General features: G+C 57.7%; 5 protein-coding genes across 9 annotated transcripts in view; all 5 read left to right on the forward strand.

The window, feature by feature from the left end:
• The first annotated feature begins 1,632 nt into the window (after positions 1–1,632).
• LOC144722837 (uncharacterized) lies at positions 1,633–22,548 on the forward strand. The gene is made up of 13 exons (XM_078601284.1): positions 1,633–2,059; positions 4,975–5,098; positions 8,359–8,706; positions 8,925–9,221; positions 9,872–10,168; positions 10,798–10,828; positions 11,512–11,579; positions 11,736–11,813; positions 12,112–12,165; positions 12,707–12,808; positions 14,069–14,203; positions 17,664–17,798; positions 19,649–22,548. Exons 2-13 carry the CDS (start codon positions 5,035–5,037, stop codon positions 19,708–19,710), a joined length of 1,671 nt encoding a protein of 556 aa, XP_078457410.1. The 5' UTR covers positions 1,633–2,059; positions 4,975–5,034; the 3' UTR covers positions 19,711–22,548.
• A 4,733-nt stretch (positions 22,549–27,281) lies between these two features.
• On the forward strand, positions 27,282–39,597 carry LOC144722808 (uncharacterized). Of its 3 annotated transcripts, none has more exons than XM_078601242.1 (9): positions 27,282–27,691; positions 30,432–30,536; positions 31,455–31,772; positions 32,574–32,828; positions 33,380–33,586; positions 34,243–34,273; positions 35,089–35,129; positions 35,932–36,009; positions 36,544–39,597. In XM_078601242.1, exons 2-9 carry the CDS (start codon positions 30,470–30,472, stop codon positions 36,579–36,581), a joined length of 1,035 nt encoding a protein of 344 aa, XP_078457368.1. In that variant the 5' UTR covers positions 27,282–27,691; positions 30,432–30,469; the 3' UTR covers positions 36,582–39,597. The 3 variants fall into 3 exon arrangements, with proteins under 3 accessions (XP_078457368.1, XP_078457367.1, XP_078457369.1); XM_078601241.1 differs by having other exon boundaries at positions 27,284–27,691; positions 31,452–31,772; XM_078601243.1 differs by having other exon boundaries at positions 27,299–27,691; positions 31,452–31,772; positions 35,950–36,009.
• Positions 39,598–41,642: 2,045 nt separating this feature from the next.
• Positions 41,643–44,969, forward strand: LOC144722810 (uncharacterized). The gene is given in 2 exon segments (XM_078601247.1): positions 41,643–43,847; positions 43,850–44,969. Coding segments are annotated over 2 exon segments (1,845 nt in total). The 5' UTR covers positions 41,643–42,427; the 3' UTR covers positions 44,275–44,969.
• A 1,014-nt stretch (positions 44,970–45,983) lies between these two features.
• Positions 45,984–84,411, forward strand: LOC144722809 (uncharacterized). 2 transcript variants are annotated; one of them, XM_078601244.1, is made up of 18 exons: positions 45,984–46,169; positions 46,406–46,476; positions 48,895–48,967; positions 58,704–58,801; positions 64,211–64,256; positions 64,715–64,822; positions 66,403–66,818; positions 74,681–74,795; positions 75,291–75,445; positions 75,963–76,602; positions 77,004–77,234; positions 77,746–77,821; positions 78,485–78,513; positions 78,896–78,991; positions 80,088–80,180; positions 80,541–81,088; positions 81,650–81,758; positions 83,717–84,411. In XM_078601244.1, exons 1-18 carry the CDS (start codon positions 46,098–46,100, stop codon positions 84,011–84,013), a joined length of 3,273 nt encoding a protein of 1,090 aa, XP_078457370.1. In that variant the 5' UTR covers positions 45,984–46,097; the 3' UTR covers positions 84,014–84,411. The 2 variants fall into 2 exon arrangements, with proteins under 2 accessions (XP_078457370.1, XP_078457372.1); XM_078601246.1 differs by lacking the exons at positions 45,984–46,169; positions 46,406–46,476; positions 48,895–48,967; ... (2 more) ...; positions 64,715–64,822; positions 66,403–66,818 and adding an exon at positions 71,077–71,911.
• Positions 84,412–91,745: 7,334 nt separating this feature from the next.
• LOC144722811 (dachshund homolog 1-like) overlaps positions 91,746–140,989 on the forward strand; it is a 58,887-nt gene continuing 9,643 nt past the window's right edge. The window contains exons 1-7 of one of the 2 annotated variants that reach the window (XM_078601249.1): positions 91,746–94,028; positions 119,102–119,280; positions 126,729–126,875; positions 138,068–138,226; positions 138,641–138,849; positions 139,236–139,356; positions 139,718–139,870. In XM_078601249.1, the coding sequence (XP_078457375.1) occupies positions 93,127–94,028; positions 119,102–119,280; positions 126,729–126,875; positions 138,068–138,226; positions 138,641–138,849; positions 139,236–139,356; positions 139,718–139,870 (1,870 nt within the window). In that variant the 5' untranslated portion in view covers positions 91,746–93,126. The remainder of the gene's footprint in view (positions 94,029–119,101; positions 119,281–126,728; positions 126,876–138,067; positions 138,227–138,640; positions 138,850–139,235; positions 139,357–139,717; positions 139,871–140,989) is intronic. The other variant, XM_078601248.1, reaches the window with a different exon arrangement.

Here is a 140,989-nt window from a genome sequence, read left to right on the forward strand (position 1 = left end):
CCTTCTCCTGGCGAGCCAGGGTATGGTACCTCCTTGACGCCCACGCACGGGGGGAAGGGGAGTTTCACAGCCTATCTGTGTGTTATCCACCAACGCTCACGGCCTCCACACTGCCTCCACAGGCCACGCGCTTTACCAACACCAGCCAGCTCTCCGAGACGTCACGCAACTCACAGCGCCACAGCTGACACGGGGGGGGGGGGCATGAGAGAGCTATTGCTGAGGGCAGGCATTGGGCAGGCATTGGGCAGGTCAAGGAAGCGCCAGATGGGAGCACGTCAAGTTGCGCTGTGCAGGGCGGGCAGCATCCGCCTGGCGCGACTCGGACTGGGAGGGAGGAGTGGGGCGTGAACGAGAGTTGATGAGCAGTGAAACAACGACAGAGCCACGAGGCCACGCGGCGGAGGGGCGCGGATTTCTCGGAATCGCGGAGGAGTCAGAGGTGACGCGGGCGTCGCGACGTCGTCATCGTCGTCGCGACGTGCGGCCCCGTGACCCCGTGACCCCGAGCGCGACCCCCACGGGGCCCCTGGGCGTGCACCCACGGCGAGTTCGCCCGAGACAAAGTGACCTTGATGACCCCACACGCATTTCCTGCCTCTCAGCTCTGACCTCCTCTATACATAAAAAGTGACCTCCACTGCTCGCCGTGGCCTCTCCTATTGTAAATAATATACACATCTCGCGAACTGTCGTCTGTAACCGCTGTCGTATTACAAACTCGCGTAGAATCGTTTCCAATTGCGGTCCGTAATGTACTATTTGTGGAGGAGCAGTTATACTGCTTACAATAATAAAACATGTAATTTTTACAACTCGTAACACCGCGTCATCACCGCACGGTATCAGCTTCGCGCTCTCCTCGAGAGAGGACGACTCAGATGTGCCATGAGGAGGAGGAGGAACCACAGACGAGAGGGAGCAGCAGCCACGCGGTGGTGAGGATCCAACCCCACCAACAATTGCCCAAGGAAACCGAAGCACCCGGGAAAAAAACTCACGCGTGCGAGGGGGCATCGAGATGGAACAGATGGAGTCACATCTGCGGTGCCGTATTCGGAATGTGAATCAGAATATGTATACCGGAGGAATCCGATGCGCTGTGAAGCTCGTTTTCACAGAAGTCCAGTTGCGGACATCCTGGCGAGCTCATGTACGGATCCACTTCGATGCCCACGGGACGTGAATTTCGCAACATTTGTGCGATCCACCAAACGTTGCATCCACAGTGCTGGATTAGAGGCGCTGGTGACACTACGACCCGAGTTCGATTCCCGGCCATGGCTAACATCAGCGGCGACTGATAGCTGAACCTCCCCCCCCTCTCCTTGTTCATTGACCATCGTGTTCAAGTATGGTCAAACAACCCCAAATACTGGTACGGCAGGATAGGCCAAAACCCATGAAATAATATTACAAAATATAAATATAACAATTTGCATAATTTATTGTATGATAAACACATCGCACTCACGTTGTATGGGAATGTATAAATAACAGGGCTGACGTTTCGGGAAATGGTCCTTCCGTGGCCCGTCACCTCGCTGTGAGTCGCGCGGTGACGTCAGCGGGTCTCTGCGGTCGCGGTTTTGTGGGGACGGGCGGAAAGCGCCGGGGGCGGCGATCAGCGCCGCAGCTGCGCCGGAGGAGCCCGAGACTCCGACGGGCACAGAGGGTCGAGGTTGGGCCATCGAGCCAGGTCGGCGCGACGGGTCTAAGCTGACCACGAGGACTCGCACTCAGACGCGAGGCCGCACCTTAGGCGCGGTGTTCAGCTCAGACCCGAGATCGAGTCAAGCGGAATACAGAGAAAAGAAAAAATTATACCAGGATCAGGGGGTCACACCGAGAGCGGGCACCGAACCGAGGGCACGGGGGAACGAAGATGGACGGGGAAACTCCGATTCTGGGACTGAGATCGAACCGGGACGTGGAAATGTTCTGAGCCCCTGGGTTTAAACCGGGACACGCGAGGTTCAGCGGCGACCAGGGATTCGAACCTCATTCTCAAACGGTCTGCGTTGAGATTGAGGGACTGGAAGAGAAGTCGACCGAGTGGGTGAGTACTTCAGCAGGCGGTAGTGGCGGCGGTCGTGTTGGTGGCAACTCAGCCTCAAATGAGTACCTGGTGCGGTGTGTAAATATCACCACTAGGGAGACAAAGGCGGTCGGGCGTGGTGCTGGCCACCCACCCCTTCGTGTACCGTGCTGGCCTTCATGGGTGCTCGCTAACAGCACTTGCCCCAACAGTCTATTAAGGCTATACGGGGGATCTTTGTCTTTGGTGGTGGCGGTGGTGGCGGTGGAGGCGGTGGTGGCAGTGGCGGTGGTGGTGGTGGCGGTGGTGGTGGCGATGATGGTGGTGGTGGCTGTGGTGGTGGTGGCGGTGGTGGTAGTGGTGGTAGCGACGGTGGTGGTGGTAGCGACGGTGGTGGTGATGTTGCTGTTGGTGGCTGCGAGAAGCTGCTGCTGCCGCTGCCGTCGGCATCCCGTCCCTGCAGACAGAGCCGCGTTGCGCTCGCAGTTTGGCGATGTCATCGCGTGGCGGCTGAGCTGCTCGCGTCCGAGTTCACGCCGCAGGGGCGAGGCGCGAGAGAGCGACACCGCAGTGAGGGGGAGCTGGGAGATGAGTCGAGGGAAGGCAGCTGGCAGTAGAGAGAGATGATCAGTGCAACAACGATCTCACGCGGCCTGGACGATGCCTCGTCTGGCAGTGGTTATTGAGACGATGTTTTGGTTATAATTGATCAAGAGTGAGACGATCATTAGCGAACCCTTATAATTAGTTCTAATTGATATTTAGTGAGACGGTCATGGGAAACGATCATTAATTAAGCCCGATTTGTAATACGATGATTATCGAGGTCATCGTTCGTGAAACTTTATATTAAGTGAGAATTTGATCAATGAGTGAAATTAATTTGACAATCATAATAACAATAATATGAATGCAGTATGCGGCTATTCATCGTCTTATTTTCCGTGCGGCTGATTGTTGACGTCGAGGTGGTTAATGAGCCGGATGATTGAGTCGGGAGGAGTCGCGGAGTGGTGGTGCATCGCTGCTGCGTGGAGGATGATGCCGCCGCTCCGTGTTTGTGAGTGGGAGCCTGAGTCGCTCGGTGCTGCCCGGTTCTGTTCGGGGAGGTGACCACAGTCGTCGCACACTGACCCGAGGAGGATTTGAAACTTTCCGTTTGTACATCATCATGATCATAATAATCATATTATGATGATTTACACTTGTAAGCCGCATTTCATCCGTAGATCCCGCCAATGCTCCCCGTGTACGGACATCAGGGAATGAACAGAACTTTCAGGGTACACGCCAGGACTAGACAGGGGCTAAAGAGGCGAGTTTCTAAGACTGACTGAAATATAGCAAACGACTTGGATTGTCTTGTCAGCAAAAGGAAAAGCGGTCCAAAGCTAGGGAGCTGCACAGTGATAACAGCCCGGCCAGCCCAGGAACGGAGCCTTGATCTTTGATCTCCGAGTACTGAGAGGACGGCGATGCGAATATCTCAGGGACCTCGTTGTAGAGTCAACACGGATCCTGTTCCTGTCGATGCTGCGGGGATAACCCATTGAGTCCCTTGTAGATCAGCAGCAGCAGCAGCGGCGGGGTCTTCTAGTCCACTCGGTATGTGACGAGTGGCCAATGCGGAGACAAGAGAGCACCTGCGGAGTGCTCGCTCCGGTCGCTGTCGTGGTTCGCGTGCGGCTCGGGGCTGCGCCCACCAGGTTGCCCCCCATCATATGGAAGCCAAGAGAGAGAGAGGGAGAGAGGGAGAGGGAGAGAGGGAGAGAGAGAGAGATCTGCGTCGGGTCACTCACGAGCAGGTGGGGGTGCTCGTTAGCGAGACTGGACAATTCGAGGTGTTCCATAACTGGTGAGTTCTGACGGTTTGTGACCAGCCAGTGCGGCTCTTTGAGCAAGAGGGCGCGGCTGGAGTGTTGCGCCGAGGGGTCGGGGCTCGGAGGCTGTGGCGCATCGCGACTCACATTTCCTTGTTTCGAGCTGACAGGGAACTTCTCGGCCTCTTGGTGCGCAGTACAATTCCATGCTGGGCACGTGTTCTGAGGCAACCAGAAAGAGCACTTACATAACACTCACGTGACACTCACATAACACTCACTTAACACTCACGTAACACTCACGTAACGGACTGGATGAGGAACCTTTGCATTAATTTATGACGATCATTAAGAAAACATAAAAACTGTTGCTTTTCACAATGCCATACGAAAGAAGAAGTCAGAGAATTTGAAAATGCTTTTATTGGTTTTTAAGTGGTTGAATGGTCTGGCAGCTGTATACATGTCTTCCATGCTTTTAAGATATGAACCAACAAGATCCCTCAGATCCTCTGGTCCTGGTCTTTTAGTCGTCCCAAAGGCCAGGACCAAACCCTAGGGAGAAGCGGCGTTGAGTGTTCACAGTCCTCGCCTGTGATACAGCCTGCCAGGCGATCTGAGGGCTTCAGAATCATTAAGCACTTTTGAAATGAATCTAAAAACGTACTTTTTTAAACTGGCTTTTAATTAGGATTTTTCTGAATGTGTTATTTTTATTATATCTTTGTTAGAAATGTGTTGCAACGTGATTTAATTTTGCGTATAATTTCACTTTTATTGTTCATGCCTGTAAAGCCCTATGTATAGCATTTTTTTGCACGAATAGTGCCTTAGAAATAGATTTTTATTGATTGATGTTTCTGCTATGACTACCCCGACACGCCTCCTCAAGGCACACATGAATACGGGCCAGTAACCGAAACGTTACTCGTCATATATCATTGTTTCCTTTCACGACCACAGGGTTATTGACGAGTGTGTTGAGTTGTTGTTGTTGTTGTTGTTTGTGCTTGTGCACCACTGCCAACGCAGCAGCATCACCAGGTAGGATGTGTTTAACGTGAAGGGAGCTCCACTCGTGACTCCCCTGCGTGGCTGTGCACAACGATTCTGCAGGGACGAGTCGAGGGGAGCTGAGTCGGGAGGTAGCTGAGCGGTCCGCGCCAACCCCGCACGATGCTGCGGAGCGCGCTGCTGGCCGCGTGCTGCTGCTGCTACCTGGTCCTCGCGACACGCACAGGTGAGAGACCCCCACTACCCACCCTTACCCCGCTACCTGGTCCACGTGACACTCACAGGTGAGAGACCCCCACTACCCACCCCTACCCGCTACCTGGTCCTCGCAACACGCACAGGTGAGACCCCCACTACCCACCCCTACCCCGCTACCTGGTCCACTCACAGGTGAGAGACCCCCACTACCCACCCCTACCCCGCTACCTGGTCCACGTGACACTCACAGGTGAGAGACCCCCACTACCCACCCCTACCCCGCTACCTGGTCCACGTGACACTCACAGGTGAGAGACCCCCACTACCCACCCCTACCCCGCTACCTGGTCCACGTGACACTCACAGGTGAGAGACCCCCACTAGCCACCCCTACCCCGCTACCTGGTCCTCGCGACACGCACAGGTGAGACCCCCACTACCCACCCCTACCCGCTACCTGGTCCTCGCGACACGCACAGGTGAGACCCCCACTACCCACCCCTACCCGCTACCTGGTCCTCGCAACACGCACAGGTGAGACCCCCACTACCCACCCCTACCCGCTACCTGGTCCTCGCGACACGCACAGGTGAGACCCCCACTACCCACCCCTACCCCGCTACCTGGTCCTGGCGTCACGCACAGGTGAGAGACCCCCACTACCCACCCCTACCCCGCTACCTGGTCCACTCACAGGTGAGACCCCCACTACCCACCCCTACCCCGCTACCTGGTCCTCGCGACACGCACAGGTGAGACCGCCCCACTACCCACCCCTACCCCGCTACCTGGTCCACTCACAGGTGAGACCCCCACTACCCACCCCTACCCCGCTACCTGGTCCTCGCGACACGCACAGGTGAGAGACCCCCACTACCCACCCCTACCCCGCTACCTGGTCCACTCACAGATGAGACCCCCACTACCCACCCCTACCCCGCTACCTGGTCCTCGCGACACGCACAGGTGAGACCCCCACTACCCACCCCTACCCCGCTACCTGGTCCACTCACAGGTGAGACCCCCACTACCCACCCCTACCCCGCTACCTGGTCCTCGCGACACGCACAGGTGAGACCCCTCCACTACCCACCCCTATCCCGCTACCTGGTCCACTCACAGTGAGAACCCCACTACCCACCCCTACCCCGCTACCTGGTCCTGGCGACACGCACAGGTGAGAGACCCCCCCACTACCCACCCCTACCCCCGCTACCTGGTCCACTCACAGTGAGACCCCCACTACCCACCCCTACCCCGCTACCTGGTACACTCACAGTGAGACCCCCACTACCCACCCCTACCCCGCTACCTGGTCCACTCACAGTGAGACCCCCACTACCCACCCCTACCCCGCTACCTGGTACACTCACAGTGAGACCCCCACTACCCACCCCTACCCCGCTACCTGGTACACTCACAGTGAGACCCCCACTACCCACCCCTACCCCGCTACCTGGTACACTCACAGTGAGACCCCCACTACCCACCCCTACCCCGCTACCTGGTCCACGCCCAGGGAGACCCCCACTACCCACCCCTACCCCGCTACCTGGTCCACGCCCAGGGAGACCCTCACTATCCACCCCTACCCCCCACCTTTCTCCAACCCCTTCATCACACTCACTTGCTCTCACCCATTCCCGATGATGAATAACTGCTGGAGCAGTCACGGACGATGTTCCAAGGATTGTTTTGGCACCCAGCCCCATCCATCTCGCCTTATTTTGTGAATAACTTCTCTATTTAATGAGACTGTTCATGGGATCATATCAATATATTGTACTCTAGTGGTAGTGCCTTACGCCGATAATCCTGACTCCAAGCCGGCCGAGCAGCGTTCAGACCGACAACGCCGCTGCTGCTGCTGCTCGTGATAACGACGAGAATGATAAGTCGTGATTGATGATGACGATGGTGATGATAACGACGACGATTGCGGTGATAATGACGATGGTGGTAGTGGTGGTGGTGATAATGACGAGTGGTGATGGTCCGGACATTCTTGGAAGCGGGGCAACGTGAAACAATCGCCGGGCACTTGTGTGAAACTTGAACCCCCTTCCTCCCCGCGGGCCAGGGCCCGGGGCGTCCGGCGCTCCCGTACCGCCCGGGGCCCTGGCTCTGATTGACGTCTCTGTGTGGCTCGAATGTGCGAGATCGACGAGATTAGATTACGCAGGGTTTTTTTTCCCGGAGAAAGGTGCTAATTTGCACGAAACCTGACCTAGGTGCTTTTGTAACCCTCAAAAGTGTAATGGAAATGCGGTTTCTGAGCAGCCCGCGGCAAACACAGCACGTGACGTGGGTTTCTGGCCACTTGCTGGATTATTTGTTTTTTACCCACAACCCCCCACGGTAACCCCTAAAGTCACGCGAACCTCAGGTTCAATCTCAAGGTGTTATCCAGGTGAACTATGTTAATAAACAAATAGAAGAGATCAACTTGTGGGGTTGTATCGACTGCACTACTCTTTGTTTTGCGTCTAATGGGGCTCCACGCGTTGTTTCGAATGCTCCTGCCAATATCATCGGCAGGTTCGGCAACAGTTTGTTTGACACGCATGCTTACTGCTGCTGTTGCTGATGAGATCCAGAAGGTTGAAACCGGTGCATATATTTTCTCGCTTAAACAAATACTGCTTCATAATATTAAGCAACAACAACTCAACACATTGGTCTAAAAAGGAAAGATATATAACAGACGACGTTTCGGGCAACGTCCCCTTTCCATAGCACATTACCGAAACTTCACCTATCATTCTTACCATTAAAGCACACGAAGTTGGGATATTGCCCGAAACGTCCCCTGTTATATATAGATGTTTTCCTTCTGAAGGAGTGGAGTGCACGCCACGTCTCGCCACTGTCACCTACAGCTCAGGAGGGTGCACGCCCAGTTGCTCGCGCTATGGCACTGATGCCGCCGATCCAGAATTGACCGTTGATACGAGAACAATGATGACACCCAACAGCGTCGAAACCAAAAGGAGATCCACGCCGAGACGCTGAGCGATAACCCAGCCTGCGTGCGCTCTCGCGGCGGCTGTTTCCGACTGTCTCGGCGCGATGTCCGACGTTTGGCTCCGCGTGCTGCGTGGGAGCTGCTTCAGCCGCGACGTCCGGCAATTCGATGCTGAAAAAAAACACTCGCGCCACGCGGATCCGAGGCGTCGGACATCGCGCCGAGACACGGCGGAGACGCATCGCAGCGCCACGAAACCGAAGCCGCCGCGTCGATCAATCGTCGTGAGCTTGTAATCGATGAATAACCGTTTACATCTGCAGCCCTTGGCGAGGCCATACACGTGCCCCTCAGCCTGGCGGAGGCGAGCGGCACGGAGGGGGGCTCGGTGACCATGAACTGCACGGGCACGGACCCCGACTTCTCGTGGCTCTTCATTCCCGACCACGTCGAGTGCAAGGGCGACCCCGCGGAGCAGGACATTGTGGACCGCGTGCGCACGGAGCGGGATGGGAAGCGCTGCGCCCTCACCGTCAGCAATCTGCGCTTCGCGGACTCGGGGATCTTCATGCTGCAAAGGGGCTCGGAGGAGTCATCGGGGGACTCCTCGGGAGACCCCTCGGGGCGAGTCGAATCGGACTGGGTGAAGACGCGGCTGCGAGTCTCGCCAGGTGCTGGCGTTAATCTGAGCGCGCGACGGGGACGGTGATGATGATGAGTGACAGTGGATGGTGATGAGCGTGAATGAATGGATAATGGTGATGGTGAAGATGGTAAGGGTTAATGTGACAATGCTGCTCTTAATACTGATGACGGCGATGATTATGCGCTTTGACATTGAAGCCGACGCGTTGCTGATGATGACAACGATTCTCGATGTCGCCTGCAGACTGCTCCGCGAAGGCTCGCATCGTCGTGGACCCCCCAGGACCCGTGACCCCGTCGTCGAACCTGTCCCTGACCTGTCAGCTGGGCGAGAGGCCGGAGGCCACGGGCCCCCGCATCACGTGGACGCTCAACGGCGCCTCGATCCCCTCGGAGGGGGACAACTCGTCGAGCCCAGTCCGAATCGTCGACTCGGGGCTCCGCGTCGAGATCACGGACGTGCAGGCGCGACGCCAGGGCGCGTGGAAGTGCGAAGACGAGGAGGGGCGAGCGGCCGCCTCCTTCTGCCTCACGTTCTCCAGTGAGTGGGGGGCACGGGCGGGGGGGCGGGGGGGCGAGGGACGCGAAACGCCGTCGCGCTCCATGTGGAGTAGCCAAGGGGGTCCATGGGTAAGAGGCGAGGGGACCCCATACAGAATGCAAAGTTAGGGGGCACCGCGTATTACTTGGCCCTCTCTCCCCGCCCCCCATCTCAAACCCTCCCCCTCTGTTCCCACACCCTGGGTCCAGATGTTGGCTTCATGATTCGTGACACATGGGTTGATGAAACGATTATCGCATTATTTTTACAAACAAATTCTTATTTATTTTTTATTTTCGGCCTCTTACCTCCCACGCGGTGACGCAGGGCTGCTGCTGCCGTTCGCTATCGCGGCTCTGCAGCCCGCACGCGCCCGGTCCTGCTTCTGATGTCAACAGAGCTCCAGCCAGCAAGGACATTGGTTTAGGCAAAGCGATACTCCGTACCGGCTTCGACCTTGGGGTCTCATCAGCACGAGTCGAGGTCGTGTGAACCATTGCTGCGGCATTGTCCGATGTTGTTGGCAAGAGTGCCCGGCCTAAACTCCGCGGACCCCTTTCAAGCAAACCGCAATAGCGTGGACAAACTCACCCTCACCACCCTCACTCCACTCCCACGCCTCTCTCACCACCCTCACCTCCCTCCCGCAGCCACCCACACCTCGAGCCGATGGCGCTGTCCCGACCTCGCCATGGCGACCCCCGCCTCTCACACGACCGGGACGCAAGCCGGAGGACTCGTCGCCTCCGAGGGCCCGGCCACGACCTGGGCCCCCCGCGGTGGTGCCATGGCCCCGGGACGCGAGTCCAGCGCCCCCGATCGAGACCTCCCCGCGGGGTTCTATCTGCTGGCGGGCGCCGCGGCGCTGGTGGTGCTGAGCGCTCTGCTGGTGTGGGCGGTGCGCAGGTCCCGTGCGAGCAAGGACAAGGAGGGCCACTCGATCATAGGTAGCAGCCCCCCCCCCCCCAATAGCCCCATCGATTACTCAGTGGGGACTGCGCACAACGGCCGTGGCCACCTCGTGCCAGGCGTAGCCGTGCTCGCTACGGCAGCAACGCGCCAACGCTACGCCCCGCTCCGCGCGGTGTTTGCTCGCTTCCTCGTAACTCAGTGGCGTAACTCAGTGGCGCATTGCATCTCACGGAGGGAGCGAGCGAGCGAGAGAACGCGGGGATGATAGACCGCCGACTGCGACTGTGACGCACAGCAGCGTCTCCTCGTTGGGAATGCCTTGCGCTATGAGCACGCCAGCGCGAATACAAAATGCGTTCATGCTAAGACAAGTGATAACAATACACGCCAAGTATGATGTGCTGGCTTAAATGCCTTCGTAACTCAGTCGCGCAATACATCTCATCTCAAACACCATCATTACGCCTTCATGAGCAGCCCAGCTCAATCCACTGCTAGACGATGGCCTCTTCTCCCAGGCCTCCTGCCATCTCTCACCCAAACCGCGACACAACAACAACAACAGCAATCCACTCAAAGCGCAGCATGCACACAGCGAGTTGGGGGCCCTGGAGCCTCCCGCGTGTCTAACCGAACCGCGCCGCGTGTGTCTCCCCGTGGGCAGCAGGGACCCCGCACTTCCCGCATCGCAGCAGGTGAGCAAAGCGCCGCCGCAGCTCTGAGGCTGACGAGGTTCATGATGGCTGTGTCAGATACACTGAGCCGGCACCTGTATGAGTCTCTGTACGAGTGTGTGGGTTTACGTGAGTCTTACATGAGTCCGTGAGTCTCTCTGTAAGCCTGTGGCTCTATGTGTGATCCTATGGCACCCTGTGTGAGTCTGTGGCTCTCTGTGAATGGGTCACTCTCTATGTGAGTATATGAGTATCTGTGAGTCGATAGCTCCGTGTATGAGTCTACGATTCTAAATGTGCGCCCACATCTCTTTTCGTGAGTCTCTCAGTCTCTATGTGAGACGCTCAGTCTCTGTGTGAGTCTAAGTGTTTGTTCTAGAGTCGACGGCTCTCTGTGTGAGTCTATGGCTGTATGCGTGAGTCTATGGCTCTCTGCGCGAGTCTATGACTGTATGTGTGAGTCTATGGCTCTCTATATGAGTCTATGGGTCTCTGTGTGAGTCTATAGCTCTCTGTGTGAGTCTATGACTGTATGTGTGAGTCTACGGCTCTCTGTGTGAGTCTATGACTGTATGTGTGAGTCTTCGGCTCTCTGTGTGAGTCTATGACTCTATGTGTGAGTCTACGGCTCTCTGTGTGAGTCTATGACTCTATGTGTGAGTCTACGGCTCTCTGTATCATTCCCGATGTGATCGTGGCCGCAGGTTTCCCTTCGCCGCGCAGGAGAGCTACGAGTCGGACTCGGGGGACGAGCGGCGCCTCTACGCGCTGGGTGAGCTCAGAGGAGCCCCGCATCCACGCCGACACACGCGCAGCGACACATTCGTCTGTTGCGTGTGGGAGGGACAGCGGGGGGGTGGGGGGGAGTTAAACTGAATGGGGATCGTCCGCTAATTTGAAACTCACCGGTTCGACCCCCGCTCCGCAGGACCTCCGCCCGAGCACCCGGAGCCGATCTACGCCGCGGTGCGGCCGCACCCCCGCGGCCCCCCGCGCGCCCCGCCCGGTACGCGCCCCGCACGCGCGCCACGTCTCATTCGCTCATTCCTTCCTTCCTTCCTTCGTTCACTCTTTTACTCGTTCTTTCGGTAATGGCCTCATTCAATCAGTCGCAAATTTCAGTCATTCGGGTATTTAGTCACTAGTTCCATCACAGCCATGAACTCATTCGAATGTTTTATTCACCCGTCAATTAACTATTTCACTCATTAAATGTTTAATGTATTCGTCCCTCCGATTCATAGAATTGTTCATTCACTCGCATCGCGTCCCGCGCGTCTCTCTCCTCCTCCTCCTCCTCCCAGAAGTGATGCTGCTGGTTGCGAGTCAGAACCAGGACACGTTCTATGGTGACGGCGGTACGTATCTCCTACACACACTCTCACATTCTTACACACTTACACTCACCCTCTCTTACACACTCTCACACTCTTACACACTCGCACTCTTACACACTCTCACACTCTTACACACTTACACTCGTTCCCATTCACACTCGCACCCACTCACACTCGTACCCACTCACATTCTGACACACTCTTACACTCTTACACACACTCACACTCTTACACACTCTCACACTCGTGTCCACTCACACTCCCTTCTATCCGTGGGCGTTGAGGAGTTGCCGTACCCTGGTTCGCTCAGAGCAGAATGTGGACTCCACTTGTTCCATCTGCATGGGATACAGTGTTGCCCCCTCACACATGTGGGTTTCTTTGCATTCCCCGGTTTCCTCCCACGTGTAAACCCTAATTAATTGGCCGATGACACCTTAGTATACGGAGGATCGCAGAGCTCGGGAAATTGTTAGTGGCGTCCGTTCCTCACCGCGCGGCTGCGGCGCAGCGCTGCGAGTTGACGTTCACGTCGATGCCTCGCCGCGTCTCCCCCTCTCAGGACTGATCCGCGTCAACCCCATCTACCACTCCATCTACCACTCCATCTACCACTCCATTGACCTGGACGGTGCTCGGGAGGAGCCCCACTCGTGGCGGAGAGGTGAGAGGGGCCACGCCGAGGGCAGCCGGCGCGGGACAGTCCCCGACCCCGTGACCACGCTCGCCCAGCGCATTCACTCACTCACTCACTCGCTGCGCACATCGTTGATTGGAGATCGCTCTCCCCCACCACACGACACCGCTGTGCTGAAGCAGGCACGTGCGGTTCACGTGACACATTTGTTTATTTATTTGGCCTCGTCGGGTGGAGGAGGGTTTACGACACAACATTGGCATTTTGACGCACTGGGCGATGTGACCCACGCTTCAATCATTGGATAAAACAATTCATTCCCCTCGTCTGGGAGGGCTTTAGCAGAGAGAATTGGTGTCGTGTCGCGCTGTTCCCCATCCTCCGTTGAAGGAGCGCAGACCGCAGTGCTTCACGATATGGTCCACAGTTTGGGTTGCAAGGCCAAGGTCGCATTGCTGTACGTTGTGTTTTTGATTTGACACGGACACTGCTCAGTGAGTCTCTGAGCGGTCGCGCCTCTAGAGGCGAAAGGCGAGCCTCTATGTGTTTGTGTGCGCGTGTGCGCGTGTGTGTATGTGTGTGTGTGTTTATGTGTGTGTATGTGTGTGTTGTGTGTGTGTATGTGTGTGTGTTTATGTGTGTGTGTATGTGTGTATGTTTGTGTGTGTGTTATGTGTGTGTATGTATGTTTGTGTGTTTGTGTGTGTGTGATTATGTGTGTGTATGTGTATGTTTGTGTGTGTGTTTGTGTGTGTTTATGTGTGTGTATGTGTGTGTTGTGTGTGTGTGTGTTTGGGTGTGTAAGTATATGTATGTGTGTATGGGGAGCGGTAGTGTAGTGGTTAGCGCGCTGCACTACAAACCAGGTGACCCGAGTTCGTTTCCCCGCTCACGGCCAACATCAGTGACGATGATCTAAACTGGTCTTGCGCCTCCTCGAAGTCGACTCAGCCTCAAATGAGTATCTGGTGTGGCGTGTAAACATCACCACTGGGGAGACAAAGGCGGCCGGGCGTGGTGTTGGCCACCCACACCCTCGTGTGCCGTGCCGGCCTTCATAAGTGCTCCCTACAGTTCTTGCCCCAACAGTCTGTTGAGGCTATATGGGGGATCTTTGATCTTTGTGAATGTGTGGGTGTGCGTATTTGTGTGCGTATGTGTGTGTGTGCATGTGTGTGTGCATGTGTGTGCATGTGTGTGTATGTATGTATGTGTGTGTTTGTGTGTATGCATGTTTTGTTTTTGTGGCTTTGGTTAAAATTTTCCCTTGTGGCGTGGCGAGTCCAGGAGCGCGGTTGTGCAGCATGCGGGACAACCCGGCCTACGAGTCCGTGGACTCCGTGGACTCCGTGGAATCCGTGGACTCTGTGGACTCCGTGGAGCACAAAGCCAGCACCTGGGACGAGACGCGGGGAGGGGAGGGTGAGCGACCCCGAGCACAGACTCACCACCCACACTCACCACTCACACTCACCACCCACACTCACCACCCACACTCACCATCCTCACTCACCATCCGGCAAACCAACCCCGACCTCCTCGTTGGTGCTGGACGGTGACGCTGTGGTGAGCAGTACCACGGGGAGAGGGCCAATTTCGATTTGCAACTCCCCTTCATGGCGTTTGTAGCCACCACAGCGGCCAACGGGGACTATGGACGGGTGCGAGGGGCTGGTAACCCCTCCACCTTCAATAAATTATCACCAAACTACTAAAAAAAAATTGAGCTAAGCTTGTGCCAGAGGCCCCGGGGGGACAGGCGTCTATGACGTCTCCTGGCCAAACCCCATTTGGCAGAGCCAGGAGATTGAATCCTTACTCTCGGGGTTCCTCCAGAAACAGCAAAAATCCACTGCGGGTGGCCACGTGGAATGTTCAAACGTTCACTGTGGTGGAGAGGCGACCACTCCTCTGTCAGGAGCTGGACCGGTACCGTCTGGATCTCTGCGGTATGCAGGGGGTCCAGTGGACCGGCTCTGGCTCCTGGCACCATGAAGGATGGACAGTCTTCTACTCGGGGCAGGAGGAAAGAATTGTGATCCAATCTCCGACCCCCAGGAACAGGTTTGCAGATTTGCTGAGCATTTCTGTGAGGTCCTGGGGGAGGGGACATCCCTCAGCCTGGATAACAACGTGGGACAAAGTGGAGATGACCAGAGGTGTGGACTCGAGTCATGTGACTTGGACTCGAGTCAGACTCGAGTCATGAATTTGATGACTTGCGACTCGACTTGGACTTGCATAACAATGACTTTGTCCCACCTATGAGATGTGGACTCGAGTTATGTGACTTGGACTCGAGTCAGACTCGAGTCATGAATTTGATGACTTGCGACTCGACTTGGACTTGCATAACAATGACTTTGTCCCACCTCTGGAGATGACCCTGCCGAGGCTGCGGTGCCTCAAATATTGGAAGAAGTCACACCCTGTGAGTGGCTGGCTGAGGTGCCATCTGTTGAGGAAGTACTGAAGGCGATCCAGAGTCTGAGACCAGGAAAGGCACCGGCCAGAGATGATCTCTCAAGCGAAATGCAGAGGGAGGGTGGCGTTTGTGCACAGACTGCCCTACATGATATCATAACAACAGTCTGGACCACTGGACGGGTTCCGCAGGACTGGAAGGATGCCCTGGTGGTCCCCCTCTTTAAGAAGGGGGACCGCACAGACTGTAACAACTACAGGGGCATCTCACTCCTCAGTGTGCTGGGAAAGGTCCCTGGCCAGGATGATTCAACATCGCCTTGCCAGGCACGCTGAGGAGAGGCTTGCGGAGCCCCAATGCGGTTTCCGGGAAGGGCGGTCCTGTACAGATGCCATATTTTCTGTCCGTCTGCAATTGCAGAGGTGTAGGGAATTCCAACAAGACCTACGTCTTTGCTTTATTGACCTGGTCAAGGGCTATGATACCATCAGTAGGCCTGGGCTCTGGGTTGTTTTTCGTGCTTTCGGAGTCCCTGACCCTCTGCTCACGATCATTAAGGACCTTCATGATGGTGAGCGGGCCCGGGTAAAACTACGTGGCCGAGAGTCGGAGCCATTCCCTGTACATTTTTGTTGGGGTGCGACAGGGATGTCCTCTAGCTCCAACATTATTTAACATCTATTTCGACCACGTAGTTCGTGAAGCCTTCAATAGCTGTATCGGAGGAATTTCCATCTGGTACAGATACAATGGGAGGCTGATCGATGCCCGGGTGCGATCAAGGGATGGCTCCCTATTGCTCAACCACGTTACCTATATTCTTGGGTTCATATTCTTGGTTCTTTCCCTTCTATGTGATGACTTTACCGAAAGAACCAAGAACATGAATTCCTGCAGTCACGAAAGCTTTAAACCGAAATGTATTCTTGGGTTCTTTCGGTAAATTCACGTAGATAGAAAATAATAAAAAGCCAAAAAACCACGAAGTTTCGATTGCAACACAAGCGATCATCCTAAGGGGAACAAATACAGCTGGCGGACTGTTGAGAAAAATATCGCGAGAGAGCTGCTTGAGCCAAATGCAGAGCCAGTGCAACCAAAGGTTCTAATTGCTTGGAGTAGGCGGGGCTAGAGATGGAATTTGCAAGTAAATGCAAGATCGCAGAGCTAGGAATACCTAGGCTAATTATGTCTGTATTAACCACAATACTTGTGGTCAGAATGCAAACAAAAATAAGGCGATCGGTATTACCTTGGTGTCGCGGCATCTCTTCAGAGAAGTGAGCGACTCGACCAGATGAGCCTTCTTGTCTCGAAGTCTGTTAACAGATCTAATGGTTGTGTGGAAACCCTCTCTGTAGAGGCGGTTAAAACTTGACGTAAAGCTTTCGTGACTGCAGGAATGCAAATTATTTGGTTCTTTCGGTAAAGTCACGTAGATAGATAAGAATTAAAAGACAAAAAACCATGACACGTTGACACGTTATGTATGCCGATGATCTGGTAGCTGCTGCTCACTCAGATGAGGAGTTGGAGGCGCTGCTGCTGAACCTGGAGCTGGCCACTAAGAGGTGTGGGGCCTTACAATCAGCCCCACAAAAACTAAGCACCTGCCTGGGTATTTTGTACCATCGGACACTTCACCCCCACAACTTCCAATTGGTGATGGGGCAGTTGTGGAGAGAGTGGAGAGTTTCCCATACCTGGGCAGTGTGATCATGACTGGCTCTGGTTTAACAGCAGAGGTCTCACTCCGAATCAGTCGAGCGCATTATCTTCTCATCGGTTGCGTAACGCTGTGTGAAAGCTACCTGGTCTGTCGCCCCGCACGAAGCTTCAGGTCTTCTCGGCAACAGTCATACCCTCCCTTCTCTACGCTTGTGAAACGTGGACATCTTCGCCGGTTAGAAACATTTAGGCTGGCCTGCCTACGACCCATCCTGCTTTTAACCAGGCTGGATTGTGTGAGGAGCTCACAAATCCTTGAAAGATCTGAACAAAGTCCCATCGGGGAGCTCCTCTGGCAGGCAAGGCTGCGTTGGCTGGGCCTAAACAGCTTTTGTTCAGCCGGATCGAGGGGGTTAAACGGGTGCGGCACGGGCTAAAGAAGAGATGGTACAGGAGGATGTGGAGCTGAGTGGACTTGTCAATGATTGGTACCAGCGGTGTCAAGATCGGCCTCTGTGGAGGAGGCTCGTGAAGGACGCTACTGGGCAGTTGGAGGCAGTCGCCCGCATCTGGGTCTGCCCCGTGACCTCCTGCCAGCGGGCGTTCGACACTTCACGTGGCCTCAAGGTGCACATAGCCTGGCACAAGCGTCGTGGTGACGTCACCGCCACTTAGTAGCGAATGGCGGTTGTTGTTGTGTATGTGTGTATGTTTGTGTGTGTGTGTGTACGTATGTGTTTGTTTTTGTGGCTTTGGTTCAAATTTTCCCTTGTGGCGTGGCGAGTCCAGGAGCGCGGTTGTGCAGCATGCGGGACAACCCGGCCTACGAGTCCGTGGACTCCGTGGACTCCGTGGAATCCGTGGACTCTGTGGACTCCATGGAGCACAAAGCCAGCACCTGGGACGAGACGCGGGGAGGGGAGGGTGAGCGACCCGAGCACAGACTCACCACCCACACTCACCACTCACACTCACCACTCACACTCACCACTCACACTCACCACCCACACTCACACTCACCACTCACACTCACCACCCACCCTCACCACTCACCCTTACTACCCACACTCACCACCCACACCACACACTCACCACCCACACTCACCACCCACACTCACCACTCCCACTCACCACCCACACTCACCACCCACACTCACCACTCACCACGCTTAGCTTAGCGTCAGCTGCAGCTCCCACACGCACGCAAGAGTCACCGCCGTCCACTCGCCGTTACGGTGGCGTCGCCGCAGCACCTGTGCCAGACTAGGTGCACTTGGAAGCCACACACACGTACCACACACACGTACCACACACGCGTGCCACATATATATATGTATTATACACTTACACACCAGAGACGGGGAGAGACGCTCTCCAAGTCTCAACGGGGGCGGGGATGGGGCGGTCGCTACATTTCAAGTAGTTTGTTTTTTAAGTGCCCTACTTTAACAATAACAACACAACAAACGTCTTGTTTCTGCTACATATCAATAAAGTACCAACTGTTAGGATTCCAAGGGGGTACGATTGTCCCCATAGCCTTCCCTCCACTCACCCCTTGAATCCACCACTTATGTAGACTCCACGCCTTTCAAGAGACTGCTGGGGCGAGTGCTGTTAGCGAGGAGCGCCTGTGAAGTCCGGCACTGTGGCACACGCGGAGATCGGTTGCCAGCAACGCAACCGCTGCTCACACGCACACACCCACACACCCCCAGCTCTTCACCACACACACACCTCCCTTACCACAACCTCCACCCACCCACACACTTCTTCCATTGTCGCGTAACCATCATTCCACACGCTCCGATCTCGCACCTGCTTGTTCCGGCTCCACGTGATAAAACCATCACCTCGAATCACCCGATCACCACGTGCTACCTGCTACGGGCACGTGCTACGGGCACGTGCTACGGGCACGTGCTACGGGCACGTGCTACGGGCACGTGCTACGGGCACGTGCTACGGGCACGTGCTACGGGCACGTGCTACGGGCACGTGCTACGGGCACGTGCTACGGGCACGTGCTACGGGCACGTGCTACGGGCACGTGCTACGGGCACGTGCTACGGGCACGTGCTACGGGCACGTGCTACGGGCACGTGCTACGGGCACGTGCTACGGGCACGTGCTACGGGCACGTGCTACGGGCACGTGCTACGGGCACGTGCTACGGGCACGTGCTACGGGCACGTGCTACGGGCACGTGCTACGGGCACGTGCTACGGGCACGTGCTACGGGCACGTGCTACGGGCACGTGCTACGGGCACGTGCTACGGGCACGTGCTACGGGCACGTGCTACGGGCACGTGCTACGGGCACGTGCTACGGGCACGTGCTACGGGCACGTGCTACGGGCACGTGCTACGGGCACGTGCTACGGGCACGTGCTACGGGCACGTGCTACGGGCACGTGCTACGGGCACGTGCTACGGGCACATTTGGACCGTGACGCACCGACACGCACCGACACGCAATGGCCTACACTTTTTCGTATAACGTCGCGAGGTCTTTAATGAAGCGAGACTTGCTAATGCACGCCGCAGAATTAGCCAGGCCGGCCGCTTAGCCGAACCGCGAACCTCTGCAACAAGGAGGCAAAGATGCTGCTACAGCTATCACCGTCCCACCCTTACTCTCGCTCATCCAGAGTCCGAGTCGAGACCTCCACCCACCATCCACCCCCTCCCCTGCTAACCCCCTAACACAAGCGCCCGTGTCCCCCCCCCGCCTTCCCCTGCTGCCCCCACCCGCGACTCGCCATGTGCCGCAGGGTTCTGCGCACCCGAGGAGTTCACGAGCCACGACTGCATTTACGAGGTTCTGAGGATGTGACCCGCGCGGACGAGGCGAGGTGGAGCCGACACTTGCTGCTTCGGCAGCCGCAACGAACGCAGACGACGACGACAATGGCGATGTTAACGAAGATGGTGACGGCTGCGGTGGCCGAGTGCGTGGTGTCCGTGTCGGTGTCGCGGTGGTTCACGCACCGTTCCCTTCTGCCACCTGCGTCCGATGACTCCCAGGCGTCGTGTCGGTGGACTTCTCCTACGCCCTCTCTTAGGTCGACTCAGCCTTAAACGAGTATCGGATATCACGCGTGCCCACTGGCGACTGAAAGGCGGTCGGGCGGTGGAACGGGTTCGCACCACCCTCTCGTGCGCCCTGCCGCACCGAATAGGTGCTCGCTAACAGCACTTGCCTCAACAATGCTTTGAAAGGCTACACGGGGGACCTTTGCCTTCGCGACGTTCACTCGCGACCACAAGCGCACGCGTCACGTGTGGCGGCCGCGCCGCGCGGGGCTCTCCGCAGCGCCCTCGGTCGGAGGCATCTTCAGCCAGCAGTGGCGTGAGCGCGCATTTGCAGGGCTGCGCCTTTACCGTCTACACGAATGCAGCCTCCTTCCTCTCGTTAACCGCATCCTCAACGCGTATCGAGAAAAACACGAAATGCAAATGAATTTTCAATAGCGCGTGTTCCTCTATCGAGTGGGGGGGGGGTGCAAGGGGGAGGGGGGGCTGGAGTGGGAGGGGGTGGATCGTGTCGCTTTAAAGAGATTCAGTATTTTATGATTTGTCCGCATAATCGACTCTCCGACCCTTTAGCATGATCCCAATCGCCTCTACGTGCTCAACGACTCACGGTTAATTGAAACCCTCCCCGAATGTTTTGTGAGGCGCCGAGCTGCAATTACCTTCGTCTCGATAGGGGGCATCATAATCATCATCATCACCATACAATTAGAGAGACGCACTCATGAATACACAACCAGGTAAACACAGCCCATTGTGTGGAGCGGTGGCGCAGTCCTTAGCGCAACAAAGTTCGATTCCCGCGACCGCGGCTGACGTCAGCGGTTAGTTTGATATCTGATTCCGGTCCTTTGGCGTCCTGTTTACCAACTCAGTGGCGGTCAACCGCGTGGTGGGTGAGGTCAAACAACCCGACGTGATCACAAAGCAACTGTGCATTGTTGCTAATTGAAAGCCCTTTCTGGCCGAGAGTGGCCTTGTGAAATGCAACTTTGGAGATTAAAATAATCACAAAATACACCCTCGATAGACCCACGTTACCCCCACCTTACACCCGAGGGTGTTAGCTACGCGCCTACACTGTGTCCCTTCACTGTAGCCCAGCCTGCATCTCTCTGTCGTTGTTTCCGGAGACGTGCGTCATGTCGTAGTGCTCAATGCGTGAGTGATCGAATCGTATCTCATGAGTTATAGTTCATGTCTAAAAAAATGCTGAGCGGGGCAATTTCTATGTATAGGTCCAGTTAAAACGATTGTTCTATTTTTATGTTTTCCGTGTGAGTTGACCTCACGATATATTGTTAGTGGGCACGCGAGATCACCGTCATCGCCCTGACGATGGTGAAGGATGATTTTCCTTGACTTCGTGAGCTTTTATGATCACGTGTCCACACGCACGTGCGCGTATGCGTGGGCGTGTGTCCGTTAGTTAGTGGACTAATCTCCATCTTTTTCCATTTTTACGGGGACAGAGTGTTGCTTCCCGTGGAACGCGTGGGGTTCCTCCTACGTGTAGAACAGACACTCATCATCAGATGGCCGACTACTTCTTGAAATACAAGAATCATAGGACTAATCGTGGCTCTCCTGACCGCATGAATGTAATCAACACATTCTGTGGCGAGACGTGGCATAATTATTGTCAAGCTCCACCAAGCGACGATCTGAGTTAGATTCCAGGACCACGGCTAACATCGGTAGCGAGATTTTCCCTTTGAGCCCGTTGCTCGGATTCTCCTAGGTCGACTCAGCCTGCAAACATCAGCAGAGAGGAAGCAATCGCTGCCAGACGTGGTGCTGATCACGCTTTCTCATCATGCGCCGTTATTGTCTCTCGTTAAGAGCACTGTATGTACGCTAAATGCATTTGTTACACTGAGTACACCCTGCACAACAAAAGCTGCTGCTGCTGCTGCGTTGGCAGTGGTGGTGTACAAACAAAAACAACGATAAGTCAACACATTCGTCGTCAATAGCAAGCACCGTGTGTATGGCCTTAAAAGAAAAATATATAACAGGCGACGTTTCGTGTGATGGTTCTCCCCAGCACGTGACAAACACACAGCTACACACGCACACACACATCGTGAAGATCTCTCTTCCACGTACACGCGTGGCACAACTGAATAGTACGCGTGAGAGTTTACGGTGACCGCTGATGAGTGAGGCGGGTCGCGCAGTGTGTGTGCGACGCGCTCGGCGTGCATCTTGGTGTCACGTCCGCTGCGTCGATGCCACCGAGTCCATGGGCCAGGGACAGCACTCGGCACCACCGTGGGCCACACAGCTTGAGTCGCATCCCATCTGTTCACGCGGCCAACGAGAGTCAATTGCCCGTTCATCCCCCACTCATCGCAAACGGTTATCGCATCACTCACCGTTGTTGGCCACGTGGGGAAAGTGGAGGCGGCGAAGCGGCGCCACCTCGGGCGGGGCCGCCGGGCGAGGAGGCCACCTACCTCGCCGAGCGACGCGCATCACGTCTCGTCTGTCAAAATGGTTGTTCGCGTTCAGCCGTTCGCGTGTTGATGATTCGCAGGTATCGTCTAGGAACTCAGACTCCTCCGTGTAAACCGGTACACTGTGTCGAGGTGGGAAGTAATTTATACGCGAATAAATAAACTGAGTATTTATCCAGCATTGTTAATCTGAGCTTTTCCTTCTCATCGCTGCGCCGCGCTTTGCTGCGCCGCGCGGTGCTGCTCGCTTCAACCCACTGCCGGGGGGGGGGGGGGGAGCCGGGCGAGGCGGGGTTCGTCGTGGGGCCCCGACTCGTGTCGAATCGCCCGCGAGTCGCGGGCCGCAGGAGAAGAAGTCGCCGCTCGGGCGCGAGTCGCGTCACCGTCGGCGCGTCACGGGCCGCACCCCAGCGGCCCCGCGTGGGGCGGGGGGGTCACCCGATCGATGCACGGCTCGAGTTGTAGCCCCCTCGGCCTGGAGCCACGGGGAGACCGCGGATTGAGAATCGAGATGGTCAGACGTTTCCCACCGAAGCGGCGTCCTTCATCGCAAGGCCCGCGGGCTCCTGGCGGCCCCTGGTGGCCTTTAGTGCGGGCCCCGACACGCTACACACAGAGCCGTGCATTGGGCGCCGCTACCCCCCACCCCGCCCTCTCCCCCCACTCCAGCCCCGCCCCCACTTGCGTTCCGCTATCGTCGAAGGTGGAACGCTCTGGGTACGATTTTGCGTTTTTTTTCGTTTCGCTGTTTCCTGCAAAGCAATGGGGTTTAAACCGCAACGCGATAACTGCAGGGAGAGGGAAGGAGGGAGGGGGGTAGGAGGGGCAGAGGAGAGAAATGGGGAGGAAGAGAGAAGGGGAGATCGAGGTGGCGGGGGAGGTGGCGGGGGAGGCGGGGGGAGTCACCGAAAATATTTTCGAGGTCTGGGGCAAAATGGCAGATGAGGCCCCCTGAGGTCCCCTCGGTCAAATTCAAGCCCCCCCACCCGCCCCTTCAGGGATCGAAGGCCCGGGATAGAGCCCCCCCCCCCCCCCCACTGCAGCTCTTTATAGAGGAAGCGAAAGTGAGGGAGTGGAGGTTGTGGTGGAGAGGAATTGGTGTGAGGGGGAGCGGGAGGAGGGGAGACACGGCGGCAGGGAATGAAATAAGCAGGGAATTAATTAATGGGGTAATGACGTCATTCGTGCGGGTCAATGAGTGGGAGTTTGACTGAATTAATGAATGGCTGGAGGGGATAATGAACGAGAGAATTGAGTGGATCGCTAATGGGTGAATGAAGGATACATTTAACACGTAGGCGTTCGCGACCAATATTATTCATGATAAAGGTTTTTGGGTTAGATCGCGTAAGTATAAATGTGTCGGAACCCTCCACCACCCGACACAGTCAGTGAGGGAAATAATAAAATAATAAAAATAAAACATAATAAAATGTTCACGACGTTTCGGCCACAACACAAGCAGCCGTCCTCAGGTGAAGAACAGAGCTGTCGAAAAGACAGCACAATAAGGACGCTGTCTTTGTTCCTCACCTGAGGACGGCTGCTAGTGTTGTGGCTGAAACGTCGTGAAAATTGTATTATGTTTCATTTTTATTATTTTATTATTTCCCTTCTACGTGACTTTACCGAAAGAACCAAGAAGATGAATCCCTGCAGTCACGAAAGCTTTAAATCGAGAAAAAAAGATAGGGAGAAATGAAGTAGGGAGCGAGATACACGGAGGAACAAGCAGGGAGTGATAAAAACACAAGGAGAGATGGAGATACGAGAGACAGAGAGAGAGAGAGAGAGATCTGCGTGGGAGAGACAGCGCTCACTCGCTCGAGATCAGCGCCAGCCCCTGCGGCCCGCGGTCCGTGCACGCGGGGAACGCGGACCGCGTGGGCCCGGGCCGGGCCAGTGGAGAGCGGTTCCTGCCTTAGAGCTGTTGGAAAAAGACGAAACTTTTTCCGCCAACTCTTGGGGACGGACTGTGCCTTCACCAACGCTCGAGTCGATTCTCATAATGCTGTGACGTCATCACTCGCCGGTCCGGTGACCGCTCCAGGGCCGCGCGTGACGTGCGCAGCGTGGCTGGGGCGGCTCCCTCCCCGCGGTTCCAATGAGAAATCCCGCGCGGAGCCGCTCAACGGGAACCCGCGATGTTTCCCTCGTTCTCATTCAACGCGGCCTCTGGCATTTATTAGAAAACGAATGTCACGGCTCGCAAACGTTTCCCCTTTGTCATTCCACTGCTGGATCAATGCCACCCCACGCTGAGCCATTTATGGGGGGTGGTTCCCAGGACCTGTTCAGGAATCGCTTGCTGGTTGCGGTTCTTAATCTGTGGCGACTGTGAAGAGAGCTCAGGCCCGCGGGGTCTCACAGCGCAATTGCGATAAACATGCCCTGCTCTTGCGAGGGTTCAATTGTTTAGATACATTCGTCAACTCCGCTTTGAGTCAAACAAACAACAAATGCACGAAATTAAAACGCAGCTCGTGTTCTCGTCTAAAGCTGTTTATGTTGCTGAGAAAATACAATGCACATTGCTGAGTCTCAAGACAAGTTTTCAAGAGGGTCTTTCATTCGGACGTTTGGCCACGCGCTCTTTCAAGGGGTCGTCGTTTCGCTCGGGCACGAAGGCGACAGAGAGACTCCGCAGAGAGACTCCGCAGAGAAACTCCGCAGAGAGATTCCGCAGAGAGACTCCGCAGAGAAACTCCGCAGAGAGACTCCGCAGAGAAACTCCGCAGAGAAACTCCGCAGAGAGACTCCGCAGAGAAACTCCGCAGAGAAACTCCGCAGAGAGACTCCGCAGAGAGACTCCGCAGAGAGACTCCGCAGAGAAACTCCGCAGAGAAACTCCGCAGAGAAACTCCGCAGAGAGACTCCGCAGAGAGACTCCGCAGAGAGACTCCGCAGAGAAACTCCGCAGAGAAACTCCGCAGAGAGACTCCGCAGAGAGACTCCGCAGAGAAACTCCGCAGAGAGACTCCGCAGAGAGACTCCGCAGAGAAACTCCGCAGAGAAACTCCGCAGAGAGACTCCGCAGAGAGACTCCGCAGAGAGACTCCGCAGAGAAACTCCGCAGAGAGACTCCGCAGAGAGACTCCGCAGAGAGACTCCGCAGAGAGACTCCACAAAGAAACTCCGCAGAGAAACTCCGCAGAGAAACTCCGCAGAGAGACTCCGCAGAGAGACTCCGCAGAGAGACTCCGCAGATAAACTCCGCAGAGAAACTCCGCAGAGAGACTCCGCAGAGAGACTCCGCAGAGAGACTCCGCAGAGAAACTCCGCAGAGAGACTCCGCAGAGAAACTCCGCAGAGAAACTCTGCAGAGAGACTCCGCAGAGAGACTCCGCAGAGAGACTCCGCAGAGAGACTCCGCGGCGCCGACGGGGAGACAAGCACCTCGCTCGTCGTCGGTCGTCCTTCCCCCGCACCTGCGATTCGCACGGTTGGCTGCGTACGGTGCGAAAGAAGTTCGATATGCACACATACGACCACGCGCAGAAAACGAGGCTCACGGTCTCACTTGCTGCATTGACAGCAAATCACGCGGCAGAGCCGAGCGGGGTTGGTGGGAGAGGGACGGGGGGCGGGGGGAGGTAGCCCCCCCCCCCCCCGAATCGTTTCACGGGACCCAGAAATGAACGCGCCATGGAAACCACATTTCTACAGATTGGAAATTAATCTCCTTAAAACTCCTTTTTGTGTTTTGTCTTGTTTGCCCTTTCCACCGCACCGCCGATTATAATCAGGGTTGCCGACGTACGGTGCAAAATAAGTTCAACTTACATACACACAATACATACACACAATACATACACACACTACACACAATACAATACCTGAAGTCATGTACCGGCCGCCACCTACGATTGCACAGCGACGTCAGTGGCCGATCGGCTGTGTCCCGGACGGATCGGCGCAGAACTCACAGACGAGACATGAGCCCTTGGCCTCGCAAGCATCTGGCAGCAGATCGCCAGCATTGCTTGAAGCAAGCCTGTCGACTCTGCTGGTGAGACGCTGAATGTCGCAACCGGTCGTTTAGGGCAGAGTAATGAACACACGCGTTGATGAGTTTAGTTTTTGTTACATTTGAATTAATTGTGCTTGTGCACCACGACCAACGCAGTGTGACAACCACGCGGCCACGGCGGGCGGAGCACCGCTCGTGTGACGACGACGCTCGAAATAATGACAACAATATGAGAACAGGTTTTACCCTTTCTGGCAATAAAACGGCCGTTAAGATGTTCAAACACCAAACAGCTACCCTTTTTGCAAGCTATTCACCACACACACTTGTGGCAAAACATGCAAACAAATAACGTGCTTGTTTGCATTGTTTGCAAAACCTATTCTTATTTTTTTCATAATGTCGATACTGGCAACAATGTTCCATAGATATAGCGGCTTTTTAGATAAGGGGCCCTGGTTGCAAGGTGATGATTGCCGTGGCTGGCAGATGAATTGGTCAGAACTGGCATTGCTCATTTCCACTGCTGCCGCCTCCGATAAGGCACGTGTCTGCCCGCCACCATTTGCATTTGCGTCAAGGCCTCTCCTCTCGCGTCAAACCGCTGGGAGCGGCTTCCAGCCACCGCGGTGCGGCCGCGCTGCGCGAATGTCTCAACGCGTGGCACCGGCTGCGGTCGGCGGCCAGGAGGCCCGATCGCTTTGACGACGTCAATTACAATAGTCGCCGCCACCACCACCAGTGTTGTTATTCTTAGCAGCAGCAGTAACAACAAGAACTCGTTGTTTACTCGTTGATGTTTCCACTCGAGCGAAATGTCAGCCCGTGTCGCCGCAGGATCTCATTCGGGCCCCGTTATCATTTCGCGCTTATCTCTATCTTGCACGCGTCACGGATCTCATCTGGAACCACCATGCACACACACAAAACACGCACTGCCCTTTCACTGCGCGCCGATTAGGAGGCAGCGAGGCGAGACACGGATCTGCTGATGATGTTTTCACGGTCGAGGCTCCGATTTCCCGTAAACCGCGCGGACCGCGGGGCTCTCATCCAATGAATGCAGCGCCCCACCGACGTCAGCGCCCAGCGCGCCACTTTTTATATTCGGGAGGTGGCACCGAGGCGAAAGGTGCCCGCGTTCAGTCGCAGAGGACAGGTGGCAGTGCCACTGCGCGTTAGCTGGTGGTGGGCGCGTTAGTTGGACGGGTGCGTCAGTCCGTGTGTCCGGTTGCTCTCCCTCCGCTGTTACTGTTTACGGCACGAGGAGGCGCGAAGAGGTGCACACGGCGCGGCGTCGAAGGGAGCGCGACGCACGGAGCTTGAAGATCGACCTCGTCCCCTGTGCACAGGTGAGTGAGCAGCGGGGGAGGGGGTGCTGCTGGGGGCACGCACAGATGACGCTGTCTGCTAGTGGTACGTTGGTATTTTTGTTTCTGGGAGCCTCAGAGAGAATGTTACGCAGAGTATTTCACGACCAATAATCAGGATTCATAAGTAATTCTCTTGAGTTTGATTATCGTGTAAATATAAAGTCATGTTTCTTCATTATAGCCCTTCACCACCCGACAGGGCAAATCACATCACGTTGTCATGTGGGGCTAATCGTCCCGAATGTGTTGGTTTCTCAGGAGGAGGATGAATTTTGAAAGCGAGCAGAATTGTGCGATTCTGTTCGACGTTTCACTCAGAATTAGATCCAGTAGCTGTTAAACAAAAGCACGGTATATTTTACCAAGTAAGGCCCACTGAGCTACATCGCTCTTTTTCAGAAGCGACCTGGATGCAAATGACAGCTTAACGAAGTGGCTTATCACGTGGAAATGTATAGCAGCGACACACTCTAGACGCGTGTTTCTACACGTGGACATGTACAGCAGCAGCCACACACTATAGACGCGTGTTTCTAAATGTGGAGGGAAAACCCGGAGGACCCGGAGAAAAATCCACGCAACCGCGGGGAGAACTCCAAATATACAGCAGCAGGCGCCAGGGTCGGGGTCGAACCCACGCAAAGTCACGAGACTTTACCTAAAGACCCAAGGAATATGGGGAAGCGAGCCACGTGTACACAGCGTCGTAGTTGCCGTATCTCACGCAAGTGGCGCAATCATCATCACCACCATCATCATCACCACCTTCACTTCCCGCAGCAGCAGCATCAGCAGCATCAGCAGCAGTCGTAGGCTCTGGTGAGACGCAGCGACCTCCCCCCCCCCCCCGGGTGCTCAGGATCCTCGTTCCGCTCACTCTCAGAGTCACTCACACAGAGCTGCCCCGGCCCATGCATTGGGATTGCGGTGCAGGTGAGAAGGCACCACACAGTCAAACCCCACACACTGCGGTCTTTTGACCACAAACCAACAGCGCTGCGGGTTTGATTCCCTCCGCTGGGAAAGACGAGGAAGGGGTGGGTAGGGGAGGGGGCGAGAATGGTCGGTCGCAATGAATCAGCTGTGACAGAGAAGCAAACCTGACCCTGCTGATGAGACAACTGAACGTTGAAGCTGGCTCAGGTTGAGCTTTGCTTCGTATCGCACCAATGCTGTTGATAGGGTTGTACTCCCATCCAACAGGCAGTGTGGCTGATGTGAACAAAAGATTGCGTAATTTGTTTACAAGGAAAACATAATATAGGACGAGGGAGCTATTTATATTGTCGTTAATATTCTACACAAAGAGTACTTCGTGAATATGTTGTGGTGCAGACAAGTCCATCGCCTGGCCTATGGACGACAGTGTTGTGGTGTACGACCGGTGGAGTCGTGGCTCTGCCTCGTAGCCCCCCCCCCCAAACCCCGCTCCCTGCCCCCCACGCCTCTCGCATCAGTTCGGAGAAAGTTTGACCGCGGGGAGAGGCCCCCTCGCCCCCGCGTACCTACACGCGGCTATTTTCATACAAATTTGAGCGAAAACCTGAGTTGAGTTTTTCACGGAAATTCTCAACCTAGTCGCTCGCGGGCGATGATGATGATGATGTCACTGTATCCATCGGCAATGGTGATGCTGGTGATGATGTGGCAGTGGATAACGACGGCGAAGATGATCATCATCGTGGTCAGTAGTAATCACTGATACGACTGCGTAGGGTGTAGGAGGCTTTGCTGGTGCGTAGCTCTCCGACGAGTTGTTCGGGGGTTTTGTTGTTGTTGCTCTTGTCCTGGATTAGCTGCTAGCCACAAGCAGCGAAACGTCGGACTGCACATGATTGATAAAACAAACATAATCCCCACACCCGGGTAAACGGGGGAATTGTCAACCCGGGGGACGAATCGGCTCCAGCTGATGGCACGCACAGTCCGGCCTCAGTCCAGGGTCGGGCTGGAAGCTAAGCAGGTTTGAGCCTGGTTAGTGGGTGGATCGATTGTCATTCATGGGCTGCTGCCCAGGGGCGGGTAGGGGGGGGGTTACGTTATGGGCAGCAGGAGGGCAGTAACATTCACCGTTGTACTGTACTGTATATGCATCTGCTTACATTCTTCCCCCTACAACCCAAACTGAGCCAACCTGATGAAGTATGGTCATATACCCCCCCCCTCTCGTCCCCCGCCCTCCCGCTACCAGCCACGACACGCACAGCGTGGGGAGGCCCTCATCCAGCAGTGGATTGGCAACGGGGTTGTAGAGATACACATATATCTCTATGTATACCCCGTGGTCGATGGTGGTGGTGATGACGATGGTGGTGATGGTGATGATGATAATCGGTGTGACATTTGATGAAGGGTCAGGGGTGGCGGGCAGGAGCCGTGGAAACACCACGGCAGGTCTGAGCATGGAACAACCTGAGTGAGCGCAAAGCCACCGCTGTTAACAACACGACGCCACACACTTTGCATTTATCCATGCGGCTATTGCGCAAGGGAAATTGTTGTTTCTTTCAATTTGAGCTTAAACACGCTAAATATGTATTATTTATTATGAATCCAGTTGTTATCAGTTTCCACACTACTGCAGATGAGTCACGGCCGATGCCAGTCTCATAAAGGCTGCATGCCAACCGGTGGTTCTCCCTTCCACGACTGCTCGCTCACCACACGCCACATTCTCTCTCGCTCGCCCTCTTCTCTCTCCGTGCGCGCGCGCGCTCAGCTCGGACTCCTCCAGCAAGGACCTGGACCTCACCCACGATGAGCGCCTCGCGAACCGGGCCCAGCCGAGTCCTCGTGGCGCTCGTCGCCGTCTGCTGCGCTGCAGGTGCGGGCCCGACGGGGAGGTGGGGGTCGTGTGCTGGGGACCCGGGCGGGCTCGGGTCGCGTGTCGTGGGGTAAAGTGTGGGTCCTCCCACCTAATCCAAGACGCATGGCCAGTGTGAAAGAGTAGGCCAAATACCCTACAGTGAGACTTTCTTGTGGAGACCCTTGTACCAGCAGGGGCGTGAGCTCGCAATTGCAGGGCTGCGCCTTCATCTGGGGAAACCGGCTACGTGGTGGCTTTCAGGGGGATCGCGCGTGGCTCGCCATCGGACAGGCGCCAGGTCACATCCTCGGTTGGGGCTTGACTCAGCCCATCATCATACCTTGCTCCGAGGATGATAAAATGAGTACCACTTTGCGCGAAGTCAGCAGTGGTTTCCCAATGGTTAGACTCGCACGTGCTACAACAATGTGGAATTACCGCTTCAGGATTGTGAAGAGGAGTTTAGCACCGCTTCAGTGCTCCTTTTAGGAGGATTTCACTTTGACCTTGGCTTGGGAGTGGATTTTCTGTGACAGGCGCTATAACCCGGGACAGGGGAGGCAACAGCGAGCGTTGGTGGACCCCACGCAGATTTTGTAAAACTTCCTTCCCGTGCACATCGAGGAGGAGCCACGCCATGGCTATGCCGGGAGAATGCAGTACAACAACAAATGTTGACGCCACCTGGTCCATCTGCGCGGGATAAAGTGTTTCCCCGTCGCACGCGTGGGTTTCCTCCGGGTGCTCCGGTTTCCTCGCACATGCCAACACTCAATAAGTGGCAATTGTTGGTAGCTCCGGCTCACCGCGTGGCTGCAGCTTCCTTCTCGCTCGTCTGCGGTTCTTCTGCATGGCGCCTCAGAGTCGTCCTGTGCGGCAGCGGCGCCTTTCAAGTTGACATCCTCATCATCGCCATCATTATTATTATTGCAGCAGCAGCAGCAGCGGCGACGGCGTCGGCGTCGTCAGCGGACGAGGTGGTGTCGGTGCAGGCAGTGGAGGGAGGCTCTGCGTCGGTGCCGTGCGCCAGGCCAGGGGAGTCTCAAGGCCCCCACCCCAACTGGACCTGGGTCCCCGACCACCCGGAGTGCGTGGGGGACGGCGAGGACCAGAAACGCTTCGCCAAGCGCCACGCGCTCCGCGAGGCTCAGCCGTGCGTCCTGCAGCTGCGCCAGCTGCATCTGGGAGATGCGGGGGTCTTCACATTCGAGTGGGGAGACGTCTCGCTCCGTGTGAGGCTCAATGTCAGACCAGGTACGCGGGGTGGTGCTGGTGGACGGTCGTGGTCGTGAGCAGCTACACTATGCGACCCAAGTTCGATTCCCGCTCATGGCCAGCACCGGTGACGATTATCTGAACCGGTCCTGGGCCTCCTTCTAGGTCGACTCAGCCTCAAACGAGTAGCTAGTGCGATTTATAAACATCGCCACAAAGACAAAGGTGGTCGGGCCTTTGGAGATGTGGCGATGAAATAAACCCGTGGATAGGGCATGGCAGGATCGTCATTGTGGGTGGCGGCTTGGCGGAGGCCTTCATCCAGCAGTGGACTAACCATGACCCATCATCATCATAGCAATGAAGCCACTTTGCACTACTGTCGTGGTGTTGCTGTATCTTGGCTCAGCCTCCTTCCTTGCAGACAATTCGTCCGCTTCACATGTCTATCTCTCCACATACAAATAGATACTAATGACTCAGCCGCATGGCATCCCATTCTGGAGGGGTCGCGGGGGGTGAATAATTGTGAAGGCCGCAGGGGTTTGTGGATCACTGCGCAGACGTTGTGAGACTCCCTGCCCGTGGGCGTCTAGGAGGAGGCAGACCCTGGAAGGCATTTCACGAAGTGCACCGATCTCCGTCTGGGTTTAGGGTGTTGCCCCTCGCGCGAGGCGAGGGTGGTCTCCGGGTGCTCTGATGTTCTCCCCACGTGCACGGTCAGGGCGACTTGTCAGTAGCGGGCGACTCGTCAGTAGCGCGCGACTCGTCAGTAACTCGTGGTTACGCGATGCGACTACGGATCTCGCGTCGAGCATCGTGCGCGTGTCTCTTTGGCAGACTGCGACGCGCCCGTGGTGGTGGTGTCAGACCACCCGGGGCCCGTGCGACAGTCTCAGAACATCACCCTCCGGTGCGCCGCGCGGGGCTCGGCGGGCGCGGCCGACGAGGCGGTCGCGTGGTGGCGCAACGGCGAACGAGACCCCGAGCGGCGAGGCGTGGAGCTGGCGGTGCGTGGCGCCCAGAGCAGCTCGCAGGGCGTGTGGGCGTGCGAGAGGCGCGGGCGGCGTGCCGAGTACTGCCTCACCTTCGCCCGTGAGTCGCACGCCTCGGCGAGACGGCCTCGCGAGCTGCAGTCCCTCACCACCCCCACCCCCCCTCCCAGCCCCCACCACCGCACACCACCACAACCAAAGCACCAGGCTACCGCGGCGCTGTACCACCAAAAATTTGAGCCACCACCGGCGGTCACAGCACGCTTCATTTCCAACGATTCGGTTACCCATTCGGGGGAGGGAGGAGAAAGAGAGGATTGGGGGGGGGGCGGATTAATCACCGGTGTTACAAAGTAGAAAGCCAAAATGAGGGGCTCCTACACAGCACCACACACAGCAGTACCCCCCCCCCCATCCCGCCAGCCGCAACTCTTCCCACTCGGAACTCGTCAGTTCACAAGAGATGGGAGAGGGCAGCAGCAGCGGTGACCGCGTGGCTCGGCTATCATTAGTGGCCAGGTCGCTTCTGAAAAAAAGAGCTTCATAGTTCAGTGGACCTTACCTGGTAAAATAATCATAGTTGTGTTTAGTAACACGTGCCTCTATGTGTTTGCCCCCCCCCCTTCCCCACTATCCCCATACCATTTTTAGATTCGCCTTCATCGAAGCAGTGGGGGTGCGGGAAGATGAGCGCGGCGATGCTGGAGGCGCAGGGGCCCCCCTCTCCCCACGATGCGCACAGCTTCGCTTGGCCCCCCTGGCTGCTCGCCACCCTCGCCGCCATCCCCACGACGATAATCATCGCCGCGCTGCTCATCTGGCTTCTGGTGAAGAGGAGACGCAGGGAAATGCAGCCAGGTACGCGCCAGGTCGCAGTGGCTACGCCGCTGCACGTGGCGTGGCTGCCGTAATCCGGCACTGCGGGTGGCCAGAAGACAGGGTTGGTGGATCACGCACGCGTGTTGCGAAACTCCCTTCCACCCGCGGGCGTTGAGGAGTTGCCGTACCCTGGCGCTCGCGCCTGCGTGCTTACCCCGGGTGCTCCGGTTTCCCTCCCCCCCACACACACACGAGGTTCAACTCATTTGAAGCGGAATTGGCCAAATCCCAAAGTAGCAGGGGCCTCCCGAGAACAGTGTCTTGAGACTCACTGCATCTTTCCTGGGGAAATAGAGGGGCACCGATACTATTACTAATATTCATACCCAACACAAAAAGCGGCAGAACAATTGGCGAGAACGAAAGAGGTCAAACTGTACCTGGAGTGTCGAGATCAGGCGGGGTTGGACACACATCCCAGTCGAGGGCCACAGGGCTTGGACACGTGGTCTGTTCTCGCTGCTTGCCCCGCTTCTCTGTGGGTTTGCGCTCCTCTGAATCTCTCTCTCGTCTGGGCTGCATGGCCACAGTCGCACTGTGGTTTGAAAGCAATGCCTACATGATACGCGACTTCGCGATAACAATTATAACAATGTGTTTATGTGATCTAAATCTATTTATGTTTTATTTTGCAGATGACATTCGCGTTCTGCATCAAGCGTCACGGTAAGCCGCACATCTGAGGGCGCCTCCATTTATACCACAAACCACACACACACGGGGAGGACTAACCACACACACACAGGACTAACCACACACACACACAGGACTAACCACACACACACACAGAGGACTAACCACACACACACTCACAGGGATGACTGACCACACACAGAGAGGACTAACCACACACACACACACGATGTTAAACAAGTGATGTTGGCGATGCTGCTACTGCGATGACAGTGATGCACAATCATAGTCAACAACACCACCACACTTGACACATTCGTGAATTACAACAGCACTGTGTGCGTGGCCTGAACACGACACATCACGTAACAAGCGACTATTGAGCAACGCTTATTTATGTGCTGTGAAGCAGGCTCTTCACCTGAAACGTCGCCTAAGGATATTCTTTAAGTCCACACATCGTGTTATTTTTGCCAGGCGTCTAGCGGCACTTGAAGTGCGTGGCCGTTGGTAAGGGAGCAAGCCCCTTGCGCGTCTCCATGTGGCCGAGGTCCCTGCAGACTGCAGAGTCACAGCGCTGGTGCTTGAGGTCCGCTCGGATCGGACCATCCTGACGAGAGGGTGCCTCGGGCCTCGCTCCAGACACATCGTGGCCACTCATATCGAGTTGTCAAGTGTGCAAATATTCCAATTGATGATTTTGTTCTGGTCGGCAAACCGCAGTATTGAAGGGCAAGGTGGTATTGTTTTTTGTAAAATGTCACTGCAAATTAGCGCTGTAAATGGAGCGACGTGGTGATGGCATGGCTCACACACGGACGTTCTCTCTCTCTCTCTGTCTCCTGCAGACAGCGCACGTGCGAGGACTTCACGTTTGAGAACGACTCAGGTAAGAGCCGCCCCCCGCACCCCCTTCACTACGATTCAGAGTCGGACGGTGGCTGAGGCTGTGGTGGTAGTGGTGGTAGTGGTGGTGGTAGTGGTGGTGGTAGTGGCTGTGGTGGTAGTGGTGGTGGTGGTAGTAGTGCTGGTAGTGGTGGTGGTGGCTGTGGTGGTAGTGGTGGTAGTGGTGGTGGTGGTAGTGGTAGTGGTGGTAGTGGTGGTGGTAGTGGTGGTAGTGGTGGTGGTGGTAGTGGTGGTGGTAATGGTGGTAGTGGTGGTGGTAGTGGTGGTGGTAGTGGTGGTGGTGGTAGTGGTGGTGGTAGTGGTGGTGGTAGTGGTGGTAGTGGTGGTAGTGGTAGTAGTGGTGGTGGTGGTAGTGGTGGTGGTAGTGGTGGTGGCTCCGCTGCTGCACGTGGCTGCTGTGATGCAGCGCTTTGGGGGCAGCAGCAGCAGCAGTAGCGAGGGTTGGTGGACCATCGCGCACGATGACAATCGTCGCGAGGCTCCCTTCCCCGCGGCAGTCGAGGAGGAGCCACACCCTGACTCGCCAGCTCAATGCAGTACAGCAAAGTGTGGACTCATCGCCATCTGTTTCCAGCTGTATGGGATCGAGCGTTGCCCCTCGCACGCGTGGGGTTTCTCCGGGTGCTCCGATTTCCTCGCACGTGTAGAATAAACACTTACTAATTGGCGCGTAGCGTGCTGAAAGAAATCGGACATCGGAGGGCATTGTAAGGGATCTCAGAAGTAGTCGCGCGATAGACACTTCCGCGGGTTTCCGAAGGGATTCCTCCGCGTCTCACGGACAGAGCGCCTCTCTCCCACAGACACCGACAGTGACCGCTACGTGACCCCGGAGACCCCCAAAGCTGCGCCGCAGGCCGCAGGTAACCCCCAACCCCACATGCCCCCAGCCAGAAAAACCCCACCCCCTTCTCTGCACGCGATTCATTCGTTACCTTGCACGTGAAAGTTGAAAGGAGGCTTCTGCGACAGGAGTTGGGGTCACAGTAACAATAGCATCAACTGTGCCGACCTCCGATCAGCACGGTTGGCTACGTGTGCTGCGAAAGAAGTTCAACAAACATACACCCCTAACACCGACCCTACCCCTAACCCCGACAACATCCTTAACACCAACTCTATCCTTAGCCCCAACCCTATCCCGATGCTTAACCTCAATCCTAACCCTCCGCTATATAACCCTCACCACAACCTTGTTTTTTTTTATTCCCATCCCACTGTTGATATTGGGATTAAGAGGTTATGGTCAGGGAGAGGGTTGAGGTTCCGTGATTATGGTCAGTGACATGGCTAGAGGGCTCCGGTCAGGGATTGGGTTGAGCTCGGAGTGAGGGCTGCGATTGTAGTTGGGAGCCCGCGATCTCGCGTCTCACCCTGGAACACCGCCATGTGCACAGCCAACAGCCACACGCGGAGCTGCGCGCGAGTCGTGTGAGACACGAGGAGGAGGAGGAAGAGGAAGGAGAGGAGGAGGAGGAAGAGACGAAGTGCACGGAGAAAGCGGATGGAGGATTCGATCCTGCGTGTTTGCACAGAGAAGACATCTCGTGACTGTATATTGCACCTATATATATGTTCCCTTTACACAAAGACAAATATCCCCTGTAAAGCATGTAACGGACTGTTGATGCAAGTGCTGTTAGCGAGCACCTATGAAGACCGGCACAGCACACGAAGGGGTGGGTGACCAGCACCACGACGGGCCGACAGTGTCCCAGTGGCGATGTTAGACACCGCACCAGGTACTCATTTGAGACTGAGTCAACCTAGGGGGAGGCCCAGAACCGGTTCAGGAAATCAACACTGGTGTTGATCGTGAGCGGGAATCGAACTCGGGTCGCAGAGACACACAGAGCCACACAGAGACACACACACATAGACACACACAGAGACACACACACAGAGACACACACAGACACACAGAGACACACACAGAGAGACACACACAAAGACACACAGAGACACACACACAGAGATACACACAGAGACACACACAGAGACACACACACAGACACACACACAGAGACACACACAGAGACACACACACAGAGACACACACACAGAGACACACAGAGACACACACACAGAGACACACACACAGAGACATACACAGAGACACACACACAGAGACACACACACAGAGACACACAGAGACACACACACAGAGACACACACACAGAGACACACACAGAGACACACTTGGGGCAAGTGCTGTCGCGCACACATGGCGCGCATTTCTCTCCACTGCTCGCAGCGTCAATCACCCCGCGGGTTCCCCTCGCACGGGCGGATGAGTCCACTACAGCAGGTATATATATATATATAATTATACTGTATATATAGTCTATATATCATGAGGCTAAGCAACATCTATAATCATTATCATCGACATTTTCTAAATGGTTACGAATTTATAAAGGTGACCTTTTTTATTAATCGTCGGCGTCGTCGTCATCTGCAATCATCGCTTTCATAATAATGTTCACATCAATCGATAACCATCCTTCATATAATAAAGATCATCATCGTAATGTTTAAAACATCATGAACAGCATAGCTCTGAATATGAATCTATCTCAACTTATCCACCTTTAATGATATGAATAGTAACTAAACGGAAATCATGAAAAAGATAAACCTCTTAATTATCATCGTCATCATCATCATCATCGCCGAGAGGCTCACGAATCCTCGTCACGCGAGGGATGACATCATGCGGACACGCCGACGTCATCCCGGGCCGTATGAGCTGCAGTCATCGTCTCGGAGTGAGTGACTATCTCGGAGTGAGTGACTTTCAACGAGATCGTGACGGTGACGGAGTGAGTGACTCTCCCTGTGCGGGAAGCTGCCCTGTTTCTCGAGGACCGTGGGTCCCACCAATGCGCTCCGTGTACGCACATCAGGAAATGAACAGAACCTGCAGGGTAAACGCCAGGACTAGATATGGTATAGAGGCCACGTTAAAGAGGCGAGTTTCCAAGACTGACTGAAATACAGTGACAACAGCCCGGTCAGCCCAGGAACAGAGCCTTGATCTCATAGTCCTTAGAAGAAGGCGGTGCAAAGATCTCCAGGACCTCGTTGGAGAGTCAACACGGATCATTTCCTGTCGACGCTGCGGGGCTAACCCATTGAGTCCCTTGTAGATCAGCAGCAGCAGCGGGGTCTTACAGTCCATTCGGTACTTGACTAGTACCCAGGGCAAAGGAAAGGGAGCAGCTGTGTGATGTGCCGCTCGTGAAACGGTGTGCGCGCAAGGACTCTTTAAGAGCTGAGTTCTGAACGAGCTGGAGTCTAACTCAGCCCCTTACTCGGAATCGCGAACAGTGCTGCGTTGTCGGGAGAGCACAAAAGCACGCGCCAGTCACTCCAAGTCAGGAGGTGACCGGAATATATCATTTAATAGATGATAGCCGACGTTTTGGGCAATGCCCCTTCTTTAGAGCACATGTTCTATGATGACCCGTCATTGTGTCGCAATGACACATGTGTTATGAAAAAGGGCCATTGCTCGAAACGTCGCTTATTACTATGTTTCCTTTTAGGGCCACGGCGTTATTGACGAATGGGTTGAGTTCGTGATTTCTGGCGGCAGTCCCCGCACGAGCCACTGCTCGACTTGTCGTGACGTCTCTTGTGCGGGGGCGACGCGGTACGAGTCGCATCGCTCTCGCCACTGAGTCCCCGGTAGGCCGGGAGACTCACTTCTCAGGAGCCGTGCGAGCCCCCCCACCCCCCCAAGTCGCATTGTAACATAAATGTACGCGGTGGGCGCGCCAAGATTCAGCAATAAACCTACGCGCTACGATTATTCTGGCGTCTTCATTTCACTCAGCGTAACAGCAGCACGACTCCAGTCTGCGTCTCCACAAGCCGCATCAACACCGTTACGTTGTCCTGTATTGGTGCTGCTGATATTATACAGGTCGTACGGCTGACGGGATGTGTCGTACATGTTTTATTTAAATAAATAACAGTATGTCTTTGATTACTAACTATATACGTGCCAGTTTAAAACGGGTCTGATCAGAAAGCATAATTTAAGATGTAATCATTCTCATCAGCAGGCCCCACGATGGAAATACTCGCAGTCAGTCCCCAAATATCATCGTCCAGTCTGCGCCTCTCTCTTTGTGTGCTATGAAGTAGGGGCATTGGCCGAAACGTCACCCATTTTATATTGTACCTGTTAAGGCCCGGTGTTATTGAGAGACGCGTTGGGTTGTTATTGTTCACGGGACGGATTTGTGAAGGAGTTGAATCGTGTGCGTGTCTCTCTTTGTTCACATTATTTATTTAGTCTCGACCATCATCGTTGGCTTTCCAGAAAATATCCTCCGGTAGTCTTTGTTGAAGTGAACACAACCCTGGGCCGGTTTTGACCTTTTAGTTCTCGTCAGTGAACTGGAGTGCGTGTGCTTCACGCGAAATAAAAAACCCAAACTTTCCACTGCAGTGAATAAAAATAACTCTCGGGTGATAAAAATACGGAAAATAATATTTGTTATCAACTCTGCACTTTGTTTTGGAAGAAAGTCCGCTTCTATTAAAAGCCGAGCTGGTGATTGTAATTGGCTGACGCGGTTACTCCGCAAGTGAGTTGCGTTCTCTTTGCTGACGGCAATTGGAATCCCCGTGCTGCTGGCTCTGCTGCACCATGGCCAGGCAGAGGGGAAAGGCTGAGTGAGAGGCGCCTGTGGTTCCAGTCACGGCACAGAGCGCTGGGCCGCATGCGTAACGCGCCCGTGCGGGAAATGACCCGGGCCGAAGGTCCATGGGCATGGAGGCGCGGTCTTATCGGCGCTCACGAATCTCCCCAACCCAACATTGCACGTCTGAGCCGTCATTCATTCAAACGCAACGGTTGTTCATTTGAAAGGTGTTTTTTTTATTTGCCAAGAAGTGTGGAGAGAGATGCGTGGTTGTAATTACATTCAGCAGCAAGATGGCAGCAGCGGTAGAATGTTGGTGAGGAGCTCGAGGCCGATGCCTGCTGTTGGCCACGGCGAGAGGGCTTCAGCAGAGCGAGCTCGCGTCGTTTCGCTGCTCTTCCTCCCCCGTGGTACAAGCGCAGGTCACAGCGGGTTGACGAGGCAGTCCACATCCCTGGTTGAATTACAGTGCCCAAATCGCACAATGACTTGCTTTTAAATTAACTAAATGTGTCTCTATGGCTCTCTATGGATCTCTATGTATATATGTACTGTATGAGTCTCTATGGATTTACTACGTGGTATATAGTTTGGGTTGAAATGCTCCAATCGCACTGCTATGGCTTTTCTGAAATGTATCTCCCTGAGTCTCCATGTGTCTCTAGGTGACTGTATAGGTCCATGGCCTGGGTCGCGTGGCCACAGTCGCACCACTGTGGCTTGTGTCTTTAATTCCCGAGTTGAGAGACAGGAAGGGGAAGACGTGGACGAGAGAAGACGCGTGGGATGGCATCGCGCGAAGTGAGTGGGGCTTGGGCAGGAGGCGTCACGGACAGGAGGGACGATGGTCAAGGATGATGACGGAGCGGCAGCCAAGGCAAGGAACGCGTCCGAAAGCACGTCCCACCGAGGAGCGGGAGACGGAGCGATGATGAAATAAAATTGTGGTGCGTCGAGCAGGCGCTGAACGGATCATTACATCGCAGGGCCGCGTGAGAACTTGGGGACAGCTTGGGGGAGGACTTCATCCAGCAGTGGACTGACCATGGCTGAAAATGATGACGATTAATCGCTCGAAGCTATGAATCGTCAGAGCCCATCGAATCTCTGTGGGTCGGAGAGAACTCTTTAGACTCGCCACGCGCATTCTCGCCCCGCGTCGCCCCTCCGCCGCCTGCCGACCACGGGGTGGGACTGCTCACGACTCGCCAGCTGCCACAACGGTGGAGCGGCCCGCGGCGTCGCTCCTGGGTGTGCAGGCGGTGCAACTGCGCCAGCACCCACGGGCCGGAGACGCCCAGGCGGACAGGAGGCCACGCTACGTCACTGAGGCCCATTGGTTTATATACTAACCCATCAACTAAAATCGAGACTCACAGACTAACATTGCCCATAGACTAACATTACACATAGACCAACATTGCCCATAGACTAGAATTGCCATAAACGAACATTGTCCAGAGACTAACATTGCTCGTAGATTGAAAACTAATTGATTTTGAACTGATTTTTTGTATAAAGTTTGTTGTACTTCCTCACCTCCTATGAGCACGGTTGGCTACGTACGGTGCGAACGAAGTTCAAGAAGCATGCATAGACCAACATTGCACTTAGACGAATATTGCCCAAAGAGTACTAACATTGCCGTTAGACGAACACGTTCTTGAGTGAACATCGTGGACAGAGCTAAACGGAACTAAATCCACAATAGCCGATGTGAGGGTAACTCATCCCCCGCTCGCCCCCCACGTCGCCTCGTGCCTGTAGCCACGGCGGTGGCCGAACGTCTCCAGGGGCTGAACTTCCCCGGGGACTCCGCGGGGGGGGAGGGAGGGGGGAGAGAGACGCGTTCACCCAGGGCTCCTGCCTTTACCTCTAAAAACTTTATTTTTCTCACCCTTTTTTTGGGATTTCTTTTCACCAACAGTAAGTGTCTTGCTTTATACACATTTGTGATCAGTTTGTTTGTTAATTTAGACGTCCTTTCTCTTTCTTTCTTTGTTCTTTTGTATTGTTTTCACTGTTCAGTGCGCGGCGGCGCTCACTGCAGTGGAAAGGTGTGTTTGGTTTTTTTTCCACACAATCCTCTACTTTTATTTTGATAGTTGATTTCATAATCACACTTTTCTTTGCTTTCTTTTCGATCTTGAGTTCCTTTAGCAATCTTTGAGTTTCGTGATTCTTTTTCGTGTTTTTCGTGTCTTTTTTTTGTTCCTTTGTCTGGTGTGCTCCCACGTGTTTCACACCCGTGTTCGCACTGTACCACACCGGCCGGTGTGGGTGCAGGGCAGACATCCCCTTTAGAATCCCCTCTTGTTTATTGCTGCGAGCGTGTTTACATTATTTTATTTTTATTGGTGTGCTTTTTTCTTACGTTTTCGTTTTTTTTCCTCCTCTTGTAAAAAAAACAAAAACCAAGGACTTAAAATAATTGTACTCTCTCCAGGGGAGCTTTGGGTGGGCAGCAGTAACAATAATCGGCAGAAGGTGGTCATAACACAAATTTGACCATCTTTATATATATTTTTTGTTACGTTTATTGTTTTTTTTGGTAATTTTTTTCCTGACTTAAGAAAGTAGAGAGGTTTGCTTTCTTAGTTGTGCGTGACATCTCACACACGTGAATATGTCCACCCGACCCGCAACAACGTACGCGAGAGCTACCGCACCTACGCAAGACCCGTCTCTGGGGTCTGCAAGGCACCTGCAGCAGCAGCAGCACCCAGAGCCTCCACGGGAGGCTGGGATCCGCTGCCCGGCTTCTCACGATGTTCCGATTGAAGTTTACGTGGATGCGCTGCGCGCTATCGTGCCAGGGGGCTCGATAAGGTACGCCTCCAAGGTGAGCGGAAGAGTGGTTTTCTTCATGGAGTCTGAAAAGGTGGCAAATGCCGCCATGGAGAAGGGGCTGACGGTTGGCGATTGGCACCTTACCTTGGAGCCAATGTCATCACCGTCGGTACGCGTGATCGTATCCAACGTCCCCAACCACATTCCCGATAAAGACATCCAAGATCACCTAGCTAAGTTGGGCACGCTGACTTCCAACCTTCAGCGTGTGCCTCTGGGCCTCAAAAATCCTGCCTTGAGGCATGTCTTGTCTTTTAGAAGGCAGGTCTACATGCTGGTGCCCAATGGGCAGCTTGAAGAGGGCTCCTTTGTGGTCATGAATGGAGGAAGGGCCCATAGGCTGTTTTACTGCAAGGACGTGCTAAAATGCAACCTTTGCAAAGCAGAGGGGCATGTTAAAAAACACTGCCCGATGACAGCAAATGCCCAATCTACCAGCGAGACAACGGTGGAAAAGGGTGATAAGGAAGCACACCCAGCAAGTGACTCAGGAGAGGGTCCCTCACCACGGAGATCACGCGAGGTGGCGGTAGACCTCGCTCCAACCCCAGCTACTGACATGGAGACCGAGGCTCAGCCAGCCACCCAGCCGTCATCGACAGCCGGACCTCTGAAGAGGAAATTTAAGGAGGACTCGGCTTCATTATCTCCAGAGACCAGTGGGGATGAGGTCAGTCCCTTTAAAGATCTCCCAGAGTTGGAGTCGGACATCGCACCGACGCCTGAGGGAGATGCGGAGAGCACTGGTGGCAAGGACGGGGTCTTCGCCATCCCAGATACCCCTAGAAGTGGGACACGCAGAGGGAAGAAGCCCCGTGCAGGAACCAAGCGCAAGACGCCTGATGAAAATCTGGAGCCTGAGATGGAAGCGGGGGAAACCGCAATCTGCGAAGTGGCGAAGGACACAAATGAAGAGGGTCGCACTTCAGACCTCGACGGCGCGCCCAGCAAGGGGGCCGAGGGCTCCCAGGAAACGCGAGCAGCCAAGAGCACGGAGGAGCCCAAACAGGACCCCGGCAAGGCAGCAGCTGGGACCAGGAAGAAGAATGAAGCAGCAGCACAGGAGGATAAAGGCAAGCCGTTTGCATGCGACATTTGCGACCTTTGCGGGAAGCGGTACAAGAACCGCCCTGGGCTGGGCTGTCATTACACGCACAGCCGCTTAGTGGATGAGGAGGGCGAGGACAAGGACTCGCGCCCGCCACACCTGTCACGCGCCGCTCGGAGGACCTCAAAGCCAAAAAAGGTCCTGATGGGCTGGCAAACCCTAGCAACTACTGCGATTTGGAGAACAAGGAGACGGGACAATCGGAAGAATTGGTTTCCTGTTCCGATTGTGGAGTTTCTGCACACCCGTCCTGTTTGGAGTACACTTCAAACATGAGCACCGCCATCAAGACTTACCGTTGGCAGTGCATTGATTGCAAGCGCTGCAACATTTGCGGCGCCTATGAGAATGGCGACCAGCTGCTGTTTTGCAATGACTGCGACCGTGTTTATCACATGTATTGTTTCAGCCCTGCCATGTCTGAGTACCCAGGGGAAGGCTGGAGTTGCCGCCTTTGCCTGGACTTACTCAAAGTAAAGGCGTCTAAACCAACCAGTCATAAGATGGGATCCTAGATGCCAACATCCTTGAATGATGACTCAATTCTCAAGGGCATACCCAATTAGTAAACCCAAGTTTGAGCCACGGTTGTCTCCTGTTGCAATTGGTATATTAGTGGAGTATTTTATATCACAGGGGACAATAGAATCTGAGTAGACCTAATGTACAACAACCAGATCCTATGTAATTTGTGTGTATATGCGCCGAATGTTGAGAATGTTTGTAGATTTAATTTTTATGCTGTGTACCTGCTTGTGGAAAAGAGAGAGCAGTACTTTCCGCAGGTTTTTTTGTAAGTTTTTTTTGACTGTTTGGCGTCGGGTTGGCTCCCCATGAGGGTGTGCTCACTGCCATTGCTTACCTAGGTACTACATGTTTTGGGTACCGACCATCCCCGTGTGCTGGTTGTTTACTCAGTGCTGTGTTTGGTCACCTGATATGCCAAGGTCTGCAGTAAGTAGTTACTGTGTATTGCAGCTGATGTTCTTTTTAATTATTGTAATGTTCAAGCTTACTTAGGGATTTAGAAGAAATTCAATAAAAGAATGGTAAAAAAGGGGAGGGAGGGGAGGGGAGGGAGGTCAGGCAGGTGCCTTCGCCGCTATGGTGCTGGTAGCGCAGCAGCAGGGGATCTGGCGATGGGTGTTTTGAGGTTGATTTGTTTTTCTTATTGGTGTCTATGAACACCGGTAACACACAATGGGACTAATGTTACACGGGAAACTCGCGTTAAATCTTTGATTTAAAAAATACAAACAAACGACACGATGAACGAAGTAAAGTGCCGAAAGACTGAGCATCTTTCTCGTCTGATCGTTTAAAAAAAAAGAGGGAGGGAGAGAGGGAGGGAGAGAGGAGAGAGGGAGGGAGAAGGACGGAGAGAGGGAGGGAGAGGGGTGATGAGAGCAGAGGGAGATGAGGAGGGAGGGACCAGGAGGAAGAGCTGTTTTTGATCAACGCTTCACAGTTCGTGGAGAGAACCCCGCCCCTCAGTGCCCACTCCACACACCCCCGCATTGATTTATATGAAAGCGTAGTTTAATGACGTAATGAGGTTGATGACCATTGACATTGAAGATTGATGACGACGACAACTGCAATGATAATGGCTTGCCGTGGGTGATAATCACGAATTCATGATGATAACGACTGTTTGATGCTGACTGACCCCTTGATAATGTTTGGCGAAGTGATAGCTGACTGATGATTTCCAATCGCGACAATGACATGTGATGTTGATGATGATAACGATGATGACGATGACAGTGTACAAGGCACGTGAGCCATACCGATCAGAACTTAACAAAGCCAAAGATCCCCCCTGAGAGATGTAACCTCCATTCGGGGCAAGCGCTGTTAGCGAGCGCCTATGAAGGCCGGCGCGGCACACGAGGGGGTGGGTGGCCAGCACTCGAGGCGCGTGTCTACACGTCGCCACCCTCTCTCCGCGAGCCCCCTCCCTCTCCCCCGACTTCAACTTCTCTGCCCCACCGCTCCTCCCGTGCGTCGCGCCGCGATGCGCATGCGCGGAGTGCGAGCGGCGCGCGAGGTCGGCTCATCCCCCCAGCGACGCGGGGGCAGCAGCGACTCGACGGGGGCGGGGCGGGGGGGGGGTCCCAACTCGTGTAAGAGCAACGCCTGGCGAGGAGAGAGGGGGGGCGGAGGTAGAGAGTGAGGGAAGGGGGGGGCGAGCCCCTTAGCTACCCCCGGGTCACTGCTCCTCCACGCCGCGCGCGAACCGCCACGGAGGAGACGGAGCGCGGGCGAGCCGTGAACGTCAAGTCCCGAGCGACCCCCCTCCTCCATTCTGGCCGCCCCTCGCCCCGTGCACCCCCCGATGGCTTCGCAGGAAACCCGCCGGGATTCCCGGATCCGCGCTGCGGCGGAGGAAGCTCGGCGCTGGGTCGAGGTGAGCGTGACGGGCGGGCGGGAGGTGCCACTGCTGCTGCCGCTGCTGCCGCTGTCGCGCCGCTTTGTAGGGAACGCGCCGGACACCCGACCCGCGCGCTGACGAGCGAGAGCGCCCTGAATAATGAAGCGATGTGTGCGCGCCCTTCCCTCCTCCCTGCTGCCCGCGCCCCGGTGCCTGCCTCCATCCCCTTACCCGCTGCGCCTCCCTCCCTGCTGCCCGGCGCGGTCTCCCAGGCCGTGACGGGGGTCAGCTTGGAAGGCGTGGATCTTCGCTGCGCGCTGCGGGACGGGGTCGCGTTGTACAGGTAAGCTGGGGTCAAGCTGTCGGGGGGGGGGGGGGAGCTCCCAAACTCCTCCCGCCGCGGACTCCGCGTATCCACGGCTCGGTGTGAGTTTTGCGAGTCTCAAAAACTCGGACCGATTCACCTGGCAAGTGGATTTGTTTTTTTGGAGTTCGGTGGGCGCGGTGACTTCTTCCGAAGTCGCGCGCAAACTTCGACTCTTCGACTGTCACGCGTAGCGTTCGAAACTCTCGCGCGCGTGCACTTTGCGTCGGCAACGTCCCCGAGTTCCCGAGCAGCGATCCCCGCTCCGTGTCACGTCAGCAGTGGTCGCTTTTGTGTGCGGACCATTGCCCGCCATGCGAATGTGGAATTTCCATCGCTGGCTCAGAGAGCCGTCTATAAAGATGAGCGCCACCCCTCCCCATTCTGTCATGTTTAGACTATGATGACACAGACTATGATGACACAGAGCGGCGGGTGATAACATCTGATCGGGGTTACAACGCACGCTCGTTTCCGCTGGGGTAACCACTCGGGTAACGCGCGCGCACGCGACTCCACGAGTGCGCGTGACGACTCCGCGCATCCCTGCCAATGGCTCCGACTCCCAACCCGCTCCCGCGCGGGCCCGGGAGAGAGGCCGCTCCCGAGGAGACGACCGTCGCGGAGATGGAGCGGTGTGATCGGTTCACGCGCAGGAGTGAGATGGATGGCAGCAGGCCTGGGCCGCGTAGAGGTGACGGCGGCTCAGGGAGGCTTTCAACCAGCAGTGGATAGATAATGACGTGACATCAAAGTGCCTCTTCCAAGGGAGGCAGGCAAAATGTTCTGTTGAGTGTGAAGACAAACGATGCATCGGGCATTGAGACATTTAAACTTCGTCGTCGTCAGCAGCAGCAGTCGTAGCATCAGCAATGAAGAGCTATCCACTGCTAGATGAAGGCCTCCCAAGCTATCAATAGCACGTTGCAGGGTGCGGAGGGGTCGCGGGGGGGGGTAAACGAAGCGAAGCGTCCCAGGAGTTCCCAGGGGAAGCGGCGCTGCTGCCGCTGCCGCCGCTGCCGCCGCTGCTGCTGCAGGCCCTGTGGCCGGTGCCGTACCCGTCGGAGCCAGCCCCGGGAAGACTGCGGCTCTGATGCCGCTTCAGAGCCCTCAACCCCGAACGAACGCCCAACCCACCTGCAGGCGCTGGAGATGCCGGTCCCTGTTCAACTCCCACCGCCTGTGAAGCGAATTGTTTGGTGAGAAGCTGCCGCTGCGTTGGCGATTGTGCACTCGCACAGTTAATAATAATACTAACACGAATAAAGACAAACTCAACACATTCGGTCAATAACACCGTGGCCTAAACAAAGAGAAAAATACACACGAGGTTACGTTTCGGGTATTGACGCTTCTGTGTTATGAAGAAGGGCCATTGCCCGAAACGTCGTCTATCATGTGTTTAATTTTCCTTCAGAGCCCCGGTGCTATTGACGTGAGGCGGCAGCGCGCAAGCGAATGGCGCAGTCTGCGCGTGGAGTGGCGAGCGTGCAGCGACTCGCTGACCAGAGAGTCCCTCTCCTCTTCACCCCCCCCCCCGTCCCCCCCCCAGACCCCTCCTGAAAGAGCCCCTTCTCTAGGGAGAGAGAGGGGAAGGTGCGTGGCGACGAGTCCGTGCCCGGTAGAGAAAGGCCCCTCTGTGCCCGCGCGCACTGTAACCCGACCGCCTGGGAACGCGGGGCCCCGGACCCCCACCCCCCGGGCCAACAGGGCCCCCACCTCCTCTGTGCTGTGTGTCGGGCAAGAGGCGCTGTCTCTTGGCGATCTGGGGACAACATTCGCCTGCAGCTCCCCTGGGCGCTCGGAGGCGCCCATAGCCCCATCGTCCCGATCGCTCCTCCGCGTCCGTCACCGTGGCGCGTCTCAGCGACCCCCGGCGATGAGGACCCTGGCTCGAGTTCAGCAGCACCCCCTCCACCCCTCCATCCCCTACACCCCCCTACATCCCATTCCACCCCCCTCCACCCTCTCCACCCCCCTTCCCGCTGTCCGCATCACAAAGCGGCCGCTGACGGGGGGAGAGGTTAGGAGGGTGCGAGCGGATGGCAGTGGGGGGGGGGCACAGAGCGATGGGGGGGGGGCGTCGGGAATGTTTCGTGAATTCCTGCGCGTCGCGCTCCCTGTGTGTTTAACGACTCGCGCCTGGGCTCCGCTATTCCCGGACGAGCGCCGCGGACAATAACGGGATGGGTTTTACCGTGGCTCTACTGTGAGCACGCCGTTGGCCAGTTCCATCACGAGGCTTGCAGGACTACCGCGGGTGGATCGGAGTCGCAGGGTCAGTGGCAGACGAGGCGGCGACCCGCCGACGCGCGTCACGGATCCCCGCTCCCCGTGTACGTTTTGGAGCACGCGGCGGTGACAATGGAGCAACCCTCACCTCTGCTGCCTCCACAGACTCGTCAGCGCGCTGGTCCGCGAGCACGCTGAGTGGAACCCCCTGGAAGAGCCAGAATCCCTGGAGGAGCAGGTAAGGGAGTCATGGAGGGCGTCTCCACCCCCACGGGCGGGGGGCCATGTTAGGGGACACAAAGGGGGGGGGGAGGGAGGTTAATTGTCCCGACTGAATCTTCCCAGCCAACGGTGACGACTGTTCTACAGTGGCCCAGTCCAGCAGGGCCCACTTCTCGTTGTCAGGAGGACACTCGCTGCCCCACCACCCCCTCCCCCTCTCCTCTGCCGTCCTCACCTCCGGACCCCTCATCCCGCCCCCCTCCACCGCCCCCCCACCCAGCTCCCCCTCCCCGTTGCCGCTGCGATGCCTTCGCTTGACAGGAGAAGTCATCGCACAGCCGCGACCCCCCCGGGAAATCCGATACCGAATCCCGCGCCGCGTAGAGACTTGATCGGTGCCTCGGCGACTCCACGCTGAAGTCCCCAGGACCCCTGAGTTATCCGGACCCCTTGGTCCTTAAGCCCCCCACACCACTCCCGAGGGGGCTCTGAGAGGAAGCTGCGGCTTGGGTCACACGACTGCTCTGATAGTGCGACAGCCAACAAGTGTACTTGATCAACTCGAACCCCAACCCCGAACAATAACTCCAACCATTGCCCGAACATTAACCCTACCACATCCCCTACGAATATTCCCAAACAGGTACCCTGACCCCAATCATATTCACTAACCATAAACCCTAATATAACCCTTAAATATAACCCAACGATCTAGCCCGAACTTTATTTATTCCTACCCAACCCGAATCCCCAGCGATGAATTTGTCACTCGCTATGCTCCAGATCGCTGCTGGAGCTGGCTTGGAGTAGGGATCATTGGCGTAAGGCACCACCACGAGAGTGCATGGGACGTCTGTCCATAATATTATTGTTGTACCCTGTATCCCCATCGAGGTGGACCCGGCGTCATAAATGATCATCGGAACGATGCTTCGGACGATTCCGGCTGCCCATTACACCGGCCTCGAGGTGCCAAGAGCAGCGCGGATTTGGCTGCAGCGTTCCTTTCCAGAGCAGCTGTTGCGTCTCATTCACCGCGCGTGCCGGCTTCCACATTCCTCGACTCGAGCCTGACACCAACAATCGATGGGAATCGATTGTTACGTCCGAAGCACAAGCATCGAATCGTGTGTACAGGAATCGATTATTAACGATGTATGTAAATTGCATGAAAATTATTTGTAAATGTTACGTTCATGCTAATGGAGAGAAACGGACAATACAAACGAGAAGAACAATACGAATGAGACGGACAATACAAACGAGACGGACAATATGATGGGCGAGAGCCTGACCACACCGTTCGAGTCGTAGGGAGGGGGGGGGGTTACTTGACCATAATTCACCACGCTGGTCAGTGCGAGTTGGTTGGTGAAAGGCGAGCAGCATGGACTTGGGAGCATAGCGTCACAACACAACAGCGGGGGACGTTTCTGTACCGCCCTCTGCTGCTCACCACGTAGCAGAGAGACAGCCTGAACGAGACAAACATCGACATCGATTCTTGAATCGTAGCACGGAAAGAATCGGTGTAGGGGGGGTGGGATGAGTGGCTGGATCTTTACCCCCGTGAGCACGTGTCCATCACCCAAAACCCCACCCTTTGCCCCCCCCCCACTCCACAAGCCTCACCCCCTCACACCCCACACCCCCTCCCCGGAGCCGGGGCGGCTGTCACAGCTGAATTTGCCGTTTTGGCAGCAGCAGCAGTAGAGGCAGCAGAGGGGGGTTTGTAAATGTCTGGACAGTTGGGAGAGAAGAGCTGAGAAGAGCAGAGCTCGCGCAGAGAGTGGACACACAGCGCCGGGCTCGCCACAGCAGCAGCGCGGGGCCAGGTGAGGTGGTGGTGGTGGTTGGTGGTTGGTGGTGGTGATTGGTGTTTCACCACTCGTGCGTGTTAATCACTTTTGGTGGTTGATAAATGTTGGCGCGTAGTTGTTGTCTACTTTTGGTGGTGGTTGTTCACCACTTTTTGGTGGTGGTGGTGTGTTGTAAAAGTTGGTGATTATGGTTTATGGTTGTTAGTTTTCAATCAATACGTTTTGACCACTCTCGGCAATTGTTCGTGGTTGTTGTGAGTGGTTGTTGTTGTGCTTGTTGGTAGAGGTAGTTGTCGTTAGTAGTTGTTGTTGGTAGTGGCTATTGGTAGTTGTTATCGGTAGTAGTTGTTGGTTTAGGTTTCTGTCACGACCCCCTCAGTTAACTTCTTCATAACCGAGCCCTCATCACCGAGCCTCAGTGTGGGTCGGTGATGAGGGCCGTGTAACGAGGGGAGCGGTGGGAGTGGTGGTGGCGGTGGTGGTGCGCGGGCAGGTGTCGCCGCTATTGTTCTGGCCGCGGGCTCTTTCCACGCTCCTCTCATTGTCTTGCGCCCTGCAGCTCCGTGAAAAATTAATCAGCTCAGGTACCTCGCCTCCTTATCCCCTGCCCAGCGCAGATGTGGCAATGATGATGGTGCTGGTGGTGGCTGTGGGTGAGGAGGAGTCGCTGGCAAGGGCAATTTTCACGGTTTGTGGGGCAAGGAAAGAGCGCAGTGTTGTTGATGCGAATGTGTCCGCTGCTAAGTCTCCACATGGCGAGCGATGTTCAATGAGAACGAGAATTATAGCAGATGCGTGTTCATCGCTGCGACTGTTGTGGCTGGCGTGGTCTCGTCGTGCCCGTGGGCCCCGTGGCAGCTGCACCGCCTGCGCACGCGATCGCCACGCCACTGGGATACTCGGTGTGAGAGGACGGGTAGAGCTAAAGGCGCAGCCCTGAAGTGTATCGCTCTAGAGGCCGCTCTAGAGAGCCCCTCGAGATGGGAGCGTGGCCCATTCTTCCAGGCCGGTCAGTCGTCTCGCCGTCTACGTTACACGAGTCCACGGCGCGGCTCTATGGTCAGTGGCAACATTTCCTTACCATTGGCCCTGCTCACTGGGGTCGCACGGGCCTGAGGTCAAGTGGGGGAGCTTCACCTGCACGGACGATCGGTGAAGCCGCGTGTGGGGGGCGAGGGGGGGAGGGGTGGGGGACGAGGGGGGGGGGGTTGAGGAAGAGGGGTGAACATATCGGCTGCTGTTGTCGCTGTTGTTGGCTTTGTTGTGCGCGCACACGGACCCGCGCCTCTGTAGCAATCACGTGGTACCCTTCTGCGCACTCACCTGCCAGGTGCATGAACTCCCTCCTCTCCCTCGTCTCTCACTTTCTCAGCCGCTCGCCCTCTCTCTCCCTTTCTGTCTCCTTACGTCCCTGTGCCCCTAACGCGTCCCGCATGGCGGGACCCCCGCGCCTGCCCACGACTCACACGACTCATGCAGCAGCACCGAGTGTGCAGGCGGTGCAGCTGCACCAGGCTACAGGGACCAGATGGGGGCTGGGGTTCCAGACACTGGGATATGAAAGGGGGAGCAAAATAACACGGGGGATGAACGTAACTCCTTGCACCAAGGCCCATACCGTCTCCGTGTGAGTTTACGCGCCTCTATGCTAGCCTATGGATCTCTGTGTGACTCACTGGTGATCGGGCTGGACCCATCACCAGTCACGCCACACCACTGCTGCCCACCCTCCCCTCCCCGGGCTTCAGTGACCCAAGCGCCCCATGTCACCCACCGAGGAGGCCCCGTGGCTACCAGCAGTGAATCTGTGCGCCACCGCTGGGTCGGTCCCCTTGAGCATGCGGGGGGGGGCACGCGGGGTGGGGGTTGTTGCTCAAATTGGCTGGCGGCTGCCGGCAGCGCAAGTGGGGAGGGGTGTGGGGACCGAGCGGTGTCGGGTGGCAGAGCAGTTTAATAATAGCGCTGGAAATGCCAGGGATGTGAGCAAGGGGCGCGGGTCACGGCGAGAAGTCGCGACTTGGGGGGCCCATGGGGGGGGGGGGTGAGGGGTGAGGGCGGTGTGGGGGCGGAGAGGGTTGGGGGGGGGGCCTTGAGAGGCTCGAGGCCCCGCGAGTCCGGCAGCGCCGCGGGCCCTGCACGCGCTGGACACTGAGAGGTCACGGAGAGGTCACGGGGCAGTTGAGCAGTGCTGCTTAAGGCGAGCCTGACCCTGCTGATGAGACACTGAATGTGGAAACCGGTCCAGAATGTTGCTTGCGTTGAATGTGTTTTAGTTTCCTGTCCTTCCCCCGCACCTGCGATTAGCGCGGTTGACCACTGACGATGCCAAAGAAGTCCAACATACAGACATGGTATACTCTCTCAGAAGGCCGTGCGACTATGCGGGAGATTTTGTTTTATAATTTACAACTTAGGTTGAAGGCGTTAATCAATTAGCTCTGTCCGTCTGTGAAGTGTGTCCGTAGATGATGCAATTCAACTTCAGCACGAAGCAGAGGTTAAAGCTATAATGATCACACCGAGGTAAACAGGAGCCAGTGTTGTGCTAAGACAGAGGCCCGAGTGAGAATGTTCGTGCTGCTGATCGCCCGGCTACCGCGCCGTGCCCTCGTGAAGAGCCGACAGCCCACGGCCCTCGAGAGGAGCGCAGCGCCCTGGAGATTGACAGCGACAGCCCCACGGGGCGGACACGGGAGGTCTATGCCCGTAACTACACGTGGATGGGGGGGGGGGTAGCGGTTAGAGCACCGGGCTACGTACCTAGCTACCCGAGTTCTAATCCGGGCCTGGACTGTCGTCCGTGGCGAGTGATGTCAGAAATCGGTCGTGGGCAACCTCCCCACTATAAGGACCCGCACTTGCCAGCGTGGTGAAGTATGGTCAAACAACACTCACGCGCCGCACGGCGTGAAGCGACACTAAGCCAGCAGTGGATTGACAAAGGTTCGCCATGGCGGTGAATCCCGCAGGATGAGTAACGGAAGAAACAATGTCTGGAAGCGTAGCGGCGGATAGAGGGAGGGGGTGGGTGTACTGGGGAGAGGGCGCGGGTATTATTTATAGACACATTCTGCGCGTTAGGGGAGGGGAGCAGGGGGGGGCAGGGTTCGTGAGTGTTCGTGTGGGGGGCTCCAGCACACGCCCCCCTCCCTCTCGTCCTCTCCCTTCACCCCCCTGGCACAGTCGTCGCAGCATAGTACAGTACAACAATAGATGTTGCTGCAATGCTCTTTTCTGATAAAAGTAACCCCGGAACGACCCTCTCGACCACAACCACCACCACCACCGCCTGTTATATGGCAGGCGGATTGGGGGGCGGGCGGGTGGGGGGGTTGGTGTGTGGGTAGACTGGTGATTGGTTGGATATGTAGGTGTGTGGCTAGCTGTGCTGGGGGGGGGGGGTCGGTAGGTGTATGGGTGGGTAGGCGGAGTGGGTCGGTGGCTGGGTGGCAGGCTGGATGGATGGCTGTGTAGATGGGTCGGGGGTTGCTGGGAAAGTGGGTGGGATGGTAGATACGTTGGTCAATGGGTAGGTTGGTGGGTGGATAGGTGGGTGGATGGGTGGGTGGGAGGGTAGGTGGCGTGTTTGTTTCACGGCTGGCTCATGGCGCGGGGCTCGCTCGGTTGCGCACGGTGGCTGTGCCCGTCGTGCTGACGGGGAAATCGTTGACTCCCGTGGTCGGCGTGGAACGATTTTTCCACGAGACATCGATTCCACGGGGAGCCAGCGCCGGGGGACGGGGTCAAGGAGAAGTTAACAGCGGTGAGGGTCGCAGGGACTCGAGTTGGCATCCTGATCACTGCTGATGATGACGATGATCATCATCATGATCATGCTCATGACGTTGATGATGATGATGTGGATTTTGTGCAGCCCCTATGTCAATCCGCTGCTGGATGAAGGCCCTCCGCACGCCTTGCCGGCCATTCCTGGCTGTCTGGCCATACTTCACCACGCTAGTTCAGTGTGCGTTGGTGAAGAGGGGGGGGGAGGTGGGGGGCGGAGGCTACGAGGGGTCCCATGGATCTGATGTGAGCCGCGCACAACAATACTCGAATCTGAAAGTTGTCGTGATGGTAAAGTATGGAGATAAAGGGGGAGATGCGGGGGATAGGAGGAGGATAGGAGGGGGGGGGGGGTCAGATTTGTCGGTGTCAAACAAAACGTTACCCACCAGGACGAGAAGCAGCAGCAGCAGCAGCCGGAGAGGCGAGCCCCGAGCCGCGCGGCAGCAGCCGGGGGGGAGCAACCGAGGGGAGCTTTGCCCCCCGGATGGAATCGCGAATGTGGATAGAATCGCTGAGGCCACGAGTTCTCTTCTACTCGTGAGCATGATGGCAGCGGGAGCAGCAGTAGCAGCAACAGCGATGTGGCTCTAAAGCTGAACGCCGATGGTGAGGTCCGCTGCTGCTGGCCACGGCGAAAGGGATTCCTGAGAGAGAGTTCGCGTCGTCTGGCTCCTCCTGCTCCTCCGAAGGAGCCCAGGCCACGTGGGCTCACTCTGACTAAGGGCGCGAGCGATGTTGACGCACGCTCCTGAGCGATCAGGTCCGCCACCCAACGGCGAAGCATCCCAGCGTTTCCGAGAAGCCCCCCCCCCACGCCCCCTCCCTCCGCGCCTCCCCCCGCTGCCCCCCACAACGTCACCGGAATAGATCCTCTGTGTCACGGCGCGAGACAGAGGCGAGCGCGACACCACGTGGGCGCTCCGCATGGACTGCGTGGTTCGAGAGTAACGGGTTGGTGGACCACGCACAGACGTTGTGTGTGGAACTCTCCCCCCATGGGCGTCGAGCGGGAGCCGTACCGGGCCTGTCTCGCCAGGAGAATGCAGTACAGCAAGCATGTTGAAACCACCTGCTCCTTCTGTATGGGATCGAGCGTTACCCCCATGCACGCACGCATGCGTGAGTGTTGCCCACGTGTAAACATCCATAATTAGCAGAGAGCACCTTGACGTGTAGAGGACTGCAGAGCTTGGGACGCCGGTTCATCCCGTAGCTGCTGCAATTCCCGCTCGTCTGTGGCTCTTCCTTACTGCCACAATGTGGCTATGACGCGGCAAGATATTCTCGACGTTCTTTGTGCAGAGATTTAATACGAAATCATGGACACAATCACAATAATAATAATACAACTGTTCGTCTGTGCGTGCCTCATGGGGTGGGGGTGGAGGCTATGGAGGGGGGAGGGAGCGGCGGGGGGCACGCGCACGCTTGTGAAGATGACTCCATAGGAGCTCACGTTGAGCCTGGAGGTGCGCTCCTGGGAGGTAGCTCCACCCTGGAAGAGACCCGGGGGAGGATCCACATCGCCTGGCACCGACCAGAGGATCCACATCGCCTGACACCGACCAGAGGATCCACGTCGCTTGGCAAGACAAAAACAAATGAACCAGCGCCAAATGGTTGTTGCACATTGACGTCATCATCGCTCAGCACTCCCGACGACAATCGTAGGATCGAAAGCGTTTACGTAATCCATATGTTTGCATGATTTATAATATCCGATGTTACACATGTTAACATCAATGTGATGTGATTAAAACGATGTTATACATGTTAACATCAATGTGAGGTGATTAAAACGTTAATTTATATGCCGGCAATTTTGTTTCCCAAAATTAGTGGAAAACACTTTCCTGCGGAGGGAGCTGGTAGGGACGTTGGGTTGCTCGGTCAATGGCCTGCAGGGTCAACGGCGGCGTGGTGTATTCTGCAAATATGCCCGACGGAGAGGGCGGGCACAAGCCGGCGTGAGTAGGTTAAACGTTGAGTTGTATAAGGGCACCACGGGGTGACCAGTCCCTCCCCACCCTCCCCACCCAGCCCCTGCCCACCCTCCCCTCTCCACCCAGCCCCACCCCTCCCATGTTTGGATGCACGACGGACGGACACAATAATCCCCTGTGGGCTGGTGTAACCAGGAGGTTCCTACCAGTACTATTTTTCTCGCCCGAGAGTAATAGCTGAGTGAGCGTGAGAGTGCGTGTGTGAGAAATAGCGTGTGTGTGTGATTGTGTGTGTGTTATTGTGTGTGAGAAATAGCGCGTGTGTGTGTGATTGTGTGTGTGTTATTGTGTGTGTCATTGTGTGTGAGAAATAGCGCGTGTGTGTGTGATTGTGTGTGTGTGCGTGGTATTGTGTGTGTGTGAGAAATAGCGTGTGTGTGATTGTGTGTGTGTGTTATTGTGTGTGTGAGAAATAGCGTGTGTGTGTGATTGTGTGAGAGAGCATGTTGTGTTATTGTGTGTTATTGTGTGTGTGTTATTGTGTTTGTGTGAGAGAAAATATGTGTTATTGTGTGTGTGTGAGAGAATGTACGTGTGTTATTGTGTGTGTGTTATTCTGTGTGAGAGACAATGTGTGTGTGATTGTGTGTGTTAGTGTGTGAGAGAGAATGTGTGTGTTAATGTGTGTGTGAGAGAGAATGTGTGTGTGATTGTGTGTGTTAGTGTGTGAGAGAGAATGTGTGTGTTATTGTGTGGGGGGCGGTAGTGTCACGATTAGCGCGCTGCGCTTCGAACCTGGTGACCCGGGTTCGATTCCTGTTCATGGCCAACATCAGTGACGATTATCTGAACCGGTCCTAGGCCTCCCCTAGGTCGACTCAGCCTCAAATGAGTACCTGGTGCGATGTGTAAACATCGCCACTAGGGAGACAAAGGCGGCCGGGCGTGGTGTGGACCACTCACTCCCCTCGTGTGCCGTGCCGGCCTTTATAGGTGCTCGTTAACAGCACTTGCCCCTACAGTTTGCTAAGGCAATATGGGGGATCTTTGTTATTGTGTGAGAGAGAATGTGTGTGTGTCATTGTGTGTGTGAGAGAAAATGTGTTATTGTGTGTGTGAGAGAGAGTGTGTGTATGTGTGTGTTATTGTGTGTGTGAGAGAGAGAGACAATTTGTGTTTATCTGTTAGCACGCTGTGCTATGAAACATGCGACCCGGGTTCGATTCCCGATTACGGCCATCACCAGTGACGATAATTTGAACCGGTCCTGGGCCTCCCCTAGGTCGACTCAGCCTCAAATGAGTATCTGGTGCGATGTGTAAACATCGTTACTAGGGAGACAAAGAGGCGGCCGTGCGTGGTGTCTGTTAAGGCTATACGGGGGGATCTTTGTCTTTGTGTGCACGTGTGTATGCATGTGTGCATCTGTGCGGGGGTGGAGGATGGGGGGAGTGGGGCTGGTGGAGTGGTGCTCGTGGTGGAGGAGCCGAGGGAGGGGCGGGGGGGGGCTCAGTGGCTCCTGAAGAGCCTCTGAGCACTCCACGCGCTCGGCTCGAGATCTCCGCCACGCACAGCTGCTCCCGTCGATCCAACATCATCATGGACAGCATCATCATCGTTATCATTAATATCATCGACATCATTAACATCATCGTCATGAACATGATGCCCATCGTTCAAATTAACACCATTGACATACGCAATAACGTGTATGTATGTTGAACTTCCTTCGCACCGTACGTATCCAATTGTGCTAATCGGAGGTGCGTGGAAAGGGCAGAAAACGAAACATCATCATGAATATCATCATCGTCGATGTCAATGACATCATCATCGGTAACATTATCATTCTAATCATAATCATCATGATTTTGTGATCACCAAAAGTAAAGTGTCAGGGCGATGGGGTTGGGGTCAGAGAGAAGTTATCCCCACGGGCGAGGCGCGCGTTGGGGTCAATCGGCCCGGCGCCTCGCACCGTCAACGGGCCGTGCGGGGCGCGACTGGCGCTTGGGGGGGGGGGGGCGGAGAGAGAGGGAGAGGGGGGGGGGAGAGAGGGCAGGATCGTGGGAGGGGGGGGGCTGAGCCACCGCGTGTGTGCGCGTCTCTCTATCCCCCCACCCCTCTCCTTGCTTCACCTTCGTCCCCCACCAACCCCCACTCCCCGTCTCTCACATCCCCTCACCCCCTCCCCCCGCAGGGGTTCCACCGCGCGTTCCGGAGCGGCTGTGCACGCCTCGGAGTGCGGAGCTCCCAGCTGTTTGACCCCTGCTGTGACCTGAACGTCGAACCCCTCACGTACGTGACCCCCCCCCTACCCCCTCTTCCCCCCACCTACACACGAGGACTCCCTCGCGTGCGATTACTCAGGCACCTCTTGAGCGCGCTCTCACACTCTCTCTTTCTCTGACACTCTCACACTTTCACACGCTCTCTCTCCCTCTCACGTACTCTCTGTCTCTCACGTACTCACGCTCTCTCTCTCTGTCGCTCCCACGCAAACACAGGCCACTCATGCCGCCCGCCTGCCCGACTGCCCCCTGGCATATTACATAACTGTGTCCCACAGCCAAGGAGAATGCCTCATTTATAATATCGAGGGTGACCTTTCTATTAACAGAGGAACGTCTCAAAGAGCCTCTGAGACTCTTTTTCCAGGAGTGTTCTGCTCAGCCAGAAGGGTCCGGAGCTCTTCTGGCTGAGCAGCCCTTCATCTCGCCTTGCCCTCTCCCTACAACGCCCCTTGGCAGAATCACACCAATATCCATCTCTCCGTCTCAGCCAGTTCTCCGTACAGTCACGTGGCTCCTGCGTGGCCACCCCCACTCTGAACACCTCCCCTCTAGCCCCGCCCCCTGTGAAAACAGACGCTGCTCCGCCTCTGTACGGCAGCGTCGAGGCCCCGATGCCTCGTCTCTCCCAAACCCTGTGCTCCCGTTTCTCCCTTCCCATCCCTTTCCCCTGAGTCGCCATGCTCTCTCTTCTTCTCTACTCCCTTCATTCCTGCCACGTTGTATTTTCCCATTAAATTGCATCCTTGATGCTACTCCCTTTCCCGTGGTGTAGCCACGAGTGAATGTTGCTGGTGAAGTACAATAATAGATAGAATAGTCATATGCCTTGTATTCTCGTGGTAGTGCCTTACGCCATAATCTATACTCGGAATTAAGCCTAGCAGCGATCCGGAAAATATCTATTGACGAATTAAACTGTGGTTCTGCTACATTGGAATGTTTGGCCGTGCATTCCACGAATGAGAGTGACGTGTTTGATTAATGGGCAATTGTCTTGCGTCTCCGCCGCCTCTGTCGAGCCGTCAGTGGTGGGGTGCCACCTGGGTACTGCCACCTCTTCCAAGAGGGGCCCTCTCCAGTTCTCTCTTGTGGACACTTCTGCCGACGGCAGTGGCGTGAGCACAGCACTTGCAGGGCTGCGCTTGCACCTTTTATGTCTGTACCCTTGGAGGACCACGCTGGCTGTAAAACACGGGCCTCAGGCCTCGAGCGCGATATTGGGATGAAACTGTAAGAGTTCTCGGTGGTCGGGCTGAGACTGTGGGACGGCCGCGTGATCTGGCATAAGGAAGGGAGCGACGGCACTGGCTGTGGTCAGCGGTAGGTCACCCTAAACGCCACGCTGTCCTCGACCCCCAGAACACGACGCCCCGAGCCCCCCCCTCTCACACCCCCCCGTGACAGCACTGAGCTGAGCGCGGTGATCCCAACTTCTCTCTTCCCTCCGAGTCAGTGATGGGTCCAAGGTGGGGGTCAGAGGAGGGGCGCGGTGGTGATGGGGGTGGGGTGCGACGGGGCCAGCAGTCCCTTGAGACCCCCCCCCCCCCCACATGAGTAGAATGTTGTGTATACTTTCCAGAGAAAATACGTTGAACGAGGTTGTGTTGTTGCTGTTTGTATTGTTAATGAAGGGCCCTGTTTAACAAGCTCCCCATTAGGGACCGCTCACCCACTCCCCCCCTCACCCACTCCCCCCCCTCTGCTTCGCGCGTGTTGTTGGGGTTGTTGTTGCTACTGCTGCTGCCTCTGTAGGTGACCTCTGCAGCTGCTGCTGCTGCCGGTGTTGTTGCTACTGCTGCTGTTACTGTCGCTACCGCTACCGCCACTGCCGCTGATGCCTCTAAAGCGCTCGCTGTGTTGGATCCGCGCCTCCCCCGGTGATGTCACGCGCGCCGTGGCGCGCACAATGTCGCCTCTCTCCCGCCTCCTCCCCTGGAGCTCGCTCCCTCACCCCCCGCCAATCGCGCGGCTGCCCGCACAATGGCACAAGCTGGGGGGCTGTGCTGGGCATGGGGGCGGGCGGGGGGGGACTTTTCCACCGGCCCCTGCCACGGACCCAGGCCGCACTGAGCGCCCCTCCACCCTCACCTCGCGCCGTCACGTCGCCACCCGCGCCCAACACTGCGTGGCTGTTCGCCAGCGACCGACAGCCACCGCCGCGCGCGCCCGCGTAACGTTCAGGCCGAGCCGACCTAGGGGAGGCACACGCCGCCCACACCGGGCCGTGACGCGCCGCCACCGCAGTGTTCATTCGCTCTCGAAGTGAGAGGGATGGAAAGGGCAGGAACCACAGACGAGCGGGGAGGCAGCAGTAGCAGTCGGTACGAGCAACACTTGCCCGAGCTCTGCGGTCCTCTCTATGTTAATATGTTTTCTACAAAGCATGTGGTAGGAAACCGGAGAACCCGGATAAAACCCACGCTTTTCGAGGGGTTTGACAGGAAAACTCTGGACTGATTTAGACACACAGTGTCTAATCAGCAGAGTTCCTGCTATTCTCCGCAACCTCGCTAATGATCGTTTTGAGTTGTTAAGAATTCTAATAATGTCTTTATCCAGCGCCGTGTCATCGATTTAGCTTTTAACAAGGGAGCTGAATGAGGGAGGGACCGCGCGGTCCGGGGGTGGAGAAGCACTCGGAGTGCCCCAGGACACTCGGAGCGAGACACCTGCCCGCGTCGCTCCGGGAGCGCCAGTTCGGGGCTTTGCGCTCACGCAGAGAAATAGAAACAGCCACCGGCACACGCACGAAAACAAAGTGCACCCCAACATACACACACACACGCGCGCACGCGTGTTCCTGGCCATTTAAAACACACTGCTTGGCCAGAAAACACAATATAGAATTGATGATATCCGATGGACGAGACTAGTGACGGAATGGCAGCCAAAGTAAGCAACGGGCCTGACAGGGCGACTACTGTGGAGTGGATATACAATAGATGGGGATGTTGAGAATACACGCGACAATCTGTGGCATTGGCGGGCACGTCAGAGTCAGAGCCCCGCGTCTGGGTTGACCCAAAGGCTGGAGTTGACCCATGCCCTGGACGAGGGAACACAGTCATGTGGTCCCATGTAGCACGTCGCGCCTCCTCCCGGCTTCCCTCTGCGCTTCTCTTATCTCGTCTGCTCCTCGCTCATCCGCTCCTTTCTGCCGCTCTCACCTCTCCTTCCATCTCTTTCCCTCTCCGCCGCTTTCCACGCGCTCGAGTTTACTCGGCGGCGCTGGCTCGACTCCAGCCACTGTCATCATCCGTCTGCGCGCGCTGGAATGTTAATGGCTGGGCCCAATTAGCGCACACGAGATGACGAGGTGGTGTTGGGGGAGGGGGGAGATGTGGTGAGTGGCAGTACAGAGGAAGATAATTATCCCGTAGCTGTGTCGAGTGATGCAGATGATGACAGTAATGATGATGATGGAGATGACGGTGATGATGATGGTAATGATGATTATGGAGATGACGGTGATGATGATGGTAATGATGATGATGACGGTCATGATGATGGTAATGATGATGATGGTGGATCATGTTGCAGCCATGCACGCGTGGGGTTTTCTGCGGCTGCTCCGGCTTCCACCCACACCGATGAACGCTCATCACTTACATGATAACCCCTTCACTTACATGATAACCCCTTCACTTACATGATAACCCCTTCACTCACATGATAACACCTTCACTTACATGATAGCCCCTTCATATATCTATAGAGGGCCGCGGAGCTTGAGCAAATGTTGGTGGCATCGGCTCATCGCGTGGCTGCTGCTGCCTTACAGCTCGTCTGTGGTTCCTCCTCCTCATGGCCCTTCTGTCAGTACGAGAGTTTCCAGTTAAAAGTAATAATTGTCTATATATTTTTTTTATGATGATGATGATGATTCTGCACCGGTCGTGATTACTCCGCGCGCGCACCGCGCTGAGCCCACAAGCCGCGGGGAGGGTGCCGCCCAGAACCCGTGGCTCCTGGTGGCAGCTCCTCCTCCTCCTCCCGCACCCCCACCGACAACCCCTACCCCCAACCCTCCCCCTGCCCCCCACAATAATGTCACCACACGCCTCTCGCTCTCCCGTGCGAGCTCTCGGGGGGAGGTGCCGCAGTCGTTAGTACGCTGCGCCACGATTCCCTCCCATGGCAGCCCACGGCCAATACCAATGAGGTTTAACGGAACCGGTCCTTGGCCTCCCCCAGGTCGACTCAAACTCAAATGAGTACCTGGTGCGGTGTGTAAATATCGCCACTGGGGAGACAAAGGCGGCCGGGCGTGGACCTGGCCACCCACCGCCTCGTGTTCCGTGCCGGCCTTCATAGGTGCTCGCTCACAGCACTTGCCCTAAACGTATGTTAAGGCTATAAGGGAGATCTTTGTCTCGTGTTTCTCTTGTACCGCGTGCTGATCAGCATCGATGTCCGACGTTTTTTTGTTCGCGTTGAACCAACGCTGCTGAATTGATGTACTCCCAACGATGCCGCGTGGCTGATGGGATGTGTAAAGAAAGCGCTTGAGTGTTTGCGACGCCGAAGGAGGGACGAGTGCTTATTGATTTTGTTCCTCACATTCTCCACGACGACGCTCATTCATATTTTGTGCTCGGTTTCTGGTGACGCGGGTTCCTCATGGAGCCCCCCACCCTCTGCCCCCCCACGCCACGCATCCCCCTCCCCCCGCCTCCCCTCCCCTCTCCCCCCCGCTCCCCCTCCCCTCACCCCCGTGTGTATTTCTGCCATCGGAACTGGGCACAGCTGAGCGGAGAGCAAACATTAATTTTAGGTGGCGGTATAAATTGTGTTTCTATTTATTCGGGGATGATGCTTGGGTGGTGAGCAGCCCACGTGACTGGCAGCCCACGTGGCTGGCAACCCAGCGATATCGCCCTGCGAGACTCGATCTCTCGGCGAGGCAGCTACAGCAACGGAGCGACGCTTCTGAAGCTACCGTGGGCCCGCCGACGTCCACCCAGCAGTCGCCATAACTGGGTTCAGCAGAGTGAAGGTCGACCTTCCCGCGTTTGGCTCGCATTCCGAACCTCGTCTCGCCCGGTTGACGCACAGCTTCTGTAATGGGCTCTCGCCGTGACACGGTATGAGGGTGGGGGCTAGGCCGGGGGCTGGGGGGGGGGGCAAGTGGAGGATGTTAGGGTGGGGGAGGTCGACGTGGAGGGGGATGTCACCGCTCACACTCCCCACTGGTTGCGAGTAACACGCGCGAGTGTCCATCACTCCGACCCCCCCTTCCCCCCATCCCCCCCCCACACGCCCCGATGCCTGGGGGGGGGGGGGGGTGGACGGTCGGTCTCCTCGTTCGGGGCTACCCACGCCGCGGCGGGACCTGGAGTCGAACTTTGTGTGTGCTTCGTCGCCACTGACGGCCACCGCCGCTGTTGTGTGCGTGCGTGGTTGCAATTCGCAGGGAAGAGGATCAGGAAGAGGAGGAGGAAGAGAGGAGGCTGAGGAATGTGAGTGTCTGCACCCCCACCCGCCATGCGCGAGGCTTCGCCTCTCTCACGGCTCAGGAGAGACGTCACTGAGGTGGCTGTCAATCTTGATGGAAGTTGCTTTAGGGATCGTGTCACGGCGCGCTGCGGACGTTGACACGTGGCCCTTTAAGAACGAGGCGAGCCCTTCGTGGTCTCTTCAACGTCGGTGTAGAGCGGACACAGCGGCGGACGAGGTTGTAGTCGCGCTGCGGATGAGGGTGACGGGAGGAAGGAAGAGGGCCTTGGTGGACAACCGAAGGTGACCGCGCGGGTGACAGAGGCCGCAGATCTTCACGGCACTGGCCACGACCCCGTGACGCGGCGCGGCTGGCGATGACGCGGCACCTCGGGGGACTCCTCGCGGGGGCCCCCCAATCTTCATAGCCCCCCCCCTCCGAGCCCCCCTCCCCCTCTCACGCCCGCCCCTCCGCCCGCAGGTGCTGACCACCATCTACTGCCTGGGAAGAGCATCCGAGAGCATCAGCGGTGTCCCCCGTCTCGACGAGGGGGTCTTCACAGGGGTCCTCACGGGGGCTCTGGGCGAGGTACGCGCCGCGCGCCCCCTTCGCGCGTACCCCTTGTGTATTCGCTGCTGGATGAAGGCCGCCCCACGCCGCCTCGCACCTCGGGGGCCGCTGGCTTGCACTTCGCGCTGGCTCTGTGCGGGGCGTGAAGCGAGTGAGAAGCCCACGACTATTCAGATATCACTCACCACTGATGTCAGCCGTGGACGCGACTCGAACTCGGATAAGCGTGTACGCAGTGTAGTGCGCTAACCACTGTGCCACCGCTCCCCTCCCTGAGTCCTCCAATCCATTAGTCTCGAGACTCGTTTAGTCGGGAGAGTCCTGCGTCACTGGGATGTGTGGCCAACTCGACGAGTCAGGGTCTGGCTTCGTGTGGGAGGAACCCCGAGAAAACGCAAGAGGAGACACGCGAAGCTCCACACTGTTCGACCTTTTAAATGCGACAACCCGCGCGCCTGTACACCGCACTCCTGTACACCAACACGGCGCCTCCATTAACCGCACTCCCGTTAACCGCGCTCCGTCAGAGGCGGCGAGCCGTCGGGATTCGTCGCAGTGCCGTGGTCCGTGAAGAGCCGAAAGGGGAAGGGGAGGGGCTGTGCGTGGGACTCACTCGGAGCGCGCGATTAGCCGAGGATTGTCGGCTTTCTAAATGCGGGACACGGCCTGATAAGCGTTCTGGGCGTGTGTCTGGGGGGGGGAGGGTTGGAGTGAGAGGAGAGAGGAGGTGGGGGAGAGAGGAGGAGGAGGAGTAACGGGAGCTAGAGGGGGGGGGGGGTGCGGGGTGCCGCCGCCGCGTGGCTATGCTTAGCGTGCCGCTGCATTTAGACTCGCTGCGTGGCCGCGTTCCCATGGAGCAAACCCGAGCCCCGGCCGTACGCAGGACGGACCCCTCACAAGAGGCGCCCCCCACCCGACCCCCACCTTCTTCCACGCTTCTGTGCTCGTTACCAGGTGACGCGGGAAGGAGCGACTTCAACTCCCCGCGAGATGTGAGAGTTGAGTGGCGAGAGAGGGGTGGCGGTCAGTGTGTAGGGGAGGAGGGACGCGGGGGATAGGGGACACGGTTGGGGGGGGGGTGGAAGGGGGAGGGGGATAATTGGTTCGCGCTCAGCTCTGCGAGGTGGGCGGACCGCACGGCTGCTGTCGAGATGACACCGAGTGGCCCCACGTGACACTCGCGACGACGAGTTGTGTTGTCACGTGACGCGCGGCGTGTGCCACGCGGGCGAGGAATGCGCGTGTCCACACACACCTGTGTGACACTGTACACACACACACCTGTGTCACATTGTACACACACCTGTGTGACACTGTACACACACACCTGTGTGGCACTGTACACACACCTGTGTGACACTCACCCCACACACCTGTGTGACACCCTGACACCTGCTGTTTGTGTTTAGTTTGTGGTCCTTCCCCCGCACCTTCGATCAGCACGGTTGGCTACGTACGGTGGGAAAGAACCTAAACGAACATTCACCGGCTCACACCGTCACGCACACCTGCCCGATACTTTCTCGCGCTCCTGCCGCCCACCTGAGCCGTGACGCTCCGGCGCGCGCTCCTCCCCCTCCCTCCTTCCCCTCGCGCAGGACCCGAGCGTCACCCGCCCCTCACCGGGGCTCCACCGCGACCCGGAGTCCCCGGGCTCCCCCCGACCCCCCGCGGCGTCGCACCCTCGCGGCCGCTCCTACGGCTGCGAGCGGAGCCCCTCGCCGGCGGTCCCCGGCCACCAGGCGTCAGTGAGCCCCGCGGCGTCAGCGAGACCCGACGCGGCCCGGCGGGGCGACGACGACGACATGTCTGCCAGGCGCTCCTCCTTGGGCTCCGAGCCGCGACCAGCCTTGCCCTTCAACCAGTTCCTCCCGGGCAAACAGACCCAGAGTCAGCCCGCGGGGCAGCAGCAGCAGCAGTCGGCGCCTCCAGGGCAACCCACGCACATCCCCGCGCCGCTGCGCCGCAAGCGCGCGGACGTGAGGCCGGAGGAGGCGACGCGGCAGCCCGAGAGGTGAGTGGCAGCCAGCTTCCCCCTGGCCTGCGGCCCTCGCCCGCCGGGGCCCAGGTAGGACCACGGTCGCGGTCGATCACGGGAATTAAAATTCCGTAGCCGGAGTGGGGAAACAAGGTGGAGGCTCGGGGTGTAATGTGGTGAGAGAGGGAGGGAGGGAGTTGTGATGAGGGAGTTGTGTTGGGTCGCATGTGCGGCGCATCTGGAGGCGAGCGGTCGAGGGGAAGCCCCGAGGCCACGGGGTGCTGCGCCGTCTGTCGGGGGGCTCCTTGAAGGACTTGGCGAGTGTGCAACACGGCCTCGGGGCGGCACGGGGTGAGGCTGGGACATCATCGGAGGGCGAGTGTGGTCACTGAAGCAGCTGAGGGGATCTAGCAGAAGGAAGGAGGCCGCGGCGAGGTGCGATTGGCGTCGGCGACGTTGGCCGTGGTGACCTCGCCATGGCCGTGAACGCGGTGCATGAGCCGCAGGGGCTCGCGGCTATCCGAGTGACCGCTGCCCCGCGTATGCCCGCCCCGCCGCGCTCACGCACAGACCCGGAGCGCCGGGGGCGAGGGTGGGGGCCGGTGTGGGGCCTCCCCCCCCGGGGGTTAGCGGGGACTGGCGGCTGGCGCCCGCGTGCGAGAGCGGCTCCGAGTCGGAGGGCGAGGTTCGAGACCCGGACCTGGAACGTGACGACCTGGCGGTGCGCGCTCTGCACGTGGCCGGGAGGAGCCGCGGGTACACGGGGCACGTGGCACTGCCCCACGCCGGTCCGCGCGCCGTGGGGCCCTTCTGCGGCGGCACCGGGAGCGTGACCCCTACGCCCGGAGGAGCGACGAGGTCAGGATCGGCGCTCGGGCATGCGACTGTCTGCGTGGTGGTGGCCGTGGCGACCGCTGCCTCCCTGCATGATGACGATGATGGCGTTTTCCAGCTGGCCTTGTTATTCGTCGCAAACGTCGCTGTAAAGTTTCAAGTTTCAAGTTCGCTTTGGTTTGCCGGCTGAAATGTCGATAGACCAGGGCGAGTCTCGTTTGCAAGAGTGATTTGGGTCACCAAATTGACAAAAAGCAACGCGAATACAAAAACCAGAACAAAGACGACTGCATCACGTGAGGAAAAACATTCCCTGCAGCTCAACTCGGAAAACAGCACCAAATTACAAACCCATGCGACACACACATTGACATGAAACCAATACATGGGGTGACTATTGTACTAATATATACACACACAGACGAGGATACTTATCAAATATTCACGCATGTGTCAAGGTGAAGTGGAACATCAGCAACATCGACGTTTGTGGCCAGAACACCGCCACCACCATCACCACCACCACGACCACCACCACGACCACCACCACCTTCTGGAGGAGGTGGCGACGTCGTCATCTTAGGGCGCGTCTGTTCGTAGCGCTCAGACAACCGACGTCGCTTTTAGAAATAAAAACAGCAGCTGGAAAACGCCTCGCGGCGTCGCCTCTGCCTCGTGTTCTGCGCTCGCTGCTGCTGCTGCTCCTCCTGCTGCTGCTGCTGCACATGCTGCTGCTGCTCCTGCTCCTGCTGCTGCACATGCTGCTGCTGCTGCTGCTCCTCCTGCTGCTGCTGCTGCTGCTGCTGCACATGCTGCTGCTGCTGCTCCTGCTCATGCTGCTGCACATGGTGCTGCTGCTGCTGCTCAAGCTGCTGCTGTTGCTGCACGTGGTGCTGCTGCTGCACGGTGTGGTGGGATTTGTCTCGAGTGCCGTGGCGCCGCGCGCGACGACGGGTTCCGGGCGTGACCTCCTGACCTCTGCTGACCTCGTGCTCCTCCCGTCACCTCTGCGACCTCAGTGCGACGGTCGGCGCATGCGCGGCGGCGACGGTGGCAGCCCCGCGCTGCAGCTGGAACAAAACGCGACCGCACCTGGTCGCGTTTCAGTTCTAACCAGACGGTGATTAGGCCGAATTTAGGGGTTGGGGGGAGGGCAGTTTGATTGCGTCATAGGTATGTTGCTTTACGCTGTGTTGGATATCGGCAGCGGTGGTCACGTGAACCCGCTGCGTCCGAGACACGCGCACGAATCGATCCATTGCGTCGCGAGCGCAGCTATCGAGATGAATCGACGTGGAGGCACCACCGCGAGCATTCACTCTCAAGACACACAGGGGGCTGCCGGCTGTCGGTGCCGGGGTCCAGAGAGGGCAGTGAAGGGGGAGGGTGTCCCTGGGTGCGACATAACCACACACGTGGGGACAAGGGGACGGATAGGTTTTGTGGTGAGGAATGTCGCTATTGAGAAGGGCCATTGCCCGAAACGTCGCCTGTTATATTTACCCAGATTAACGGCAAACGCTGTGTTGTTATTGACGGACGTCTTCGTGTCGATGTTATTTGTGCACCATCGCTACCAACGCTAGGAGACAATTTGGGTGGAGAGATCGCTCGAATACGACTCCGCTTTTGATTGGCTGCTCTGCTCTATTTCCGGCCATCAGGGGGATGCTCACCACGGAGTCTCCCGACCCGAGCCCCGTGCGCTGTGATGCTGCATGCGCGACCCCTGATGCATGCGCGAGCCCTGATGCATGCGCGACCCCTGATGCATGCGCGACCCCTGATGCATGCGCGACCCCTGATGCATGCGCGACCCTGATGAACGATGCTGCTGCGGCTGCTGCTGCTGAAGATGATTCCCGCCGGTGGTGTCGCCGCCCCCCACCCTCCCCACCCTCATCAGGGCCCCCATAGTTGTGAGAGTCTCGTGGTGCATAGAGCCACGGTAATTTCCACGTGTTATTTATGTTTAAATTCACTGCTGAATGAAGGCCACCCCACGCCGTGTCAGTCATGGGGGTGGTTTGACCATACTTCACCACGCTGGTCAGTGCGCTTTAGCGAACATAGTTTGGGGTGGAATAGGACCGGTTCAGATCAATCTTGTCACTTGCATTAGCTGTGCCCGGGAATTGAACCCAGGTCGCCGGGTTCATAGTAAAATACAACAACTACTTCCAACCCCTGAGTAATGAGCTTGGTTTTATAGAGGTTTGAATTTCCGTGCCTCATCCAACGCACCCGCTCCCCGTCTCTCGCTCTATGAACTATGATATAGTGGATGCAGCAGTGGGGATTGGTGGATCCCTTTCCGTGGAGGAGCCGTACCCTGGCTGACCAGGAGAAGGCGGTACAGCAAGTGGATCATCTCCATCTGTTCCATCTGTACGGGGATAGAGTGCTGCCTCCTCGCATGCGTGGGTTTTGTCCGAGTGCTCCGGGTTCCTCACACGTGTATAGACACTCATTAATTGGCCGATGACGCCTTCATATATAGAGGACAGCAGAGCTTGGAGGGGAGAGAGGAATTTGGCGCTGGCCGTTCGCCGCGTGACTGCGACTGCTTTCCCGCTCGTCTGTGGTTCCTCCTCCTCGTGCCTCTGAGCCGTCTCCTCTCTCTCTTGTCGAGAGAGAGCGGAGACTGTCCGGCGGCGGTGCAGCATTGCGAGTCGACATCGTCATCATCATTATTATTGTTGTCGCACGCGTGAGACAAATGGCGTGCCACTCGGCCTCTCTTAACCTCACGCGCTCACCCCCGCGGCCATGCCTTGTGGACCGCTCATCCAGCGCGGGGGGCCATCCGGCAGCAGCAGCAGCAGCAGCAGGAGGAGCCGAGGAACCTCCCTGGCAGTGGGACTCTGATGATGACGAGGGGGACGAGGGGGAGTTGGCGGGGGAGCGCGTCGACGGCGGCGGCGGGGGCGGCCAGCGGAGGAGACGAGCCCTGCCGGACGTGCGCAAGGACGACCTCGCCTCGCGGCGCGCGCGGCGGCACGACGCGGCGCACGGGGCCCCCGCCGTGCCGCCCGCCCGCTTCGTGCCGGCCTCCTCGTGCCCCGAGGACGCGCGCCGCTGGGACGACATGCTGCAGGCGTCGCGTCGCCTGCGCGAGCACGCCATCCAGCAGCTGCAGCTGCAGCGCAGGTCCGCCCCGCGCGGCGCAGGGGCAGCGCAGGGGCAGCGCAGGGGCAGTGTAGTGCAGTGTAGTGCAGTGTAGTGCAGTGTAGTGCAGTGGTAGCGCAGTGGCAGGGCAAGTGGCAGTGTAGATCAGTGTAGTGCAGTGGTAGCGCAGGGGCAGTGTAGTGCAGTGTAGTGCAGTGGTACTCATTCATCGACCTTGGAGGGATAATGGGGCGCTAAGGCGCCGGGTCGGATTGCACATCGGTGAGGTGCAGGTGAGGGAGCGGTGAGGTGCAGGTGAGGGAGCGGTGAGGTGAGGGAGTGGTGAGGTGAAGGTGCAGGGAAGAGACCGCAGACTCTCACCGCCAGAGGTACGGCAGCTGAGAACATTGGTGGGGAGAGTTCTCTGGAAGTTGTCGACCACAATTGACGGTCGGACACTTTCACTCATTCGGGAAAGCAGTCACAATGGTCGCGACAGCACATGGGTGAGAAGGTCTCCTTCAGTGGCCAGGGTTGTCGGTGTTCCTCTCTGCTCATCACTTGTCTGATGGTGATTCTAAGTCATGGTCGCTCTGGTGATGTTTTTTGGAATGATGATCAGTCTGGGGAGCCCATTGTGCCCTCTCTCGTCTTTGGTGATGTCCATCTGAGGCCGACTGTCTGCTCCTGCCACAGGGGTGCTGTGTAATCCACTGTTGCTGTTAATTGACCTTTTATAAATATTACTTTTTTTTTGCACGTGGGATCAACTTCATTATTTATCCTTCCGAATCGTATCAACAACATAAGCCTTTCATAACCGTTGTTTGATGTGCTGTGACCATGATCATTTACATCTCTCTGCCGTCCTTGCACTCGCCACCTCGCAGCGGCAAAGAGGGGGCCGCCGAGGGAGACGCCTCTCACGGGGGGGGCAGCGGCCCCCCAGGCCTCTCTCCCGAGGGGGAGCCCGCGGCCGCGCCAGCCCAGGCCCCGGCCCCAGCTGGGGGCCCCCGGAAAGTCGTGGTGCGGCCAGACCCCGAGAGAGACGACCTGGCCAGGCGTAAAGCGCAGGTGGCCCGAGGAGGCCCCGGGCCGCACGGCCCCCCCAACGCGTGCCAGGCGGGGGCCACGGACGCCGACCTCCACACTTGGCAGCGCCTTCAGTTTTCGGGAGAGGCGGCCAGGTCAGCAGGTGCCGCACGTGTGTCACACCGGGGCGCACGTGTGTCACACCGGGGCACGTGTGTCACAGAGGGGCACGTGTGTCCCAGAGGGGCACGTGTGTCACACTGAGACACGTGTGTCACAGAGGGGCACGTGTGTCACAGAGGGGCACGTGTGTCACACCGGGGGCACGTGTGTCACACCGGGGGCACATGTCTCACTGGAGACACGTGTGTCACAGAGGGTACACCTGTGTCACAGAGGGTGCACCTGTGTCACAGAGGGGGCACGCGTCACACTGGAGACACGTACGTGGAGAGGCAGCGTGAGGGTGAGTGAGTGATGCCGCGTGTCCCACTCGGCAGCCAAGGGGACGCGGCCTCCACCGCCGCCGCCGCGGTTCAGGTCGTGGACGCGGAGGTGGCGACGCGCGACGACCTGGCCAAGCGCCGCGCGCGGGCCCCGAGCTCCGGGCCCCAACCGCAGCTCCTCTCCTCGGGGCCCATGTCCCGCAAGGACCTGGAGCGGTGGCAGAAGCTTCAGATCGCCCACGAGGGAGACGAAGGCGGCCGCGGTGGGGAGGAGGTGGAGAAGGAGGAAGAAGAGGCGGGCGGGGAGAAGCAGGCAGCGCACGGCAAGGCCTCGGGGCCGCACGCGCACGTCAGCAGCGCGGGGGCCATGTCGCAGAAGGACCTGGAGCGGTGGCAGAAACTGCGGATCACGAGCGAGAAGGACGAGGAGGAGGTGGAGGAGGCGGCGAAGAAGCTCGCGGGGGATGAGCCAGTTGCAGCGACAGCGCCTCTGGTTGCACACAAACAGCAGCCGCAGCAGCAGCAGCCGCAGCAGCAGCAGCCGCAGCAGCAGCAGCAGAAAGCGCCAGGGCAGCACCCCAAGGTGCCGTCGGGCCCCATGACGGAGAAGGATCTGATCAGGTGGCAGCGGCTGCAGATCTCCCGGCAGGAGGGCGAGAAGGGAGCGCCCCTCGCCGATCCCGGCCCCGAGAAGGCCCCGCACGCGGCCGCGAGCCCGGCCAGCGGCGGCACGGGAGCGCACCACGCGCAGTTCGTGAGCGCGGGCGCCATGACCGAGAAGGATCTGCTCAAGTGGCAGCGCCTGCAGATCTCCAGGGAGGAGGAGGAGCATGAGCAGGAGGAAGGCAGTGGGCAGAGAGACGAGGGCAGAAGCGTCTGCTCCGCCACTGTGAGCGACAAACCCAGGGCGCCCGCCTCCTCCTCATCCACGGGGAAGTTCGTGGGCACGGGGGGCGGCATGACCGAGAAGGATCTCCTGCGGTGGCAGAAGCTCCAGATCGGGAGAGGAGAGGAGGGCGATGCGGAGGTCGAGGGACGCGCCGCCGCCTCCCCGGAGCCGGCGCAGATGACGCGGCCCGCCCATCCCCAGCCTCACAGCGTGCCGAGCACGACCCCGCAGAAACCATTCGTGAGCGCCGGGCCCATGAGCGAGAAGGATCTGCTCAGGTGGCAGAAGCTCCAGATCGTCAAGGAGGAGACGGACGAGGAGGAGGCGGCGGCGGTGCCAGTGCCCCGTGACACCGGGACTCAGGCGGCCGCTCCTGCAGGGGTTCCTGCAGCTGCCCAGCAGAAGAAGTCGCTGCCCTATTCTCAGCAACAGCAGCAGCAACAGCAGCCGCAGCAACAGCAGCCGCAGCAGCAACAGCAGCAGCAGCAGCAACAGCAGCAGCAGCAACAGCAGCAGCAACAGCAACAGCAGCAGCAGCAGCAACAGCAGCAGCAGCAGCAGCAGCAACAGCAGCAGCAGGCACCGCGCCCGGAGCCCGAGAGCAGCGCGAGAGGAGTTCTGATTGGCACCGCGTGGAGCAAAGGCGTCGCCTTGCCGAGACTCGAGATCCCTCCGGGGTGGGAGAGGGAGATGCAAGCGGCGATGGGAGGAGGCTCCCCCGATGATTGGAAGTTCCTGCTCTACGAAGAGATGTGAGCTCTGGAGTCTGAGCGGTGCATGGCTCGTCCTAACCTCGCTGCACGACCTCCCGACCCCGGTGGGGATCTCAGTGATTAACGCGAGGTTCACGCGCGCGCGTGCGCGCACACCGCATGCCTTGCCACTAAATCTGCGTTCGCACGCGACGCGCGACGTTCGCTGTCTCGGCTGGGTTTTGCAGTGCTTCTATTCCGAACGGTGATCTGGTTTTGAGCAGTGACCTGGCGCGTGAACAGTGATCTGGCTTGAACAATGACCTGGTTTGAAGACTAAGCTGTTTCTAAGTGTCTCTGTGTGTCGGCATGCCAGCCCATTTGCCTGAAGGGTCGACTAACCCATGGCGATGTTGATGTTGTTGTTGTGTTTTACCAGCACGGTTGTGTGAGGTCGCGTCGAGTCGCTAACACTTGCACTGCTGACATGAATGCGCGTGGTTGTTGTTGTGGGTTTCACGGCGCGACGCGTGCGCTAACAACGCGCGGCGGTCACGAGTGAGTGCAGAATGTCCTCACTGGGTGGTGCGAACGCGCTGGGCTACGAACCCAGCCACCCGAGTTCGATTCTCGCTCACGGCCAATACCAGTGACGAATATTTAAACCGGTCACTGAGCCTCCCATACGTTGATTCAGCCTTAAAATGAGTACTCGGTGTGGTGTGTAAGCTTCAGCACTGGGGAGACAAAGGCGTTGGGACGTGGTGCTGCTGTGGCGGCCTTCATGGGCGCGCTGCTCACTAGCAGCACTTGCCCCAACAGCCCGTTGAAGCTCGAGCGGGGTGAGTCCCCTGTGCGATGATAACGACGACGACGACGAGTGTCATGTCCCCGCAGGAGGATGAGCGAGGGGGACCAGGCCGAGGGGCCCGAGCCGCACAGCCGGCAGCACCACGAGGAGCTGCAGCGCGTCCACGCCATGCTGAGAGAGGACCAGGAGCGCTGGCAGGAGGTGATGCTCCTCGCCACCACCACCACCACCGCCGTCGTCGTCGTGATGAGATTGGCAGATGGTGGTGGGGATGAGATTGGTGGATGGTGCTGATGCCATCGTTTGAGTGGTGGTGATGGTGGTCGTATGAGTGGATGATGGTGGTGGTTGTAGTGGTGATGATGAAATTGGCATATGGTGGTGGTGATGGTGATAATAGCGGGTGGTCGTTGTGATGAGATTGGCAGATGGTGGTGACGTGATCGTGGAGTGGTGGTGTTGATGAAGTCGTGAGTGGTGTGATGAGAGTGTATGGAGGTAGTGGTGATGGTGATGATGGTGAGGATGATGGCGTCTGATAATGATGAGAGAATTGTGGTCTGGTGAGAGTGGATGACGATAATGCTGCTCGTGATGGTTGAAAGCGGATGATGATGATTCAAAGTGATGACGATTATGAAGGTGATGCATTACTGAGCTCCAACCGTGATCCCCCACTCGCCGTTCTCTGGCCAGGACCTCGCCCGCTGGAAGAGCCGGAGGCGCAGCCTGTCCCAGGAGCTGATCAAGCGCAAGGAGGAGCGAGATGAGCGTGAGCGGGGCGGAGGAGACGGGGAGAGCAGTAGTCGCCTGCGCAGCATCAAAACCTACCGCGAGATGCTTCAGGAGAAGTGGGGGCACCACCACCACCACTCACAACAACCACAGCGACACCACTGCCACCACACAACCACCACCACCAGATACACCACCGACCGCGAGATGCTGCAAGGAGCCACTACCAGCAACACAACGAGCAACACAAACACCACGCACGCCAACACCACAACCAACACTTGCAGCAAGAGCCCCCTCTGCCTGCCCCCCCCCCCCGTCTCGCTGTTCCCTCTCCCAGCTTCTATTCCCCTCCCCTCCTTCCCCATCTTGCTCTCCTACATCTCCCTGTCCCACCCCCTCTCTTTGACGTCATCTTGCTGTCTATGTAGTCTCTCCCTCCCTGTGTCGCCTTCCTTCCGTGTCCTCTGATCCACGTCGTATATCTCAGTGCCTCTCCCTGCTGCCAAACTCCATCTCCCCTACCCGTCTTGTGTCTGTCTCTCTACCTGTCCCCCCATTCCTGCCTTCATGTTAATGACGCACCCCTCTCTATGCCCCCACCCCTCCACCCCCCCGCCCCCTCCCCGGCAGGGCCCGGCGCGAGCGCGAGCTGCAGGACGCGTACCGCCACGCGCGCTCCGCGGAGGAGGCGCGGGAGATATTGCGCCACTACCAGGAGCGCTTCCTGCAGGACTTTGCGGGCGAGAGCTACGAGGCGCCGGCCTTCCTGCACCCCCAGCAGCCGCAGCAGCCGGGGGCACCCCCACGCGGGGACGCGCATCCCGACGCGGCCCCGCGCCCGAGCGTTCCCTTCCTACGGCAACGCTCCGAGCCGTGCCCCCCCCCGGGCGGCGGTCCCCCGAGCCGCTGGCCCGGGGGAGAGGCGCGCGTAGGCGGCGCCACGCCGGCCGCGGAGTCGCCCTCGACGACTCCGGGCCACGCGCCCACGCCTCCTCCTCGCTCTTCGTTCGCGAAGGGCGTCCCCACCCCGGGGGACGCGGCGGTGGCGGTGGCGGCGGCCGAGGCGGCGTCGGAGGCGCGAGGGACGCGGAGCGCAGCTTCGCCGGTCCCCATGGGGTCTCCCGCGGGCGGTCCCGGGTCTCCGGGGTCCGCGGCCGCGCGCGCCGCCGCCGCGGCCTCGTCCTCCGCAGCGCGCCTCCTGCCCGTGTTCGCGCCGCGTCCCTACCGGGCACAGCCCGTGAAGCTGCAGGCCATGCTGCGCTACCCCAAGGTGCAGGCCGCTCCCACTGCGAGCAACGCAGCCCACCGACTCGTACTGCTGCTACTCCTTGCTGCACACGTTATAAAGTGGCAACTCGATAACAATTGTGATGCTGATGATGAATACGTGAGCTAATACTTACATGAATGAAAGGGTGAAGGATTCAGTGAACGAAATGTCTAATACGTGAATTACAGATTTAGTGAGTTATTGAATGAGCGAATTCATAAGTTAATTGAATAAATGTCGTGAATGAACGAATGAATGGGTGGACTAATTAATGATTGTATGGATAAGTGAATGGTCCAATAAGTGAATGGGTGAATGAACAACGAATGGAATTAGCGAATGGATACATGGGAGAATGGGTTTGATCGTGCACGCTCCCTCTGTCGCTCTCGCTCCTACAGACGGGGGAGGAGAGCTCGGCTCCGAACGGGAACGAGGCCAAGGGGCAGGGCGCAGCCACTCACGGCGCCCGGGGAGCCGTGATCCCCCCCTGGGAGGCGCCCCCCGCGACGGACGCGGGCGGTGCGGGGCCCCGGAGCCCCGAATCCCGGACCCCCACGACCCCCGCGGCGTCCGCTGGGATGTGGATGCCGCCGGCGGGAGGGGTCACCGCGAGCGCGCTCGGCTCCCTGGTGAGACGCGCGTGCGGGGTCGACAGCAACTGTGACACTTCACTGCTCTCGGCTAATTGGCGTTGTGTAACCAAGGACACGGCTGCACTGCTTGCATGCTGGCACTGATCGACGACGGGGCTCAACGCTGGCGCCGTTGGCTGCGGGGCAGCGCTAGAGCGGTGATTGGCTCCCTTGCTACGAGACCCGCGACACGGATTCCAGTCCCGCTCACGACCAATAATAGCGGCGAATATTTTAACTCGTTCTGGACGTCCCCTAGATAGACTCAGCCTCAAAATGAGTACCTGGTGCGGTGTGTTAAACTTCAGCAGTGGGGAGACAAAGGCGGCCGGGCGCGGTGTTGGCCACTGCCCCCTTCGTGTGCCGTGCCAGACCTCCATAGGTGCTCGCTAATGAAAGCACTTGACCCAACAGTCCTTTTCAACGATGACGGGATGTCTGTGTCTGTGTCCCTGTGTCTGTGTATCTCTGTCTGTGTCTCTGTGTCTGTGTCCCTGTGTCTGTGAAGAGTCCGTATCGCGAAGCTGGACCAGCCAATGGACTGGGGACCAAGGGGCTGAGAGACGGCGGGGCCGGCGTGACGGGTACGTCCCCCCCCAGCCCCCCCCCCCCACTCCTCCTGTGTAGCCTCGACGACGACCACCGTGTGGCGCCTGTCGATGCCGCAAGAGCACACGAGGGTAGTGGGTGGCCAGCAGGGCCACGCCTGGCCGTCTTTGTATCCCCACCCGCCAGCGGCTATGGACTACAAACCGGTTCACAGTTTGCCTGCTTTGACCCGCGCTGCTGCGAGTTCGTGGCCGGGAAAGCCACTTAGTGGACGGTCCGGATTGCGACATGGGATCATTCGTGATGCCTCGACAGCCCCGCTCACATGGTGCACTGTTGTCGGCCACGTGACGAGATTGTCAAGCACGGGAGACGTGTCTGGTGTGTGGAGGTGCGGAGATTCACCCGCAACGAGCCTCATCCCACCACCCGTCCGCTTGCCCGCACACAGGAGAGTCCTGAGGCTCTGTTTCAGGAGGGTCCTGCTCTGTATTCGCGGTGGGGGGGGGGGGAGATGATTGCCACGAGTTTCCCAATAAAAATGCGGACCGCGACGTCGGCACACGATCGCTCTCCTCCTCCTCCTCTTCGTCTCACTCACGTCCACGGGGATGGTTCACGCGCACGCCCCTGCACCGTTCACTAGCGCGAGGCCGCCACGCTCCCCCCCCCCCCCCTGCGCTCTGCTCTCTTCGCAGGTGGCGGAGTCGACGTCGGCGGCGCAGACGTGAGTCGGGTGGCGCGTTGAGCTCACGACACAGCGACACGCTCACAACAAAGACAAAGATCCCCCGTATAGCCTTTAACAGGCTGTCGGGGCAAGTTCTATTAAGCGAGCACCGATGAGGGCCGGCACGGCGCACCAGGGCTGGCTGGCCAAACCCCACGCTCGGCCCCCTTCGTCTCCCTCGTGCAGATACCTACTACACATTGTTCACGCACGGGCGATTTACCCCATTGTTGATTTGCAGATGCGCTCAGCATGAACCTCTCCACTTGCTGCTGAGTCTCATGGAGTCTGCCCCCCTCTCACCCCCCCTCGCCACCCCTTCCACCCCCTTCTTCTTCTTGTGAAATCTCTCCTCTGGGCCCCTGTTGAGGGAATCCAGGGGCCGGTCGCGCGGATGGGCAACTGGACCTGGGACCTGGAGGCGGAGAGGAGTCGGCAGGAGCGCTGGCAGCAGGAACAGGAGAGGCACCTCCAGGTACGGGGGCGGGGGGCCCCTCGTGGCGCCAGGTGGAGGAGGCTAACAAACTCCACCCCGGGTTTTCCAAGTCTCAGGTGCCACAGCGCTGCGATCCAGCGGTGTGTTGGAAGCAGGGGTTGGTGGATCACGCAGAGAGATATATGTCTTGTGACTTCCAGTACCACCATCATCATCATCAACCGGTCGTCAATACATCCACTTGCAGGCGGCACCCGGGACTGCAAACCCCGAGGTGGAGTCTGAGTTCCACACCCTGGCAGCTGGCGATGGGGTTCGGGGCGTGCGTGCTGTGTTTACTGCGTGTGTGCTGTGTGTACTGCGTGTGTGCTGCGCGTACTGTGTGTGCTGTGTGTACTGCGTGTGTGCTGTGTGTACTGTGTGTGTGCTGCGCGTACTGTGTGTGCTGCGTGTACTGCGTGTGTGCTGTGTGTACTGCGTGTGTGCTGTGTGTACTGTGTGTGTGCTGCGCGTACTGTGTGTGCTGCGTGTACTGCGTGTGTGCTGTGTGTACTGCGTGTGTGCTGTGTGTACTGTGTGTGTGCTGCGCGTACTGTGTGTGCTGTGTGTACTGCGTGTGTGCTGTGTGTACTGCGTGTGTGCTGCGCGTACTGTGTGTGCTGTGTGTACTGCGTGTGTGCTGTGTGTACTGTGTGTGTGCTGCGCGTACTGTGTGTGCTGCGTGTACTGCGTGTGTGCTGTGTGTACTGCGTGTGTGCTGTGTGTACTGTGTGTGTGCTGCGCGTACTGTGTGTGCTGCGTGTACTGCGTGTGTGCTGTGTGTACTGCGTGTGTGCTGTGTGTACTGTGTGTGTGCTGCGCGTACTGTGTGTGCTGTGTGTACTGCGTGTGTGCTGTGTGTACTGTGTGTGTGCTGCGCGTACTGTGTGTGCTGTGTGTACTGCGTGTGTGCTGTGTGTACTGCGTGTGTGCTGCGCGTACTGTGTGTGCTGTGTGTACTGCGTGTGTGCTGTGTGTACTGCGTGTGTGCTGCGCGTACTGTGTGTGTACTGCGTGTGTGCTGCGCATACTCTGTGCTGCATGTACTGGGTGTGTGCTGCGTGTGTGCCGCGTGCGCTGTGCGTGCTGCGAGCAGGAGCGCTACCAGCAGGAGCAGCAGAAGTTGCGCCAGGCGTGGGAGCGCTCCCAGCGCGAGGTGGAGGAGGAGGAGAGGAGGTACCACGAAGAGGTAGCTCACGAGGCCATGCTCGCCGCCACGTTCCCGGATCATACCACTTCCTGCCGCGCACGCGGGCACCACCCACTGCCCCCCCCACGCCTGACAGCTTCGTTTGATTGGCCCTAACGGTTGGTGGACGGTCATAGTCAATTTTGACCATCTCACCCAACAGAAAGTGTCAATCACCTTTAACAGGAATTCGATTCCGCGTTTCCTCCTGCTCCCTGTGTCATTTGTCCCGTCCCTGTCATGCTCCCCTCCCCACCCCTGTGTTCTCCTGACTCTCTCGTCTCTCGTATATTCGCCTCCAATGTCTCCCCCGTGCCCCCCCCCCATCTCTCTCGTCCCGCCCACTCACCCGCCCCGCAGGAGAAGCGAATCCTGGCAGAGACGATCGCCCCCCTGACCCCGCACGCTCTGCTCGCCGCCCCTCCCGGCGCGACTGCCAAGTCGACGCCGACCCCGCAGAGCCGCGCCCAGCCCCCCGCGTTCCACATAGAGACGCGCGGGAAATTGTCCTCGCTTCACGGGGGGGCCAAGGTGGCGGGGGACCCCCCTCACGCGGGAGGGGGGGCTCACGAAGCCAAGGAGAAGACGGAGAAGGAGGAGATGGAGTGCGCCGAGCAGCACAACAGGGACGAGCTGCGACGCCAGTTCGAGGAGCAGAAGCGGTCCCTGGAGGAGCAGGTGATGAGCTTCGAGGAGGAGGAGGAGGAGAGGAGGAGGAGGAAGTGGCAGGAAGAGACGAGGACGTGGAAGGAGGCTCCGGGGGGCGCCGGGCAGGGCGCGGTGGGCGCCACGGAGGGCGGCGAAGATTCGCAGCAGTCGGTGCGACTCAAGGCGATGCCGGGGGGAGTGGCGGGCACGACCCCCACCCCGCCCCCCGAGCGGGGGTCAGCGCCGACGTCTCCCAGCAGGTGAGGCGGGCGCAGTGGCCACAACGACACGTGGGACGCGTGCACTCTACGTCACAGAGAGGCACGTGGTGCAGAGAGGCACGTGGTGCAGAGAGACACGTGGTGCAGAGAGACACGTGGTGCAGAGAGACACGTGGTGCAGAGAGACACGTGGTGCAGAGAGACACGTGGTGCAGAGAGACACGTGGTGCAGAGAGACACGTGGTGCAGAGAGACACGTGGTGCAGAGAGACACGTGGTGCAGAGATACACGTTGTGCAGAGAGACACGTGGTGCAGAGAGACACGTGGTGCAGAGAGACACGTGGTGCAGAGAGACACGTGGTGCAGAGAGACACGTGGTGCAGAGAGACACGTGGTGCAGAGAGACACGTGGTGCAGAGAGACACGTGGCTCGTGCCGCGTCTCAGGGGACACGCGGCATCCCAGCGGCGTCAGGTTGCAGCCTCACGCGGTCACCACACGATGGCGACAAACCCCTCCCACTGCCCCACCTCTCCACGCCGCCACTGCCGCTCTCCTAACCCCCCCCCCCACCTTCGTCCCCCACAACGCCCCCCAGGTCCGTGAGCGGCAGGAAGCTGTGCACGGCGTGTGGGTGCCCCCTGGGGAAAGGCGCCGCGATGATCGTTGAGTCCGTGGGTCTCTACTACCACATGGAGTGCTTCAAGGTGGGGGTCCCGCCTCCCCCCTGGAGAGGAAGGGGGGGCACATCGGCACACTTACATCACCCCCCCCCCCCACTCCTACTCAACCCACCCATTGCGCCCCTTGCACGCGCGCGTTTCATTCCATGTGAACTAACACGCGCTTGGCATGTAACGAAAGTCTTTGGGTCCACAGTCATTGGTCTCCAGTTATTGCTCGATAGTAAAAATAACTCCACTCAATTGGTGGGGATCAGCCCCCCCCCCCCCCGATCGCCCCAACACCTCCTCCATGAAACCCGCCACCAACTTGGACCACAGGGACGAGGGTGGTGGCGTTACATGCCTCGCGAATGACCCCCACGCCAACCCCCACCCCTCCTCCCCCCGCCCCCCTCCGCCAGTGCGGCGTCTGTGGCCGGGCGCTGGCTGCGAGCGCGGCGGGAGCGGGGACGGGAGCGGACGTTCGCATTCGGGGCGCGAGGCTGCACTGCGCCACCTGCTACTCCCGCGCGAGAGGTGGTCCCCTCCATAGCCTCACCAGCCCCTCACCAGCTACTCACCGGCTACTCACCTTGCCTCATGGAGCATGCATGGATCTGCAGCTCCACCCACCTTTGGAACCACTCGCAATCCCCCATCGACACCACCCACCACTAACCTCACCAACCGCTCACCACCCCCTGTCATCATCCTCCTCACCCAATCTCACCCTCCTTCCTCGCGCTCTCCCATCACTCCCCTACAACCGCCTCACCAACCCTCACCACCAATCATCGCCACCTCTCACCCACCTCACACGCACCTCACACCTACTGTCGTCACCCCTCCAGCATCCTCCACGGCCACCTCCATCGCTGTCTACCCCACATCCCCACACTCACCCCGAGGCTTCCATCGTCTGCTCATTCGCCTTCCTTTGAAGTCACGGGTTGGTGGGTCGCACAGATCTTGTGGCGCTCCCTTTCAGCCGGCGTCCAGCAGGTGCCGTCCCCTGGCTCCTCAGAAGGCGGTACAGCAAACATGTGGACTCTGCCTGTTCCATCTGCACGGGATAGAGTGTTTCCCCCTCGCACGCGTGGGTTTCCTCCGACATGTAAACCACTCATTAGTTGGCAGACTTTGGGAGATTGCTGGTAACGCCGGCTCCTCGCCGCGTGGCCGCCGCTGCTGCTGCCTTCTCGCTCCTCGCCTGTGGTGCCTCCTCCCGGCGCCTCCGAGTCGTCCCCTCTCGCGCTCCGTCTCTCTACGAGAGCGACGAGCGAAGCTGCAGAATCCCGCTGCGTCCATGCGACCCGCAGCTGCGAGGCCGCGAGGTGGCAGCACAGCTGAAGGCCCGGAGCGCCTCGCGGTGGACATTTTCCTTTTGATATGACTGAGTGCATCTCGTCATACGTTTGCGATTAGTGAAGGGTTTGTCTGTTACCCAACAGCCACTATTAGTGTAACTATTCACGTGGCAGTAAAAAACAAAACTGACTTCATCAGAAAACATTGTTTAAGATGTAATTCTCATGAGCATCACCAGGCCCCACGGTTTAAGCACGCGTAACCCACAACTCGTATCGTCCGCTCTGACCGTCTCCTGGCTCTATGAAAGAGGGTAATTTGCCGAAACGTACCCAATGTTTTTATTTTTCAGGCCACACATAGAGCGTTATTGATGAGCGTGTTGATGTGTCGTTAGTGCACCACTGCCAATGCAGCAGCAGCAGCAGCAATAATATCGAACCTTGAGTGAGACACCCCTCGCGTAGGCGGTTGCTTCTCTCCTGGCATTCCGGTTTTCTTCCGACACGAATCGAAGCAATCCTCATTGTTAAACAATGGCATTGGCCAATCATTCCAACGTAGCAGCACCCTCGTGACAAGGAGTCTTGAGACTCCGAGGAGCTTCCCTGCGTGCTAAGTGAAGGCGCGCGTGGGAGAGGCTCCGCTCACGCCGCCGCTGTGACCCCCCCCTCCACCTCCCTGACCCGCAGCCGGGAAACCCACGGCCGTGTGACGAGCGGGGATCTCACCTGAACCCGGCCCTCGATCCAGCTCCACCTGATCCAGCTCCAGCGGATCCAGCCTATCCAGCTCCGGCCGATCCAGGTCTAGCTGATCCAGCTCCAGCTGAACCAGATCTACCTTTACCAGACCCTCTCCTTGACCTGGCTCCAGCTCCACCTCATCCAGCGCTTCACTCGGCTCCTCCTGGCCCATCTACTCCTGGCTCATCTCCACCTGGTACATCTCCACCTGCCTCCATCTCCACCTCATCCGCCTCCACCTAATCCGCCTCCAGCTGGCTCCATCTCCACCTGCCTCCATCTCCATCCGTGCTCGAGTAGCCCAATGTTTCGCAGAGCAATAACGGCGAACCTGCTCCTGGACATTACACGCAGTGGAGGTGTAAGCGCAGCCCTGCAAGTGCTCGCTCAAGCGCCTGCTGGCTGAAGGAGTCTTCCTCCAGCAAGGAATAATCTCGATCGGATAGTGCGGTCGACTCTTCCACGCTGGTCAGACGCGTTGGAAGACAATTATGATGATATAATAAGTGTTCTAAGAAGATAACAAAACATATTTTACTGCTGTTTAAGACGGGTTCACGATGGTTTAGCAGCTACGGTGGATGAAGCGTTGTGATTAATCGGAGGCAATTATTGAATTAAACGAACCCCCTTTGCCCATCCATCACGCAGCAAGTAACGGGTTTAATTAGCAGACACTCATCTAACACATCAGCAGTGGATAGAGGCTGACGGCACCGACCCGAACGCCGACCCGTGGGCCAATGAGCGGAAGCCGCCTCTTGGTCACAAGAGCAATGTGTGCCAACGAGCCCAGCGAGCGAAGTTCGATTCTTTCCTGGCCATGCCTGTGACAGCAGCGGTGAGTGATTGAACCAGGGGCCCTGGGCTCGACTGGTCCGGTGTGTCAAACATCAGCATTGGGTAGGCGGTCGGGCGTTATGATGACCAGACCATCCCGTTCGTACGCCGTTCGGAACTTAATAGGTGCTCGCTAAGTCTGTACCGAGGATCGTTGTCTTTGATATTCGTTCATTGACACACACACAAAGAGAAAGAGATAAAGGCCACTGTATGGCCTACACAGACTTTTGGGGCAAGTGCTTTTGGCGAGCACCCATTCAGGCCTGGACAGCGCTCGAGGGAGTGGTGTGGCCACCATCACCAGAGCTGGTTTACATACCGCACCAGGTACTCGTTTGAGGTTGAGTCGACTTAGGGGAACCTCCTTGACGGATTCTGTCATCACCTGCCACTGATGTTATCCGTGATCTAGAAGCGAACTGAGGTCGCAGGGTTCGTAGCGCAGTGCGGTAACCACTGCACCACCGCTTCGCTTTGTAAACACACGGTCACACTCCCACACACAAAGACAAAGATGCTCCATGCATCCTTTAACATAATTTTTGGGGCAAGTGCTGTTAGCAAGCACCTATGAAGACCGGCACGGCACACGAGGACATGGCTGGCCAACACTACGCCCGGCCGCCTTTGTCTCCCCAGTGGTGCTATTTACACACGGCACCAGGTACTCATTTGAGGTTGAGTCGACATAGGGGAAGCCCAGAAACATTTCAGATAATCGTCACTGGTGTTGGCAGTGAGCGGGAATCGGCGACCCGAGTTCGTAGCGTAGTGCACTGCTGGTGCTGCTGATACTGGTCGTGCTGGTGGTGCTGCTGGTGGTGGTGGTGCTGATAGTGCTGGTGGTGCTGATGGTGCTGGTGGTGGTCCTGGTGGTGCTGATGGTGCTGGTGGTGCTGGTGGTGCTGGTGGTGCTGGTGGTGCTGGTAGTGCTGGTGGTGCTGGTGGTGCTGGTAGTGCTGGTGGTGCTGGTGGTGCTGGTGGTGCTGGTAGTGCTGGTGGTGCTGGTGGTGCTGGTGTGGCTGGTGGGGCTGGTGCTGGGGCTGCTAGTGGTGCTGGTGGTGCTGGTGGTGCTGGTAGTGCTAGTGGTGCTGGTGGTGCTGGTAGTGCTGGTGGTGCTGGTGGTGCTGGTGGTGCTGGTGGTGCTGGTGTGGCTGGTGGGGCTGGTGGTGCTGGTGGTGCTGGTAGTGATGGTGGTGCTGGTGGTGCTGGTGGGGCTGGTGGTGCTGATGGTGCTGGTGGTGCTGGTAGTGCTGGTGGTGCTGGTGGTGCTGGTGTGGCTCGTGGTGCTGGTGGTGGTGCTGGTGGTGCTGGTGGTGCTGGTAGTGCTGGTGGTGCTGGTGGTGCTGGTAGTGCTGGTGGTGCTGGTGGTGCTGGTGTGGCTGGTGGGGCTGGTGGTGGGGCTGCTGGTGGTGCTGGTAGTGCTGGTAGTGCTGGTGGTGCTGGTGGTGCTGGTGTGGCTGGTGGGGCTGGTGGTGGGGCTGCTGGTGGTGCTGGTAGTGCTGGTAGTGCTGGTAGTGCTGGTGGGGCTGGTGGTGCTGGTAGTGCTGGTGGTGCTGGTGGTGCTGGTAGTGCTGGTGGGGCTGGTGGTGCTGGTAGTGCTGGCGGTGCTGGTGGGGCTGGTGGTGCTGGTAGTGCTGGTGGTGCTGGTGGTGCTGGTGTGGCTGGTGGTGCTGGTGGTGCTGGTGCTGGTAGTGCTGGCGGTGCTGGTAGTGCTGGTGGTGCTGGTAGTGCTGGTGGTGCTGGTGGTGCTGGTGTGGCTGGTGGTGCTGGTGGTGGTGCTGGTGCTGGTAGTGCTGGTGGTGCTGGTGGTGCTGGTGTGGCTGGTAGTGCTGGTGCTGGTGGGGCTGCTGGTGGTGGTGGTGCTGGTAGTGCTGGTGGTGCTGGTAGTGCTGGTGGTGCTGGTGGTGCTGGTGGTGCTGGTGTGGCTGGTAGTGCTGGCGGTGCTGGTGGTGCTGGTAGTGCTGGCGGTGCTGGTGGTGCTGGTGCTGGCACCTGGTCTGGAGTGATTGGAAGGCATGGGCCAGATCAGCTCAATAACAACGGTAGGAGGCTGCTAGATTTCTGTGCAGCCCATGGGCTTGTAATTACCAACACGCTCTTCCGGCATCGGCGCATCCACACAACATCATGGATGCATGCCGGGTCCAAGCAAGAACATCTGCTGGACTACGTAGTGACGGACCAGCGGATGCGAGCCCATGTCCTTGACACCAGGACCTACCGTGGAGCTGATCTGCCCTCTGACCATCGACTAGTCATCTGTAAGATGCGCCTGCCATTCTTCCACTCCGGTGGTGGGTGTACACCCAGGATCCCATTCCAACCAAAAGTGGCCTGGTCTAAGTTAGCTGATGAAAGTTGCAAGCGAGAATTTCATCATCGCTTGCAGCTGGGGTTGGCATCGTCCCCCACTCCACCTGATGTCGAGGGTAAATGGGCGAGGTTTAAGACTGTGACTCATGCAGCTGCAATGGCTGCTTTGGGTACGCGGTCCAGACCTCCCCGGGAACCCTGGCTGACGGAGGAGGTGTTCAGGTTAATTGAGAAAAAGCGACAGGCCCACTCTCATCGCCTACAGCATCCCACGTCAGAGAATGAGGAGGTTTACCGCAGCCTTCGCTCGGAGGTTCGGAGAGCCGTAAGGCGCTGTAAGGATGGGTGGTGGTCGCGGGTTGCTGAGGAGATGGAGTCTGCCTCAGTGGCCCGCGATCACAAATCACTATTTAACTCCATCAAAAAAGTAACCTGCAGCGCCACACCTATTACCATCATTAGAGGAAAAAACGGTGATCCAATCTCCGACCCCCAGGAACAGGTTTGCAGATTTGCTGAGCATTTCTGTGAGGTCCTGGGGGAGGGAAAATCTCTCAGCCAGGAAAACATCATGGCACAAAGTGGGGATAACCCTGCTGAGGCTGCGGTGCCTCAAATATTGGAAGAGGTCACCCCCTGTGAGTGGCTGGCTGAGGTACCGGCTGTTGAGGAAGTACTGAGGGCGATCCGGAGTCTGAGACCAGGGAAGGCACCGGGCAGAGATGATCTCCCAGGCGAAATGCTGAGGGAGGGTGGCGTTTGTGCACAGACTGCCCTATATGACATCATAACAACAGTCTGGACCACTGGACGGGTTCCGCAGGACTGGAAGGATGCCCTGGTGGTCCCCCTCTTTAAGAAGGGGGACCGCACAGACTGTAACAACTACAGGGGCATCTCACTCCTCAGTGTGCCGGGTAAGGTCCTGGCAAGGATTATTCAACATCGCCTTGCTAGGCATGCTGAGGAGAGGCTTGCGGAGCCCCAATGTGGTTTCAGGAAAGGGCGGTCCTGCACAGATGCCATATTTTCTGTCCGTCTGCTACAGCAGAGGTGTAGGGAATTCCAAAAAGACCTACATCTCTGCTTTATTGACCTGGTCAAGGCCTATGATACCATCAGTAGGACTGGGCTCTGGGTTGTTCTTCGTGCTTTCGGAGTCCCTGACCCTCTGCTCACGATCATTAAGGACCTTCATGATGGTGAGCGGGCCCGGGTAAAACTACGTGGCCGGGAGTCGGAGCCTTTCCCTGTACACCTTGGGGTGCGACAGGGATGTCCTCTGGCTCCCACATTATTTAACATCTATTTCGACTGCGTAGTTCGTGAAGCCTTCAATAGCTGTACCGGGGGAATTACCATTTGGTACAGATATAATGGGAGGCTGATCGACGCCCGGGTGCGATCAAGGGATGGCTCCCTATTGGTCAACCACGTTATGTATGCCGATGATTTGGTAATAGCTGCTCATTCAGAAGAGGAGTTGGAGACGCTGCTGCTGAGGCTGGAGTGTGCCACTAAGAGGTGGGGCCTTACCATCAGCCCCACCAAAACTAAGCACCTGCCTGGGTATTTTGTACCATCGGGCACTCCGCCCCCACAACTCCCAATCGGTGATGGGGCAGTTGTGGAGAGAGTAGAGAGTTTCCCATACCTGGGCAGTGTGCTCATGACCGGCTCCAGTTTATCAGCAGAGGTCTCACTCCGAATCAGTCGAGCGGCAATATCTTTTCATCGGTTGCGTAACGCTGTGTGGAAGCTACCTGGTCTGTCGCTCCGCACGAAGCTTCAGGTCTTCTCGGCCACGGTCATTCCCTCCCTTCTCTATGCTTGCGAAACGTGGACCCCCCTAGTGGAGCATCTTCGCCGGTTGGAAACATTTAGGCTGGCCTGCCTACGATCCATCCTGGGTTTAACCAGGCTGGATTGTGTGAGGAGCTCACAAGTCCTTGAAAGATCTGGGCAAAGTCCCATCAGTGAGCTCCTCCGGCAGGCAAGGCTGCGTTGGCTGGGTCATGTAGCCCGCATGCCCAGCCACCGCATGCCTAAACAGCTTTTGTTCGGCCGGATCGAGGGGGCTAAACGGGCGCGGCACGGGCTAGAGAAGAGATGGAGTGATGTGGCACAGGAGGACGTGGAGCTGAGTGGACTTGCCGATGACTGGTACCAGCGGTGTCAAGATCGGCCTCAGTGGAGGAGGCTCGTGAAGGACGCTACTGGGCAGTTGGAGGCAGTCGCCCTCCAACAACAACGGAGGGGGGAGGAGCGACGCTCACAACAACGAGCGGAGCGCCGGGTGGCTAAAGCACAGCAAGTTGGCACAGTAGGGGGCACAGGTGGTGCATCAGCCGGTCATCTCGGTCATCTCGGTCAGTCGACCCGTGGCACCTGGGTCTGCCCCGTGACCTCCTGCCAGCGGGCGTTCGACACTTCACGTGGCCTCAAGGTGCACATGGCCTGGCACAAGCGTCGTGGTGACGTCACCGCCACTTAGTGGCGAATGGCGGTTGTTGTTGTTGCTGGTGCTGGTGGGGCTGGTGGTGCTGGTAGTGCTGGTAGTGCTGGTGCTGGTGGGGCTGGTGGTGGTGGTGCTGGTGCTGGTGGTAGTGCTGGTGCTGGTGGGGCTGCTGGTGGTGGTGCTGGTGGTGCTGGTGGTGCTGGTGCTGGTGGGGCTGGTGGTGGTGGTGCTGGTGGTGCTGGTAGTGCTGGTGCTGGTGGGGCTGCTGGTGGTGGTGCTGGTGGTGCTGGTGTGGCTGGTAGTGCTGGTGCTGGTGGGGCTGCTGGTGGTGGTGCTGGTGGTGCTGGTAGTGCTGGTGGGGCTGGTGCTGGTGGGGCTGGTGGTGGTCCTGGTGGTGCTGATGTGGCTGGTGGTGCTGGTAGTGCTGGTTGTGCTGGTGTGGCTGGTGGGGCTGCTGGTGGGGCTGGAGGTGCTGCAGGTGGTGGTGCTGCTCGCCACGGATCCCCGGTCTCTCACTCTCTCCGTCTCCCTCGTCTCGCGTTCTCCTCGCGCCCCGCACCTGCGAACCCGCGCCTCGGGAGTATTTATTAGTAGTGGTGTTATTATTATTATTTGTCTATGCTGCGCGCGTGTTCGTGTGTGTGGTTGTGTGTGTGTTTGCACGCGTGTGTATGTGGCCATGTGCGCGCGCACTCGTGTGTGTGTGTGTTTACGTGTGCGCGTGCGTATGTGCGCGTGCGTGTACGCTGCATGTGTGTGTGCTGCGTGTATATGTGCTGCGTGTATGCGTGCGCTGCGTATGTTGCGTGTTTGTTTACCTGCGTGTGTGTGTGTACGCTGTCTGTGTATGCTGCGTGTGTACGCGCGCATGTATATGTGCTGTGTGTGCTGCGTGTGCTGCGTGTATATGTGTGCTGCCTGTGTGTGTGTGCTGCGTGTGCTGCGTGTATATGTGTGCTGCCTGTGTGTACTGCGTGTGTGCTGCGTGTGTGTGCTGCGTGTGTGTGCTGCGTGTGTGTGCTGCGTGTGTGTGTGCTGCCTGTGTGTGTGCTGCGTGTGCGTGTGTGTGCTGCCTGTGTGTGTGTGTGCTGCGCGGGATGGGAGTGAGAGCGGAGCGGGTCCTGCGCGCGCCTCTCCTCTCGTTTCGAGGTGAAGAGGAGGAGGAGGTAGCGAAGACAAAGCCTCAAAAACTCGTGTGGATTTTTTTCTGTTTGCGTAAATTTTTACCGCTTGATTTCCCATTCGAATAACAACAACAATAAAGGTGTTATCAATGAAACGTGTTGGCCGAGTCGTGCACCTTGCGGCTTGGGGTAGATGCAGACTCAGCGATAGCAGCAGCGTGGCGGGGCGCGATAGCGGTGGGGGGGTAGAGACAGCTCGCCCAGGCTCGAGGTCCCGGGAGGTCCCCAGGATCTCCCCTCAAGCGACGCGCTCCACCCAGCGGCCTCCACGAGCTCTAGGTGAAGGTGGTGAGCTCACAGCCCCCCTCCCGCCCTCCTAAGAGAGAGGGCGTGAATAAGCCATGATCTATCGACTGCTGGATAAAGGTCTCCCCAAGCGGTTGCCTTCTCTCAACTGTCCATGCGATGTAATAACCCACTCCGCACACGCGCCAATTGTGGGAAGTTAAAGACGCAGGCCACTGCGACTGTGGCCATGCAACCCACACCACGGACCGTGCAGTCAGCCCACTGGAGTCTGCGCTCCGGCAGCGGAGGAGGAGCAGGAGAACGACACGAACGAACTCTCTGCTGAAGCCATCTCCTCGTGGCCAGCTGCACGCTTGGACATTGGCATTCAGCTGCTGCACTGGTTGCTGCAATCCATCGAAGGAATGGAATACCATCAGTTTAATCTTTAATATTATTGGTGACGATCATGGGGGGTATGTTAATAGTTTATAGTTCTGTTATAAGTCAAACTGATGTCATTCAAAGTGCTAAAAACAGCAAACGGGTCTAGAGGCAGCACCGCCTCGTGGCTAGGAGAGATGATGGACGATGGTCGAGATTAATAACGGAGTGGCAGCCAGAGAACAGAACGCGCCCGAGAGGACATCCTCCCAGTAGACGAAGCAACGAAATCGATCTCTCTCTCTCTGACACACACGAGGCGATCTCCTCGCTCCGTCTTCGCGGGGGACGCGAGTGACGCGCGGCGACATCGGCAGAGGGCGCGGCGTGGACGCGCGGAGCTCGGCGCGTGGCACCTCCACAGCGGCGGGCGGGGGGCGCCTGGGACCTGGCGGCGAGACTCAGGTCCCCGTGTGCACGGCGAGAAGGGCGAGGAGGAGGCGGGGGGGGGGGCATTCACAAGTATTTCTCAGACTCACGCAATAAATGTGACCCGCGTGGCCACGCGAGCCTGAGGGCTGCTGGTCACCACGATAGGGAGTCAGTGTAGTGTTGCTGTTTCTCCTCCGTCGAAGGAGCGCAGACTACAGCGGGGTTGCTGTTGCGGTCCATAGTTTGAGTTGCATGGCGAGCATCGAACAACTGTGGCTTGTGACTTTAAGTTTTCATTCATGGAGATGTGGGCATCGGTCTGCCGTTGATGTCGTGATGGCTACACCAGTGACTTCGAGGAGGATAAATATCAAAGCCAGGAAGGGGTGCGATTATGTGTTGGTCTGGAATAAAAAGGTGTTTGTCCTGGACGTTTGCGTTGTTCCACTTGGACTTGGTTCGGACAGCAGTCGCGTTCTTCCGGGTCTGCGCGAGATTCTTGGTGGTGACACCACGGGGTGGACCGAATGACAAATACCACGTGTCTCACACCGTTTGTCTTGTCGTTGGAGTTGAGACTGGCAGCTAATTCCAGGGCCCTCGTTATGATCTGTAGGTGCCACTCGCAACGCGAGTCCTGGGCGTACAGACAGCGAGGGGCAGTTGCTTACTCACGGCTTTAGTTTGAGGGGGTTGAGGGGGCGGCAGCGCTCAAATAAGAGGCCGAAGCAGTGTCCTCTCAATGTATATCCTCGACGTGGGCTGTGGCCACGTATATTCGCCTCCTCCTTAACAATACAATCATCGTTCTCACGCGCGCACCTGCCCGCAGGCCGTACGGAGGGGGGCAGGTGGGAGGGAGTGGGTGGTGGGGGCACTCGCCCCCTGAGCGGTACACAACGCACGCGACAGCGCCCGGCCTGGAGCGGTCACTCGGGGCGGTCACTCCGCTCGCGAGAGCGCGGGACGGCCGCGCGGCCCGCGCTATTTTTGGTCAGGAACGCGCAGCGCCGAGCGGTGGGGGGGGGGGGGCGGCCACGCGCGCCACCCGCCGCTCACTCTCCCGCGGCGCCCTCGGGCTCCGAGCTCCGCGGCTCCCGCAGGTGCACGGAGCCGACGCTGGTCGCGCACGCGGAGTCGCGGCACGAGGCAGGAGTTTGGGGGGGGCAACAACGGCAGCAGGAGCTGCGGAATCTGGGCCCCCCGGGCGCCCCGCCGCGTCTCGTCGCGTCCGTGGTTTCGTCCATTGTTTGGTGCCGGAAATATCCAGGACAAGTCAATTACGCGGGCCGGGGAAGCAGGGGGAACGCGGCGCGGAGAGCGCGGCGCGCGTGTTTATTTCCGTCCCGGGAGAGGGCGCGCGATAAGCATCGCCCCGCCCCGCCCGGCCGCGCGCGGGGAGACAAACACTGGCGGCAGCGCGGCCGCGCGGACACTGACGCCAGCGCGACCCGCCGAGCGGATCGCGACGCGGGCATGAGGTGAGAAGCGCCCGGCAGAGGGAGAAGCTCATGGAGGCGCGCGAGTTGGCCGTGGCCTTGGCAGGAGCCGTCGTGGCCGGGGCCGGAGCGCCGCCGCTCATCGCCATCGCCTCCGCCGCGTCGCCAACGCGCTCCCTCGTCGTCTCTCCGGGGAGCAGCGCGGACGGGTCCCGCCCGTCGCTCCTGGCCCCCGCAGCAGCAGCAGCAGCGTCGTGCGGCAGCGGCGGCGGCGGCGGTGGCGGAAGAGGATGCGGCGATGACAGCAGCGGCGGTGGTTGCAGCAGCAACAGCAGCAGCGGCAGCGGCGCGAGCAGCCCTGGAGGGCCCGAGGTCCCGTGCGGCGGCGGCGGCGAGAGCGGCGAGGGCAGAGAGGGCAGAGAGGGCAGCGAGGGCAGAGAGGGCAGCGAGGGCCCGCCGCGCCTGGAGCCCCAGAGCGGATGCAGCCCCGCGCCGCGCGCCGCGCACGCCCCCGTGCTGCGCTTGGAACTGGGGCCCGCGTGCCCCACGGGACCGCTCGGTTCCCTGGGTCCCCTGGGTCCCCTGGGTCCCCTCGGGCCCCTGGGGGCGTCGTGCCCGCCCCGCGCCGAGCCCCGCAGCGGCTACGCGTCTCCGTCTCCCGTGGAGAACACCCCGGCGCACAACGAGTGTCGCCTGGTGGAGGTGCACGGGGCGCGCGTGGCCGCCTTCACGGTGCACGGCCAGGAGATGCTGTGCCTGCCGCAGGCGTTCGAGCTCTTCCTCAAGACGCTGGTGGGGGGGCTGCACACCGTCTACACGAAGCTCAAGCGCCTGCACATCGCGCCGCTCGTGTGCAACGTGGAGCAGGTGCGGGTGCTGCGCGGACTCGGAGCCATCCAGCCGGGCGTGAACCGCTGCAAGCTGCTGTCGCGACGCGACTTCGAGACCCTCTACCGCGACTGCACGAGCGCCAGGTGACGGACGGGCCTCGGGCTGTGCGTGGTGGGCTGTGCGTGGTGGGGTGTGCGTGGTGGGGTGTGCGTGGTGGGGTGTGCGTGGTGGGCTGTGCGTGGTGGGCTGTGCGTGCGCCGAGGGTACGTGCGCGGTGTAGTAGGGGCGAGAGCTGTGTGTGCGTGGGGGGAGCGGTGGCGCAGCGGTTGGGACGCTGCGCTACGAATCCGGCGAAGCGAGTTCGATTCCCGCTCACGGCCAACGCCAGTGACTATTATTTGAACCAGTCCTGGGCCTCCACTAGGTCGACTTAGCCTCCAATTAATACCTGGTGGGATTTATAAACATCGCCACTAGGGAGACAAAGGCGGCCGGGCGTGGTACTGGCCACTCACCCCCTCGTGTGCCGTGCTAGCCTTCATAGGTGCTCGCTAACAGCACTTGTCCCAACAGTCAGTTAAGGTTATACGGGGGATCTTTGTATTTGTTTTTGTGTGAGGCTGTGCATATGGCGAGGGTGCGTTCGGGGTGTGAGAGGTATGAGAAGGGTGTGAGAGGTGTGTGGGTTGGGGGTGTGAGAGGTGTGTGTGTGTGTGCGTGTGGGAAGTGTGTGGGTTGGGGGTGTGAGAGGTCTGTGTGTGCGTGTGGGAGGTGTGTGGGTTGGGGGTTTTAAAGGTGTGTGCCAGGGTGGAGGATGCAGCGTGAGATGGGGGGGTTGGTGGATCATGTAGAGATTTTGAAACTCCCAAAAGTGCTGGGGCTGGGTGAGTGGCCATGCGGTGGCCAGTCGAGCAAGCGGGCTCACGCACCTATCTGTGCGGACATTTGATTTGTTTCATCCACCATCGAACGCGTGGCCGGTTTTCTCGGGTGCTCCGCTCACCTCCCACACGAAGCAAGAACAGCCCCAACTCATTAAACAATCATCGGGGCCCTCATCCCAGGGCAGGACTCGCCTGTAAATTAGTCTTGAAACTCAGCACCTTTCATGTCAAGATTGTATTACTTTGTCATGCTTACTGGGCCCCCCATAGACTGCGAATGATACCCGCTCGGGGCAGGTTCGACGCGTGGTCTGTGCAGCACTGCTGAGAATTCGGACGCGAGGCACAGGAGGGAGCTACGGGTGGAGGGGCTGTGGACGGGAGTAGCGGGGAGGGCGCATGGGATGAAGGAGTCGGGGGCCATCGCGGGTTTGGTGGGCAGGGCAAGGTGTAGGGGGGGGGGTGTTGGTCATGTCTGGAGTTCAGAAAAAGAATTCTGCAACCAATCGGCAACTCCAGCCCCCATACCCCGAGCGCCAACTCTGGCCGCGGTCCCCTTGCTCCCCATACTTGGTTCTGTCGCCCCCCCCGCACACCACCCGTGTGCCTCCACGAGCGACTCTGATTGGCTGCCGCGTTGTTGTTCATCGCGGGTCGCCTTTCATTTTCTCTGCGCCGTCGGCTGCGCGGCCCGCGCGCCTCCATCGGCGACCCGGGGGGGGGGCTCGGCCGCTATCGCGAGGTGGGGGTGGACGGGAGGGGCTGTGGGGGCTGTGGAGGCGGAGGGGGGCACCTTGTGCTGGATGGGAGCAGCAGGAGGAAGATGGGGAAGGGCTCCGTCACTGAAGCGCGCCTTGCCCGAGAGCAAGCCGCGCGCCTTCTCGTAGCGGAAACACGCGCGCCTTTGTCTCTCAACGCGACGCCTCCGAGATGTTTTGAACGTCGCTTTGATGAGCAAACAGGCGCGACTGCTCGCGGGTTAATTGGCGACAGCGCCGTTAATTGGCAACACATTTGCACGGCGCGAGGGCCCCGGGACGTCCCCAGCCCCCCCCAACCCAGACCCCTTTCATTGTCACAGCGGCGCCACTGATAGCGGCCGTGAGACGCTCACGCAACAAACGCCACAGTCATCCGTATTCACTCACTCATTCGCTAATCCATCTATTCGCTAATTCATTCATTCGATCATTCATTCCTTTATCCTCTCTTTCATGCATCCATTCTATCATGATTCACATGAGCGCGTGATAGAGCATTAGCGCGTGTATCACGGTTCAATTCACCAGCTCTGAGGGGGGAGGGGTCACGCGGGGTCTCTACAAAGAGTTCGTGAATGGGGGGGGGGGGTCTTTGCTACCTCCCGCCATCGGATCAGTTGAGATTCGGTTCCCCAATTCGTCATACCTCCTCCGCCTTCCGCCTCACCCCCCCCGCCTCCCATGTCCCGCCTGAGCCGCGCTGGAGTCGCAGTCCGCCCGTGCACGGAACGCGCGCCCGCGGTTCATCTGCGCGCTCCTCTCGGCTCTGCTCGGGCTCCGCGGCGCGCGCGCTCCGTGAGACGTCAGCGTGGAAGGAGCTGACGAGGAAGATGTGGCCATTCCGCAGCAGCATCCAGGGTAGCAGCTGGCTCGCTCGCTCGCTCCACCGCGTGTTTTGTTGAGCAGTCGTCAGTGGTATTGCACGCCTCATGGTTTGCATCTCACTGCTTTCCCAGTTCGGCGGAGTCATTGATCTCGCATGATGGTGGTTGGTTGACTAATTGATTTCGTGCGGCCATTGAAGAGCAGCTCTTGCAGAATACGTTCTGCGTGATTTGGCCGTTCAATTGCTCTGAGAGTTGGTGAGTTGCAGATACACTCACTCACCCACTCACCCACCCACTTACTCACTCACCTACCTACTCACTCACTCACCCACCTACTTACTCACTCACACACTCACTGTCCTACCCACTAACTCACCCACTCGCTCAGCCTCTCACCCACCCATTCAATCAACCACTCATTCACCCACCTACTTACTCACCCACCTACTTACTCACTCACCCACTCATCCACCCACTCACTGTCCTACCCACTAACTCACCCACTCACTCAGCCTCTCACCCACCCACCCATTCAATCAACCACTCACTCACCCACCTACGCACCCACCCACCCACTCACGCGCATAGTCACTCACCCACTCACTCACCCACCGCTTTCACGGGTATATGTGGGGCGGTGCGAAGTTCTGTGGTCCATGAATTGGGAGTATGTCGCCGCAGTCGCACACAGAGGAGTATTTATTATGAGGGCGATGATGGTGGCGATGTACACATAATATCCGTGGTGAAGTTACTCTCCCGTGTAGGGGGGAGGGAGTCTGTAGCTCATCTGCTTGTCAGCGCTGAGCGAGGGAGGCGGTGGGGGAGGGAGTGATGTTGGGGGAGGGTGGTGAGGTGAGGGTGGGCGGGGGTGATGAGATGGATGTTTGTGAGGAGCGGGAGTGTTTAGCTGCACGGACGTGTCGTGGGAGACTCAGACAATCAAATTAATCTAAATGTCAGGAGCATTGCACGTAATTTAAAAATAACACGCCCAAATGAATTAGAGCTTCGTTATGGGATGCTCGCTCTCAGCTCGCTCTCAGCTCGCTCTCAGCATGCCCGCCGCTCGCGCACCTCCTAATTAGACCGCCCGTCCCGCGGGGGTGCAGCGAGCGGGGAGAAGAGAGCGAGGGGAGGAGGGATCCTGCAGGACCTGGGGGGGGGGGCTGCTGAGCGGGGGAGATGGGGTCGCGGTGTTCGGCCCTCGAGGGCCACGACCCTGCCTCTCGCTGTGGTGCGCGTCGCGGACTCGGCCCGTCGAGCCGTTTGTGTTCGCGGCACAATGAACACAAGCAGACACAACGAACACACGCAGACACAATGAACACAAGCAGACACAACGAACACACGCAGACACAACGAACACACGCAGACACAATGAACACAAGCAGACACAACGAACACAAGCAGACACAACGAACACAAGCAGACACAACGAACACAAGCAGACACAACGAACACAAGCAGACACAATGAACACAAGCAGACACAACGAACACAAGCAGACACAGTGAACACAAGCAGACACAACGACTCCTTCCCATCTATCACTCCCCACGATACGCAAACAAAACTATTGTTTTACACATCCCATCAGTCGCACTCCGCTTCCTTCTGGGAGTGGTATTTTCAACAGGATTCGTTCTAATTCAAGCACAACTGTGGGCCGGTTTTGAGACATTCAGTTTCTCATCAGCAGGCTCTCGCTTGGACCAATGTTGGTTGAACTGTCAGATGTGTATAGGCAAGGGCCCTCTCTGTTAGACAACGGTCCGAGTTGGCCGGACAACTCCATGATACGCAACACAAAATAACAATTAGCGGCTTTCTGGAGAATGTGTCACACCAAATCGATCAGCAGACAACCGACTTTATTCCGTATCTGTTCCTCCACGTGAAAAACTAAAATATTTCTAATGACTTTTTATTATTGTGTTTATTTTCGGGAATAGAGTAAAATGCATAAAACGCAATTGAAGCAAAACATTGCGATGCTGCTACTGCCTTGGCAGTAGCACACAAGCACAGCCAACAATAACAACAAATACCGCCTCGAGTCAATACTCATAATGATACCGTAGCCCAAGAATAAATATAACAAATGTATCTATAGGCGACGTTTGTGGCAATGCTCCATTTTCAAGGTCAGAGATATTGAGTGAATATTTGTTTTTGAAGAAGAAAAGAAAAGCCGCAAGATGAATCACCGTGTGGCTGCGGAGACCGGGGTCCGAGTCCCGGCCCCGGACAAACACCAGTGGCACGTGCTACCTGGACATATCCCGTCACCCCCCGCGCTCCCCACCCTCCCCAAGGTCGGCTCAGCCTTGAATTCGTTTTCTGGTACCATTTGAAAGAAGTAGAAGAAAAAGCAGCGTTGGGAGAGACAACAGCCAGACCGGCTCCTGATGTGCCGTGCCTGCTATCCGTAATAGGTGCTCGCTGACAGTCCTTTCCCATGGCAGTCTTCGTAACGTTACGGGCGATCGAGTGTTTGTCTGTGTGTGTGTGTGTGCCATCGTTGACATATCGTGCGTGTCAATTGATACAGAGAGACGCCTCCTGTGATTGGTCCGTGTGTGCTGATAGAAGTGCTATGACGGTGGGCTATTTCCCGAAACGTCGCCTATTGTACATTGCTTGTTTCAGGCCACGGTGTTATGGGCGAATAGTTCGCGCTGTTGTAAGGTGTCTCGGCTCGTTGTGAGTTAATAAGTACACGAACGAGCACAAACAAAGATCCCCCGTATAGCCTTTAACATGCTGCTTCGGGTAAGTGTTGTTAGCGAGTAGCACCTATGAAGGCCGAAATGGCACACACTACGCCCGACCGCCTTTGTATCCCCAGTGCTGATGTTTCCTACTCACGGCACCAGGCACTCAGCTATGGCTGAGTCGATCTAAGGCGCCGCTCAGAACCGGTTCACATTTTCTCCACCATCATTGGTCGTGAGCGCGAGTTGAACTTGGGTCGCCAGGTTCGTAGTGCGGTTTGCTAACCATTGCGCCACCGCTCCCCACTAACACAGGGCACTCACGTCTGACATTAACATCGCCGCAAAACAATACATACAGCAGATACAAGACGAATGTTGGAGACCATCTGATAGAGAGCCATTGCCCGAAACGTTAACTTGGCGTAATTCATACGGAGAATCGTAACTGACCGATGTATACCTTCTGAGAAGGACGATGAAGCTGAGATTTAGCAGGCAGTCTGTAGAGTCTGTGGCAATACAGATGCCGCTCTACCACGTGAGAGAGCAGACACCACGGACGAGAAGTTGGGTAACCGACGGGTCCGGGGGGGGGGCGGTGGAGGCCATCCCCAGCCCCGGCACCACCTCTCCCTACCCTGAAACCCTCAACATTGCTTGTGCCATTCATATGCATTCCGAGCTTTTGTCCGATCGATATCGTGTTTAGGAGAAGAAAATGACATTCCGACAGGGTCAGCATAACGCTCCGACATCCCGCTAATCACTCACACGCGCGCGCACAGTCCACGTCGTCATCATCGTCAGTGGACCAAGTCATTCGCCTCCCGGTCGGGTGTGACGCTGGGGGCGACAGAGCGAGCGGACCCGTCCCGCTAAGCGGCTCGTGGTAAGGGCCCTGTGCACAGTCCCGCAGATGTCGCGTGGCCTGTCGCCGGACGCACACGGGGGGAGAGATCGGAGAGGGCGACGTGACAAAGATGGGGGGGGGGGGGGTGAGGCACGAGGAGAGAGATGGATAGATCGAGACAGAGTGGAGATGCTGGTGGGGGAGAGGAGCGGGGGTGGATGGTGGGAGAGGGGGTGAGGGGAGGGGTGGCGCGGCTCCCGTAATTAAATTCGCACGCGGGGCCTCGGAAAAGTGAACGCTTTGGGTTCAACCTTTCTCCGAGTGTTGGGACAAACAGACGATTACTCATGGCGTGGCAGCGGCTCTCACGACAGCCCCCCACCCTGCACTTGCACCCCCCCCCCCACCACTTCTTCTCCATTGCACCCCCCCCGTCCACCCACCCCGCGCTTTTTCCAGACATGGACGGGGCCGGTTGCGCCGTGACTCTTCAATGATCGCTGATAAATAAATAATATAATTAATCAATCAGCCGGCTCATCAATCAGCCGGATCACGTGCGGCCCCCTCCCATCGTGAGTCCAAACAAATTGATTCCGTTTCTTCCGCGTCCTTGTGCGCGACACCAGTGACTCGTGAATCTGGGAGCTCCTCCTACAGAGACGTAAAGACAAAGGTCCCCCGTATAGGCTTAACAGACTGTTGGGGCAAGCGCTGTTGGCGAGCACCTTTGAAGGTCCCCGCGGCACACGAGGGGGTGGGTGGGCAGCACCACGCCCGGCCGCCTTTGTCTCCCCAGTGACAATGTTTACACACCTCACCAGGTGCTCATTTTAGGCTGAGTTGACCAAGCGGAGGCCCAGAATCGGTTAAAATAATCGTCACTCGGGTGGCCAGGTTCTTAATTCAGCACGCTGACCCAATCCACCCACTCGCAGACACACACCGACGCAGTACACATACAGACACACACCGACGCAGTAGACATACATACAGACGCAGACGCAGTACACATACATACAGACACACACACACCGACGCAGTACACATACATACAGACGCAGACGCAGTACACACAGAGACACACAGACGCAGCACACACACACAGACGCGCTACACACAGACACACACAGACGCAGTACACACACACAGTACACACACACAGTACACACACACAGACACAGTACACACACAGACGCGCTACACACAGACACACACAGACGCAGTACACACACACAGACGCAGTACACACACAGACGCAGAACACACACACAGACACAGTACACACACACACAGACGCAGAACACACACACAGACACAGTACACACACACACACAGACGCAGTACACACACGCACGCACACAACCCCCCCTCCCCCTTACCGCGACCGGACAACTCTGTCCTTGACGCCAGCGGCACGGAGCTCTCAGAGAGCAGTGAAAGGGCCGCGTAATTGAAGAGATGATAGATTTGCGTTCGGGAGTTTCTCATTTAATACGTCTCTTTAGAAGCGCTGTCCTGCCGCAGAATTGATGGATTGTAATTAGAAAGGCCAGTCAAGCGTTGCGTGTTTTATTAAATTTCTGAGCGCCGGCGCCCGCCAGAGAATACTTGTCCTTTCCAGGCCGGCGCATTACTCGGATTTTATCGGGGAGTAAAATGTCTTTTTGTTCCTCATTAGAATTGTAAATGGGTTGTGCGTGCGTTTGTGTGTATGTGTGTGCGTGCTTTTGTGTGTGTGTGTGCGTGCGTGTGTGCGCGTGGCTGTGCGCGCCTTGTTTATGAGTGTGTGTTTTTGCGCTCGCGTGCAGACGCTGGCGTGAGTGCGCGAGTGTGTGACAGTGCGTGTGTGTGACAGTGTGAGTGTGTGTGAGTGTGTGAGAGTGTGAGTGTGCGTGTGTGACAGTGCGAGTGTGTGAGAGTGTGCGTGTGTGTGACAGTGCGAGTGTGTGTGTGACAGTGCGAGTGTGTGTGTGACAGTGCGTGTGTGTGAGTGTGTGTGACAGTGTGAGTGTGTGTGTAACAGTGCGAGTGTGTGTGTGACAGTGCAAGTGTGTGCGAGTGTGTGTGACGGTGTGATGTGCGTGTGTGTGACAGTGCGAGTGAGTGTGTGCGAGTGTGCGTGTGACAGTGTGAGTGTGCGTGTGTGTGACAGTGCGTGTATGTGAGTGTGTGAGTGTGCGAGTGAGTGTGTGGGGAGCGGTAGTACAACGGTTAGCGCGCTGCGCTACGAATCTGGCGACCCGAGTTCGATTCCCGCTCTGGGCCAACGCCGGTGACAATTATCTAAACTCGTCCTGGGCCTCCCCTAGGTCGACTCAGCCGCCAATGAACATCTGATACGATGTGTAAACATCGCCACTGGCCACCTATTCTCGTGTGCCGTTCCGGCTTTCATAGGTGCTCGCTGGCAGCACTTATCCCTACAGTCTGTTACAGGCTATACGGGGGCTCTTTGTCTTTGCTCGTGCGTGTGATTTAAGTAGTCCGTGAGTTGAAGATCATCTCGGCGAGTCCGTGTCGAGGGGAGAGGGCATCGATCGCCCACCCTCCCCCACCACCCCGCCCTCCATTGAGACCCCAAAAATTGGTATTTGTATTAATATTTACCAGAGGGCATACATTGAATGTCTTCATTATTAATGTAGGGGGCTCGAATTAAATGATTGCCATTACTGGACCGACCCCCCCAATTGCTCCCTTTTGGGAAGTTTCTAGATCCGTCAATGGTGCACGTGTGTACGCGTGTATGTTCGATCTCATGTGAGTGTTAAGGCACCTGGATCTGTCCCGTGACCTCCTGTCAGCGAACCTTCGACACTTCACGTGGCGTCAAAGTGCACTTGACCTGGCACAGGAGCCGTGGTGATGTCACTGCCACTACGTGGCGAATGGCGGCTGCTGTTGCTGTTGTTGTTGTTGCGAGTGCGAGTCCTCGTGTTTGTGCGGGTCCGTGCGTGTGTGTCGGAGGGGAGCGGTGGCGCGGTGGTTAGCGGATGCACTGCGCAACGCACCCCGTGACCCGATTTCCACCTAGGGAATCATAACAGTGGCAGCGAATGTCTGAACCTGTCCCGGGCCTCCTCTAGGTGGACGCAGCCTTAAATGGGTAGCCTGGTGCTGTTTGTGGTAAACATCAACACTGGGGAGATAAAGGCGGCCGGGCATGTTCTCGGCAGGCGAACCTTTGTCTTTGTGTGCGAGTCGGTGGATGTCCGGACTTCGCGGTCAGCGCCGCGTCACAACGCATCCTGCGTTTGTCGCGGGACGCGGGGTATTTATTGAAGTTTGTTTAATCTGCGCCCCACGGAGGGATGAGCACTTTTATTAAGGGCTTAGTTATTGCCACGCAGAAGCTGTTTGCATAGGCAGAAAGCGGAGACGCTGTTTTAATTGGATTGGGTTTAATTACATTCTACCATTCAGCAGCTTATCGGGGCATTGCAGATCCGGCCGAGCGGGTGCGCGCGCCTCTGCCATTTCATTACCTCAGATCCCACCCTCCCCCCAATGCCCCCCCCCCAGACCCCTCCCCCAACATCACAACCCCCACCCGAGCTTGCTTTCGCGTGTAATGCAGATTATTTTAATCAGCAGTAAGTAATAATAATGCGCGCGAGTGTTCGCTGATTGATGTCGCGGTCCGTACCAAAGGCAGCCCAGGATCGGGGGCCGTGTTTGATGATCAAAGCGTGCGCGCGTCGTGGCGGACAAGCCTCGAGGAGGAGGAGGAGGTGGAGGAAGAAGAGGAGGAGGAGGTGGGAGCCTGCCATGGCGACGACTCGGGCAGGTGCTGCCACCGCCAGACAAACGCGAGCCGGCGAGCGAGCGAGCGAGGGAGGGGGGAGTGGGTCATGGGCGCGATTGCGGACGACAGCAGCAGGCAGCTTCGATCAGATCGCCGGTTTCCCTCCATCGCCCGCACTACGTTCAACTGCCACATTTCGGGAATAAAACAACAACAACCACCACCACCACAACTTCTCCTCCCCCGTCTCCCCATCGCACTGCTCCTCCACTTTTGGAACTCCGCTGCCATCGTCAGTGTGGTTGTTGTGTTTGTTCCGACAACCTCGCTCAGATTAAAACGAAGCCACAATGGGTTTGTTCTGTTATCTTGTGGGGCTCTTAGTCGCTGGCCGCTTTGCGCCATAGACCTTAAATGGACCCTAAATGGTTTCTGCAATCGGGCAACCGCGACTATCAACTCTGATCGAAGGCGGCGCGACCCCGGGGGGTGTGGTGGGCGGTGGCGGTCGTGGCGGCAGCAGCGCGCGTCGTCAGTGCCTCCGCCACCCGGCGAGGCGGGCTCCAGGCTCCTGTGCGAGCATCGCGGGGGTCAGACTCGGGAACTCCGCCCGGGCAACACCCGCAGTTGCGCAATTGCGCAATTGTAACGTCGCCGAAGGCTGTTCACACGGGCCGATGAGAGCCGCCGCGGATCGCCTTACGCTTTATTTGTGTTGAAGCGCGGCCATCTGCCGCGTCTGAGCGGTGTCACTCGGCGTTTGTGGGACGCGCGCGCGGGGTAATCGCTCCGCAATCCGCGCGATACCCCCCCCCACCTCTCCAGCCCCCTCCCCTCATCCCTCTCCCCGTGCGCACGGAACTCGGGGCCTGCTCCAGATCCCAGATGCCTCACCCCGTGCGCTGCTCCAGCATCAGGCTGGGGGGGGGGGGTCGTGGAAAGGAGGTGGTGCGATGGTGGTAAGGCTCTCGGGGTAGAGGGCTCGAATTGTGGTGTAGGGGGGCTCCGTCCTCACTAACGCCCCTGAAGCTACTGAATGCGTCACCCCTTCTGACGTTAGACGAATGCCGTCAACTGTGTTGTATGGCGCGTGCAGCACTCTGAGACGCCCCTGTCAATAACAACGACGACCTTCGCTTGCTGTCCTTGTTGTTGTTGTTATCATCATCGCCACGCCCCGCATGCCCCGTCCAACCCCCCAGAGTGGTCACTCTCGTTCAGAGACAATTTCACATTTTGACAAAACGCCCAATAAATTCTAAATATTCACGGCCTCCCCTCTTATTCCGATTATTATAATTATTATTAGACCAATAATCATACTTCTGCAATGTGTAAGGCGCTGCACAGTAGTTTATCACGGACATTCCACGTGAGTCCAAGGCTCAGTGTCGCGAGAGAGGAGGGAGACCTGCATGCGAGAGGCGGCGGCATTGAAGGCGTCGATTGAACACTCCGAATTGCCAACGACGTGCGAATTGTGATCCTCATCTCGTCTCCGTGCCCGTGTCACCGAGTCACGGGTCAGGTCCAATCACATAGGTCAATCAACAAGTTCAATCGATTAGGTTATTCGGTCAAACACGAGGAGCAGGAAAGGCTGAACACACCCCATGCGTGGGGAGAAATGCCATGATAGGATCGGGTAGGACCGGTCAATACGTGAGGTCAATCAACAAGGTCATTCGGTCAATTATGCAGGTGAATTTTGACAGGTCAATCAGTAAGGTCGAGAGAGGGAGAGAGGAAGGGGTGAATCGATGGGACGCGAGCGATTTCCGCTGCGTCGTGGGCGACTTGTAAATGAACGCTGCGTCCGCCCCAAACAAACAGCGCGCGGCGCGACCACTTCGAGGCGCGGCGTTCGCGCGCACAGCAAACACGGCGTGTAAACACAGACAAAGAGCCCCGTATAGCCTGTAACAGACTCCAGGGGCAAGTGCTGTTAGCGGGCACCTGTGAAGGCCGGCACGGCGCACGAGGGGGTGGGTGGCCAACATCACGCCCGGCCGCCTCTGTCTCCCTAGTGGCGATGTTTACACATCGCAGCAGGTACTCATTTGAGGCTGAGTCGACCTAGGGGAAGCCCTGGCCCGTTTAAGATAGTCGTCACTGGTGATGGCGTTGAGCAGGAATCAAACTTGGGTCGTCAGGTTCGTAGCGCTCACCGCTTCCCACTCCCCACGCACACAGGCGCCCTCTGCGTAAAATACTCCAAATGAACACCGCGACTGCCATTACAGTTAAATACAAATGCGGCAGCGTGGAGCCGCGTAAATATTTGTCATCTCAACATCATAAAAAATTGGAATGGCGAGGCGAATCCAGGGGTTCAGGGGGAGCAGAAATGGGTAGCGGTGTGGTTGGGTGGAGGGAGGGGCCAGTGTTGTGAACAAGTCCACTTGGGAGTATCGACGAGAATGCCACCACAGGGGAAATACCAAAGTGCACGTCGCGGTAGAGCGCCGCACGTTGAAGACCCGATGGAATGTCGCGGTGAAAGTAGAGCTCCGGAGTGCTCGGGGCGCAACGCGCTATATGAGAGAACAATGCGCGTTTTAAAATTACTCGCTACGATTCAGAAATGAACCCCGTGTCCCCGTTACGGATGAGCGACCATGAAAAAAAGACGCAAAGAATGGTGGGTGGGGGGCTATGTTCGATAGAGGTGTGCAGTCGATGAGTGGTTTGGTGGGTGAGTGGTTTGGTGGGTGAGTGGTTTGGTGGGTGAGTGGTTTGGTGGGTGAGTGGTTTTGTGGGTGAGTGGTTTTGTGGGTGAGTGGTTTGGTCGATTACGGAATTGGTGGATACGGACGCTGGTGTACGAAAACAATGTGAATGCGTGATTTGGGGGATGAGTGAGAAGGTGGGCGAGAGATCTGATGGTGGATTAATGTGGTGGAAATGAATGGTGTGGGACGAACGACTTGGCGGATGAGTTATTGGGTAGAAACATTTGATGGTGAAATTATTTGGTCGATGTGATCGAGGCATGTGGATGAATCTCAGGTAGCATCTACGTCTCAACTCAGGGTGACTCGGCGGAGGGGGGGGGGGATCGAGGGTGGGGGCCGTACTCCACATGTTCCTCGCGAGGAGTCCACGCCGCCTCTCCAGGCCGTGGCCGCCAGTGCCAGGCTGTCGCCGCTATATTAAGGTGTTTTGGCACTCGGGCGCTGAAATCGGACGCGTGCGAGACGTGGCCGCGGGTCGCTCTTCGCTCCGCGGCGGAGAAACCAAACGAGAGAGAGAGAAGGAGGAGAGGAGGGGCGCGGTGGCGGAGACTGCGCCACAAGCAGCGGGTGTCTCCTTACCACGGACACGGCGGGTGTGCTCAGACAGCCCCCCCGTCTTACTGCGCTCACACCCAGGGTCACGTGTGCCAAAGCTCTCGCCGAGTTGAGTCTGTGGGGTGGAGATTGGAGGGGGTTGGGGAGGGGGGAGAGTGCAGGACCCGTTTTGCTTGACGCGGTTGAATCTGAGACGGGAGCCGCGGGGCTACGAGCTTCGTGCAGGGGGTGGGGGCGGGGGAGAAGGGGGGAGGGGGGGCGCGTCCGTTCCCTCGAGAGGAGAGGCCGCATCTCGCCCCTGGCAGAGCGCGCAGAGCAGGGCGATGGGACCCGGCCCAACTCCTTTTGCCGTGCTGTCATTGAGTCGCTGCTTTGGGCAGAGGGGGTTTAAATGTAGTAATAATAAGTAAATAATAATGAATTCATAATTAAATAATTATGCTAAAATCATCACCGGCTCAGGCAGCACGGAGCGCCGCTAGGGGGGCGCGGGGCTCGGAGTCGGGCGACGAGAAACTCGCGCTCGCTTCCCCCGCCTCCACGCGCCCCCCCACCCCCCTACCCCCGCTCCCCACCCCACGCCTAGAAATCGATATCTTTGTATCCTCGATTGTCTCCGCACCCCACGGCCATTAATACCCCCCCCACCGCTTCCACTCTCATATTCACCTTCACAGCGCCTCCTCCTCCTCCTCCTGCCGCGGTGGCCGGGGAGGGGAGAGCTCTCAGCCTGGGTGCGTGTGGCGAAGGGCTCGGAGGGGTACGGGCTCGAGATGTGATGAACGTCAGAGTATTGTGAGGCTTAGTGGGACAGTACGAGTGGGACAGGCCACTGTGTTAAGGGGCTGGTGCTGTAGTTCTGTGGGGCGAGTCGCGTGACCGCGTTCGGCATGAAAAGGGCGATGGGGCGAACGCAGTTTTCTGGGGTAATCGCCGCGTTATCAGTGGTGGTGCACGAGCAGTAATAAGAAAACAACCCAACACGCAATTACACTGTGGCCTTAACATATATAATAGGTAACGTTTCGGGCAATGACCCTTTTAACTGAATTGCCATCTGGCCCCTTGGTGTGAAGTGCTCTCTCCAACTCTAATCGCCCACGGTCTCTCCTCTGGCCTATCTACTTACGTCCGATTCGTGAAAGATGTGCTGTGTGTATTATTAGCAGCGCATTTATACGTGCAACTGAAGAAGGGGCCATCACCCGAAACGTCGCTTGTTATGTGTTTCCCTCTTAAGGCCACGGTGGTGCTATTGACGCGCGTGTGGAGTGTGCAGCTTCGTGGTGGCGGCGGCTGTGCCACCTCGCACCCCGCGCATCGCTTCGTTTATTTACAACTGCGAGGGCCGTAAATAATTGGCAGGCAGCTGAGGCGGCTGACATCTCCGCGTGCAACTGCCTGGGGGCCCCGACGGGTAGAGGGGATCTCTGGGGCCCCGACGGGGTAAGGGGACCTGCGGGGCTGACCCTCACCCCCCCCCCCTCCAACACACCCCGTAACGCGTGCCACCCCAGCGCTTTAGGGGTTCCAAAATAAGAATCGCCGAGTGGTTGAATCGCACAGTTATAACGGAGTTGCGCGTGTGGGGGGGGGGGGAGCGGTGGTGCAGTGGTTAGCGCGCTGCGCTAACAACCCGGTGACCTAAGATGGATTCTCTCTGACTGCCGCAAACACTAATGACGAGTATTTTAACCGGGGCCTCCCCTAGGTCAACTCAGCAAAAACGAGTACCTGGTGCGATGTGTTAACATAGCTGCTCAAGAGACAAAGGCAGCCGGGCGTGGGGCAGGAAACACACGGCCTCCACGTGTGGCGGGCCAGCCTACACGCGGTGCTCGCTAACAGCACTTGCCCCAAAAGTCTGTTAAGGCTATACGGGGATCTGTATGTTTGTGGTGCCGTGTTCACAATCGCAGCAATAGCAGAAGCAGCAGCGAGGCTTCCCAAACATGGGATTGCGCGCCCGTGTGCGCTCACGCGCGGGCATGTAGTCTATATGTGTATATGTGTAATGAATACGCCGGCGTGCGTAAATAAGTAAAGAGACTTCGACGCATTTGTACAAAAAAAACCAGTTGCCACGATTGCGAAAGGGTACCTACCACACGGCACCTCCGTTTCTAAACGGATAAATTGGCGCCCTTTCTGAGATGTCACGGCCCTCTGCGCGTCCTCAAGTGCGGGTGGGCAGCGGGGCTCACGACAAATGTCGCTGACAGGTCGCGCCTGCCACCCGGGCCAGAAAGCGAGGGACGACAGATATGGCACGCGGACACCAGCGGACCGAGCCCCTTGCAATCTCGCTCCCTCTCTCTGCGTCTGTGAGCCACCACGCCCTTTCTTAAAGACGCCGGCGCTCATGGCCGTCCTTCCTCTCGGCTCGTGTATACTCAACGACTCTGCATCATCGAGTTGCATGTTCAACCTCTTTGCCACCGTACGTGGCCGACCGTGCTCATCGGAGGAGCGGGGATTCTCCTCCCAGTTGCGTCCAATGGTTCTCATTGCCCGAAATGTTCCCTGTCAAAATCACATTCACACTCTGAACTTATTGAACTGAAAATAATCTGAACTGAATAACCACATTTCCATATGCTTCGTTCAATAGAAATCGCACTTGCAACTTCATCAGCCTATCCAACAATCATCGCGAGTCCCTGCACACGAGCTCATTTCAAGGGACATTTCACCCCCTTGACTGCCACTCTCGCGTTAGTCTCGACCACTGCACTGACAAAGCTTGCGTAATCATTGTGTGCAGTATGTATGTACAATGTACGGTAGATATGTGCATGTGTGTTTGTCTTTATATATGTGTGTAGCGGCTTATGTTATATATGTGTGTGGATTTCGGGAACCAACATCCATTTTCCTCCCAAATATTTAGAGATACAAAGTTGATGACACAAAGTTGTATACAACGTCACGGCACTTGTGCCAGGCTAGGTGCACTTTGAGGCCAGGAGATCACGACACAGACCCAGGTTCCATGGGTTGACTGAGTGATTATGACTGGCAGATGCGCCACCTGTGCTTCCTACTGTGCCAACGTGTGGCATTTTAGCCGCTCAGCGCTCTGCTCGTTGTTTTGAATTCACTCCATATTACCCCCAGTCGTCAATAACATTGACGTGTTTTATATTATATATGTTTAAGTTATAATAAGCGAAATTTCGGGCAATGGTGCTTCTTCCCAGCATGTAGCAGAGGGCCCAGAAATTTGCGTGTCTGTGAGCCGGCAGTGAATGAGCACCAATGCCTCGATGCTCGTGAGATCAGCGGGAAGCAACTCTAACAATCCGGTGTCTGGAATCTGCTGGTCCTTTAACTAGATTGGAAGTCGAGCTGCACATATGACCATCCACCCGGTTTCCTCACCCAACCTCCTCCCCTCAATGTGTTGTTCTATTCCTACTTGAGCCCATGGCGATGGTGTCAGATCTCACGCTGCGAATGACGACTGGGGTCTCATTGCCGTAGCTGGAACGTCACGCGTGTTAAATATAAAGCTGGCGTGTGTGTGTGTATCCCAGCGTGTGGGGAGGTCGACTCAGCCTCAAACAAGTGCGTGGTGCGCTGTGTAAACATCTCCACTGGGTAGATAGAGGCGATCGGGGATAGTGTTGGTCACCCACCACTTCGTGTGCCGTGTTGGCACTTAATAGGTGCTACCCGCTAACAGCACTTGCCCCAACAGTTGGTTAGAAGCTATACGGGGGGGGCTTTGTCTTTGTCACCAAATCATGATGTTAGTCGGGACTGGCGAAATGAAAAAGAGAAAGTTGCTCTCTTACTCCGGTTGCAAACGGAGCTGGAAATTCCACGTTCCTTTTCAAACGCCGAGCTGGCGGAGTAAATTCGCCAGAACATGCTCGGCGTCTTCCTCCCGCACGGGGTCTGGAGATGCTATTTTGATTCAGGAGTGTTACATGTCTCAGGGTATCAACACCACTGTGTCGTCTTAACATTAATATATATTATGGGCGAAGTTTTTGGAAAGGGTAAGCGCATACCTAAGTGCAGAGGGAGTTGCAGTGGTGGTAACAAACGCTTAGGCCGTGATGACTGCTCGATCTTCAAAATGCATTGGCAAGCTGGGCATGTATGATGTATGTATGATGCATGTAGCACGCTAACCAATACACTACCGCCCCCCATGATTACACTCCACTACCGCTCGCCATACACGCACGGTGCGTGTCTGTACAGACGGTAAACAGCCCGTGTTGTCGCGTCTGCTTGGGTTCGTGCTCGTCTTGAACCACACCCGTACCACCTTCTTGCCCCCCCCTACCCCGCCCGTGAGCGCCCCCCGCCGTGTTACATAACCGCGCTCGCCGGGAACGCGCGGCGGTGCTGAGTGCCGTCCCCATCGCGGACCCCGCGAAGCGCGCGGCGGGTCACAGCGCGCCCTGCGCCACAACGCGCCACGCCGAATGGCACCAATCGTGCGCTCGTAAATTCCTCGTTTACAAATCGCAAGTTCAAAGCGTCCCGGATTCCCCATTTCCAGAGCCCTCCCAATTGCGGAGCAGGTCAAAGTGAACTCCCTGCCCGCATTCTAACCTTATCTCAGGCGAGGCCTGGGCACCGGGATTTAATTTTCCGTCTCCGTGATGATAGTTACAACTCGTGCCTCTCCGCTGGCGTCGCACTTTGTCCGCTCATCACTCGCGTAGAGCGAGAGAACGCCGACGACTCAGAGGCGTCAGGGGGAAGAGGCACCGTAGTCGAGGAACGGGAATGAGTGTTCACGCGTGAGAATAAAGCGGAGTGTTCACGCGTGAACGTGAACCGGAGTGTTTACATGTGATAGTAAAGCGGAGTGTTCACACGTGAGTGTAAAGCTGAGTTTTCACGCGTGAACGTGAACGGAGTGTTCACGCGTGAGAGTGAAGCGGAGTGTTTACATGTGAACGTGAACGGAGTGTTCACGCGTGAGAGTGAACCGTGTTTTATTATGTTTTATTTTTATTATTTTATTATTTCCCTTCTACGTGACTTTACCGAAAGAACCAAGAAGATGAACCGGAGTGTTCACACGTGATAGTAAAGTGGAGTGTTCACGCGTGAGAGTAAAGGAGTGTTCACACGTGAGAGTGAAGCGGAGTGTTCACGCGTGAGAGTGAAGCGGAGTGTTTACATGTGAACGTGAACCGGAGTGTTTACACGTGATAGTGAAGCGGAGCACCCAGAGAAACCCCGCACGCGTGCGAAGGGGCAACACTCTATCCCGAACCAATGTAAACAGGTGGAGTCCACATTCGCTGTGCCGCCTTCTCCGGGCAGAGCCAGGGCACGGCTCCTCCTCGTCGTCGCCCACGGGGAGGGAGTTTTGCAGCTCGAGTGCGGTGATCCACCAACCCTCGCGTCCTCCACGGAGCTGAGTTTGACCGGCCACGTGCATAGCCACCGCCGCCCATGGACAGGGAGCGACTGTCCCCGTGTCTCCACACGGTGGGGGGAGACTCGGTTAGAGGTGAGAGTTGGGACAGGGGGAGACAGAGGTGTGGGTAAGAGACCTGATGTGGGAGTAGGGGAAAGGCGGGTAGGAGGAGGAGGTGGGTTGGGTGGTGGGATTTGATGAGGGAGGGGAGTGTAAGCGTGTGAGGACTTGTTGGCGCGTTCCGTGGGTGATAGAAGTTGGGCGGCTACGAGTAGGAGATAGATGAGAGTGTGGGGAGATGGAGCTTGGGGTTTGTAAGCGTAGGTGAGAGTGTGGTGCTGGGGGGAGGATGAGGAGGGGTAGGTGGATAGAGGACTCCGTGGGTGAGGGGTGCAGTAATGTAGTGGTCGGCGCACTGCACTACGAACCGGGCGACCCAAGTTTGATTCTCGCTCACGGCCAACATCAGTAACAGATGTCTCAACTAGTCCTGGGCTTGATGTTCGCGTGGCATGACTCGCTAAGAGAGCACTTGCCCCGACAGTCCGTTGAAGACGACGCGGGGGATGTTTGGAGTCGGGGAGTGTGAGTAGGGGGAGTAGGGGGAGTTGGGGGAGTAGGGGGTGATTCTATTTGCCGGCTGCTGGTGCCTTACACGGGGCGCCCGCCACTACGCGACTGTCCCCCCCCACCCCACCCACACGAGCCCCTCCCCCCCTCCCCATCGCCCCCCCCGTGGCTCCCACGCCGCTGTTTCTGAGTGCGCGCGATCATAATTACAGCGGCTGCTGCTGTGCGCTCCGCTGACGACGTCTGTGCCACCGAGTGCACGTGGCGGCCTCAGCAGTGAGCTGATGGCTACACTGTGCTGATGAGTCGCTCACAGATTACCAGCTGATCTGGCCATTACCATCCCAATCTCCGTGTTTTGTTTTAACCACCCCGTAACTGATGTTTACGCACTTCAACTGGAACTCATTTAAGGCTGAATGGAGCTTGGAGAGGCACAGGTCAAGCGCAGGTCTCACGTGCCACTCGTGTGATAGCCATGGCCCGGAATCGAACCCAGATCGTCCGCCACCTAATACCTAGGCCTCGCTGTGATGATTATCAGCGCACTCGTCCATAACACTGACATTCGGGCAATAACACTTCAAATGTGCCAATAACCAAACATAGACTTTCCTTTTAAGGCGGTGGTTATTGTGTTGTGTTATTTGTGTTTGTGCACCACAGGCAACGTCGTATCTCAAGACACAATGCTTTTACAGTGGTCAGGAATGTCGGGACAGGGTCACGGCGAGGATAAGGAGTGCGGCTCGCGCTTGGGGCTCGCGTGTTGGAGTTAGGAGTCAGGTTAGTGCTACGATACGTGTTGGAGTTAGGGGTCAGGTTAGTGCTACGATACGTGTTGGAGTTAGGGGTCAGGTTAGTGCTACGATACGTGTTGGAGTTAGGGGTCAGGTTAGTGCTACGATACGTGTTGGAGTTAGGGGTCAAGTTAGTGCTACGATACGTGTTGGAGTTAGGGGTCAGGTTAGTGCTACGATACGTGTTGGAGTTAGGGGTCAGGTTAGTGCTACGATACGTGTTGGAGTTAGGGGTCAGGTTAGTGCTACGATACGTGTTGGAGTTAGGGGTCAGGTTAGTGCTACGATACGTGTTGGAGTTAGGGGTCAGGTTAGTGCTACGATACGTGTTGGAGTTAGGGGTCAGGTTAGTGCTACGATACGTGTTGGAGTTAGGGGTCAGGTTAGTGCTACGATACGTGTTGGAGTTAGGGGTCAGGTTAGTGCTACGATACGTGTTGGAGTTAGGGGTCAGGTTAGTGCTACTATACGTGTTGGAGTTAGGGGTCAGGTTAGCGCTACGATACGGCCCATAGTGTGGGTTTCATGGCCATAGTTTGCCAGTGTGGCTCGTGTCTTTAGTATTCCATTCATGGAGGAGATGTGCGCATCGGACTGCTGCTGATTGCCCGATGCGGTCGATGGTTCCACCGCCAGTGTCGTCGAGGCGACGGAGGAGTGTCCACTCGAGACGATTGGCCCCGCAGCTGGTGATGGACGCACGGGCACGTGTTCACGCATTCGACGGAGAGGCGCGTTCGCACACAGAGACTCGAGTCGCGGACTCCCTGGGTTGGTGACCCAGCGACGATCACGCTGCGCAATGCATCAAGCGACCTGAACCGGTCCTGGTCCTCCCCGCCTTCTGACCAGCGTGGTGAAGTATGGCTGATCAGCCTCCTCCATGGCCGACGACACGACACGGCGAGGCCTTCATCCAACGGTGGATTGCCAATTGGCTGCCTGTGCACCGTTACAATAAAATCATTGTGCGAACAATCACGGTGACAGCAGTGCCTGGGACGCCCAGGATCCAGGTGCAGCCGCGGTCAGCGGGGAATGTGCCCCCTGCTGACCTCAACTCCCCGCCCCCCAAGGAGCGAAGCGGCATTGACCCCCAATGTGGAGTTCCATTGATCTCTGCGCATCCCCCTCCCCTTCCATCCATCCATCGCTATCATCTCCCCCCCACCCGGCGTCACGTGAGATGCCGAGCTCGAGCGATCTGTCGCCGGAGCGCGAATTAAAGATTGCTATCGGGGGGGGGGGGGGACGCCGCGCGCGCCCCCCCCCCCCTCGGCGCGATCAAAGGCGCGCGCGCCCGCGAGCCGGGGTCCTCCACGCGTCGTGATGGGGGCGGGGGCGGGGGAGCGGTGCGAGGGGAGGGGGCTGGTCACGACGCTGAAGTTAGTTGACTGAGCCCCCCGCTGTGATGATGATTGATGGTGATGATGACGATGAAGACGTGTATGTAGAAGTGATGGTGATAGTGGTGGTGATTTTGATTGCGATGATGCGAGTCGGCATATTTGTGATGATAGTGATCGTGATGATGATGGGAGCGGTGTCTACGCTTGCGATGATGAAGATTATGATGATCGTAGTGATGATTATAATAATGATTCCGGTGATAAGGGTCACGTGATTATGATAGCAGTCGTGATCACGACGCTGCTGCTGCTGCTGACAACAGCGATGGTGACGACTACACTCCCAGCCGCACCTCGTCGGGCGAAGACGACGGACTCGGCGCTCGGAAGTCCCCCTGCTGCCCCCCGAGTCGTCACGGCATCATTAAGCGGCTCGCTTATGAAGGGATTTACTTACAATCGGTCACCATGGCAGCGCCGTGCTCGGAGCCGGATGGATGCGAGCGCCACGCGGCTCGCGCGCTCCGTGGAAACATCGCGAGCCGGGACACGGGGAGCCGGGACACGGGGAGCCGTCCTAGCGCCCTTGAGTCGTGTCAAGTCGTTCAGTCTTGAGTCGCTACTCCACCCCCCAGCCCCCCCCCCAGCCCCCCCCCCCAGCCCCCCCCCCCCCGCCTCCGCACTGTGGCGGAAGCGAGCCCGCAGCCCCACGCTGCGTGAATTTCATCGCAGTCACCAAGGTCAATCCACTGCTGGATGAACGCCTCCCTCCCACCAAACTGGCCGCCATCGACAGCTCTCCCGTCCGTGCGACGGATTAACAATCCACCGGGCAGCTGGCGTCCCTCTCTAAATGGGCGTCTTTCCGCCTCGCTGTAAATAGGTGCTCGCAAATCAAAGCCGGCCCCAGCAGCAAGCCTGTTAAGAAGCTGTTCATTATAAGGGGATAATTGTCTCCGAGATGCATGTTGTATGCATGGCTTTGATGTGTGTGTGTCTATGTACGTACATGTTATGATGTGTGTGTGTCTATGTACGTACATGTTATGATGTGTGTGTGTCTATGTACGTACATGTTATGATGTGTGTGTGTCTATGTACGTACATGTTATGATGTGTGTGTGTCTATGTACGTACATGTTATGATGTGTGTGTGTCTATGTACGTACATGTTATGATGTGTGTGTGTCTATGTACGTACATGTTATGGGGAGCGGTAGTGTAGTGGTTGGCGGGCTGCCCAACGAAGCCGGCGGCCCGAGTTTGATCCCCATTCACGGCTAACACTAGTGACGATTGTTTGAACCGATTCTGAGCCTCCCCTAGGTCGACTCAGCCTCCAATGAGTACCTGCTGCGGTGTGTAAACATCGCCACTCTGGAGAGTGGCGAGTGGGGCGTGGTGCTGGCCACCCACCCCCTCGTGTGCCACAGTGCCGGCCTTTACCGGTGCTACTCGCTTACAGCACTCGCCCCAACAGCTGGTTAGAGACTATACGGGGATCTTTGTCATACTCTGCACAACTATTGCGTTGCGTGATACAGGCAGTTTGGCAGGAAAGTTGAATTATTATTTTCATCTGATGCTCAATACTCCCCCACCACCCTGGGGTATCATTGTCGTGTTCAAGCTGTAAATGGTGGTCTACGTTTACTGAAGCGGCCGGGTACGAGGTGAGGGTGATGGGTGTTCGTATTTCTGTACGAGCCTTGCTTATGAAGCAAACTAATTAGTGGGTGACGCTGAGTCGGCAGTCATGTTCAACTTGTCAATCAGTGAACGTGTAGAATGGTAGAATGGCATCCTTTACGCTTGTTTTACCCAGGAATTTGTCACTGAGTCTCAAGACTATTTTGCAGGAGGGTCCTGCCAAGGTTTGACAGTAGGGGGGCGAGGCTGCTGCTGCTGCTGCGTGTGATCCCGACTGAGTAGTGTGTGTAGGTAAACCTTCAGCATCGGGATGTTTGGCCAATACCAGGCACGTGCTGATGCTGGCCAGCCATGCCCTCGTGTACCGTGCCGGCCTTCATAGGTGCTGCTACTCGCCAACAGCACTTGCCACAACAGTCTGCTCAAGGCTATATGGGAGATCTTTGTCTTTGTGTAACTTAAAGCTGCAATTTCTCCTTGGCATTTCTTCCGCAACAATGGGTAGATGATGATGATGCCACCGCACTGCTGTGCACGCCTCTTGACGTGCGCGCCATATATATGTTGCTTTACGACTCGCAGATGGCAGTGAGGCGGTGGTCGCCCAGCTGTTACCTTGATTAATTGGTTTGGCCGCTCTCCAGGTAAGGTCACGTGATATAAATATGAAATGGAACACGTTGGTCAATAACACTGCGTGTCCTTAATAAATATATAACAGGTGGCATGTCGCGGAATGGCCCTTCGTTGCACATTATTTGTTTATGCGATAAAGAAGGCCCGTTACCCGAAACGTTGCCGATTATATATTTGTTTTAATTTTAAGGCCACAGTGTTGTTATTGACGAACGCGTTGGGTTGTTGTTGTGTTGGTGTACCACTGCCAACGCAGCATCATCAACATGATTCATTGAATTATTTTTTTCACGCGAATTCTTTTCACGAAGGGAATTGTTCAGATTGTTGGTGGTTTTCTCAACCTGGGAACTACTTTCGAATCTCGATTTATAAACAGATTGAAAACACCTGTCAATAAATCAATCGTAGCGTGATTGATGATAACGATGATGATTTCACAGACGAGAGTGTGTGTATGTATACATGTGTATCGTACGCATGTATGTAATGTGTGTACAGTATTTATATTTCGTGTGCTTTGTGTATGCATGGTGTACTAATATTGTGTGTGTACATTATAGTGTATGTGTGCGTTGAGGGTTTGACGAATGAATAGTGTGTATGTATTGTGTATGTATGTAGAGTGCATGTATAGTGCATGTATTGTGTATGTATGTTAATGAGTGCATGTATAGTGTATGTATAGTGCATGTATAGTGTATGTATTGTGTATGTATAGTGTATGTATTGTGTATGTATAGAGTGAATGTATAGTGTATGTATAGTGCATGTATAGTGTATGTATTGTGTATGTATAGAGTACATGTATAGTGTATGTATTGTGTATGTATGTAGAGTGCATGTATAGTGTATGTATTGTGTATGTATAGATTGCATGTATAGTGCGTGTATGTTATTTGTGCGTGTGGGCCCCCTCCCTCGCTGTTTGTTTTAATAGCCGGGGCTATTTTTTCATTAGGAACGCGCTCGCCGGACGCGTCCCCTTGATAGCGGAGTAGGAGTTGGCAGGCGGATAATTGATGAATTTTGCCGCAGCATTATGCAAATGAGAACACATAAATCATCTCAAGTGCCGCTTTAATTTCATTCGCCCCCCCCCGTGCCGTCCGCTCGCTGCGGGGGCTGCCGGGCCCCCACACCTGCTCTGTGTGGGGGCCCGGCAGCGTGTCGTTGTGTGAGCGTTAACAACAACAACAACAACCACAACAACAACAACAACCACAACAACAATACATAAATGCAACATTTGTTACGTTGTGGGTAAAAGCTGACGGGTGACACGAGTGATAATGTTTCAAACGGGCCTGGTGACCACCCAGCGCCGCCCCCCTCTCCCCGTCACCCCACCGCCCCCCTCCCCGCTGCCCCCTCTTCACCAAAGCCCAACGTGGTGAAGTATGGTCAAACGCACCCCCCAATCACTATCAATGCGAAATGGGACGAATACAAAGTGACTGCAAGATTACAACGTCGCGCAGACAAAAGTGTGATGGACATGGAGCACCAATGGAGCTTCCAGTTCTATGGGATCCTCATGCTCACGCACACAGAGGCCACGTGGCGTCACGTAGCACCCTTAACCGCCACGTGCTCTACTACGGCTTTGTTTAGTTTGTTGTCTTTCCCCGCAACCTAGCAAGGTTGTCTACGTACGGGGCGAAATAAAATCCACATACATCCATACAACATACGGATATATAAGTGCTTTCTAACGGCTACCTGCTTTCTCTCTCACTCAGCTCCAGACCAGGGCGACCTCCGAAGCGAGTCATGCAACAGCAACAGCAGCAGCAACAACAACAGCAGCAGCAGCAGCAGGCACAGCAGCAGGCACAGCAGCAGGTGGTGGGGCCGGATGGGCTGGCGAGGCACACGGTGAAAGATCTCCTGGCAGCTACACTGGCGGCGCATCCACAAGGTGGGCACCGCGTTACCCTGCAGCGTGCACCCACCACCCACCCACCCCGCTCACGCGAGACTCCCCGTCACTCCCCCGCGTTTCTCCGTGACTCCGCCAGCCTTGCCGTGACTCCCCCACATCTCACCGTGTATTCTGCCCCTCCCCGCCCCCATTATTCACAGTGCCTCCCATGCACCTCCCAGCGACCACCCGCCATCTCCCTGGGCGGGGAGAGCTTCCCTGCGCTCTCCCCGCGACTTTCCGGCAACTCCGTCCCATTTCCACGCCCCCCCCCCCCCGCGACTCACTCCCTGCAGTGCAGCACTGAGCCGCACCCCCCCCCTCTCCCCCCCACCTCTATTCGCCGCCCCAAGCCGCGCATGATTCCGTGCGTAACACAACGAGTGGGCAGAATTAAATAATAATAAAGCATAACACGAAAATCAAATTAATGAAATCAGAAATTGGATTTCCACCCCCTCCCATCCACACCCGCTCCCCCTCCTGTGTGTTTTGAACCGAAATGCGAGTTGCGTGTTGTGTGTGCGCGAGGCCGGGCTCCGTGGGTGCGATCGGGGCGCGTGCTGCGCTGGAAATGGCATCCTGTCATGGAGGCCGTTCCCTGCGCTGCACCCGCGGAGTGCGCACTGACATTTAGAACTTCGCCGCTACAAATCAAACCCGCAGCATCGCAACAACACTGGCATTTATATTCAAACTAATTTCATTAATAGCACGGGGGTGCGGAGTGGGAGGAGGGCGAGGGGAGCTTAGCCCCTCCACAGCCAGCCCCCCCCCCCCACCTCCAAAAGAGCACAGCGACTTACTCGCCCAGCTCTGGTGTCCAACTTATTGCCGATCATCGGTGGGACGCGGCCACTTGTTCAGTCGCGCGACAATCAGATTGGTGGATCGCGAGAGACGGATTCGTGAGAAACGCCGCTGCTCTGCCCATTAGCGCTGCAGACAATCCGAACACTAATACCAACACTCATTGCGAATATTAACCCTGCCAACGCCATCAATACAGACGTTATTCCCAACACACTCCCGACCGCAGCCCTAACATTACCATAGTCCGAATCCCAAACGCAGCGTTACCATTAAGGCTGTCCCAATGCAGTCATCGGTGATCATGCTGAGATTATCGACTCCCTACACTTGAGTACCCGTTTCATGGCGGGAGGAGCTCAGGGTACGGATTCGAACACAGGCTGCCAGCGATTTCCGACCACGACGAGCTCCGTGAGCCGCGCGAGTCTCGGGAGACATCGCGCCGAGAAGAAGCGGCACTGGGCTGGTCTCACGAGGACCCAGAGGGACAGGGACTCCCAGGGGGGAGGGAGACGTGGGGCAAGGGGGGGGCGGTGGCTGTGGGGTGGGGGCACTGTGTTGCATCCCGCATCACAGACAGGCAACAACAACAGCAACAACAGCAACAACGTATGACATCAGTAGCCGGCGCAACGCGGCTGTAACCGATTTGCTAACGAGTAATCTTCTCAAGGTGTCCCCTTCTCCCCGTTAGCTGTGGGGGGGGGGGGTCGGCTGACGGGGGATGGGGGGCGGGGCAGGCGATGTCGCCGCGAGTGCGTAATGCGCTTAGCCGAGGCCCAAATGTGATTTGGAAGCTCGCGTGGAATTGAATCTGCGCCGCCACTCGTGATGCGACGCCACGCGGCCTGCGAGTGCTGCTCGTGCAGTCCACGTGCGGCGCCGCGCTCGCCGCAGCGCGCGGCCAACCCGTCCCGTGACGCCGCTTCAGCCGCGTCCCGTATCGCGCCCCGGTCGCGAACGGTAACGCGACGCGAGCGGTGGACAGCTCCCGTCTCCTCCTCCACCACCGCCCAAATCCATGCCTCCGCATGAAGAGGGCGGTGCGTGCCTGAAGCCTCTGGAACAGCCCCCCCCCTTGCCAGCCCCTTCCCCCGACCTCCATCTCCGGCGCTCACCCCGTAAGCCCCCTCCCAGCTCGCCGGCCGCATCGCGCGTGTAAGGAGGCGACCCGCCTACCCGCCTACCCGTCAACCCGTCGTCGTCAGCGTGAGTTCACTTCGCCTTGGCTGCCTCTTTCTACCCGCGCGCGTGCCGCGGAGGCAGTCGGGCATGCCCCCTAATACCACGAGGGGCTGCCCAGCGTGGGGGGGACCTGGATAATTAGAAATGAGTCCCGTTCCGTCTCCTGCCCCGCTGATGGGAGGGGAGACGCCGTTGGTGACGCGAGCGCAGTGCCGCCACCTCCGCGCCGATTCGAGCCACGTTGACAGCTGCCGCGCGTTGCAAAATATCAAAAAACCCGGGCGAGATGTCACTGAACACCGAGCGGAACAGAGCCGGGCGGCTTTGTTGCGTGGCTCACGGGACAATGTGCATGAAATCCGAGCTCTCTCGCTGCTCAGCGCAATGATGTTGCCCGCTAACGCGGAATCGCTGACGCAGCAGCGCTGGGGAAGAGGAGGAGTAATGTGACTTCGTGTAATGTCACTTCGTCTCCTTGGCCCGTTATTAACCCACTCGGGGGCTGATCAATCCTGCCAAACGTGTCCAGTTAAGCGCCCTGCAGAAGCGCCTAATGGCACATCGCCCCAGAATATCTCCCTGCAGTGGCCACCCCGCATCATCGCCCTGCGTTATCACCCTGCAGTACCGCCCTGCCGCGGGGAGTCTCGTGGAGCGCGTGCACGATCCGCGTCACCTCCGCACGGCGCCGATCATTGCTCGAGGGGACGAAGGGGTGGGTGGGTGGGGGTGGCAGGGGGTGGGGGGCGAATCGGAGCGCGGCTTCGCTCACAGGTATCGAGTTTCCGATGCCAGCAATAGCGGAGCGCGGACGCGTCCCGCGGGCCGCGCGTAATGCGGCTAAAACGGGATCCGGCGCGCAGCACAGCATCACGCGTACACACACACACAGACAAAGATGTCCCGTATAGCCTGCGCCAAGACTGTTGGCGAAAGTGCTGTCAGCGAGTGAAGGCCAATACGGCACGCAAAGGGCAGCGTGGCCAACAGCACGCCCGGCCGCCTTTGTATCCCCAATGCTGATGTTTACCCACACCGCACCGGGTACTCATTTTTACGTCCAAGACAGGTTAAAATATTTTCCACTTTTGCTGGTCGCGAGCATAAATCGAACGAGGGTCTCCGGTTTCGCAGAGCAGCGCGTTATCCACTGCACTGGCCGGCATACACTCACGGACACACAGAGTGCGTCAGGCAGAGGTACACACACACAGGTACATACGCATAGGCACAAAAAACAAAGACAATGGTCCCCCGTGTAGCCTTTTACCAGACCTTTCGGGCAAGTGCTGCTATGGGGCACCTATGAAGGCCGGCACACACCGGTGTACACACGTCAGCGCGGTTACCCGGGAGGTAACGTGACGCGTCACTCCGAGTAACGTTACCCGTGACTCTACGTGCCACAAAGGCGGCGGGTGGGGGGGGGGGCTCATGGGCTGAGGGGGGGGCTCCACAAGCCGCGACCACGCGGACAATGACGATAGCCGCGCGCTCACGTGACCCCGTCTCAAGCGCGACCTTTGACAGCGGCCGAGCTGTGGGTCAGAGATGGGGAGGTGATAGGTCAGAGACGGTCTCGCCAGTGATGCTGGATCAGGGACGGGTTCGTTACGTTTGGTAATTGATCAGAGACGATACCGCTTATAATGGCGCCACAGTGGCGAGATGTTAACTCCCTCGCCTGGTATGCACGAGGTCGTGGGTTCGATGCCGACCCAGACGTATATTTATTTTGAGTTTGCGTGTCTCTCTCTTTGTGTCGTGTAGATTTTTCTCCGGGTCCTCCGGTTTTCTCTTCCATGTTTAGAATCAACACGCGCTTAGAGTATTTGGCTGCTATACATTTCTACGGGAAAAGTCGCTTCTTTGAGCTATAATTTGTGATCAGGTCGCTTCTAAAAAAAGCTATATAGCTCAGTGAGCCTTAGCTGGTAAAACAAAAAAACTAGTTCGCAATTTTCACTTTGAATGGAGGTGGATAAGGGTGGGTGTCTCCACCGTGGTACTGGGAGGGCTGGGGCGAGATGGAGCTTGCAGACCGAGCGAGGGTCAGAACTCGCAGTGTGGGTCCAGGCTGCGCGTGGCTGTGGTGAAGGGGGCTGGGGCGACGGCAGTGCTCGGGTTGGGGTCGGGGGCTCTGGGCGGGGTCATGAGCGCGCTATTGGTCGCCGCTGCTTTTTGTCCTCTCGACCCGCGAGCGTCTTCGATTTCAGCCCCTTCATTAATAAATAATCTGGGTAGAATATAGGCGCATTAATAAATAACTCGCTACTCACGCGAGCGGAGGAAGAGCGCAACTTGCAACCGCGGCGATTATTCAGTCAACTCCCTCGCCCCCAGAGCTTGTTTCATCACCCCGTCTCTGCGTCGCCTTTATTTGTTATCATTGCCGTAATTATTGTTGTTGTTATACTTTTATGGCGATTTGCGCGGGAGGAGAGCGCGCGTGTTCCAAGGTGGGCGGGGATGGGAGGGGAGGGGGTGGAGGGATGGGGGCGGAAGGGCGGGGGGTGGGGGGCCCCTCCCCTGTGACTTTAATTGGAGGCGGCGTCAAGAGGCAGCTGGCTCGTGGCGCGGCGTGGGCGCAGTGCGGCAGCCACTGCGCGGAGTGGCGCAGGCGGTGCAACTGCCCCGTGGCCCCAGGGTGGGAGTCGGCCCAGGCCCCAGGCGAACCGAGTCAGGACGGTCGTGGCTATGCTGCTGCACTGCCTGTAGTGCGGCACTGTGGAGGCAGTGGCGAGGGTTGGTGGATCACGTGGGCGTCGACGAGGAGCCGTACCCTACAACGCCAGGAGAATGCGGTACAGCAATTTGACTAAACTCCATCTATTTCCATCTGTACGGTGACAGCGCGTTGCCCCCGCCTCGCCAACTTGTGACATCACAAGTTGGCTGAACACTTCTTAAAAGAAACCCCCAATGAAGCAGCAGGACCCTCCTGAAAAAAAAGCAATTGGACTCAGCGTGGTCATCCTGGATAAATGAGTAACGAGTTTTAAAAAACATGGGGAGTGGGGTTGGAGGGGTGGGGGTGGAATCGAACGGGGGGTTAGGGGGAATGTAATTCCTTACACCGGGCCGCGTGCTTAACTACACGCACTCTCACACACATACACTCAAGGGCAAAGAGAACAAAGATAAAGATCCCCCGTGTAGCCCACACAGCCTGTTGGGGCAAGGCCTATTAGGCAAGCACCTATGAAGACCGACAGAGCACACGATTAGGTGGGTGGCCAGTACCAGGCGCGGCCGCCACACCAGGTCGCGATGTTTGGGTATGTATATTGAACTTCATTCCCACCGTACGTAGCCCACCGTATTGATCGGAGGTGCGGGGGAAGAACAAACAAACACTAAGTAGTTCCAAACAGCGGACACACCGACAACAGAGCGTGGAGTCGCGCGTGCGTCTGTAGAGCGGGGGGCGGGGGGGCTCAATGCCCCCCCCCCCCATTACCTCGGCGCGCGCAGCGCGTGCCTCGAGAGTTGGAGAGTTGGAGAGTTGGAGAGTTGGGTCGCCTCGGCTCTCAGCGCGGCTCTCCTCTCGCTCGCTCTCTCTCGCCCTCTACTCTCTCTCTTCTCGCTCTCTCTCGCCCTCTACTCTCTCTCTTCTCGCTCTCTCTCTCTCTTCTCGCTCTCTCTGTGTCTGTGCGGCAATGGAGAGTGAGCGCCTCTGCGCGATTCATGAGCAAGCGCGCGCCGTGTGGGGCTTGCGCAGAATCGGTGCTTCCCTGCCCCTTTCCTTCCCGAACGCCCCCTCCCCTTACACCCCCGTGAACCCCCGCTCTGCCTCATAGCCCCTCACCGCTCCGTGTGAACGTTTTGATTCACAACGGTAGCAAGGTGGTGACAACTCTGGGTTTCCAATTCTCATTCACGTGGGAGCAGAGGAGCCTCTGGGAGAGGCGCGCATCCCACACCCCGCACTCACTCGGAGCGGGGCTTGCCTACAACCTCGTACACGGCTCTGGCCAACAGGCAAGGAAACTCTCTCATCAGTCTCATCAGTCTTGTTTGCGTGTTGCTAGAACCATTGCTGCTGACATTATGCACTCCCAGAAGGCCGTGTGGCTGATGAGATGTGCAAACACATTTTCTATGTTTGCTTTTCTAAGTGGAGGGACAGATATGTGAAGGAGGCGGAGGCGTCTTGTGTGCGTAGTTATTTTCTTACAAGATATATTCTCCACAACGACGCCAACTTATATGAGTTATAAAAAAAGACTCGACACATCTTGTCAATAACATCGTCGCTGTTAAATGAAGAATATATATTGCGCAACGTTTCGGGCAATGGTCCTGCTTCTCTTGCCCGAATTGTCATTCGTTTACTGTCCACGCCACAACCGCAGTGTTGTTGGCTGTGCTTGTGCACCACCACTGACATCGCAGCAGCAGCAACATCCCCCCAAGGCATTCTGTTTGTTCTCGCGCGCCATGCATCATCACAGGCACGACTATTGACACCATTCTTGTGACGATCGCTCCCCATGCATTCTCACGCAGTGGTGCGGCTCGTAAATAGCATCGGCAGTGGCAACAGTGCCACTGTTTCGTGGAAATTAATGCGGAGAGGTGGGAGGGGGGATGGGAGGGGGCGCGGGGGCCGGGGGGGGCTCACGGAGTAGCTGACCTTTAATGGGAGTTAATCGGGGCCAGGGCCTGCCAGCGGCAGCTGAGGTGGTGGCGGACCGAGCGAGGGGAGAGGGGCAGGGTGGGGGGTGCGGGCGGGGGGGGGGCACCATCACGTCGCTGCCCGCTTCTCGCGGCGCAAGGGTAAACACGGCGGAGTTGGCGCGGAGCCCCGCGTGCACTACCCGGGCCCGCGTGTCCCAGGATCGACTGTTCCGAACTTCAGGCACATGGAGTGTCGCTGGCAAATCTCTCGACCCCTCGAGTCGACTCATCTGCGATGATGCCACCAGCCCAGGTCTTTGCTTCAAACGCCCTCCGCTCTGTTCGGCCGTGAGATGTCGCGATCGTCTCAACTCCACGCCTTCTCCACTGCCTGCGTTCCGCTCCCCAAGCAGCAGAATGTCCCCCGTTATTCCGTCAAAACCCAAATCACCCGGAGCAGGCCCGATCTCGAGGGATCTGGGAAGCTAAGTCGACTTGAATCTGGGTTGTGTTTGGATGGACGATCGCCACAGCGCAGCGAGCTGTTGTTGGCTGCCACCAAGCTACGTGGTGGGCAACGGAGGACGCCTACATCCACTGTGAAATGCATTGTTGTACTGCACTTCAATGCTCCCAGCCTTCACCAACCTGCACTGACCATCACGATAACATGTGGTCCAATATTACTGACGGCCCGCATTGCACGTGTGCTGCTATGATTGTGACGACTGGAGGTGTTCGTCTGTGAAAGGAATTGAGGGCCCCGTGTTGTGTCTGTGTGTCCTCCCCCCGCCCCCACCACCCCATCCCCCCCCCCCCCCCCCCAGGCCTGGGTAAGGCCCCGTGCCGCCCGGGTCTCATGCCGCAACCTTGGGCCGAGAAGCGAATCAAGATGGAGTCTGCCAACGGTTTCCATGGGAACAGTTTCCTGGGATACGGGGACGCGGGCAAGGAAGGAGCAGAGCCCTATGCAGGTACCTCCCCTCCTCTCCGCGTGACCTCTGCAAATGACCTTCTCAAACATGACGTCACCATAGCACGGTGACGTCATGGCAACACAGCAGGAACTCCCTGGGTTCGATGCCCGACCCGGGAACTTCCCCGAGTGGAGTTTGTATTTTTCTCTCCCCAAGCTCTGCCTGGGTTTCCTTCGGTCTTCTCTGGTTTCCTCGCATCGCTAAGACACCCACACACACACGCAATGTAGCTGGTAATGGCCAAAAACATCTCAAAGACTGGAAAATAACCTAAAATACTCAATTGGGATCACACACAGCATCGACATCGCCCCCTACTGCGGAACACGGGGCAGGACCCTCCTGATGGAGAGTCGTGAGACTCAGTGAGGCTTTCCTCGGTACAAAAGCGTGATAATAATAACACGCATGCTTTTTCAGGCAATTATATTGTTCATAATTATATTTCACCTGCCTTCTTGGATGTCCTAAGGATGCTTGACGTAGTTTCAAGAGAAGCATCGCGCATCTAATTGCTGCTCTCTATCTAGTCTCTCTTCCATGCAAGCCCTCACATGAATGTATGTTGAACTTCTTTCGCACCGTATGTAGCCAACCGTGCTAATCGAAGGTGCGTTGGAAGGACAACAAACTAAACACAAAAAACTATTTTAAAGAAATGAGTTACCAATCGAGCTCCAGTGGCTACATAATATTATAAGGAAGAGCGTTCCAGACGGCCGCAGAAGCGCATCTAAAAGTGCGCGATGCAGTGACCGCCTTTGTTCAATGACTAGCCTCTCACCTGTTCAGGTTTGCGTACGAGGGACTTTGAGTTCTGGCTCCGCGCCTCCGAGTTCTTGAACCACTGACCCCAAAGACGAAGACAAAGACCCCCCCCCCCCCCCCCACACACACAACTGTTGTTAGCCAAGGGGCTTTGAGTACCGAGAACCATACGAGCAAAGGCCGGCAAGGCGCTCCAAGTCGAGGCGTTGTCCAGCGTCCTTGCCCCCCACACCACCAGCCCTGGACGCCTTTGTCTCTCTCCAGTTCTTATCGAAGCCCGTGGCAGTCACTGGGCTACATAGTCACGTGGCCATAGAAATTGGTGCACAGCCACACTCATCACAATCAGCAGCATCATCATCATCACCATTCTCAGCCATCATCATCACTGCCATCATCATCATCACCACGAGACCGACTAACATCCATCCTCAGCCGGGGCACCCCGTGTCCCCTATCGACCACGTGGCTATTGTGGCTCTCGTCGGGCACCCCCACTACCCCCCCCCCCCCCCCCGCTGGAGCCGTTATATAAACGCGCCGCGATGTCATCGGACGCCTAATCACCGCTGCCGCCACGGCCGCACACGGATGTCTCTCTCCAAAATAGCCCAGCTCCGTGCCCCATCCCGCCCCCCCCTAACTGCGCCGGGCAGAGGTCCCCCCCCCCCTCCAGATTTGTTAAAAGGGAAACGACAGCGCCAGGCCATGGGGGGCGAGCGGGGGCAGAGTGCGCGGTGCTGGTTGTTCTCCCCCCTCTCTCTTTCCCTCCCCACTCTCGGGGGGTTTGCGACTCTCTCAGCCAGCCGGAGAGAGCAGAGCAGCAGTTGGGGGCAGAAGGGGAGGTGAGGACGTAAAGCCACTCCCCCCCCCCCCCCCTCTGCAGACGAGATGTTCGCTGGGGATACCTCTTGAGTCGGTAGACGCGCGGAGATGGCGAGTTCGTTAGTCCTGGCGATGCGTTTATGACATCAATCGCGGAGGAAACGCAACCCAAGGCACTGATGGCTCTTCCCTTGTAGCTACACGTGCCGGGGTCTGCGTCCCGAGCCGCCCCACGTGCGTGCGGAGCTGCGTCAGTCAAACAGCAACAACAACAACAACAACTCTTACTGACTAGCTAAGGCCTGATGTGGTGGCATTATAACGCTGCCGTGACGTCGTTTGAACGTTGAGTAATGCGCGTATTCACACGACGACGATCCCGATACTGAAGGGGATTCGCGGAGTCGCTGGGACGGCGCGCGCGTGGGTAGTGGAGGGTCCGGGCAGGAGATTGCCGGGCGCGCCCGCTGATGAAGCTCGGAGCAGGTTGAGCGAAACGTCGCCGCAACGTTGGTGTTGGATTCAGTCGCGAGAAGTCGCGAGCTCCCCGCGAGAAGAATGGGAGGAGGAGGAGAAGCTTACCTGGTCAGAATCAGATCGATGAATCGGCACGTTTGTAAATAATAAAGGTATGTACACGTGACGGTCTTGTTTTATGGCACAAAACTACCACCACGTGGCCTAATCCGGAAACCAACGTAGCTAGAGAACAGAGTTGAAATACAATCATTGGCACGTAGGGGGCGGGGGGGGGTGCTACTCCCTCGAACACCCCCCCCCCCCCCCCATGTGAATCTGATCACCGCCTGCAGACGCGTACGGGAGGGATCCGGCCCGCGAAAGTTGAAATCATGAAAACATTCCCTGGAACGCGACTGGCCACACCACGCCGCTACATCTCAACTTCGGCTGAGGGCCCCCCCCCCTCCACTCCATGCTCCCACCACCGCCGCTCGGAGGGCAGCAGGGGGTAGTGTATCGATTCACAACTTGCCAGTGCGCCCCATAGCGGGCTGCAATGCGCGCCAATAGCCGCAAATAGATGGCGCAGAGGGGCTCTCTTAACAAGAGCCCTGGCACGGCGCGGTCTGTCCCCCACCTCACCTCGTGGCTCTTGGGGGGGGGGGGGTGAGAATCTGCTGCCTTCGCGAAGCCCGCACGGAGGGGGGGCGCAGTTGCGTCCCCTCTTTCCGCACAGCGATGGGGTGGGTTTGGGTGATGGGGAGTGTGAAGGGTGTGGAGCGGAGAGGAGGAAAGAGGAGGGGGATCGTGAAGGACGCGACTCGAGCAGTCGGAGGCAGTCGCCCTCCAACAACGTGGGAGTGCGGAGGAGCGACCCTCACAACAACGAGCGGAGCGCCGGGAGGCTAAAACGCAGAAAGTTGGCACAGTGGAGAGGCACAGGTCGTGCGCCTGCCAATCATCTCGGGCAAGCACTTGAGTCTGTTCCGTGACCTCCTGCCAACGAGTCTTCGACAATTATCGTGGCCTCGGAGTGCTCCAAGCTTGGCACAAGGGCTGCGATGACATCACTTGGTGCACATCGAAAGCTACGCGATGACGTCACTAGGCACACCTCACCTGACACTCACACTGTGATTAAGTCGCTTGGTAGCGAATGGGGCGGTTGTTGTATAAGGGGGGGGGGGGAGGATCTCGCGAGGGGTCCAAGTGTCGAAGTGGGCTGGAGGACGGGGGGAGGGGTCAGCAGGGGGAGGACGGGACAGGCCGTTTGGGGGGCGGGGGGGGGTACAGGAGGATTGCAGCTCGCGAAGCCGCGTGTCACGCTGCGGTGTCGCGTGTGCGCCTCGCGATTACGACCGCCGCATCATTCGGCTTGGCACGCTCCCGCGTCCCTCCTGCTCTCACGCGCGCACCGGGCCAGGGTTTTTTTTTCCACTGGCACCGGCAAACCACAGCCGTGCAGAGATAATCGAGCTGCTCCCCACCCCACTGTCGCTTACCCCCCCCCCTACCCCCCGCGCCCCGCGCACCACCGCCGGTGGCGGCGGCGGCGTCTCTTATCAAACGGCACGGAACTTCCGCGAGCACGAGGTGGTGGGGTAACCGTCGCCACGTGTGAGGCGCGCGCGTCCGTGTGCGTCTTGCCGTGTGCGTCTTGCCGTGTGCGTGTTTGTGTCCGTGAACCCGGCAACCAGAGTTCGATTCCCGCTCACGGACAACACGATTTGCTTCTGGACCTCTCCCTAGGTTGGCTCAGACTTAAATGAGTGCCTGGTGGAATGCGTAAAATATCGCCCGACCAGTTCGTTAAGGCCGTACGGGAATCTGTGTTGTTGTCTTTGTTGTTTCACCCCGCGCGCACCCGCCCCTCGCATCCTCCTGTCTGCCGTTCTCTCGATGGGCGATCGCTGGTGCCACTGCCATCCCGCCCAGGAGGTTGCAGTGAAGCGGACACTATTCATGATGATGACGATTATTATTATTATTGTTACAACAACAACAATTGTGTTTGCTACATTGGATTCACCCCGGCCAAATCGCTCAGCTGTAGAACAAGCGTTGACTCAGTTGGAGAGTGCACTCAGCCCATCAGTCGCGTATGGTGAATAAAACAGGTACCACTTTGTGGCGAGAAGGCAATCACGATTGACCGATTTAATTCTGCGATACTCGCCCCCGCCATAGGAAAGAGGATTTTCCACTACTGGCTCTGCCGAGCTGTGAGCAAGAGATGAGCACCGATGCCTCAGTGTGGCTCAGGCGAGCAGCGGGGAGTCGCTCCGACTCGGTTGTTTTGGTTTCACGCGTGGGACCGGGGCCACTTCCTCCTCCCCGCGGCGTCGGCAGGGGCGTCGCGTCCACGCGGCGGAGAGCATCTCCCAAGTTCGCTGCGCCCCGCGCGGAGGCGACTTCGCGTCCTCTCGCTGTGTCGGCGGCGAGTTTGGCGGGCGAGGAGGGGAGGCAGGGAGGGAGAGGGGCCCATAGCAAGGGCGGCTGTGGGGGGGGGGCGGAAGAGAGGAGTAGGCACGGGAAGGTCCCTGGGTCGAGTATTTTGAGGATGAATCGTGAACTCCCAACCCTGGTGTTTATTCCGAGCGGGATCTGCACGGGGCGCGGGTCGCGGGGGAGGGAGGCGGAAGGGACCTTGATGCGGACGCGGCCTCTCCCCCCTCCCCCTCCTCCCACCCTCCTCCACGTCCCCTCCTCCGCCCGACGGGACGAGCCCCACTTCAGCAGGAAACGCGAGGAAAGCAGGAGTCTCCGAGACTATGATGCTCGGATGCGGGAGGCGCAGAGCACAAACACCACAGTGGCTCGCGTTCTAAATTTGTCAGCAATCGCCCTTCTCGCAAACCGAATTACTCGTCAAGATTCGATTCAATCATCAATTCGCGTTTCCATCAACCGGTGGCGTAACGGTCGAGTCCACGGTGTTCAACATCTGGTGAATTTGGCGTTTCCAGAGAGTTGCGAGTCGATCTCGTGGTCGACGCGCGTGTCGTCAGAGCCGGAGTGGACGTGACTCTCCGAGCGGGTCCACGGCCCCCAGCCGCCGCATGTCGCTGACCGGACAACATCGGCGCGTTTTCGCCGCAATGCGCGTCGGACGAGAAGCAACGATCGCCAACTACGCGTGAGACGGACCCCTCCAGAAGGGGTCCTCAGTCGAGCTCCTCAATCGAGGTCCAGGCGCAACTCCCACGAGTGGGGTCTGGCAAGGGCGATGCGCGGATGACCGCTCGCGCTCTGCGGCGCGATCGGACGCAGCGGGTGTCAGCAGAGACCCTGTGGCACCCCGCGCGCTCCCAGCCCCCAGGCCCCCTCTACCCACCCCATGGCGGTCACCCCCACACCGCCATCCCAACAAGCCCTCACCTCCCGCTGAGCGTAACGATCCCTAACGTCCGGCCACGCTTTGATGTCGCCGCTCGCTACACAAGAGCCGGGGGAGGAGTGGGGGAGAGGGCTGCGGGGGGGGCTGCATTTCGCACAGCAGCAGCAGCAGGCGCGGCTGAGCGTCACCCCCGCCCCCCGTATGAATAATTAAGGGCGCCCTGACTGTGTGGTGGTGGTGTTGGTGGCTCTGGATGCTTTGCTCTCCGGAGGTCTAGTTCACGTGTCCCCTCGCTGCGATCCCGACCATATTTGGCTGCGCAGCGTCGCAGGCGCCCCCCCCCCACTCCCTTTCCCTCACTGCCCCGCTTCGCGTGGCTCGTAGTACAAGAGGGGAGAAGGGGGGTGGTGCGAGTCGCTGCTGTCGCACGCAGGGCGGGGGGTGCACACGCTGACCCTGGAGGGGGGGGGTGGTGGTTACAAGTCAGGCGGTGTCACGGACCCCTGCCCCCCCCTCTCACTAATCACCCCATCGCACCCCCCGTCAGGAGCGTCGTCTGTCCGTGTTGGCCTACAACCACATAGATCACCGTGGATGCGACTCCATCTCGTGGAACCTTGCAGGCACGATAATTAGGTTGGGGCCTGGCTAATACTTGGATGTGTAATCACCAGCACCACCACCACGGCAAGGAGCTTGCTAGTTGTTGTAGGTGTTGTTGTAGGTGTTGTTGTAGGCTGTGGACGTGAGCAGGTGATGGCAGTGCCGACTGCCGCCCGCTCGTGTGGATGCGCCGAGCCGGGGCTTGTCTCGGCCATCTGTCCCGGGTCTCGTCTCGATCCCTCTGCCTGTGACTGGGTAGGGTCAGGCACCCCTCCTCCCCCCGTCCCCCTACATCGGGATGTGCGTGGGGGGAGGGACTGCGAAGGCCACTCTGCTCTGAAGAGCAAATTACCAAAACAAATAAGCAGACAATTCTCCTTCTTCTCACATCTGTCTCTCCACCCCAGCCAGGCCTCGCTGGAAGCAATGCTGCTCAACTGCCAGCTGTTTATACTCAAGCCCCGCCCCGCCCCCCATGGCGAGGCGACCCGTGCCCCGTGTGTCCACAGCGCACCGAGATGCAGCCGCACTCCGCCTGGAGGTCAACATCAAAGGCACGCGGCCATCCCCTGACCCTCGACCACCACCTCCGCCCTCCTCGCTGCTCTGGCGCGGCCACGGGGCGGTCCCGCGGCTCCCTCCTGCGCGACGGCGCCCCTGTTGTGTCCGCGAAGCCTCCTCGTCGTTCGCTCACACGGCGTGTGGATAACGATTGAAGCGATGCCCTTTATCCACGGCCGTTTCGCTGAGTTTCAAGAACATCCACGCTGGGATGTTTGGTCGATGCCATTGATGAGGGGTTTTTTGTTATTCGCGAACATGAAGCGGAGAACTTGGAGGAATTAAATCGTGCCGCGTTACACGAGGTCCGCACAGACGGATTGTATGTAAGTTGAACTTCTTTCGCTCCGCATGTAGCCACCCGTGCTAATCGGGCTCACGAACCCACGCGCTGTACCGCCATCATCCTGACACCTTCCGGCCGAGCAGGTTTTGGGAGTCTCACAAATCTTTCCTCGATCCACCAACCCTTGCCTCCATTCTCCACGGCGCTGGACTAAAGTGCGCGCACCACCGCACCTGGGCGGGACTCTGGGTGGCGGCACAGTGGTGGTGGAGGTGGTGGTTTGGGTGGAGGTGGTGATGGTGGTGGTGATGGTGGTGGTGGAGGAGGAGGTGGTGATGGTTGTTTTTCAAGTCGGTAGCTATTTTATCCGCGCCGCGCACGCCGTGGCAGTAAACGAGAGACAACGCGCACCTGCAATGGTTTTATTTTGTCTAGAGAGGAACAGAGTGTGGATTTGGCCTTTAGTCAAAGTGGCTGATTACGCGCCGCGTGCACTACCCAAAGACTGATGAATCATTTACAAAGCAATAATGTGGGGTGAGCAGTCAGGCATGGACGCATAAATCATTGCTGCCCGCTCCCCCCTCCTCCTGCCCCCACCCTCCGCCTCTTAGCCCCCACCCCCACAGACACCAACGCAATTGCGTGGCGAGGCGTGGCACATCCAAGTCCGACTCGGGGCAGAGGGCGGGAGAAGGGGTGTGGGTTGGGGTCAGAGGGTGGAGGGAGGGCGTAGCATTGGGCAGCGAGTGGGGTCGGCGGGTGGGATCAAGGTCACACGGGGGGGGGGGGGGTAGCGTCTTGGGGAAGCGCGTGGTGGCACTGAGCGGTTGCAGCGGTCAGCGGTCAGGGGGGTGAACGGCGCGTGGAGGGGAAACCGCTGCGGGCGCAGCTCCACGGTAGCGCCCCTGCGCCTGCACCAGCAGAGCGCACGGGCAGAGGATGGTGCGGCCTGCAGCGTGCTCCAGCCACCACCCTCTCTCCCTTTCCTCCAGCACCGCCCCTCACCTACCCCCTACATCTCTCCCCCTTCCTATTGACGAGACCGCCGCCCTTTGCCCCACAGGGCTCGCTCGCTAGTCGTCGGTGCCCTGTATCTGACAATGACTTTTCCTTACAGCTGCGAGATCATCATCAGATCATCATCTCCCTGTTATGAAGAAAGGCCATTGCCCGAAACGTTGTTTATTAATGTATTTATTGATGTTCATAGTCACCGTGGTGTTATTGCCGAAGTGTGTTTTGTTATTAATTGTGCTTGTGCACCGCTGCCAACACGAGTAAGCAGCAGCATCACGACTCTATTTGTGTTTGAGCAGCGTGGCGCTGGGGGCCTCGGGCCGGCGAGGCGGATCGCGAGCGGGGAGGGGGCGAGGGGGAGGGAGCGAGGGGGAGGGGGCGAGGGGGAGGGGCGAGGGGGAGGGAGCGAGGGGGAGCGAGGGGGAGGGGGCGAGGGGGAGGGGGCGAGGGGGAGGGAGCGAGGGGGAGGGTGCGAGGGGGAGGGAGAGGCGAGGGAGGGAGTCGGTGGAGTTAATGAAAAGTTTCACGGGGGCAGGAGACTGTGCGCGACTCGGTTAATGTTTCACCGCGCCGGGGCCGAGGGGAGAATATTCCTCCTCCTCCTGGTGGTGTTGTTGTTGTGGTGCCCTTGCCTCGTAGAGCCCAGCTACTGCCAGCAGAGCCCCTCCAGCACACAGGGCCACCCGCTCCTCCTCCACCTCTTCACCCCCCTCGTCACCCCCCCCCCCGTCATCCTCGTTGCCCCCCCCCCTTCCTCATACTCCTCCACCCCGTGCTGTTTATTGTGTTTTGCGCACAGTGTGCGGTGAGTGTGTGCCACCTGGGTCAGCGAGCCTTCGACACTTCGCGTGGCCTCAAAGTGAGCCTAGCCTGGTACAAGAGCCAGGTTATGTTGCTAGCAGCCCTTGGCCTAACAGTCTGTGTGGGCTACGCTTGGGAGCTTTGCGTTTGTGTGCTGGGAGCGGCAACGCAGTGGTGAGGGCGCTGCGTTACGAACCCTACGACCCGAGTTCAGTGATTCCCGCTCACGGACAGTAACAGTGCAAATGTTTGAATCGGTCCTGGGCCTCCCCTGTGTCGATTCAGCCTTGAAATAAAGCTGATGTCGATAAAACATCAGATCTGGGGAGACAAAGGCGGCCGGGCGTGGCGCTGACCACACCCTCCCCCCTCCGTGCTGGCCATAGGTGCTGGCGAACAGCACTTGTCCCTACAGTTGGTAAAGGCTATATGGGGGATCTTTGTGTTTCCCAGACGGCCGTGTCTCACAGTGGCTAAATGCGGAATAATGTGGCTTCATATCGACTACGCGCTCGTAAAATGTTGGAAAGCGCTCGACACCCAGCGAACACAACAATACGCACACCACGGAGATCCCCCACTAGTCTCTAACAGACTGCTGGGGGAATGCGATCTTCGCCAGCGCCGATGAAGGCCGAAACGGCACACGAGGGGCTGGCTTGTTTGTAGCGCAGTGCAGCGCCAAACCACTGCGCGATCCACCCCCCTCGTCGCCACACACAAATCCACCGCAATTTCCATCTCCCATCCTCACGCCCCAACATCCCCCCCCCACCTCCACTCACGCACTCAGTTAAAGTCAACGTCGCGTCGCTGGCCGGGCGGGGAGCGAGGGGCGCGTTCCGCTGACGACACATTAGCGGCGGCGCTGGCGGCGTGGCGGGGAGATTAGGCGCGTTACTCTCTCGACCCCAATCTCTTTACTCGCGACCCCGGGGGGCACGGAGCGCTCGCGTCGGCAGCTCTTCGCCAAATTGTCTTTTATTCGCGAGTGACGGAGCCCCCCTCCCTCTCTCCACCATGGCGCTCTCTCTCTCTCTGTCCGCGCTCCTCCGTGCCGGGACGGCGGGTGGTCTGGGAGTATCAAGGCGACCCTGGCTCGTTAGGGGGAAGGGGTGGGGGGGGGGGCAGTGTCTCGAGATAGGGGGGGGGGTCAGCGTCCTTGGAGTGGGGGGCGGAAAAGGGGAGGAGAGAGCTGTCGGCTTAACCTCTTTGGCGTGCTTGGTCTTCATCACTCCCCGGGGCGTTTGTGTGTGGGGGGCGGGGGCTGTTGGGCGTCAGTGGGAGAGCTCCTCGTGCCACGCGGGACGGGGGCTCGCTGCTCGGGCAGGGGGGGGCAGTAACGGGGCCGAGAGCTCCGTCGCGCGGCCACGTGACGCGCAGGATCGTGTCAAAGCCACGCGCTTCCTTTCATGGAATCCCCCCGGCATTCAGCCGCCCCCCACCCCGACCCCCCCCTCCCCAGCCCTCACACCCCCTCCCCTGCCCCTCCCACGGGCACCTGTGCGCGCGGCGGCTTTGTGCAGAGGAAACGATGACCACCGCCATGGCGACTGTCAAGGTCCGTTTGGCAAAAACAACGGAATCGCTGCCCCCTCCTCCAATCTCCGCCCTGCCCCCCCCCCCCACTTCGCAACTCGCTCCACCACGGAGAGCCCCAGCGGCGCAGAAGCAGCAGCAGCAGCCCACGTTGCGAGCATTTGAGCCCATTGCGCGGGCGACAAGAGGAGACGACGCAACAGTAGGATTGTTAAATCCGTCTGTGTGGGGCTTTGATCACTTCTTCACTCGGCGTGGTGAAGTATGGTCAAGCAGCCCCCCCCCCGCCATGACCGGCACAGCGTGGGGAGGCCGTCATCCAGAACTCACGGAGACGGTCCCTCCCGTGTGGGAGGGGGGAGGCGGGGGGGGGGGCGTTCGTGCACCGAGTTACGAGCCCGGTGGCCGAGGTTTGATTTCCTTTCAAGACCAACATCGGTGACAAATATCGAATATGGTCCTGGGCCTACCGCTACGTACCTGCTGCAGCATGTAAACATCAGCAGGGGAGAGACAAAGGCGTCCAAGCGTGTTGCTGGCCACGGACCTTCCTGCTGCGCTGGTGCCGGCATTCTATAATTCACCACGATACATTGCTGATCTCATCAAGGAGCAAAGACCATCACTCCAGTCGTCATCCTCGCAGCAGCGGCTTTTGGCGAACTATCGAACAAAGACGGTCACCGCATCGCGCGCTTTCAGATGCACTTCTGCGGCCGTCTAGACGCTCTTGCTTCCGATATTAGGAAGCCACTGAAGTTCTGCACTTTAAAATCTAAATTGAAAACTCGTTTCTTTAAAATTTATTTTCGTGTTTAGGTTGTTGTCCTTCCCCCGCACATCTGATGAGCACGGTTGGCTACATACGGTGCGAACTAGTTTCAACGTACATAGGTTCTGCTCGCAAATATTACTCGCTGCCCAATAGTCTGTCAAAGGCTATACGGGGTGTCTTTATCTTCGTCTTTCCGTGGGCACCGCGTGCAGGGGCACGTGGGGACGCGGCGGAGAGGGAGCGCTTCCAGTCCCCCACACTGCCCGAGAGCGTGCAGGCTCACCACGCTCACCACCACGCTCACCACCACGCTCACCACCACGCTCACCACGCCGTGGCGCACCTCACCCAGGGACATCTGCTCCACCCAGGTACGTGCGCGCACAGGCCATGGACTAGCATAGGGGCTATAGACTAGCTTAGGAGCTGTAAACTAATGTACATGCGTGTATGTGTCCATGTTCAGCGGTAGTATAGCGGAGCCGGAGTGTCGTGGTTAGGACATTGCCCGACAAACCCTGCGACCCGAGTGCGATTGCCGCTCACGACCAACATCGGTGTATCGGTCCTGGGCCTCCTCTAAATCAACTCAAACGATTACTTGGTGCAGTGGGCAAACATCAACATTGGGGTTACAAAGGCGACCGGGCGTGGTGCTGCCCAGCCACTCACCCCGCGTGCCCTGCGGGCCTTAATCGGTGCTACTCGCTAGCAGCACTTGCCCCAACGTCCCGTTAAATCTATTCGGGGGATATTTGTCTTTGTGTGGGTGTGCATGCGCACAGGGCTGGCGCACGTGAAGGGCTCGCTGCCCTTCGTCATGATGCCCCATCACCTCCTCCCGCTGGGCCTCGCCGCCTCTATGGGCCAACTGGGGCCCGCGCTGCACGGGCCCGCGCACTCGGACCCCGCCGCGGGGCACAGGGCCCCCTCGGGGGGGCAGCAGCGCTCCCCGCCTGAGCCCTGCACCTCGCCCAAGACCTCGGTGATCAGGGTACGTGGCCCGGTGTGGCCTGGACCGCGCCCTCTCTCTCTCCCTCTCTGCATCTCCCCTCGTGCTGCTCGGCTATGAAGTCGCCCAACCTTGCTCAGTCCAAGACGCGTGTTCACCCTTGAGCGGTTTCTGGTCGCTCGGCGTTTGGGGCCTGCGATGAACAAATCGTAAATTTAACGAAATAGTAATCATCATAACGATAGCGCAGCATTCGCAGCTGCGTCAAGCGTCGTCAGGATTAAGTTCGGGGAACCAAAATGAAATCCGATAGGCCGATACGAGAATCTGCACCGTGACGCTGTGGTCCGTGTAGCTGCCCTGCTGCCCTGACCTCACTGTATAGGTCACGCACACGTGCGTCTGCCATTGACCCCCCCCCCCGGCAGGAACGCGCCCCGTGCCACCCGCGCACCTCGCCCGCGCCCCCCGCGAGCCGGCGCTCGTCTGCGCGCAGCGACAGCAGCCTCTCGTCAACGCCGTCACGGGATCCCGCCTCGCCGGAGCACGGTGAGCGGCGGGGGAGGCGCGGGCGGGCGGGGGGGAGCTGCTCCCGGTTGGCCGCGGGGATCCGGGGGACGTGAACCCGTCTCTGGGGATTGTCGTTTGATTTTAAGAGCACTGGGGTTCAGCTGGGTACGAGGTGTCACAGGGATATGCGGGATCTGAGAATTACGCAGGGATATCGAGGATTTGGGGGTTTCACAGGGATATCAAGGGACGTCTTGGAGGGAGCGGCTGTGTAGCGACCTGAGTTCTATTCCAGAGCACGGCCAACATCAGTGGCGGGCGATATCTGAACTGGTTCGGATCTGCAAACTCCCCCAAACCGCCACCCTCACTCACTGCCTTCCCCTGACCCCTCCCCTAGACGCGCTCCAGCACAATGGGGAGTCGGACGCGCAGGGCATGCTCGACCTCTCCCTGGGGCCCCGTTCCCCCGGGGCTCCCAGCGAGAGGAGGGACCAGGGCCCCCCAGGACACGGAGCGGGGTCCGAACGGGAGGAGCAGCTCCTGGAGGCGGGTCAGTCGCACACAAAGATAAAGATTCCCCGTATAGCGTCAACAGACTGTAGGAGCAAGTGCTGTAAGCGAGCGCCTTTGAAGGCCGGCACGGCAACCGAATGGTAAAAAGGGGTGCCAGTAACACTCACACTCACACACAGTGTTACACACCCACACAGTGTCACACCCACACAGTGTCACACCCACACAGTGTCACACACACACTGTGTCACACTCACAGTGTTACACTCACACAGTCTCACACTCACACAGTGTCACACTCACAGGTTTACACGCTCACACAAACACGGTCGCGCAGTCATGTTGTTGTAGGTGCTGTTGTATAGTTGTTGAGCTATTGTCGGTGTGATTGTTGATCACTGTCGTGCCCTTGGTGTTCGCGGCGTCGTTGCTGCTGCTGCTGCGGTGTCGCAGGAGCCGAGTCGCTGTGGCCCGCGGGGCGTGGCGCGCGCGCTCGCTCCGCATAAACACGCGGGGGGGGGGTCACGGGAAGAGGAGGGGAGAGTGCGTGCAGGGGAGAGGGAGAGAGAGGCGGGAGAGAGAGAGGCAGGGGAGAGATGAGCAAAATCAGCAGCGACTCTCTCTCTCTGTGAGATAAGGCGGCCCGTAATTGGATGCGGATTAGCGGTAATTACCGAGACACAAACAAGCCTCTGTTTGTCCTCCACCGTCCCGGGACGTGGGACAGAGCGCACGTCTCACTTCCCCCCCTTCACCCCGCCCCTGGGCACACGGGGGGCAGGGGGGGATGTGCACCCATCAACCCCGCCCCCCACCCGATTCACAAAAATATCGCGGGAGCCACGTGATCTGACGCAAAAGCCCGCAGTCGGCGTTGTGCTCTCACAGGAGAACTTCGCGACAATTGAGTCTCACGTGCCCCTTTGACGAGCGCCTTGCTGCATTGCGATGGTCGACCAATTCATTTTGCAATGATCCATGAGCCCAGAGCAGACGGCTGAGGTACCATCACTCTCGCGATTCAACTCTTTTTTACGTGGCCAAGCGCGGTGAGCGATGTGACACCCGAGGGAATGAGTTATGTTTCGAACAATCCACTCCCACGATCCGTATGCATGCGTCAGTGCTGCTCGGGTTTTGCTACCCTGGGTGGTGG

Source organism: Lampetra planeri, chromosome 15 (genome assembly GCF_965212315.1).
Source record: "Lampetra planeri chromosome 15, kcLamPlan1.2.h2, whole genome shotgun sequence".
In the NCBI taxonomy this organism is placed as follows: domain Eukaryota; kingdom Metazoa; phylum Chordata; class Hyperoartia; order Petromyzontiformes; family Petromyzontidae; genus Lampetra; species Lampetra planeri.

Bases quoted from the DNA above. Each gene is read 5' to 3' on its own strand.
- LOC144722837 (XM_078601284.1), top strand. From the start codon at position 5,035: ATGCTGCGGAGCGCGCTGCTGGCCGCGTGCTGCTGCTGCTACCTGGTC. The intron at 10,169-10,797 runs GTAGCAGCCCCC...CCCCGTGGGCAG, and splicing joins GGAGGGCCACTCGATCATAG to CAGGGACCCCGCACTTCCCG. The intron at 11,580-11,735 runs GTGAGCTCAGAG...CCCGCTCCGCAG, and splicing joins GCGGCGCCTCTACGCGCTGG to GACCTCCGCCCGAGCACCCG.
- LOC144722809 (XM_078601244.1), top strand. From the start codon at position 46,098: ATGGCTTCGCAGGAAACCCGCCGGGATTCCCGGATCCGCGCTGCGGCG. The intron at 46,477-48,894 runs GTAAGCTGGGGT...CTGCCTCCACAG, and splicing joins GACGGGGTCGCGTTGTACAG to ACTCGTCAGCGCGCTGGTCC. The intron at 64,257-64,714 runs GTGAGTGTCTGC...CTCCGCCCGCAG, and splicing joins AAGAGAGGAGGCTGAGGAAT to GTGCTGACCACCATCTACTG.
- LOC144722808 (XM_078601241.1), top strand. From the start codon at position 30,470: ATGAGCGCCTCGCGAACCGGGCCCAGCCGAGTCCTCGTGGCGCTCGTC. The intron at 31,773-32,573 runs GTACGCGGGGTG...TCTCTTTGGCAG, and splicing joins GAGGCTCAATGTCAGACCAG to ACTGCGACGCGCCCGTGGTG. The intron at 32,829-33,379 runs GTGAGTCGCACG...TACCATTTTTAG, and splicing joins GTACTGCCTCACCTTCGCCC to ATTCGCCTTCATCGAAGCAG.